We start from the raw sequence: 137,360 nt of genomic DNA, 5'->3' as shown, positions 1-137,360 counted from the left end.
CTCTTTCTTGTTCAGGAATTTGAGAATCGTAGACTTGTTGAGCCATTTGGTGGGATGCAGAGGCTCAGTCTTGGAAAAGTCCACTCCAAGGATGCCCAAGATGTGGCAGATTTGCAAAGCAAATCCCTCGGATTGCCCTTTGCCCCTGATCATTTCACATAGAATATTGAACAGAATGTCTGACCAGTTTACGTTGATCTTGGAGGCAATACAAGCCATGTATTGAAATTTCTCCAGCGTCACCTTGTCGTAAGATCCAGCCTTGGCCAGAAGATTCTTGGCCACGATATTAGTCAGTAGACTGAATGGAGCTTTGAGAGATGTCTTCTGGGCCGGCAGTTTGATCGGAGCATCAGTAGTTGAGAACTCCTTCAACCAATAAGAGCAGTTACCATCTGGAAGATCCGTGCATTTTGTCAAACCCCTGGAGGGCAGATCAAATGTGCTGGCGAAGAACTTCTGATTGAAGGAGTAGACCTCTGTCTTGATCAAGCATTTGATAGTCCCATGCTCGATTTGAGCGGTTGCGAAGAACTCCTTCAAAACAGGCAAATCGCAGATGGCGCTGCATTCCAGAAATTTCTTCAGTCCAGAGGCTTCAAGCATGGTGAAGACCTCAGATATTCCTGCGTTGTTTGCCTTAACAACGGAATCAAAGTTGATTGCGAGGCAAGTCTTCTGGATCGACATGATAGCTGTAGATAAGAACTCGAGCAGAGAGTAAGCAAAATCTAGAGAATAATTCGATGATGCGTTTAATACAATATGAAAGCTTTTAGCAAAGGTGAAAGATTGATATACGAATGTAAAGAAGTATATATAGGAACCTATGGGCCATAGGGTGACGTCATGAAAAGTATTTTTGAATTTCAAAAAGTTTTGAAGAGCATAATCAAGGCGCCCAATTAATGTCATTTGGTTCAAAGCACCAAGCTGCTAGTACGAAGCCTGTCAGAGACTAGTTAAAGGCGGATATGGCAACGTAACAGCTAATCTATTAATGTCATATTGACAATCATTCCCCCTAAACACATGCATACTAATTTAAATCTACTAAGCCAAGAATATTTCGAAAATATGAAAACTTAGCGTCCGGTAGAGGCTTGGTGAATATGTCTGCTGCTTGCTGATCGGTAGAGATGTATTCCAGCCTGATTTCCTTCTTTAAGACATGATCTCGGATAAAGTGATGCCTGACATCAATGTGCTTTGTCCTAGAGTGCATCACTGGATTGTGAGTGATGGCTATGGCACTTGTATTGTCACAGTAGATTGGAGCTTCACTCGACCGAATCCCATAATCATTAAGCTGCTGTTGAATCCAGAGTATTTGAGCACAACAGCTGCCAGCAGCAAGGTATTTTGCTTCGGCGGTCGAGGTAGCAATTGATGTCTGCTTCTTACTTGACCACGAAATTAGTCTATCTCCAAGGAATTGACATGTGCCACTTGTACTTTTGCGATCAATTCTACAACCTGCATAATCTGCATCTGAATAGCCAATAAGATTAAGATTTGAATCTTTGGGATACCAAAGACCCATATTAGTAGTTCCTTTAATATATTTAATTATTCGTTTGGCGGCAATGAAATGAGATTGCTTAGGTGCTGCTTGAAATCTAGCGCATAAACAAACTGAATACATGATATCCGGTCGACTGGCAGTCAAATAAAGAAGTGAACCAATAAGGCCTCGATACATGGTTACCTCGACCGGAATTCCCCCTTCATCTTTATCAAGCTTAATTGATGTACTCATGGGGGTAGATACAGTTGAGCATTGTTCAATTCCAAACTTCTTTACCAATTCCTTGGCATACTTGGACTGATTGATGAATATTCCAGTTTCAAGTTGCTTCACTTGAAGTCCAAGAAAGAAGTTTAGCTCGCCCATCATACTCATTTCAAACTTCTCCTTCATCAGTTTAGAGAACTTTGAGCACAACTTGGGGTTAGTTGACCCAAATATAATGTCATCAACATAAATTTGTACTAGTAACACATGATCATCTTTTACAAATTTAAACAGGGTCTTATCGACCGTTCCAATTTGGAAATCATGTTCTAGTAAAAATTTTAGTAATGTGTCATACCAAGCACGCGGTGCTTGTTTTAATCCATAGAGAGCTTTGTCAAGTTTATAGATATATTGAGGATGAGTAGGATTGACAAAACCTGGTGGTTGTTCAACGTACACCTCTTCTTGAAGTAGACCATTGAGGAATGCAGACTTCACATCCATTTGATAGACTTTAAAATTCTTGAAGGCTGCATAAGCAAGAAAGATGCGGATTGCTTCTAGTCTTGCAACTGGCGCGAAGGATTCCTCAAAGTCTATGCCTTCTTCTTGTCTGAATCCTTGAGCAACAAGTCGAGCTTTGTTACGCACAACAGTGCCATGTTCATCGAGCTTGTTACGAAACACCCATCTAGTTCCAATCACATTTTGATTTTTCGGTCGAGGAACTAGATGCCAAACATTGTTGCGGGTGAATTGATTCAACTCTTCTTGCATAGCTTCAATCCAGCTGACATCTGATAGAGCTTCATCTATTTTCTTGGGCCCTACCTGAGATATGAAAGCTGCATGCAAGAATTCATTAATCATTTGACCACGTGTTTTTCGAGGAGCAGAAGGGTCACCTATGACCAACCCAGGTGGATGATCTTTGTTCCACCTAAAATAATTCCCTAAAGGGTTGTCATCAATTGGTTGATGAACGTCCTCGTTTACTGGATCATCATTGGCTGGAGGATTGTTATCAACCGGTGGATCCACTTCTGGCCTTGTTTGATCACACCCGGTAGAGGGAACTGGATCATCCTTCTTTGGAGGATATAGATCACTGTCACTCTCTTCCTGTAGATTTGTGTTTTCCAGTCTATGACTCAGATCATTTATGCTCCCTTGAGTTTGTTCTGTACAAAGAGTAGATTCATCAAAAACAACATGAATGGTTTCCTCGACCGTTAGTGATCTTTGATTGAACACTCGATAAGCTCTGCTAACGGCTGAGTAACCAATAAAAGTTCCTTCGTCTGCTTTGGCATCGAAGGCTGTCAAATGGTTTTTGCCATTGTTGTGGATAAAGCATTTGCACCCAAAAATTTTGAAGTATGAAATATCAGGTTTTGTGCCATTCCAGATCTCATATGGAGTTTTGTTAAATCGTTTATTAATCATAGATCTGTTTTGAGTATAGCAAGCTGTGTTAACTGCTTCTGCCCAAAGCCTTTGAGAAACATTTGAATCGGCAATCATAGTTCTGGCTGCTTCTTTTAAAGTACGGTTCCTTCTTTCAGCCACCCCATTTTGCTGTGGGGTCTAGCAGCTGACAACTCATGCTTGATTCCCTGATCATCTAGATAAGTCGTAAGAGTGGTGTTTAAAAATTCAGTCCCTTTATCACTCCTGATTCTATCTATCACAGTAGATTGTTCATTTTGCAAGCGTTTAAAAAGCTTAATCAGGTGAGGTGCGGTTTGATCTTTTGAAAAGAGAAAGATGACCCAAGTAAATCGAGAAAAGTCATCAATAACAACAAGAGCATATCTCATTCCCCCTATGCTTCTTACTGGTATAGGACCAAATAGGTCCATGTGAAGTAAGTCTAAACATTTGGAAGAAGACATACACCCTTTATTTTTAAAGGTTGCTCTCACCTGCTTTCCTAGTTGACAAGCAGGACAAACTTTGTCTTTTATAAAATCTCCTTCGGGCAGACCAGAAACCAAATCATGCTTCCTCAAGTTAAAAATGGACTTAAAATTTAGATGATTTAACCGCTTATGCCACAACCAATGTTTATCATGATGAGCAGTAAGACAAGTAGGTGAAGAAATATGTGAGCAAGACCAGTTTACCTTGTAGGTGTTTAGGTCTCGTACACCGGTCATAAGAGTCTCACCTTTGTCATTTTTTATGAGGCAAGTGTGTTTGTGAAACTCGACCGAATGATCATTGTCACATAGTTGACTAATACTTATCAAATTATAGCATAGTTTGTCAACAAGTAACACATCTTTAATAATGATGTTACCATGGATAATCTTACCCTTACCCACGGTTTTACCTTTGGAGTTGTCTCCAAAGCTGATCTTTGGTCCTTTGCACAACACCACTTCTGTTAGAAGTTCTGGATTCCCTGTCATGTGTCGTGAGCAACCGCTATCTAAATACCAGGTAGTGTACTTGATAGAAGTGGTTTTCTCGCCCGTTTGGACTTTTAGTACCTGCAAAGAGTGAAGAACTTTTGGTACCCATATCTAGTAGGGTCCAGGTCGGATTAGCCCTTTCGGGACCCACACCTGGAACACCCTTACAGGTTTGCCCGTGTGTGTGTCCAGAAATCTGTGCGGTCGATAGGCAGTAAATGTGTGTGCTTGTGAGGTTGCTGTGTGCTGCTTGCCTTTTTGATTTTCATCAGTTAGCATGTACCTCTTTTGAACTGGCCTGCAATTAAAGTACTGGTAAGGCTTCTCCTTTGACCATCTTTTCTTAGAGTAGTTAGACTCATTCCATGGCCTTTTGAAATTAGATTGGTTTCCCTTTCTTCTTTCATTAGGTTTTGGTTTGATCCAAGTTTCTCTTTGATTAGAGGTCTGGGGATCCACATATCCCAGCCCTCTATGCTTAGAGCTTCGTTCGTTAGATACTTTCTGATTTTTGTCAAAGCTGCACTTATCGTGTTCATATATCGTGCTGGACCTGACAAATCTTATTTTGTTAAGATTGCCTTTGTCCAGGCTTGACTGAATACAGGATTCCATAGACTGTTCATTTGTTCCAAACCCTAGACCGGTTTTATCATGTACCGGTCTTTGGATTTCTTGAATCTTGTCAATGGTTACAGAAGATTTATTCCAAGCCTTAATGGTTTCAAGTAGTTTTTTATTCTCAATCAAGGTAGCTTGGAATACTCTTTTCAAGGTGTCGTTCTCAGTAGCCAGCAGACTTAGCTTGACCTTAAGACCATCAAGCTCTTTTTGCTGCATGCAGCTTGATTTGCTTGACTTATCTTTTAGGTCAGCTCTTTCTGCCTTTACTTCCTCGAACTCCTTGGATAATGCTTTGTATTCATTAGCCATTTCGTGTAAAGCGGTAACTAAATCACTGTGAGTAAATTCAGGTGAGCCAAAGTCAAATACCTCCTCAGCTTCTTCTTCGATATCGGCCATAAGGCATTCCACTTTTTCATCATCGCTGTCATCTGAAGAGCTTCCGGTATTGGAGTTGTCAGAGTCAGACTCAGCCCATTTGCTTTTGCTTTCGTCTGCTACTAGAACCCTTTGGTCTCTTCCTTTTCTAAACGTCCTTTTATCCTCCTTACCCCTTCTTCTTTCGGAGAATTGCTTCTGATCATTGTTCTTAGGCTTGGTGCAGTCTGCAATGAAGTGGCCTGACTTGCCACAGTTAAAACAAGTAGGAACATCCTTTGTATGGTCCGATTTATGATAATTTTTAAATTTAGAATTGTTTTTACGCATAAATCTACCAAATTTCTTGACAAAGAGTGTCATGGCTTCATTGCTGATTTGCTCAGCTGATCTCTTTGGAGCTTCCTCGACCGGTGGACATATCACGGTTGAGGTTAAGGCCTTGGTTGGTTGAGAAGTAGATGGTTCATCTTCTGTTCTCATGTTGAGCTCGAACTCGTAGGCTTTGAGATCTGCAAAGAGATCATGCAGTTCAACCTTGCTTAAGTCTTTTGACTCTCTCATGGCCACTGTCTTGATCTCCCATTCTTTGGGTAAAGCTCTCATAACCTTCACAGCAATTTCACGGTTAGTATAAGTTTTACCTAAAGCAATAAGATCACAGATGATACTACTGAACCGTTCATCAAATTCAGCCATGGTTTCTCCTGGCTTCATTTTGGCGTTGTCATATTTTTGAATGGCCAAAGTGAGCTTGTTTTCCTTTGTCTGGTCATTCCCTTCACATAGCTGAGTGAGCTTCTCCCAAATCTCCTTTTCTGTGGAACATGACTTGATTTTGCTGAACATATTCTTATCCAGTGTTTTGTATAGGATGTCCCGGGCCACATTGTCAAGATTAGCCTTCTTTTTGTCCTCAGTGGTCCACTCAGCTCTTGGTTTCTCAATCATTTGTCCTGCACCATCGGCTAGAGCTGGGTTGACCTTCATAATTTTGATAGGACCGTCTGTTATGACATATAGCATGTCATCATCCTGTGCTGCAAGATGTGCCTGCATGCGAATTTTCCAATCATCATACTCTTCTTTAGAAAACATAGGAATTCTGTTGAAAGAAGTCATGATTTTAAAACTTCAGATCAGCAGTTGAGAAAGGAACCCGCTCTGATACCACTTGTTGGGATCGGTTCAGAGGGTAGAGGGGGGGGGGGGTGAATACACTCTGAAACTTATCTTCTTCTACTTTCGAAATGATCAAGTGAGGTTTAGTTCACTTAATCTGTTTTCTCAACTTCTAAAACGATTTGAACAACTTAAATAGTGCGGAAATAGTTCAGAGGTTTTAGTGATGCAAAGTTTATAATGCAATGTATGAGCAGAAAGTAAGATAAATAGCAGTAAAGACTAAGGCACGATTTATGGAAGTTCGAAGGCTTAATCCTTCTACGTCTCCCCTTCTTCCACTTAGGAAGGAATTCACTAGAAGACTTTGGTTATTACAACGTCTTGTAATACACCCACTTCAGACTTAGGACTTATCCAATGCCTAATCCGAAACTCCTAGATTTACACAGATAAGATTCTCAGTTCTTATCAGACTGGTGGAAGCTTTCAGAGTAGCTTCAATTCTCTTCAACAATGTGTATAGTTGAGTTGAGCTTCTCAAACTGCAGAGCGGTCGAGAGGCTTGAAAACCCTAGGATGATCCTTGACGATCAGATATGTGAACTGTAGGCGAGGGTTTATTTGAGCAGCAGATGAGTGATCTTGTAAGTGTGCTCAAGTATATCAGATGAGGACTTCTGATATTATTCAAGTGATTGAGTTGATTGAGATTTTTCTGAAATGCTTGTCTCTCTTTTTTTTTTTGTTGTAGACGTTGTTGTCACTTCTTGAGCAATCTTCCCTTTATATAGGTCAATCATCAACGTCTTTATTTTGAACGTTCTGATGCTGCATTGAATGCACATTTAATGCTCATAAATGCATTGATGATTCTGCATGAAGATCGTACACTGCAGACAACTTCCAGGGTCCAAAACTGGAATAAACGGTCGAATGCTTTATCTGTAGTCATTCTGTGTTTTTGCCATTTTGGTGCAACCTGTTGTCTCGATTGCAGGAGTCAACATATCTTCTGACACGCCGGTTCTGCTTTTAATAAAAGATCTTGCAAAGAACATCTTGTCACAGGTACTTGTCTTGAGATATCCTGATAGGCAGTTGGCATTCTACCTGTAGAGATATTTGTCCTCTGCTGGTTTGAATAACCAGTCGATAAGCTTGTGACTTCAACCGGTCGAGAGACAAAGGCGGTTGACAAGCTTCCGGTAGATAGATTTATCTTCTGCTGGTTTTGATAGCCAGTCGATAGGCTTGTGACTTCAGCCGGTCGAGAGCAAAGGCGGTTGACAAGCTTCCGGTAGAAGTTGTAGTAGATTCCTGAAATACAATGGTTGGCAGCACATTCCTATACAATGAGTTGTTGTTTGTTATCACCAAAATATCGGATTCAACAGAAAGACCAAAAGATCTTTCAGAATAATAAGTTTTAATGTAAAGCATGTTCTCTTGGAAAACTTATTATAAGACCATCACCAGTTAAAATCCAAATAGAATCACTCATATTTCTTGAACGTATTCAGGGTGATATTTGTGGGCCAATTCATCCACCATGTGGACCATTTCGATATTTTATGGTATTGATCGATGCCTCCAGCAGATGGTCACATGTATGCTTATTGTCAACTCGGAATGTGGCATTTGCAAGATTAATGGCTCAAATAATAAAATTGCGGAATCAATTTTCCGATTATACAATCAAGAAAATAAGACTTGATAATGCTGGAGAATTTACTTCCCAAACTTTCAATGACTATTTTATGTCAATGAGAATTACTGTTGAACATACTGTTGCTCATGTTCATACACAGAATGAATTAGCTGAATCATTGATTAAAAGTCTACAACTGATTGCTAGACCAATGATTATGAGAACAAAACTCCCTATTTCTATATGGGGACATGCAATTTTACATACTGCGGCATTAATTCGCATCAGACCAAGTGCATATCATAAATTCTCCCCATTACAGCTTGCATTTGGTAAAGAACCAAATATTTCTCATCTGAGAATTTTTGGATGTATGATGTATGTGCCTATTGCACCACCTCAACGATAAAAAATGGGTACTCAAAGAAAAATCGGTATTTATATCGGTTATGATAGTCCATCAATCATTCGATATCTTGAGCCTCAGACAAGCGATGTGTTTACAGCACGCTTTGCTGATTGTCATTTTAATGAAAAAATCTTCCCAATGTTAGGGGGAGAAAAGAAACACATCGAAAAAGAAATCACATGGTATGCACCATCATTGTTACATTTGGATCCAAGGACCAAACAATGTGAGAAAGATGTACAACAAATTGTACACTTGCAAAGAATTGCAAATCAAATTCCAGATGCATTTGCAGACACAAAAAGGGTAACAAAATCATATATACATGCTGTAAATGCCCCTGCTCGAATTGAAATTCCAAATAAACAAATTGAAGACACTCATGATGTCATAAAACGCTTGAAGCGTGTAAGGACAGTCGGTTCCAAGGATAAAAATTCTCGAAAAAGAAAAGGCATAGAGAAACACGATGATCATAAAATAGAAAATGGTGTTCCAGAAGAAACACCTGATGATGAAAATATTCTGTCAGAACCACAAACTGACGAGAATCGTGAAATCTCTATCAATTATATTAATATTGGAAAAATATGGAACCGAAAAGATATAAAAGATATTGATGAAATATTTTTTTATAATGTGGCATGTGACATCATAAATGAAAATGAGGATCATGAACCAAAATCTTTTGGTGAATATAAAACTCGTCATGATTGGGCCAAATGGAAAGATGTCATCCAGGTTGAATTGGATTCGCTAAATAAACGTAATGTTTTTGGACCTATAGTGTTAGAACCTAATGGGGGGGGGGGGGGGGGATTTAGGTTCTATTGACAACTTTAGCAATTTAAAGCAATTATGCAAGTACGCAAGCGAAAGACTTAAATCAATCAAATATAAGTGCAGTAAATAAATGCGTAATGTAAATAAAGCAGTAAAAGGGATAAGAGATGTTTATGGAAGTTCGACGATAAATCGTCTACGTCTCCCCTTCTTGGTTAAGATCGATTAACCAAGGATCCACTAGCACTTCAACTCTTGGCCTTGATGGCTCCAAGGATAGCCGTACAACTTCAACACGATCATCACGCCGATACAACTTAACACTTGGCCTTAAGGGCTCCAAGGATAGCCTCAACAATCACACAACACTTGGCTTCACACTCAAGTGTTTACACCAACGATTTTCACAACCCCAGATACAACTCGATATATGAATATATTTTGAAAGCTCAAAGGGGCTACAAATTGCTCAACAAATAGCTCAAATAATGCTTAAGAGGATTGATAGACTTGAAGATGTTGGGATGCTTGAAATGGTCTCGGAATGCCTCTATTTATAGCTGAAAATTCGGCATCGATTGGAACTTCCGTTCCCAGCATCGGAGCTTCCGAAATTTGAATTCTGAGTCACGCAGTTTGTACAGGATCGGAACTTCCGATCCCACTTTGGAGCTTCTGATCGGCGCATAAATATGTTGTTGGGCAAAAGTCTTCCGGACAAGATTATCAGGCCGCCGTTGCAGATCGGAACTTCCGATCTATGATCGGTGCTTCCGATCTCGTCACTTCGTAGCTTCCGTTCTGCTTCCGAACAATATAAAATTCCTTGAAAATTGATCGGAACGTCCGATCGTCCCTTAGCTTCCGAAGGTCCTTCTGATCCTGATCGGAGGTTCCGAACTCCAATCGGAGCTTCCGAACTCGTAGCAGTATAAGTCTTCAAAATTTGTTTCTGATCTTGAATAAACTTGTTCGCAATTGAGCCTTAATTCAACTTGAAAATTTTAACTCTGTAATAAGCTCATTGTAAACATTAGTAACATTTTAACCTAGTTTTGTTAATCATCAAAACATAGAGAAAAGGGCCTTGTTAATGCATTAAAAACATTAATCTCACAATCGAGATTTATATGCGTTTAAGGCGTAACAATCTCCCCCTTTTTGATGATCACAAAACTTGGTTCAAAATAGAAAATAAAAATATACAGTAAAAAGCATATAAGTATTTAAATTGCATTTAAAAACTCCCCCTGAAATAAGGAACAAAGTTTTTAATAAATAAATAGTTTTTACTCAATTTAACTGATTAACCAATTAATTCTTCCCCTTTTTGTGATAAGCAAAATGTAATAATAAGTGAATAAAAGAGAATGAATATAAACTATTTTAATCCAATAGAATTTAAATTTTATATAAGACCAAATACAACTTAAAATGCAAAATAAAATCTAAGAGTCATCATCGTGAGTCGGCGGAGGATAGCGAGAGGTGAACTCATCAAATCGGGTCTCCAAAGAAGCAACTCTAGCAGTCAACTCGGAAAAGTGAGTGTGCATGCTCGTCTCCATACGATGAAGTGTCTCGAATAGACGGTCGCTAGGGAATTGGTTTGCTGGGGTTGCAGGGACCTCAGGAGTTTGGAAAGGAACATCTTCAAGGTTGGCCGCAAAGGCCTCAAAACCGGAAGAGGATGGAATATCAGAGTTAGGAGGACCTGTCGGAAAACCTTTGATTTGGATAGAGTGGGGAAGAGTGGAATATGGTAAATGAAAGGCAGAAATAGGTGAAAATCTAGAAAATAATCTTCCTGGATCTTCAACCCATCGAGAGTACACAGGATTCCAGGATAAATCCATCCTGGTGATAGACTGATGGTTAAAGATGTGACTTGGTGGGATTTCAATAGAAGGTATCCCCTCAAATTCAACATCAAAACGACTCAAAATCCGGTTGATAAACCGGGCATAAGGAAAAGAAACCTTTTTCACCGTCTTTGCCGTGTGATGCGTAGTCTGCATAACAAAGCGCGGAAGGTTAAAAGGTCGAGAAGAAATGATATGAAATAGAATGTATAAATCTAAATATTTGCAAGTGGATAGGTCTCCACTGCGAGGAACGATAGAAGTGGTAATGAGTTTTTGAATGATTTGAAAATCAGGACAAAGACTCTTGAGGTGGATACGATCATCAGCAGCAGTAGCTGGACGACCAAGAATGGTAGAAAGATACAACTCGCGATCAAAAGTAGGATTATTTTGAGGCCAGTTTTGCGAGAAGTATTCACCGAGTCCATTCCTGGGAAGATCAAACCAGGAGGGCAAATCAACAGAAGAAAAACGAATATGCCTGCCTTGAACAATCGTGGCAATGGTGATCTCACCATGACCTAATTCGAGTTCAAGATTGGCATAGAACTCGTGAATGAGAGAAATGTAGATGGAGTCAGGGACAGATGGAAGAAAGAAAGATTCCCACTGTTGAGCCTTGATAAGGTCCAACAGAAGGAGATGAGACTGGGCCAAATAGGCGGAATCTAAGATACGACCAGGATGAATAGTACGGCCCTGATAGTCTTCGGGAATGGGCCTAGAGATGGCAGGTTGGGTCGGATCATGGGATCGGGCTTGGCTTGTAGTGGCTAAAGCACGACGACGTTTGGATGCCTTTCAGAGAGGTTTGGATCGGATTAAAGGGAGAAAAGAAGATGATTTCTAGGTGTGAAAAATCGGAATAAGCGATCTGATTTTTATAGGGACGGAATCAATCGAAAGCTCCGATCTGCGATCGGACGTTCCGATCGTGCGGTTGACTTAAATCAAGCCACGTGTCGATCGGAAGCTCCGAACGTTCTTCGGACGTTCCGATCCTGAGGCGGTAATTAATTTTAAGGCGGTGAAAATAATCCAAAAAGCCGGATAAGATGTGGATCGGAAGTTCCGATTTGTGATCGGAGGTTCCGATCTATGTCTTGGAGGGAAAAATTACCGCGCAGAATAGGAAATGGCGGGAGGATCGGAGGTTCTGATTCTCAATCGGTGTTTCCGATCCACATGAGGTAAAATTGCGATTTTTGACTCTTTAATTTTAAATTTTGCAAATTAATTCTTAAACAGATAAACCATATAAAAATGTGAGCTTTATAATATTGAATAAATACAATTAATTTGTATTATCCAACATTAATTTGCTCGAATTTTAATATTAAGCTCCCCCTTAATATGACATTAAATTTAACTTATGTCTACAAGCGATTACAACTCAATCATGCCAAGTTCACCACGCAAACAAATAAAAGTATTTTCATCTAGTGGTTTTGTAAAAATATCAGCAATTTGATTTGATATGTCAACATATTGAAGTTCAACTTCATTTTGTTCGATGTGGTCACGAATAAAATGATGAAGAATGTCAATATGTTTGGTGCGCGAATGTTGAATTGGATTCTTTGTAAGACATATGGCGCTAGTGTTGTCACAAAAAATAGGGATTTTTGAAAAAGATACACCATAGTCAAGCAATTGATGCTTCATCCAAAGAATTTGCGTACAACAACTACCAGCAGCCATATATTCGGCTTCGGTCGTTGACAACGCAACACAATTTTGTTTCTTTGAAAACCAAGAGACTAAACAATTTTCTAGAAAGAAGCAAGTTCCACTAGTGCTTTTCCTGTCCACCTTATATCCACCAAAGTCGGCATCACAGTAAGCTTTTAAATCAAAGAAAAATTTTTTCGAATACCACAAGCCGAGATTTGGAGTATTTGAAAGATATTTGAAAATACGTTTTAAGACGAACAAATGTGATTATTTTGGACATGATTGAAATCGTGCACACAAGCAAACACTAAACATAATGTCCGGTCTACTAGCAGTAACATAAAGTAAGGAGCCAATCATACTACGAAAGGAAGATTGATCTACATATTTACCATTTTCATCCTTGTCGAGTCTGATTGCTGTTCTCATCGGTGTGGATGATGATTTTGTGTTCTTCATCCCAAACTTCTTTAGAATCTCTTTGATGTATTTGCTTTGGTTCACAAAAAACTCATCCTTGCACTGTTTGATTTGCAATCCTTGGAAATAGTTAAGTTCCCCCATCATGCTCATCTCAAAGTCTTCCTGCATAAGCTTAGAGAAATCTTGACAAAGAGATTCGTCAGTAGAACCAAATATTATATCATCAACATAAATTTGCACAATCAAAAGATCATTTTTGACATTCTTGGTGAATAAAGTAATGTCGATCTTTCCTCTTGAAAAACCATTTGAAAGCAAGAAAGTAGACAGTTTATCATACCAAGATCTAGGAGCTTGTTTCAATCCATACAAAGCTTTGTTTAATCTATACACATGATTAGGTAGTAAAGCATCAACAAAGCCATCAGGTTGTTCAATATAAACTTCTTCTTTCAATTCACCATTCAGGAAAGCACTCTTAACATCCATTTTAAATAACTTAAAATTTCTAGAGCAAGCAAAAGCAAGTAGCATACGAATAGATTCTAGTCTAGCAACAGGCGCATAAGTCTCGTCATAATCAATGCCTTTTTCTTGACTATATCCTTTAGCTACAAGCCTTGCTTTATTTCTAGTGATAGTACCATGCTCGTCAAGTTTATTCCTAAAAACCCATTTAGTACCAATAATAGATCTATCATGCGGCATAGGAACAAGATTCCAAACTTCATTGCGCTTAAACTCATTCAATTCATCTTGCATAGCAATAATCCAAGAATCATCTAATAAAGCATCATCAATGCACTTAGGTTCAACATGTGAAACAAAAGCAAGATGATTGCAAATATTATTAAGAGAAGAACGAGTGGTTACTCCCTTCGAAGGACTTCCAATGATAAGATCTATAGGATGATCTTTGTGAAGCGTCCAATCCTTTGGAAGTGGTGTTTTCTCGACAGAAACATCTAAATCATTTAGACTTGATGAAGCCATATCTTCTTCGAGTAATTCTACATCATCATTGTTAGTGCAAGAGACTATTGACATAGATTCATCAAATACAACATGCATAGATTATTCAACAAGTAAAGTACGTTTATTAAAAACTCTAAAAGCCTTACTTGTTGTAGAATACCCAAGAAAAATACCTTTGTCGGATTTGGCATCAAATTTGCCAAGGTTGTCCTTACCGTTATTATGTATATAGCATTTGAAACTGAAAGCCCGAAAGTATGAAATGTTAGGCTTTCTCCCTCTCCATAATTCATATGGAGTTTTCTTGAGAATTGGCCTTATTGATACACGATTAATGATGTAACAAGCAGTGTTCATTGCTTCAACCCAAAAATATTTTGGTAGAGAATGCTCACATATCATGGTTTTCGCAATCTCCACAAGTGTCCTATTTTTCCTCTCAACGACCCCGTTTTGTTAAGGAGTCCTAGGACAAGAAAAATTGTGACTGATGCCTTTTTCTTCACAAAAATTTGTAAAACTCTCATTTTGAAATTCAGTTCTGTGGTCACTACGGATCTGTTTTATTGAAAGATTTTTCTCATTCTCAACACGTTTGACAAAAGTTTTAAAATAATCAAAGGCATCATTTTTGTGGGCTAAAAACAATGTCCACGTGTAACGTGAGAAATCATCCACAATGACAAATGCATAAAGCTTCCCTCCTAGGCTAGCGTTCCTCGAGGGACCACATAGATCTAGGTGAAGAATTTAAAGGGGCATAGAAGTAGATACAAAATTTTTGATTTTAAAAGATTCTCTTGTATGTTTGCCAAGTTGACACGCATCACAAACAGAATCTAATTTTAAATTGAGTTTTGGCATACCAATAACTAAATCAAGTTTAAAAAGTTTTTCTATGGTACTAGGACCAACATGACCTAGTCGTCTATGCCAAAGAATGTTATCATCAACATTCAAGGATAGAAGGCTTTTAATATTTGATAAAAATAAATTGTTTAAAGAAACCTTGTATACATTTTCACTTCTATATCCTTTGAAATTTATGGATTTGTCAGTCGTGAGTGATATAGTGCAGTGTTGGGGAGTGAATTTGACTTCATAACCTCTGTCGCACAATTGAATTATGCTTAGTAAGTTATGCTTAAGCCCTTTCACTAGGAGTACATCATCAATCAAGCAGGATTCAGATATACCTATTGAGCCTATTCCTTCGATAACTCCTTTGCTGTTGTCTCCAAAGGTGACAGTTTCTTTCTCCATTGGTTTGACCGATTGGAGTAGCTCCTTGTTCCCAGTCATATGTCTAGAGCATCCACTGTCTAGATACCATATGCTAGGGAGAACAGTTTTCCTATTTCCCTGCAAAAATTGATTTTGGTACCCTTTAGTTCTTTTGGGTCCACAGTGTTAGAAAAGAAAAATACAAAATAGATTTATAAGAGTTCAGTCTCTCATAGCGACATCATCGCCACTTTCCAAGAGTGCTCCCAGTAGTAGGTAGGGTCATGGCCTCTTAAAAAACCTATTTCCTTGGACAGAGCAGCGTTCATCAGGAAGACCAGTCGCAAGTCAAGGCAGTTTAAATCGGTCTATGATGAACTCCCTTAGATCATGATCTCATAATGCCGACTGATGAGTTGTTAAGTACTCTTAGGCCTCCATTTCATATAGCTCTTTTGAACATATTGATATCTTAAAGATCTACATTTATATCTAACATGACCTATTTTACAACAATAAGAGCATGTAGGGGGTAATCTCATTTTTGCCTTAGCAGTTAGGCTAGTAAAGTCAATTGATTTCTTACCATACCCTATTCCACCCTTATCAAAACTGCATTTCTGCATGCTAAGTAAATTATTCAAATTATTACTACTAACATTGAACTTATCAAAAGATTTTTCTAAGTGAGCTATGTCATCTTTTAATCTTAGGTTTTCATGCTCCTTAGTTTCTAATTCATGTTTGAGCTTTCTATTTTCCTTTCTAAGAGATTTAGCCATATCAAACATATGTTTTTATGCATGTAGTAGTTCGTCATAGAAAGGTACCTCTTCATCATCGTCGAAGACGATGTTATCACTTTTAGCCATGAGGCAGATGTTAGCTTCCTCCTCGTCATCGTAGCTATCACTTCAAGTGGCTATGAGTGCTTTCTTCTTTCACTTGTCAACTTTCTTCTTGAGAGGACACTCATTTGCATAGTGGCCTTGTTGTTGATAGTTATAGCATGTTACTTCTTTTTCGATCTTCTTTTTGAAGTTGTTTCCTCGCATAAATCTTTTGAATTTTCTTGCAAAGAGTGCCATATCGTCATCTTCATCTTCTTCTTTGGATTAGCTAGATAGAGCAATCCCCTTTGCCTTGATATCTTCTTTCTTTATTTTCTTCCTTGTAGACAATTCCAACTCATGGGTTTTTAGAGTCCCATGGAGTTGATCAAGGTCATAGAAAGCAGTATCGCCTTTGTTGGATTCTATGATAGCCTTCCTCTTGGCATCCCACTCCTTGGGTAAAGCGCGTAGAGCTCTCCTCCACACTTGCTTGGTTGGATATTGTTCCCCAAGTTGGGTTAGCTCATTGATAATTTGAGTAAGCCTTCGGAACATTGTGTTAATATCCTCATTGGCTTCCATCTCAAATGTTTCGTATTTGAGTTGGAGTAGATCGATCTTCATCTCTTTGACTTGATTAGTCCCTTCATGGCATATTTCCAACTTGTCCCATATCTCTTTAGCAGATGAGCACATTGAGATCCGGTTGTACTCGTTCATATCTAAGGAACAATGAAGAATATTCATGGCTTTAGCATTTTGAGATATAAGTTTCATATCCTCCTTAGAAAAGTCGTCCATTCCTTTAGGAATTTTGATACCCTCAACCTCTTTAGTAGGTATGTAGGGACCTTTCACAGTAATCTTCCAAAGGTCATAGTCTACGGATTGGATATATAGGGACATTCGATTTTCCAATATCCATAGTTTATGCCATTGAAAAGAGGAGGACGATTTGTTGATTGGCCTTGAGCATATTCGCTCGCTAGATTTTCCATAAGAACCTTTTTGAAAATATTTTGTAAAAAGGTGGTTCTGATACCACTTGTTAGAACCTAATGGGGGGGGGGGGGGGATTTAGTTTCTATTTGAAACTTTAGCAATTTAAAGCAATTATGCAAGTACGCAATCAAATATAAGTGCAGTAAATAAATGCGTAATGTAAATAAAGCAGTAAAAAGGATAAGAGATGTTTATGGAAGTTCGACGATAAATCGTCTACGTCTCCCCTTCTTGGTTAAGATCGATTAACCAAGGATCCACTAGCACTTCAACTCTTGGCCTTGATGGCTCCAAGGATAGCCGTACAACTTCAACACGATCACCGCGCCGATACAACTCAACACTTGGCCTTAAGGGCTCCAAGGATAGCTTCAACAATCACACAACACTTGGCTTCACACTCAAGTGTTTACACCAACGATTTTCACAACCCCATATACAACTCGATATATGAATATATTTTGAAAGCTCAAAGGGGCTACAAATTGCTCAACAAATAGCTCAAATAATGCTTAAGAGGATTGATAGACTTGAAGATGTTGGGATGCTTGAAATGGTCTCGGAATGCCTCTATTTATAGCTGAAAATTCGGCATCGATATGAACTTCCGTTCCCAGCATCGGAGCTTCCGAAATTTGAATTCTGAGTCACACGGTTTGTACAGGATCGGAACTTCCGATCCCACTTCGGAGCTTCTGATCGGCGCATTAAATATGTTGTCGGGAAAAAGTCTTCCGGACAAGATTATCAGGCCGCCGTTGCAGATTGGAACTTCCAATCTATGATCGGTGCTTCCGATCTCGTCACTTCGTAGCTTCCGTTATGCTTCCAAACAATATAAAATTCCTTGAAAATTGATCGGAGCTTCCGAACCTTGATCGAAACGTCCGATCGTCCCTTAGCTTTCGAAGGTCCTTCTGATCTTGATCAGAGGTTCCGAACTCCAATCGGATCTTCCGAACTCGTAGCAGTATAAGTCTTCGAAATTTGTTTCTGATCTTGAATAAACTTGTTCGCAATTGAGCCTTAATTCAACTTGAAAATTTTAACTCTGTAATAAGCTCATTGTAAACATTAGTAACATTTTAACCTAGTTTTGTTAATTATCAAAACATAGAGAAAAGGGCCTTGTTAATGCATTAAAAACATTAATCTCACAATCGAGATTTATATGCGTTTAAGGTGTAATATATAGTCCTCACACCTAAAGGTGTAAAACCTGTTGGATACAGATGAGTTTTTATTCGAAAACGAAATGAGAAAAATGAAATAGCAATATATAAAGCTAGACTTGTTGCTCAAGGTTTTTCTCAAAGGCCTGGAATTGATTATGAAGAAACGTATTCTCCTGTTATGGATGCAATTATGTTTTGATATTTGATTAGTTTGGTCGTGTCTGAAAATTTGTAAATGTGTCTTATGGATGTTGTTACAGCTTACTTATACGGATCACTTGATAGTGATATATACATGAAAATCCCTGAAGGATTTAAGATTTCTGAAGCACAAAGTTCAAAACCCAGAGAATTTTATTCTGTAAAATTGCAAAGATCATTATATGGGTTGAAGCAATCTGGCCGAATGTGGTATAATCGGCTAAGTGAGTACTTGATGAAAAAGGGATATGTAAATGATCCAATATGCCCTTGTGTTTTCATCAAGAAAACAACATCTGGATGTGTAATTATTGCTGTATATGTTGATGATTTAAATATCATTGGAATGAATAAAAAAATTCAAGAAGTTATGATGTACTTGAAAGAAGAATTCGAAATGAAGGATCTTGGGAAAACCAAGTATTGCTTGGGTTTGCAAATTGAACAAAAAGAATGTGAAATTTTTGTTCACTAGGCAAATTATACAGAAAAGATCCTTAAACATTTTAATATGGATAATTCAAATCCATTAAGTACTCCAATGGTTGTAAGATCATTAAACATAGAAAATGATCCATTTCGTCCATGTGAAGATGATGAAGTTATTCTTGGTCCAGAAGTACCATATCTAAGTGTCATTGGTGTTCTTATGCATCTTGCAAATTGCACTAGACCTGATATATCTTTTGCTGTAAATTTATTAGCAAGATTCAGCTCATATCCAACAAAGAGGCACTGGAATGGAATTAAACATATATTCTGTTATCTACGAGGAACGACAGATTTAGGACTTTTGTACTCAAAAGACACCAATCAAAGTATCATTGGTTATGCTGATGCTGGATATTTATCTGATCCATATAAGACATGTTCCCAAACCGGATATGTATTTACTCGTGGAGGCACAACAATTTCTTGGCGTTCACAAAAACAAACACTAGTAATAACTTCATCAAATCACGTCGAGATTATTGCGCTACATGAAGCAAGTCGTGAATGTGTTTGGCTAAAATCAATGACACAACATATCCAAAATTCTTGTGGATTATCAGTAAACAAGAATCCTGTGGCGCTGTATTAAGATAATGCTGCATGTATTGCTCAAATGAAAGAATGATACATCAAAAGTGACAGAACCAAACATATCCCCCAAAGTTCTTTGCCTACACTCAAGAGCTTGAGAAGAATAAAAATATTGATATATGTTACATTCAATCAAGTGAGAACTCATCAGATCTCTTCACAAAGGCGCTTTCTACGGCAATATTCAGAAAGCATATATATAATATTGGGATGCGAAATCTACAGCGTATGTGAAGAATCGATCGTATTAACATGAAGGGGAGTTTACGTGGCTGCACTCTTTTTTTCTTGCTATGGTTTTTATCCCACTAGGTTTTTCCTAGTAAGGTTTTTAACGAGACAGTATACAAACACGTAATATCACGATTATCATCACAAGGGGGAGTATTGGAAATTATATATTAAAATTAGATTGAAAATTATTGTGATGGTGATGTGATGATATTTTAATTTTTGATTATGTAATGGATGACATATTTATTTTTGGACATTTCTCAATTGAGGATCTATAAATAGACCTCAACATTTGTGAAGAAAGAACACAAGCTTAGAGAGAAGATTTTATAAGTGTTTGGTTTGATTTATATATTTTGAGTTTTAGAGTTTTTAGTTTTTACCATAAATTTTTACTTTTTACAACAAACTTTACCGAAAGTAGACCAACAAATGAACAAATGATCAAAGACCAAAGATCGAAAAACACAAGATACTATTGTTGTTTTTTTATGGTACGGAAGTAAGCACTGATTGGAAACACTATTTTGCTTTTATTAGATTAATCCATTGTTTAATCATTATTAATTAATTAATTATTCAATATATTGTTGATTTGTGATTGGAAATTAAATATTAAAATTTCAAAAATTTCAAAAATAGTAAAATTTCAAAATTTCAAAAATAATAAAATAGTAAACTTTACTCATCTCATGTTTCTCTCATTTTTTTGTTAACCCAATGATATCTCATGGCCCGGTATGAGATTAGATGTATGTTTGATGACAAATACCTCTTCACCCATGGTATTAGTGGAGGATGAGTGTCATATAAGTGACATTGTGTGAAATTGACAATGACAATTAAGAGAATAAACACAATAATCCTACAAAATAAAAAACATACAAAACAACATATTATTCTTAACTATGTCTTGCTTATTCATATCTCATCATATTTTTATTCATTTATCGTACATCTCATCCATAATACCAAACGGTATCTTGGAGTACGGTTTTTATAATTTTTCTTATTGTACAGTTGATTAGAAGAATCTGGAAGTGGGTTGAGGAGATAAAAACAAATAATTTATTTTAGAGAACACATGAAAGATAAAAGGATGAAAAAATGTAGAGAGAAGATTTTGTTTGAATATCTATTTGATGAATATGGAGAATAAAATATGATAATTAATATTTGATGGTGGAAAATTAAGTATGAATAGGGTTTAAAGATTATATTTGTAACTTAGCCTAATTGGAAGGCTACTTCGAAAAATTACTTAAATTAAGACTTATTATGTGTTTATAGTGAATTTAATCATTACATTACATAAAATTTTAATTTATATTTGATATATGTATATCATTTTATAGAATGTGTCTTATTAATATATTGAATTAGATGATATTATAATTTAATATTTTGAAATGTATATATTTTATGATTCAAAATATATATTAATATTTTTACATAATTAATTATCTTGTTAATTTGATAGTTTAATCATTTTTAGACACAAATGAATATATATCATTTTCGGATACCACGTGCATCGCACGTGCATTTTACTAATTATGTTAAAGCATGTGTATATATGTACCGTCGATTTTAAATATAAAAAAATATTTGGCCAATACCATATAATACTCTTGTTTTTAAAAGATTTATTTTTTTGTACTCGAATAATTAATTTTGATACATCAAAAAATAAGAACGGATTAAATAAAACTTTATAAAACCCACGTGTAAATTTAGTTGGGAAAAAAAAAATATATCCCAATGTATAAAATCGAGCGATAGTTATGTCAGTTTAAAGATTACAACTCCAAGAAACAGTTTAGAGATTTTCAACTCCAATTTTTCTAATCCATTTTCTTAAACTATTCCCCACATGGATCCAAAGATCATCAGGAAGATGAAAGTGATATTGATAGCTTTCATGGGAGAGGTTTCTGGAACCATCAACAGCTTGGTATCAATTTGCACAGCTTTCATCGACTTATGGGGACACGCGATCAATTTGTACTCGATGTGGCGGGGAGGTGATCGTCATGATCAGGGAGACAGAGACGTGATTAGAGATCGTCTGGTTTTTGTCAGTGACTGTTTGACAGCAATAATACATACTGTTCTATTTTTTCTTTTTTTAGACGTACGTACAGATTTGATCACAGATGTTCTATTTTTTATTTTTTTGATTTGAATTGTTGATATCACGATGTTCTACTTCTCCTTCTTTTAGATGTTATACCGATTTGAATTCTTTTGCACGATCACACATTTTGTTTTTTTATTTAATTCCGTAAATCTTGATTAATTGCTATGGTGCTTGAACGTGAAAATGGGTGTTTGTACGTATATATTGTGTAGTAGCCCGGTTTCATTTTACAAGATTAAGTGATTTTAAACATGTTAGAAAATGACATATAATTTTAAAAGTGTCAAAACATGTTTAAGGAGTCCTTATTTGGTTAAAATAAGTGGAAAATCAGATCCGTAACGTCCGAAAATGGTGGGGTAGGTCCCGGGGGTCCCAGAGGACCAAAACCAGTTCGGAAGCATGAGAAATAGTTCGGAGCTACCGGGCAGATCGGAGCTTCCGATCTCAACCAGAAACAGGTGTCAAGGAGATTGAAACACGTGGCCAGATGCAGGAGATCGGAGCTTCCGATCCTGCGATCGGAGCTTTCGATCTCGGCCGTCCAAAACGTGACAAACATGCACCGATCGGAGCTTCCGATCAGGAGATCAGAGCTTCCGATCGTGGCCTATAAATAGGAGTCCGAATCCCTCATTTTTAAGTGCAATTTTCCCTCTCCTCTCCCGGTAATCGCTCTATTTAAGGGCTTCGGGACTCTTTCTTTAAGAGTTGGAGTAGGAAATAGTTTATTTTATAGCGGACAGTGTCCGCAGTAGCAGCCAGGCGGCGGAGCTCTGGCGAGGCGTCTAGGAGTCGTAGCTAGGCTATGTCCAGGCTCTGGGACATGCGACATCAGCGGGCTGAAGACGGACGAAGGTATGACTTTGGTTCCCTATAGTAAATAGGGAGTAGGCTATAGTTTAATTAAGGCTTTTAGAGCCTAGTAGGTGATGTTTGACATGCTAGGTAATGCATGGTTATTTATGTTGTAGTGCTGCATGGTAGGCTTGGACCTAGAGGGGGAGCTTCTAGGATCTGCCTTAGTAAGGTACGGCAGTATTATTTGAGATATCCAGATTGAGTATGCATGTATTATGTGTTTGCATGGATTATGTGATTGCATGTTTTATATGCCTTTATATACAGCATGTCATGACTGTATGTTGCATACATGAATACATTGAGCTTTTACCTTAGAGGTATCCTGTAGTAGGGCGCTCACCCTACGAGTTTATGGATGGTTGGATACGTAAGTCTTGTGTCAGGTCACCTTTATGGTTGGACACATGTACTAGTATCAGGTCACCATTATCCACTGGGTATATGAGCCACCTCCTGATGCGACGGCGCAGTGTGCTATATACCCTGGGCCCGGTCTATGAGCTTGTTTCTTGACCTGAGAGTCTTGGTACCCAGTTCACTTGCATACATGCACACATAACACCGTATACTCATACTCTCGTACTGAGCATGTTAGGCTCACTTTCGGTTATTTTCTGTTGGCTGGATGCCCTATTCCATGGGGCAGATGCAGGTAGTTCTCCCGGAGACAGGGAGGTTAGGTGGTGACCAAGGCTGGATAGCGGGGTTGATCACTAGGTTTTGCTTACCTGGTATTTGAATTACTTTAATTCCGCAGTTTCTCTGATTAAGATTATTTTATTAATTAATTGCATGCTTAAGTTCTGATTAGTAAGTGATCACGGTGCGGGTCACTACATTTATGGTATCAGAGCATGCAATAAGATTCTTTGGGACATAGTATTGATTTTGGGTTATCCTTTGTAGGATTACAAGTTGGATTCAATAACGATAGCAGTATCAGGAATTGGAATATTAGGATGTCTAGGCTTTTTCAAGATCGTCATTGCCAATGTTGGCAGGAGAAGTTCGTATTATGTGGATCCCAGCAGGATGGAGCTGGTAGAGAAGATCCAGTTTTCAATGCCATGTGCTTCTACAGGTTGAAAGGAATGTGTGTCATGTAGTCATCCATTCTGAGTCGACCAAGGAAGCCACCCCGGAAGACTCTCCTCTAGTAGTTGGAGAGATTGACGGGAAAATCTTGTCTCATCTACCAGATAAGGAACCCAACAATATTGGAAGGATCCGGCAGATTAGCAAGATTTTATTCTTTGAGATCTTGTGAGGTAGAAGTTCTGCTGACATGAGTAGCAGACGGGAAACTTCACGTTCAAGATCAGTAGACGGAATGAAAGACTTCCGCATGAATTTAAATACTGTATTTGGTTGTAAACAGTATTTCAGTTGTAATCAGATGTATTAAAGATTTCAGTATTTGATGTACTCAGTTATTGTTTTATTGTACATCTTTCAGTGTAATCTTTTGATTAAGTTATGTATTACATGAGATTGTAATAAAGATTGTATTAGAACCTGGATTTGTGGTTCAAGTGTTGTAATCTTTGAGATTAACTTGGTTATTTTGAATAAAAGACTGATCATTGTTTTAAATGAGTACTTGGGAATTTTGCATGTTTTCAATGAATAGTTCTAGATGTTTTACCTAGAATATTCTATTAAACCAAGTGTTTGCCAGGGATGATGTGACTCATCAAGACGCATGAATGTTTTTTCTAGACGTATTTTCTTAGAACAGTTGGCTGCTTTGATCCTTTTAGGTTGTTATCTAGTGATGATGGATTTTCATCAGGATGACAGATTAACTAATACCAAGAGTTGTGGATTGTGACCAGTACTAGACATGAGGGGGCGCCACCCTTAGTCGGTTATTCCTCTGGAAGTTTCTATACTTCGGAGATTGTTTGGAGGCCTTGGTGCTCCAGGGACTATATAGGGAAGGCTACTCAGTTTAGAAATTTGGCAACAGTCACAACAAGGTATGACTTTGGATATGACAGATACCAGGTGTGGTATCAAGGTTTAGTTATTGTTTATTTGAGATAAAGATGTTCCGTTGTCAGAACAGTCTTGGAATGAATTTTTCCTTGACAAGTAATTGTTCTGAGTAGATAAGTTTTTGATCTTGATTTTTGATATCGGGATTTAATCCAGGAGATTAGTTGAATTGATATTCAACAGGATTTAATTATCAGATGCTTGAAGACTCGGGATTTGAGTTGTGCCTCTACAGAGAATTTTCCTTGACCAATGATTTTGGTCCAGAAAAGAATGATTGCATAATATCAGAGACTCGGGGATGAGTTATGCCAGGGTGCTCTTGACTGTCGGGTTCCGAGATGGTATAGTAAGTGCGACCTTATGCCGGTGTACTCTGGAAGGATTCTTTTGTTCCAGTTTGGCATTATAGGAAGACTTACCTCAGTCTCGTTGTTTGTATAGTCATAGCAATAGGTATAATTATCAGGAGAATATTCAGGATTTATTTGAGTCTTCTGGAGTTATACTTGGTACTGGATTAGTTCCAAGGGATTTGAGTTATCGTCTGACTTCATCAGAGATACAGACTTTCGTTTCCGTGGACAGAATAGTCTTGGAAAGGATTCCTTGACAAGTGAATATTCTGGATGGGTAGTTCTCGCACGTGATACTGGGGGAGAACCAGGAGGTTTTATCAGTATTGTCTGATTCTATCGGAGGTATTTTAGTGATCAGGATCTTGATTACGAGATGAACAGGAAATTCTAAGTGATGAGTTTACTTAGGTAAATTTTCCTGTAAGAATTGGAATTCGATCGATGGATTGTCAAGCAAAAAAGAATTTTATCAGGGCATTGTGATGACTTATACTAGGAGACGTGAACTGTGATCAACGATAGACATGGGAAAGTATATTTCCATTGATATTCTGGAAGTCTTTTGTACTTCAGGAAAGGATGGAAAATTTACTCAGTCTAGAGATCATTGCAACAGTTACGTTAAAAATATAGTTTGGTGTCAGTTTGATAACCTTGAAAAGATACTCGATTCTATTGACAGATGTCATGAGCCTGCTAAATTATAGAATGGATTCATCAGTATGAGAATTCACTTGGTTAGTGAAAGCTGGGCACTTAGGTGTTCATGTATGTTTTGAAATGGTCAGTTAAACTGGTGCAAGTTTGGTGCCCAGTGACTATTTGCAATTATTTGTCTGAGATTGATACATATGTTATAACCCGTGATGGGGGGAGCTAAATATTCTTTTGCATAAAGAATGATTAGAATTATTCACTTTTTGATAGACTGAAAAGATGAGTAGAGTACTCAGATATTCAGTTCTCAGGAATGATTTGAAGTAATTCTTGGACTTCAGTGACAGAAATTGATCTAGCAAGCATTTGAATTTTAATGAATACTAACAGGATAACATCAAGTGTTTAGACATGGAAAAAGGACATCAGCTGAGATCTAAGGTTATCAGATCCAGCGAGATTGTTGTCACTGATTTTTCAGGATGTCTAATGGATGCATTGATAAGTCTGATTCGATGAGATCGATTCAGGGGTTTTTGCTAGGTTGTATTGTTTTTAGGACTTTGCCTAAGAGGGATGAAACGATTTTGTTCATCCAGTAGTGCAAGTCAGGATTCAACAAGAAATGATTATCCGTGAGAGGATAAGCAATATTCTCATTTTCAGGTGTTATCTGAAGTTATGAGATGGGTGTCAATATAAATTGGCACTAGAGATTGCACTAATCGATTTGTTAATCAACAGAATAATTGTATTGATGTTTTCCAAGAAGAAAACCTGAGAGGTTCAAGAAATCAAGAACTGTGGACAACGACGTTGTCATAGTTGTTATGACAAGTGTTAGTAATAAAGTATGCGAATCCTTTCGGTGTAGAAAAAAATTTGCGTATGAGGTTCTTTCTGGTGGAAAGGAATGAAGAAAAATGTGTATTAGTATGCTTCTATATGTTTGGTGTATCAGTAGGTCAAGGCAGAACACTGACAACTTGGAGGATTGCTTCACAATTTATCCATTCCTGAGTGGAAATGGGAGTTGATCATGATGGACTTCGTGATCCATTTACCGGTAAGCTCGAGGAATTGTGATGCTATCTGGGTTGTGGTGGACCGACTCACCAAGTCAGCACATTTCATTCCTTATAACCGAGACTTTAGTTTTGATAGGATGACACGATTGTACATCCAGGATATTGTTCGATTGCACGGAGTGCCTGTGAGCATCGTCAGCGATCGAGATCCCAGGTTTACTTCCAGGTTCTGGGGGAGTCTTCATCGCGCTATGGGTACTACTCTTAGTTTGAGTACAGCATATCACCCAGAGACTGACGGGCAGTCAGAGCGCACGATTCGTACTCTTGAAGATATGTTGCGAGCATGTTCTATGGATTTTGGTCCAGCATGACAAGATCAGTTGCCATTGATTGAGTTCGCGTACAACAACAGTTACCATCGCAGTATTGGGATGGCTCCGTTTGAGGCGTTGTACGGGAGACGATGTCGTACTCCACTGTTCTGGGAGGAAGTGGGGGAGCGACAGGTTGAGGGACCATAGTTAGTCCAGCAGGCTGTTGATATTGTTGGACAGATCAAGAAGAGAATTAAGGTTGCGTAGGATCGACAAGCTAGTTATGCGAATGTCAAGCGCAGACCTTTACAGTTTGAGGTGGGTGAGAAAGAATTCCTGAAAGTCTCACCATTTCGCAGGATTTTTGAGATTTGGTTAAGCTATCTCCTAGGTTTATTGGTCCATTTGAAATATTGGAAAGTGTTGGAGATCTGGTTTACAGGTTGGCTTTACCCCCGTATTTGTCTAAGTATCCACGACGTGTTCCATGTTTCACTGTTACGATGGTATATGGCGGATGAGTCTCATATCTTACAGCCGTCTGAGGTACAGTTGGACTCGAATTTGACATATGTGGAGAGACCTTTGCGTATCATAGGTCACAAGGAAAAGGTGTTACGCAACAAGACCATTCCTCTTGTTCTAGTTCAGTGGCAGCACCGAGGCACTAAGGAGGCCACTTGGGAACTTGAGAGTCGTATGCGTACAGATTATCCAGAGCGATTTTGAATTGTTGTATTTTCAGGTTGTAACTTGTAAAATGAATCAGTTTGAATAAAAGATGTTTATTCAATATTTTACTGCATTCAGTACTTAAGATTGTTCGAGGACGAAATATCTTAAATAGGGGGAGAATGTAGTAGCCCAGTTCTATTTTACAAGATTAAGTGATTTTAAACATGTTAAAAAATGACATATAATTTTAAAAGTGTCAAAACATGTTTAAGGAGTCCTTATTTGGTTAAAATAAGTGGAAAATCAGATCCGGAACGTCCGAAAATGGTGGGGTAAGTCCCGGGGGTCCCAGAGGACCAAAACCAGTTCGGAAGCATGAGAAACAGTTCGGAGCTACCGGGCAGATCGGAGCTTCCGATCCGAGAACGGAGCTTCCGATCTCAACCAGAAACAGGTGTCAAGGAGATTGAAACATGTGGCCAGATGCAGGAGATCGGAGCTTCCAATCCTGCGATTGGAGCTTCCAATCTCGGCCGTCCAAAACGTGGCAAACATGCACCGATCGGAGCTTCCGATCGTGACCTATAAATAGGGGTCCGAATCCCTCATTTTTAAGTGCAATTTTCCCTCTCCTCTCTCGGTAATCGCTCTATTTAAGGGCTTCGGGACTCTTTCTTTAAGAGTTGGAGTAGGAAATAATTTATTTTATAGCGGACAGTGTCCGCAGTAGTAGCCAGGCGGCGGAGCTCTGGTGAGGCGTCTAGGAGTCGTAGCTAGGCTATGTCCAGGCTCTGGGGCATGCGACATCAGCGGGCTGACGACGGACGAAGGTATGGCTTTGGTTCCCTATAGTAAATAGGGAGTAGGCTATAGTTTAATTAAGGCTTTTAGAGCCTAGTAGGTGATGTTTGGCATGCTAGGTAATGCATGGTTATTTATGCTGTAGTGCTGCATGGTAGGCTTGGACCTAGAGGGGGAGCTTCTAGGATCTGAGTATTATTTGAGATATCCAGATTGAGTATGCATGTATTATGTGTTTGCATGGATTATGTGATTGCATGTTTTATATGCCTTTATATATAGAATGTCATGACTGTATGTTGCATACATGAACATATTGAGCTTTTACCTTAGAGGTATCTTGTAGTAGGGCGCTCACCCTACGAGTTTATGGATGGTTGGATACGTAAGTCTTGTGTCAGGTCACCTTTATGGTTGGACACATGTACTAGTATCAGGTCACCATTATCCACTGGGTATATGAGCCACCTCCTGATGCGACGGCGCAGCGTGCTATATACCCTGGGCCCGGTCTATGAGCTTGTTTCTTGACCTGAGAGTCTTGGTACCCAGTTCACTTGCATACATGCACACATAACACCGTATACTCATACTCTCGTACTGAGCATGTTAGGCTCACTTTCGGTTATTTTCTGTTGGCTGGATGCCCTATTCCATGGGGCAGATGCAGGTAGTTCTCCCGGAGACAGGGAGGTTAGGTGGTGACCAAGGCTGGATAGCGGGGTTGACAACTAGGTTTTGCTTACCTGGTATTTGAATTACTTTAATTCCGCAGTTTCTCTGATTAAGATTATTTTATTAATTAATTGCATGTTTAAGTTCTGATTAGTAGGTGATCACGGTGCGGGTCACTACATATTGTATATATATATATTATTTTTGTTATTTCGTATCAGTATATGCAACTATTTGTCCATCAATATTCCAAGCTTAGTGTACTTTGCTATCTTCTCTTTTTGATAGTTCGGTAATAAAATTTGTAGTAAGAAAATCTGGACATCTGAGGGTTGGAAAAGTGCATCAACATGAACCAAACGTTCCATGCATTTTTCCTGAGTGAGTGTCAAAGACAAATTATTTCTATATTTAGAGTTTATTCCGCAGACATCCATCTTTTGATATAAAACATCACAACAGATAATAAAGAAAGTACTCGAAGCTTGTAGGTAAAAATTCAACCGGTGCTTTGTAAATTGGACAATGGACATCCAGAAACAACAGATAAATAATCGATTCAATATAATAATCACAAGACACAGATTCATGCTTACTGGAGTAAAAAGGTGAAAAATGATTTGAATGATTTTTTCATTCCTTGGTAATTTGTGTTGCTAAACCTAGTGCCACGCCTAAAGATATATCCTGCACAAGAGATAAGTTAAATAGTGATTCACATTTCTAGAACATTCTAAAACTGTGTAAAAGCAATATTGGGAATATTCTACAAAAATTATCATCGTGAGGATTCTGAAAGGCACAACAAGTTTATGTAAAACTCTAAAAAACTATGAAATATTCTAAAAACTACGGAACATCGTGGAGATTTCTGGAGCAATCCAACAGTCATAAACTTCATAGACTATCATACTATATAGTACAAAATTTTCTAAAACATATATTTACTAGTGTTTCTTGGCATACGATGTGTGCTTCATTTGCCAAGTGTCGAAAAATTACAATCCAGCAATTAAGTATCCACAAAGAGAACACATAAATTGTATAGTATTCTTTTCCTAATAAAATTATCTTTTTATAAATTTAAAATCAAGTGATCTTCTCAAATAATTCGTCAAGTACTCAGTCATAGACTCGACTTTAATTTGAGTATTCTTCGAAAACTTAAATTCACTCCCAAAATCATAAAATTCACACAAATAATCATCAAAGATTAGTTATTTTTCACATATTTAATTAATAGTTATAAATAAAACTCACCAATTTGTTCTTGAATGCGAAAATGATAGCCCTGCATGTTCTGCTGCATTTCCCACAATTGGTTAGGGTTGATCAAAAAATCGGTCAAACCAAGAAAACCGACCGAACCGAAAAAAATCGGAAATTCGGTTCGGTTTATTCGCGATGGGTTAATTTTTTTAAAAATATCGGTTAAGTCGGTTTAATCAGTTCGATTCGGTTATTTTTGAAAAAAAGTCGGTTAAACCGATTAAACCGAATTTTTTAAAAATAATTAAAAAATTAATACTGGGCCTTAAGCTTTAACCATAATTGCTTATTTGTTGTTGGATTATAACTACATATATCCAATTTTGTTAGAAGTTTAACTCATTAACCCAACAAAAAACATCTCATAGTTTTACAATTTTTTCCTTAAATCCTAACACCATAATTTATCTTCATCTTCACATTAAAATTTCATCTCAAATTCAATTGAAAGTTTGTGCGCATTTAATATTTTATTTTTTATAAAAAAATATTTTTTGGTAAAGGCATGCACCCCTAAAAATACTTGTAAATTCAATAGAGAAATTAGTGCACACAAAAATACATATAATTTTTTAAAAAAAACATGTAAATAAAAAAAACAAATAAAAATTCGGTTATTTCGGTCGAAAACCAAAATAACCGATTTTTTATCGGTTCGGTTTAGTCGGTTTTAATATACAAATTCGGTCGGTTCGGTTTGTTAAAAATTAAATCGATTGGTTCGGTTTTTGAAAAGTTCGATTCGGTCGGTTCGATTTTAACCGATTGCACACCCCTACAATTGGTAGTAAAATCACACTGATGAAGTTGATGGATATATAACCCCCAAGAATTCGATGCATCCTATGTATATTTGAACAAAAGATATATTAGAATAATTATAAAAGTTATATCGATAAATAATGTCTATTCATTTAAGGTGCAAAAGGAGGAGAGAATTGAATGTTCTTTCGTGTTATGTACTGAGTAAAGTGTTCTATGCATACGTGCTAGTTCTTTTTTAGTTCACCAAAACTCTCTTTTTCGTCAATTGCCGGAAAACAGGGTCAAGCTCGGGAAATGCAGACACGAGTAGCAACTGAATAAGTTCAAAAGCCAGCTGCTTCATGAAAACATATGACTAGCACGTATGCATAGAACACTTTACTCAGTACATAACACGAAAGAACAAGATAGCTGTGTGGGGTACTGTAAGAATTGTGCGAGGAGATGAATCATTTCTCCTAGTACAGTTCATTTTTTCGGTGGTGTGATTTTGGTTCTTGAATTCATTTGTTTGTATAGAATAGGAGATGGAAATCATTTTCTTGGTAAAATTAGAATATATTTTGATACACACTCCCTAAGTAGGAACCAAATCTCGAAACACCCCCTTATATATATTTAAAAAAACTATGTAACTAGTATATAATTTTCATATATATTATGTGAATATTAGTAATTGATATTTCTAAATGGTAGATATAAGTTATAGCAATAGACTATATAAAATCGATTGTTTAGGTTTTGGAGATTACATCTAAGTGAAGTTTTTTCCTTTAAATTCCTAAAGTGAAGGAAAAATAATATTTTTTCCTGTAATGTTATAATTTATTTAATTCAACTATTTATTAATAATATTTTGTGAAAATATTTTATTTGGTATTAATAAATTAGTACATAATTAATATATAACAAGCCGTTTAAATTATGTATTTGAATATGTATTTAGAACGTAAACTCGAGATAAATTTTTGGTTACTATTCCGGTTCGATCTAATGCTAAGAATTGGGATCTAACGATGAAACATAATCGATTTAGGTTCCTATTTTGGGAAAAAGAATCAATTACATGTGTTAATCGTTGATTTTAGCATCTATTCACCTAAATTTAGGTATAATCGGGTTTGGATAAAATACTTGTATAAGTATTTCATTCAGCTTAATTAAGATGCAAATATTTTATTCAGGGGTGTCCGAATATTCCACCTTACAAGACATCCTTTTTTTAGGTTTTGGCAATAAAGTGCAACATGGGATATAGGTATAAATAATACTAATAATAGAAATCAATTAATAAATTAATATAATACAATACAATATAATATAACATCATACATAAAAAGTACAGTGTTCTATTTAATGAATGTTATTTTGACTAAAATAAGTATGGTTGGGTAATGTTAAATCAATTTCTATCGTAATAAATAAATTTGGATACGTTATCCTTTGTTCGATAATTAATTAAAAGTACGTGAGAAATGTGTAGTTTTATAAATCATTATTCAAGAGACAAACTAGAATTAATTCAGACACTTTTTAATTTTGTCAGATTGAATAATAAAGAAACAAAAAATAATAATTTTGATTTAACTTGCCAAGCGACCACGTCCACTAGCCAACAAAGTTTATTATATCGAAATTTTTTTGACAATGATAGGTGACCTAATTGATAATATCATGATAATTTCACAAGATGCCTAAAAAAATTGGGGGAAATTTGACATATAATTTCATATGAATTTGAATTCCAAGATGTATTATTTCAATTTATTTATTATTGTATTTATAACTATATGTCTATATGTTTATAGAGGAGTTGATTCAAATTAAACTATTTTGAATATAAAACGTTCTAAAATTTTTTTTTAAAAAAAATGTATAAATTTAAGTGTGAGACTTGTGACCACTTTTCTTGGCCCAATTTTCATAAAAGATAGTTTGTCGTCACATGTTGTTTGGTTTTTACGAAATTAAGGATTACGATTAGGTGCCATGGACGGATGGATTCCAAGTATATTTGATTATTTTGATGAATTTCGAAACTAATCAGTTGTTAATATTATTTGTGTGATGAATTTAAAATAAATCAACGGATATCATTTCAATTTTATTCCGAATCAAATTTATACCGATGATTTGAGTCCATCTGTGGTTCACGCCTCCAACATACTAAAACTTGACGAACCAACCAGTTCCATCCAGCTAAACGGGAGTGCTTCTCCCCCTATTTCAGTACCATTAGATTACGTGGAACTCATATATTTTTTTTTGAAAATTGACATATGTCTTGATGATCCAATGATTGATATTTGACCACATCATGGGGGGAAAAGTACTCCAGGTATAGCATAAAATAATCCCAACTAAACACGCAGATTGAGTCGAGAATTTCCAACCCCGTCAACCAGAGACGGAGCGTTGCATGGGCTGTGATAGGCTGTACCCAAAAAAAAAAAACTTTTTTACTATCCATATTATAAGTTTTTGTCCACCTTTCTAGCCTAACCCAGTCCACCCTTTCAAGTTTGAAGTCCAGCCCATCTCCATAAACCTTAATTCACACTTTGAAGTCGGCGGCCTTATATCAATTGGAGATTTTCTTCTTCTCACAGGCCGGAAACAACACACAACCAAGGTTTACCTTAATTTATTTTATTTTTAATTTTAATTTTTGCTCTCCTTTCGGATGTTTTGTTGTTGGCCTGACAAAGTGGGGGGCAAAATTGGTTCTTTATTTATACGTGGGATGTTCTTAGCCTAGCATACAAGCACTTTGAACTTTTTTATGTGTATTTTATGTGAATTTCTTGGGCTCTCAATCAAATTATAAGATTGTGTATTTTATTTTTTATTTATATACAAACTCAGCAAACTAATTTAGAAATATAATTTTAATTTGGATTACTTATTAGTGCAAAATTTGTGTTTTTTATTAAAATATTTTTTCTTATGTAATTTATTTATTAAAATATTTTTCCTTTAAAAAAATTTATTGCTAAGTGAAGATACGTTTGATAAATTTATTGTTATTTGTTTGAATATTATGTTATCACTTGTTTATGGATATAAATTGAACAATTTCAAAATGTTTTCTGCTCCAAAAAAAGGAAAGACATTAATCTCCTATTTATTTAAGAAGATAGATAATCAAACTAATGAAAACACTTCAATTTCTATCGTACCTACAATGGACCATCAAGCTAGTGAAAATCTTCTAATTTCTAATGTCCAAATTCCTTCAATTTACTCACCTAAAGATGACCATCAGTCATCCTCCATATTGAACGATATTCGAGAAAAATAAAACAGATATGTGAATATAATGTTAATCTACGAGATGAGATAAGACACGTTCATATCTGAAGATGAGACCTTATCAACCAGATATGTTGAACTATGTCATGCCCCGAAATCGGGCATAGTTGACATTGCGTTGTTTAACATTTCAAATCGTAAAACAACAAGCCACGTAATATAAAAAATAGTCTTCAACCAGTCTTTTACATAATCAAATATGTCTTTACAAAATAAGACATACGACAATAGCGAAAGCGATAAAATAACAGAAAATAACTACTAATAAAACTTCAACTTGATCACCACAACCCCAAAATACATATTGTTCATCCTCTTCTAACTGTTCTTCAGTATCTAGGAAGAAAAGTAAGAGCGTGAGTGTTTTGAAAAACATTCAGCAAATAGAGGCCGATCGAGCACGATAAAAACCAAAAAATATATTTCCATTTACATATGTATATTTCATAATCTCGAAATAAGCATGTTGAATCTGACACAAATACGAAGCAAATATTGCACTATTAATTATCTCATTTTTCGTGGTTTTAATGATCAGTCCCCTATATGTTACTCCTCTAAGGGGCGAGGCCAAAAGAACTGTTATTATAACCCAACGCATCAGGGCCATATCAAATCAAATAATCGGAAATTTCTTAATCATTTCTAAATCGACTTTTAACAATTCATCTCAAATATTTTCAAATAACTCTAACATGCTTCAAATATCACCAATAGCCAACAAATATTATATATTAAAGTGAAACGAATATTATCATGCCGATCAAATTTTTAAAAGTATAAGTATTTATGTTATAAAACTTAACTCGCATGCAAAAATAAATATAAGTGTAGAAACTTATATCACACAAAAGAAAAGTAGAAGCTCACTTACAATATTCGATTTCTAATAAAATCGTGTACGAATAAATGTTGTTAGAGAGCCTCGACTGGAGCAAAAACTCGAACTAGATTCACGGCAAAAATCTGTTCGATCTTAAGGAACTAATAATCTGCTCGGTTTTTTGGACAGAAAGTGCAACTCCTTGCTTGACTTAGGTGCTGCCTCTTGGATTGAACTTGGAAAATTTCTGGATTTGGTTGCAGTAGATGATTTCTTGAATCTGGACAGATCACAAGGCTTCAGGAACGAGCAGAATCTTGCTCTCGAAATGGACAGAAATCTCTTCAAAAATGGACAGAAAGTTTACTTCGAAACGATGCCGACTTTTCCGAGTTTTCTGGCAGCTTTGAAGATCGACACCGAGCAAAGATTTCCGAGCTTCGAATGGTTGTTGTGTGCTTCGAATTTAGGCAGGAACAAAGCTATATAAGAACCTTGATATATGGGTAGAATTCAGCAGCTTTTACTCGGCCAAAATGGCAGCAAACTGGAGCTCGAAATGAACAGAAATCAGAGCTTAAGAAATGCTCGAAATTGGTGTGTTTCCCATCAGCTTAATCCATAATTCATAGGCTTCAAGTAGCTACTGAAAAGCCTCTCATGATCAGTCATTTATCCTTCATAATAGTCATTAATCTCCATTACATGACTGTTACACTAGCTGTTATAATTCTTCAGTTTTGAATTTGAAAAGAAATCTATCTTCACTCCTTCGGTTATGGCTCTTCGTTCCCTGCTTGGAGGCTGGGTTCTCACAGAGTATCCAGAGTACAAAATTTGGAAGTTAGAATCATCGTTTTTTAACAATATAATGTCTTTATATATATATATATATATATATATAATCTATTATTATTTTATTACATACATATATAAATATGTAAGTTTATTTTTGAATTTACGTGTCTATCTTTCTCCATTAATACTACATAAATAATGTGTTTTTTCAATTGTTTATTTATGCGACTCTTAAAATAAGTAAGTTATTTAAAAAAAGTATATCTATTACATCTGTTACATATGTGAGTTTATTTGTGAATTTATATGACTACCCTTCTCCATTAATACTACATAATTAATGTGTTTTTTCAATTATTTATTTATGTGACTCTTCAAATAAGTAATTTATTTCAAAAATATATATCATGATTCATGCACTATTTCAAATACAAAATGAAAATTGTGTGCATCTCCTATTTATTAATTAGTTTTTTATTATTTGATTTAATTTTTCTATTATATATCTTTAATATCTAATCTAATACTATTTTATTAACTATAAATATATGAGTTTGATTTGTGACCAATTTTACACTTTTATTTATTTGTGGTTCATAATTAAGGTTGTTTATGTCATTTTTTGCACTAACTTAATAGAGTCATTAATAGTATACTTAACTCTACCAAATTTCACAACCTTGTAGTTTGAATGTTTAGTGCAAAATGATATTCCTAGGAAAAAAATAAGAGCTAATTTTTTTTTATTATTTGATGTATAGTGGAAGGGTTATTGATTGATGCATGGTAATTGGGGTTCTTGTGTTTTCATTTAATTATTTCGGTAATGTGTGTCAATTATTATAATCGACACCCACTTTAATTTTTGTGAAATTAATTTTTTTCTCTTTTCATAAATATAAATAAATTTTGATTTCAACTTAGTGTCTTTGATTTTATTTCAATATGAAAGGTATAAAGAAGTTTATATTTTTTTCGATTTGGCTTCCATATTTTACTTTTTTTAAAAAAAATAATTTTACATAAAAAAATTTTCTATTAGCCACAAGTAGAATAAAGAAATTAGAAAAAATTATAATTCAAAAAAAAAAATCAACAAGTGCATTTAATAATATGTCAGTAAATGTCAGTTTTTTGGAGTTTCTTTCCAATGAAACTGTGAATTGAAAGCAGGTAGATTATAAATGCACTTTTGTAAATTTTTCTAACGTCTATTTGCACTACAATTTGATTAGTTTGATTAATTTTCAATTTTATTTATATATATTATTCTTCTATCTATAATTTAATTGTGGTTCATAAGGTTGTTTATGTTATTTTCTGTACTAACTTAATATAGTCATTAATAGTATACTTAACTCCACCAAATTTGATAACCTTGTATTTTGAGTGCTTAGAAGAAAATGGTGTTCCCAGGAAAAAAATAAGAGCTAATTTTTTTATTTGATTTATAATGGAAGGATTATTGATTGATAGACTAGAAGCGTATGTTTGCATTTAATTATTCGATAAATGTGTGTTAATTATTGTGAAAAACTATCCATTTTTTTTTGTGAAATTAATGTATTTTTTGCTTCCTGCTCATCTTTTTAAATATAAATAAATTTTTCCTTCATTTTCTTGTCTTTGTTTTTTACTTCGATATTAAGGATATAAAGACATCTACATTTTTTTTTGGCTTCCAGATTTTTATGTTTTTCAACTTTTACATATAATTTTTGCCTAATAGTCACAAGTAGAATAAAAATATTAAAAAATAAAAATACTTAAAAAAATCCACAAGTTCCCTTTAAAATATGTCAATATATATGTAATTTTTTTATAGTGTACCTTTCCAATAAAACTTAGTATTGAGAACATGTGGATTTTAAGTGTGCTTTTGTAAATTTTTTAAACATTTATTTGCACCATAATTTTATTATTTTGATTTATTTTCAGTTTTATTCATAGAAAAAGAAAAAATTACTTTATACTTTTGAATTTAATGTATACTATATATAATATAATATTTATAATAAATATTAATTATAGGAAAAGGAGATTTGCATATGACGTTTGATTTTCTTTTCCTAAAACATATATTGCATTTTTTTATCTTTAAAATATGTGTTTTTATTACACATATTTATTTAATTTATATCATGAGAAATTTTATTTCTAAAGAAGAATTATTGTGACATAAAATTAACTATTTATATTATGTAACTCTAAAAAAATAGAAAAATATTTTAAATGTTTGAAAATTTCGCACAAACATGAGTGATATTGAATTTAATAATAATTTTAGGGTTTTTATTTTAACATTAATATAATCAATTTTTTAAATTAAGAAAATTTTTTGAGACATAGAGCTTGTGTTGTGCAGTTTAAAAAATTTGAGTTGCACTGTCACCACTAGCTATAACTATTGGTAAGCGCCATACACTCGGTCTTACATTATTTTTAGGGTAATACTACATGTACACGGACTGTTACACGTTAAGTTACACATTACACTTAAAATTACATAATTATCTCTGATGCATTTTTGAAAGATATTTTTCAAATAAAGTGCAAAGATAATAATGTAATTTTAAGTGTAATGTATAACTCAACGCGAAATACTTCATGTACATGTAGTATTACCCTTATTTTTATTTGTTTTATTTATGATTAGTATTAATTTAATGGGAAAAAAATACTCTATCCGTCCAAATTATATAGGTCACGTTTTTTTTTGTGTCTCAAATGTATAGTAATATTTATTACACTCCTTGACTAATATTCTCTTATTAACTACATCTTGAAAATTATGCAATCATATTTTGAATATATTAAACATGGATAAAATAGAAATTTTGTACAAAATTTGTTTCTCAATATATGATTTATTGTAAGGTACGTTGTTTTTTATATAATGTGTTTTGCTCTATTTAGATTGACAAATACTCTTAAAATAACATTATTAAACGAATTTAAACATTATCTAAATTTTGTGATCATGTTTTCAACGGTTAGTTATCCACGTGCAGCACTCGTGCACTTTATTAATATATATATATAGAAATTTTCAGCTATCAACCAATGATGTCCAACTCGTCCCCGACAACTAAAATCCGGTACCGTGTTTTAGTGATACGAAAAATTAAAAAAAAACAACTAAAACCCGGTACGTGATCGGAGACGAGGTGGGTAGGAATGGTTGGACAGCTGAAAATTACTCTATATTTATATATATTATATTTTTTGATAATAATATATAATTTATTACATTAAATTCAAGTCCCCCCAATTCTAATTCTTCCTGAGTAATGCTACATGTACAACCAAATTTGCACATCAATTTGTACAACACAAAAAATTCAAAACAAAAATTTCATTTATCAAAATCTCATGATAAATTGAATGTAAAATATCGCGATATAATAACAAAATCTCACGATATATTTGTTGTAAATATCGTTGTACACGATATATGTTATACCTCTAGCATTATTTTTCCTGGATTTTCCTGCCGTCAACTGACGGATTTTGATAGTTTGCAGATCGACACTCCGTCGACCCCTTTTCACATCCCAATTACAAATATAAACGTAACTTATAATAGAAGAATTCAATCTCCAAAAAGCCATTCAAGTGTATCATCCATCCACCGACATGAGACAAGATACGAACTATCTAAGTTTAAACCATTCCACACTAACGCATGCAACACCAAATATCTTGGTAAACTCAAACTTCAAACTACATAGAGTGGGATGAGCATTGAATCTTAAGAAGTTACGTTAAAATCCAAATACATTGGTGATCACTGATCGGACGGATTTTCGCACAGCAAGTCGTCCCACGTCGGAGGTGAATAGAACAACTGAACTAGCAGCTATAACCTAAAATTTTCCAAGATTAGAATCTCCGGAAACACTTGGTTTCACAATCTAGAGGAAGCTAAAGCTCTGAGCTTTCACAAAAAAATGGCAGGATATAAGTTATAGCTATCGGTGTTCTCCAAGAAACTCATGTCATTGTTACTAGGAAAGTCCAAAAGCAGCTGCAAAGCAGATTCAGATGAGTCCTCCAATTCATTTGAGGTACAGGAGTCTGATATTTGCCATACTTCTTCGTTGCATGATTTGCACTCGGCGTCGTGGTATTTCTCGGAAGAATTAGCTGCAAAAAGCCCAGCTTCGGTGGTGGTTCCAGATGCAGAGCAGTACTTTGTTGATGGAGAAGAGACTATAATTGGAGAAAAAATTTTCCCCTCACTGTTAAACTTCCTAAACGTTTCTCCAACGTCCGAATTCCACAGACGCAAGAAAAAGTCGGCATCTGATTTTTGAGAAGATGGTGGAATATTTGAGAGTAGTGATTCTTTGGAGAGGCGAGCTTCGGCTTCGAGCCTTGCACTCTCCCATTGTGCCATGTGACGGGTAGAAGGAGAGGCAGGGCATATTTTTTGTGAACCATTGAGTGTCGAGGAGGGCTCGTGAGTTTGAGGATCGATGCCCATTTGGAGCAATCGCTTCTTCAGATGAGTGTTCCACAAGTTCTTGATCTCGTTATCGGTCCTACCGGCTAGCTGCGACGCAATGGCAGCCCATCTGAAGAAATAAAGATTAAATCATAACATTCCTTCAAAAACTTTGCACTTTGAATTTCATTTTGTATTGAAGAAAATGATAAACCTATTTCCAAGGATGCCATGCAACTGGATGACAAGCTTCTCTTCCTCGGCAGTGAAGGGACCTCGTTTGATGTCTGGCCTAAGATAGTTCGTCCAACGTAGCCGACAACTCTTTCCACAACGAAGAAGACCTGTAAATTGAGAAAACAAACCAATCTGCCGATATCAGGCAAGGGATTTCCAATAAAGTTGTTCAATTTATGACTAGGAACTAAAAAGCATGTAGCTCGCACGAACCTTTTACAATGAAAGAATTGCATTGAAATGATGGCACAAACGAGCTCAAATGAAGAAAAGAAATTCAAACTTCATGTAGATATATCTCTTTTTTTCAGAAATGCAAGTTTTCTCAACCAAAACTGTATCAAGTTTCCTACTCCAAGGCCTAAACTAAACTCTTGGTCATGATACTGGGTACCAAGACCACAAATTCGTGAAATCCGGGTATGATATGCATTTGAAAATTCTTCACAATCTACCAATTTTAGCATCTACCCTTCTCAATTGCATCAAATTTCAGCCATCACAACAATGTATTCCTTTTCGATATTACAAATGGGATGATTCCATCACCTATTTCATATACATGCCTCATTCATTTTCGTACTTTGATAGAAGTAGAGCAGGTGAAGCAATGTCCAAACAACACATTCACCTTCTTGTGAAAAAAATACTCAGATTTAATTTATCCAAGGAAAGTAAAATTTGCTCACAACATACACAAAGAGCCTACTTACAAACCTTCTACGCTTGTTAACATTAAAACACTACTTATAGAGACTCTTTTAAAACAAAAGGCCTCACACAAATTTGATTACGAAACTGCTACTGATTATAAGACATTTGAAATAAACAATCTGCTACTAGGCCAACTCAAGACTTAGGTTACTACTGAGTTAACTCGTTAACCATGGAAAGACAACCATTTTCTTGAAATGAAAATAACAAAGCAATACCTGCAAGCTTGGGGAGAGAACGCCAACTGCCATGGCCATGCTTGTTGATGTATTCGACTAATTTATCGTCTTCTTCAGGAGTCCAAGGCCCTTTCTTCAATCCCTTCTTATCACAACAAGGAGCTCTTCCCATAATAAAAAAAAAACGCACAAAAACACTTTTTCTAACACTAGTTTTTCTCTTTTTTCCCCAGCAATGAAAAGAAGATCAAAATGTCTTGATTAAGCTTCAAAGATTCATATGAAAAGACAGCATTTCAGAGTAATACAGAGATCACAAAACACGGTTCTCTGCCCATCCAGAAAGCATACGCAGATATGCTAGAAGTGACCATAAAACAAGAAAATGCAGTCCTGAAGCTTAAAAGATTGTGGAAGAAAACGTATTTAGAGATCACAACACAGAACACACAGACTTACTTTCCTCCCATGTCTCCCTACAAGGATGAACAGGAGTGAACAAAAGAAACAAGAAAATGCAAATCTTGAAAATTTCCAAGTTCGCTTATGTTAAAAATTTTAAAACTGAGCAGCGAAAACTAACATAATCCAAGAGAATGCAACTGCAAAGTGTCTAATAAGCATCAGAGATAACGTGAAAAAGACATGTAAAGAATATTTTTATAGATCTGAGTGGCGGCAGCTCAGCCGGCAATGCATCTAATGCTACCACTTACAATAATTTATAGATACATAAGTAGTAAATTTACACAATAAATACTGTGTTTTGAATAGGGTGCAATAATTTTCAACAAGAAGGACGAGGATATTGAATGATTGATTCAATGGAACAAGAAATTCACGTATTTATTGCGGACCCTGTTGTTCCCTCCGCTTCAGGTTTCCCATCAATTTATTTCATCAATGCCCGTAAATTAGGGATCATGGTCATCATCACATGACCTTTGCTCCTCTCACAATAGTTCCATACCAGTTTGCCCCTAGCTACGTATTCGTATACGCGTGTACATTTCAGTCGATACAAGAGGCCTAGTTGGTTTGGCCTTCTAAAAAAAAAAACATTCTTGATTTAATAATAAGCCAAATTTGAGTTTCCTTTAGGACATCCCATATTAAAGCTGCATTTTTTTCCACGTACAACTTTATAAAGATTGGGACACCGTAAATTCAAAGCCATTACTTCAAAGTTCAAACTAAATGGCGGTGAATGTATACATCTGAATTTTCACTTTCAACTTCAACCTAGATTTCCGTGCCAATTCAAATTCAAAAAGCGCACGTCTAGCTACGCCTACGACTTGTATGCATCACCAACTTCCCCAATACAGCATTGGATTAGGAATTTTTGCAAAATTGGTCATTATTAAAACACCATTGATTTTGAAGACAAGTTTCTACCAAACTTTCAGCATCAATACGAGCAGCTACTACAAGTAAAACTAAGGGGCAATTCAAAATTAAACTTGCATAGAACTATATGCATACTTGCTTAATACTGTAGCTCGGGAATGCTGTAGTTAAGCTTCTGGGGTTAATTGATTTGGACAGAGAGAGGAAAGCTAATGGAGCAAATGGGCTAATGAATTTCAAGATTTTGAGCCAAAAGAATGGTACTCTTGTCACTATGCGTGCGTTGAAGAGTAAAAGCAAGTAGGGACCAATACAGCAGGGCACCTATATTGAGGAAAAAAAATCCAATCTTTACTGTGCAAGTTTTGGAATACTTATTAGTTGTCCACTCTAAACGAAACATTACATAAATCAGGCTACGAATGCAAGCCGACTGTGTGCACAATCACTATGCTAAAGCTCAAAATTTTAAGAACTTGAGCGTATTATATTTCAAGAAACACACGTACAACGCTAAAACCAACAATCACCGACGATGGCCCGACCGAAACACTTGTAATACATTAGCTCGGAGAATATCTTAAATTCAAACACAATTGACAGTTTCTGGCAGGAACAGCACGAGACATGTAGCAACAGGTAGAAAGAGAAGTGAGAAATGCTGACCACAGAACAAGATGAAGCGCATTGAATGCGAATCAAAGCCCCAAGGGGCAAAACATTTAATGGGCCTCATCGCTTCAATGGCGAAAGGACATGCCCTGCATTTATTACAGAAACAGTGTCATCTCATCAGTCAACATAGACGTACACGGATATGTATATGTATATGTATAGATGGAGAGAAGGGGGTGGGGCAGAGATTGATGCAGCGAGGGTACGGACTGCAATAAAGGCAGAAGCCCTTGATTTTCCTGTGATTTTGCCTGTCCCGGTTAAATTCAAAAGCTCTCTCCATCATTTCTTTTCTTGCTTTTCTTTGAATTTTCAAGTTTGAAATCACTCCCCGTTGCTGGTTCTTCGTTTGCATATATATGCTTGAGAAGAAGAAGCGGCAATAGTGTGCAACAATAATTATGTCCTCTAATTTATAAAATAAACTTTATATAAATTTTTAAAGAAAATGTTAGTTTCGATAAATAAAAAACAACTAAGATTAGTAAAATCATCTCATTTTGGATCATCATTAAAAAAAATATTAGTTTTATTTTAAATATAGAGATGTCAATGATCAACCCGTTTTATAGATAAAAATTAGTAAAATCATCTCATAAATACAATCAATAAAATAATAATATGCATGAAAAAGAAATATATTATTAATAATGAGAACTATAAATAATAATAATAAATGATAAATCACTCGATTTATTTTATTTGTTTATTATGTGAGGTCCGGGTTCGGGTCTTAAAAGCAAGGTTTTAAAAAGCGTGAAGCGTATCGAATTTTGAGAGCCAAGCTTCAAACTTTTTAAGTTTAAGCGCGATTACTACGATCTTAAGCTTATGCTTAAGCGTAAAAAAATGTTTTAAATTTAAACTATAATTATAATCATCTCAAACAAATTAACGGAGTAAATAATGAATAAATATAATAAGTTCAAGTATAATGCATTAATTCTTTGTGAGATTCTAATTCAATTTATTTCATCATTCATTTCATATCTTCTGTCATCGAACATAAACTAAATTAATTGGTCTAATTTAAAACATTAGCTGTAAAATCCCTCAATATGTACTGCATTCACATCATCGCTACATTTAACCATACAATATTGTACATTTCTAACATTGCTAACAATCACTCACTAATAAAAATCGCTAATTTATGATCTATTTTCGTCTTATTAATCAATTTTGATTTTTTAGAAAAGTTACATTTAAGAGTATTTAACGACACTTGACATGATCAATTTATGTCTGACCGTTTTTTTACCGCCTTTGATCGAAGCAAAGCGTTTTGGTGAAGCTTCAAGCTTAAACAAAATTAAACGAAAGTAATCGAGTATACGGTACACCACGTCAGAAATAATAACTGATAAGTTATTTTTTTAAAATTAAAAAAAAATGTCATATGTAGAATGTATGTTAAAAACGACTACATGATATATCTTTAATTATAAAATTACCTTATAAAGATTTATTTCGTCATAATATATCTTTAGTTATAAAGTTATGTTAAAAAAATATATTTTCCAATAATACGTAATTTTGGATAAGCTCCATTATAATATAGCAGGAGTATCAAAGATCTCGTGCTCTAAGGATAATTTTAGGTATTTGTATCTATACTATTTTATAATAGTTGAGGCATGTATAGTAACTATCATTTGAGGATACCATCTTTTATTTTAGTTTTGTCCTTCCTTTATTTACTCTTTATTTAGACTTTTTTTCCCCTAAAAAATTCAATTTGTATTAAAAAATTAGCATTCTATTTTTTTTAATTGCTATCTAATGTAAACTGCATTATCGAAAAAGATTGCAACAATTATATTCCGATTATTTCGCAACCAATTGAATTTTAAATTGTTTTTTTAAAAAAATCATTTTATTGTTGAGTAGATTTCACACATAATATTTTTATAATAAAGATCTCAAGCATATCATATTAAAATATATATTAAACTTTAATCATTTCACACACGCAACGCGTGTGCCCGGTCACTAGGGCTCCGTTTGGACGTGTTTTTCAAAAACATTTTTATAATAGTGTTTTTTAAAAAAAATTTGTAAAATGTTTTGAAAGTTGTTTTAAGAATAGATATGTGTTTGGCAACTATTTTATAAAAATGTTTTTATAGTTAAAAATGTGTTTGGATAACTATTTTATAAAAATAATTTTAAAGTTAAAAATAATTAAGAAGGTGTTTGGATCACTATTTTATTAAAAAAAATTAATTTTTAATTTTTTTCTAATTTTTTCCTTTTTTTAAATGGATAGATTTTTTATTTTTCTTCTAATTTTTTTTATATTTTTGTGATTGGTTTTATTTATTTTTTTATTATTGCACAATTAAATGCATAAATAAAATTTAAAACATACAAATCCTCATTTAAAATGTAGCAACCAAAAAAACATAACAAGTGCATTAAATATGTAAAATTAAAACTTACAAATTCTCTCTAAAATGTTGGAAGAAAAAAACACATAATTTATAATAATAAAATTTTTAACGACTTGATCTCGATGTATTCGACATTTCATTTGCTATATTAATTCGACGATTATTCCATTGCAAGACGGCACCATCTGACGTATCAATTTCTTCCAATCTGTTCTGATTTGCATCATTGACTTCATTTCCGCCTTCTTGCTCCACTTGTAAATCTTCAGTTGCAAACTCACAAATAATATCATCTTCCAGTTGAACATCTTTAATAAAATTATGTAACACACAACAAACAATTACAAAGGATATTTGGTGCCTTAAACTATAATTATTCATTGGTCCCCTAAGGAAGGCAAAACGACGCTTCAAACATCCAAAACTTCTTTCAATCACATTTCGTAAAGAAGAATGAATGTGATTGAAATATTCTTCTTGAGTTCTTGGAGCACGGCCTCGACCAACAAAGTCTTGCATGTGATAGCGAACACCACGAAATGGAGCCATAAATCCCGGCATATTTTTGTACGCCGAGTCAACAACATAGTATTTACCTAAAGGAGGCATAGGAAAATTCACACCTTGACGACTTAATGCACTCTGTAGGATTCTAGAATCGTGTGCGCTACCCTCCCATCCGGCATAAACAAAGATAAATCCCATATCATGGTCACATGCAACCAATACATTTTGAGTGATGTTCCCTTTTCTATTTCGAAATGCATCTTGATAAGCTAATGGTACGAATGCAGGCACATGTGTCCCGTCTATAGCTCCAACACAGTCCTAAAAAAATATTGGTATTTATCAACTGATGCTTAAAGTTTTATTTCATATAAAATGCATAAAAGAAATTGATATATACCTTAAACCACGGGTTGAACTTCGAGCTATCCCTTATTCTAGGATGTATCACATGCTCATTCCGAGGAACAATAATATTTGGAGCAAAGCGAACAAAAGCTTCAACAATCAAAGAAATATTACGGTCGACGGTTTCAGTTGAATGTTGAAATATCTCTGCAATTACACGTATACGACCATCTGTACCAATCAATGTCAAGAACATGGCAAGAGACTCCTCAATTGATACTTGACGATTATGATGCTCCGGTATATAATGTCCTTCTCTAAGTATGTTACAAAGTCGTCTAAAAGTATCAACTGTGATCCAACAATTTTTCAAAATTCGAGCACAATGTCCGATCAATAGTTCCTTCGTATAATCATTCCCAGTAAGTGTCGATGTCCTACATGGTATTCTATCAATCGCAAGAATTTTCCTTTTACGAGCTTGCACTAATTGGTATAGCCTCCATTCCTCAATCTCATCGTCAGATGAAGAAGAGAAATATAATTGTGAAAAACCAGCCATATAGTTTACTTACAAATTTAGTTCACAATAATTAACAATGACAAACACATTTAAGGCATAATTACATTGCTTGGCTACTAAAAAGCACAAGAATAAATTAAGCCGCTATGTACAAGACAACAAGATGACTTCCAAAATCAAATTCATGAACAAATGAAGACATTACTCTCGAAATTCTTGAATTAACAATTGACATGAACAAAGTTGATACAAGAAAACCTTGATGCCCCATGAAAACAAGTAATTTTTCAATGAGTATCGAACTGGAATAGATAAAAATCAATTTAACAAAGGCAAAAAAAATCGCAAAATAAATCTACCCTTCAACTGATGAGAGCTGCTAACTGAAACAGAGAACATAACAGTACATATTTGGTTTCAAAATTTGAGCAGACAAATGAAATCTTAACACACAACCAAGAAAACAGAAAACTTATATATACTTCTTCACTTGTGAGACCAAACATTCTTAAACAACTAATAATGCCACCTTTGAAATCATATTTGATAACCTGAAAAAGATATCCTAAAAGTAGTAGGCATATACAATCAGTCAAAAACTTGAAGCAAACACCTGCCTCTTTGAGATTGAACGGATATTGATACAAGACAAAAAGTCTAAAACATAGTAATCACGTGTCATAGCTTTGTAGTCCCGAAACAATATTCCAAGATGAATTAAAATTAAAAACATTAATTTGTAACAGTAGAAATCATTAAGCATTACTAGCCCAATTCATTGATACAGGAAATAAACTTAGTTTTCTCACTACAAGAGGTACCCAATATTCAATTTCACAAAATAAAATCTAGAGACTCTTTATCCAAGCTAATCTATGTCTTCGAGCCATCTTCATAAAAATGGGTCGCCATGTAGGGTCAACAAATGACTTTGCTGCCTTCACAAAAAAGATGTCATCATCAATATCATCTTCTAACTCATATAGTGCATCCATGCATTTTTCAGAAGAATACTCATCAACTGTTGGGGTTATCTGAGCATTATATCTGTTAGCCTTAGCAATACAAGCTTGGGTGGCAGCTTCTAGATAAAGGTCTTCATTATATGTGCTCTTCCTCGCTTTTTTACCTCTTGATCCTTCTTGTTTTGTGCTACTAGCGGTATCTAAAATAGGCCTCTTAGTAGAAGATTTTGTAGTCAAGGGCACTTCTTCATCATCAAAACCCAAAGAAGTATTTGCATTAACCTCAAGATCCTCATTCACTTGACTTTGCCCCGATGCAAATGCAAAGTTTCCAGTTGAACTACTTTTTTGAAATATTTTTGCTAGCTCTTTGTTAAATTCAAGACCTCTAGATTTGAACTTTTTGAACTCCTTATTTTTCTGCATTTAAAGATTAAAATAACACATTTAAAAACTCTAAACTGAATTTCAATGTTCATAAAATGTATTAGTTGATGATATATGTAGGTAATACCTTAATCAAATCTGCCCATTGTTCCTCTGAAGCAGTAACAGTCTCATTTACAGAGTCCCACCCAAGTCCAGTATAATCACATAAATCTTTGAATACACGCCAATCTGCCCTGAATCGATTAAATTTCTGACTCATTTGTTCTTGAGTTTGTCTAAACTCAGCTTTGGAATTGAAGTCCTTGCATATTTTTGTCCATGACTTGCCAAAATTGTTATTTCTCATCTCACCTTTCCTTTTATATTCTAGCAATATATCAATAAACAACTTAACATCCTTTGTACTCCAATATGTTCGAGAGGAACCATGCTTGCTACTAGTTTGTTCACCTTCTTCTGCCATCTAAAGTTTCATCATTAAAAATTATTACTGTCCACTAAAATTCTGGTTTTACATTAATATAATGGATATAGAAACATATACCAAGCACAACATTAAATAAAAGTCAGTTACATCTAGCAACAGCAACTTGGATTCAAAATATTGAGCTGAAGCTTTGGCAAGCATTTGCTAATTCAATTCTAGAGAGCTTACCAGCAGGTCTAAAGAGCAGTGTTGTTTGCTAATACGCTCGAGCTCGATCGTTTGACCTGAGAGATTGAAAAGTAAATATGAAGCTTAACTATAAATACTATATGAGCTAAACAAGAAAGAAATCACTAAATATGTTGAAAAAGTATTTGGAAAGATTTGCATGATACTGGACCCTGCTAAGAACTTAATATAAAATGCCCTACAATTGTTAGCTAGATGTTAGCAAGAGATAACCATATCTAGGTTCCAGGCCAAGCAGGAGAGCAGCAGTAAGTTCTTGTAATTTATATCATCATGCAATTACATGCTGGAAAATGTTAGAACATTCTTCAAACCTAATTTAATGCACAATATGTGAAACACTGAAACTTAATTAAATACATGTTCTAAGAAACCAAAGGCCAAACCTTCCAAAAACACAAGCCACTAGGTACCAACAACCCTTTCCTGCAAAGTAAAAAAAATCTAAACCTATTTGCTCCACTGTAGTTCGAAATAACTCTGTTACATGCTGCTTAAACTAACTACTTAGATCAGATAATCGTTCACATAATGCAAAACGAAAGAATCAGAATTGACTATATATTTAAGATGTCCGAAGCATGTTGAAGATCAAACGTTGCGAGCAGTATTGTATCATCCTAACAAGTTTAACTATAATATCGTTAACTATAACGGCGTTTTATTCGGTAAATAACTACTCCTATGACTCATAGAAACCGAAAACATCCGAGGAGAAATCTGAAACGACCCTAACTCTATAATAAATAAATATGCGGAAAATTTTTTTTTTTTTTTTTTTTTACTACTAATTAAAATATGTACATATATGCCCATACATATATGCACAGAAAAAGATTTAAAAATAACTAAATAAATAAATAATAAATACTTAAATCAAATGCATTCTTTAAAATAAATAAATATCTGAGTCGACCCTATAATTAAAAATATACTGCATAAATAAAATGAATAAAAAGTGTGCATGCACTGAAAATATTAAATAAAATATTCGAGACTCCCAACTGCTGTAAAATAAACAAACTGTATCATACTGACAAAAATAATAACATGCATAGTGACTCAGAATATTTCACGGTCACGGGGCCACTGCATGCATGCTCATACGTCCTCGCCTCCGGTGGGTACAATGTCATCCTCAACGTACTCACCTGCACCATACCAGTGTAGTGAGCCTAGAGGCCCAACATGCTAACATAACAAGGGTTTAAAATAATTTAAACCAATTTAATACTAATACATACATATACATGAATGAGCATGCTTAAAAATTACATAACGTAACTTACTTAAATAAACATAATACATAACATAATACATAACATTATTGAGCAATTTATTTTCTAACATAGCATGGTTGTATCCGTAGTGTAACCTTAAATCATACATTAAATACTGATCAGCGTGGAAACCTACGTACGTGGCCGGTGACGAATCACCTCTTAAATTGGCAGTAAACTGCCCTTCAATCATATGGGGACGAATCCCCCTTAAATTGTCACACTACTTCAACTTCCAACATAAAATATTTTTTATTGCTCAACTTAAACATTAAATCATGCATAAAATATTATTTCATGAATGCATGTACTTGAATAAAATGTGTGTCCATCATATATATTTAATTTAATTTCTTATTAACATATAAATATTAAAATAACTCAAATGCATAAAAATAATTAAATATATAATCAGGACACATGCAAATTTTCTCATGGATGGTCCTGGACTGCTGGCCCTACACTCAAGCCCATTAACTTAAAACTGGCCCATTAACATACTTAAGCCCATTATTTCAAACTTTAAGCCCAAATAATTATTCTAAGCCCAATTAAATTAATAAAGCCCATTAAAATTACACTAAGCCCAATAACACTTAAACTGGCCCATTGGGCCCAAAAACCCAAAGACTGGCCCAATAATTTTTATGGGCTCAAAAGCCCACGAAATTAGTGGACTAACTTAATTAAAATTTTAAAAGACCAAATAAAATTATTTGGGAGTCCAAATAATTTTATTTCAATTTATTTGACTCAAAAACACATAAATTTGTAAAATACTTTAAAAATAAACTACTCGAGCCCGGCCCACCAAACTCGGACCCGAACTCACTGACCCGACCCACTACCTAACCGACCCGACCCAAGTCCCATAACCCGACCCGGATCGCTGCAGGACCCAAATTCCCGAACCCCTCTCCCTTAAGCCTCTCGGCCGTGAGCAGCAGGCCCTCTTGGCCTGCTGCCGGCCGGCTCCGGCCGCCCCTGGCCGGAGCGCCGCCACCCGGACGTAGCCCACGTCCGGGCGGAGCTAACCCATGCCTAGCCCCAGCCCCATGCACGACTGAACAGTGAACCCGAAGCCTCTGAACCCCTAACCCTAGCTGTGCTCGGCCGAAGTCTATGATGAACAAGGCGACCTCCTGGGTTCGTTTGGCTCGAACCACTCGAGCCAACCGAACCCAGACCACCCACTCGCACCCCAGGGAAGCCAGCCATCAGTCTAACCAAACCATGGAGAAGAAAAAACGTGAGATATGCATCAAAATCGAATCACAAGGCACTACATCAATAAAGAAACCATTTTTTTTTTTTTTTTTCTGAAAATTTCTTAAACCAATTCGGATGCCTACCTTATCAGTCGGATATACATACTGATATAGAGAAAAATTTAAGAAAGGAACATGCCTTTCACCGTAGGACGAAGAGAAACGAGCGTGAGACGACTTCCGGGATGACGGGACGACGAGCAACTTGAAGCTTCGAAGAAAAATGGCTATGGAGTCACCTTGGAGCTTGCCAGGTCGAAGATGGTGAGGTTTTTCTGTGGGGGAGGCGGCTGAAGAGTGGAATGATCGGCTAAGGGGGAGGGTTTGGGTAGAAATTTAGGTTTTAATAATTAAGGAAATAGGTTTTAGGTTAATTAATAATACTAGGAAAGTATAATATAAATTTAAACATTCTAAATAAAAGTTCAAATCAGAAAATTAGATTAACATTTATAAAATCCCGAAATTAAAATTTAGGGGAGTTTTAAAGATAATTAAAAATCATAATTTTGGCTAATTTTGGATAAAAATGACCCCTAAAATTAAATAAAATTAAATACTTAAAATTTTGAGATAATAAAACTCAAAATAATATTTTAAGGCTCTAAAAAGGCTCATAAAATAATTTGGGTGGAAAGTTGTCATCTCGTCCGTCCACGGTCCCGTCTACGCGATCAAATAATTAAAATACTAAAAAAAATCATAAAAATTACTAATTATGGGTTAAATGCTTAAAAAATAAATTAAATCATGCACAAATAATTCACATAATTATTTAACCCATAAATCATAAATTTAAATAATTAAATATCTTAATTATGCAGGCGGATTTATGTAATTAAAAATACCGGGTGTTACAATTCTCCCCCCCTTAAATTGAATTTCGTCCTCGAAATTAAAGTACTTACCCGAACAACTCCGGGTAGCGAGTCCTCATATCCTCCTCGGTCTCCCAAGTAGCTTCCTCCTCCGAGTGATTCAGCCACTGGACTCTGACCATCGGTATGACCCGCGTCCTAAGCCTCCGCTCCTCTCTAGCCAAAATCCGCACTGGTCTCTCCTCGTAAACAAGATCTGGTGGCAACTGTAAGGGCTCAAAATCCAACACATGCGACGGGTTGGAAACATATCTCCGAAGCATGGATACATGGAATACGTTGTGCACTGCCGCTAGCCCTGGAGGTAGAGCTAAACGATAGGCCAACGTGCCAACTCGCTCCAAGATCTCGAATGGCCCTATGTATCTCGGATTAAGCTTGCCTCTCCGCCCAAAACGCGCTACTCCCTTCATAGGTGACACCTTCAAGAATACGTGATCACCTACCGCGAACTCCAAATCGCGTCGTCTGGCATCCGCATAACTCTTCTGCCGACTCTGCGCAGTCCTCATCCTATCTCGAATCTGCGTCACAATGTCAGCTGTCTGCTGCACAATCTCCGGACCCAACAAAATCCTCTCACCAACCTCATCCCAATGCACCGGAGATCTGCATCTCCTCCCATACAATGCTGCATATGGAGCCATACCTATAGACGACTGAAAGCTGTTGTTATAGGTAAACTCCACTAATGGCAGTCTAGTCTCCCAAGATCCTCGAAAATCGATGACACAAGCTCTCAAGAGATCCTCGAGAACCTGGATCACTCTCTCGGACTGACCATCTGTCTGGGGATGAAAAGCTGTACTGAACAAAAGTCTAGTTCCCAAAGCTGTGTGCAGACTCTTCCAAAATGCTGAGGTGAATCTCGGATCTCTGTCTGACACAATAGACACTGGTATGCCATGCAGTCTAACAATCTCTCTGATGTAAAGCTCTGCATACTGTGTCAAGGTGTAGTTAGTCCTTACCGGCAAGAAATGAGCTGACTTGGTGAGTCTATCCACAATCACCCAAATCGCTGTACATCCTCTGGTACTCCTCGGTAAGCCAACTACAAAGTCCATCGTAATATTCTCCCACTTCCATTCCGGAATAGGGAGAGGTCTAAGAAGTCCTGCTGGACGCTGATGCTCTGCTTTGACTTGCTGACAAGTCAAGCACTCTGACACCACTCTCCCGATGTCACTCTTCATCCCGGGCCACCAATACAATAGCTGCAAGTCCTTGTACATCTTCGTACTTCCGGGGTGAATGGAGTACGGAGATGCGTGAGCCTCTGTCAAAATCTCAGCTCGCAACTGATCGACGTTCGGTACCCACATCCTCCCACGGTACTGAACGATGCCATCCTCCACTGTATACAAGAGATTTCCTCTAGCCTCATCTCTCTGTCTCCATCGCTGTAACTCCTCATCAGTGGACTGCCCCTCTCTAATCCGATCTCGCAGAACTGGCTGCACCGTCAACACTGACAAGCTCGGTGCATGGCCACTCGGATAGCACTCCAAACCAAATCTCTGAATCTCGGTCTGTAGTGGTAACTGCACAGTCAAACATGTTACCACTGATGACTTCCGACTCAAAGCATCGCCACTACATTAGCTTTACCCGGATGGTAGCTAATGTCACAATCATAGTCCTTCACCAACTCCAACCATCTGCGCTGTCTCATGTTCAACTCCTTCTGGGTGAAGAAGTACTTGAGGCTCTTGTGATCGGTGAAAATCTTGCACTTCTCGCCGTAAAGATAGTGCCTCCAGATTTTCAAAGCGAAGACCACTGCTGCCAACTCCAAGTCATGCGTCGGGTAGTTCTGCTCATGAATCTTCAACTGTCTCGACGCATACGCAATAACCTTACCACACTGCATAAGCACTGCGCCTAAACCAAGTTTAGACGCGTCGGTGTAAACCACTAACTCCTCATGTGGTACTGTCATCGCTAACACTGGTGCTGTAGTGAGCGCTTCCTTCAGCTGATCGAAGCTCCTCTGACAGTCTGAACTCCAGATAAACTTCGCATTCTTCTTGGTCAAGGAAGTCAAGGGCACTGCAATAGAGGAAAAACCCTTGATGAACTTCCTGTAGTATCCGGCCAAACCCAAGAAACTGCGAATCTCTGAAGCATTCTTCGGAATGCCCCAATTCTGCACTGCCTCCACCTTAGACTGATCGACTGCAACTCCGTCTCTCGAAATAATGTGGCCAAGAAATGCCACCTGCTCAAGCCAAAACTCGCACTTGCTGAACTTGGCATACAACCGATGCTCCCTCAAAGTCTGCAATGCGGTCTGAAGGTGCTGTCTATGCTCCTCGATGCTCCTAGAATAGATCAAAATATCATCAATAAAGACTATGATGAACTGATCCAGATATGGCTGAAAGACTCGGTTCATGAGATCCATGAAAACCGCTGGAGCATTGGTCAACCCAAATGGCATCACCAAGAACTCGTAATGCCCATATCGTGTCCGGAAAGCAGTCTTGGACACATCTGCATCCCTAACACGCAACTGATGGTACCCAGATCGCAGATCGATCTTGGAGAACACTGAAGCTCCCTGCAACTGGTCAAACAAGTCCTCTATCCTCGGCAGTGGATACTTGTTCTTCACTGTGACTCTGTTAAGCTCTCGGTAATCGATGCACAGTCTCATACTGCCATCCTTCTTCTTCACAAACAACACCGGAGCTCCCCAAGGAGAAAAGCTAGGTCGAACAAAGCCTTTCTCTAATAACTCCTGAATCTGCTCCTTCAACTCTTTCATCTCGGTAGGAGCAAGCCTGTACGGTGCCTTAGAGATAGGCACGGTGTCTGGCACTAAATCGATACTGAACTCCACCTCTCTCACTGGTGGAATTCCAGCAACATCCTCCGGAAAGACATCCGGAAAGTCACGAACCACCTCTATCTCTGATAATGATCTGCTAGATGGCTCTGTGGTCGTGACAATACTCGCTAGAAACCCCTGGCAACCCCGTCTCAACAACTTCCTCGCCTGAATAAGAGATATCACCTGAGGAAAATCACTGCTCTGAGATGCATGAAAAGTGAACGGGTCGCCTACTGCAGGTCTCACTGACACTGATCTCCGACGAAAATCAATCGAAGCTCCATTGACTGTCAACCAGTCCATACCCAAAATAAGATCAAAACCACTCAAAGGCAAGACTACTACATCTGCTCGAATGGAGTGTCCCTGCAGCTCTAACTCCAGTCCTCGAATAACCTTCGAGGTAGACATAATCTGCCCTGACGGCATAGTAACATCATACCCGCTGTCACTACTCTCAGGTGTGATGCCTACCCGCCTGATAAACTCCAGGGAGATAAACGAATGCGTAGCCCCTGAATCTAGCAACGCAAACGTGGAGTTGCCTCCAACTAGAATCCTCCCTGCACGCAGAAAATTCCCAACAGTTTCATACCACTTCTAATTTTCCCAAACGAGTCACTACAAGTTCTTAATTCTAATCACAAGTAAAACATGCTTCCTATCCTAACATGCAGTTAAATGACCCAAATAACAAGAATTTCAAATTAAATACTAAATCTTTAACCAAAGGAGAATTTATGAAAATACTAGGGATAGGATGTACCGGTGATCAAGGAGGTGTCAGGATCGACCTCCTCAGCCTGCATCACGAACACCCTACCAGCGGTGTTCTTCTTCCTGGGGCAGTTAGCAATCTGATGCCCCGGCTCTCTGCAGTGGAAGCAAACTCCTGCTCCCAATAGGCAAGGTCCCGAATGCATCTTCTGGCACTTCGGGCAAGTGGGATGAGCTATGGCATTAGGGGCCCCGCCCCTCTGCTGCTGCTGCGGCCTCTGCTGCTGTGGCCTCTGCTGCTGATTCGGGCCCTTAGCCGGCCCTGTATACTGCTTCTTCGCAGGTGGCTGCGAAGATGGTCGCTGATACCCTGTCTGCACAAACTGCCTCTTACCCTGCTGCTCTCTCTTGGATCGCTCTCCGACCCTCCTCAGAACGCAAAGCCCTGCTGACTGCAGACTCATATGTAAACACGTCTGCCATGCGCACGTCATGCCTGATCTCAGCCTTCAGGCCCTCAACAAACTGTCGCAGCTTCTCCTGCGGACTATCAGCAATCATGGGCACAAAACGACAGCCCCTCTCAAACTGGCTTATGTACTCCACCACAGATCTGTCCCCCTGACGGAGACTCATGAACTCTCGGATCATGCGACTGCGCACATCCTCAGTGAAATATTTGGCGTAGAAGATACGCCTGAACTCAGCCCATGTCAGAGTAGGTAGATGGACTCCTCGTACTGCACCTTCCCACCATGAGGCTGCATCGCCTCGCATCATGTAAGTAGCACAGCTCACCCTGTCGGCGTCTGTGATCCCCATATAGTCAAAGATGGACTCAAGTGAGCGAATCCATCCCTCAGCCACCAACGGATCGGTGGTCCCCAAAAACTCCTTAGGCCCCTTCTTCTGGAACCTCTCGGCGACGTCCTCCTCGTGGGACAGTCTGGGACGGGCTGCCTGCTGCTCCAGCAAGGCAGTAATACCCGCCATCATCGTGGCACTGGCCTGCTCCAGTGCTGTCATGGGGTGCTGCTGAGGTGGCGGTGGAGGTGGAGGTGGAGGTCCCCCACGTCGGTTCACTGGTCTGGGAGGCATTCTGCACCACCACATATTTATTTACGTAAATCGCCTTGCATAACTAAGTGTTTAAAAATTAAGGCAACTTAAATTCTAGAAATTTAAATCATGCTATAAACATTTAAAACTTACAGACCGGTAGCGTGGATTTCTGAGCTCGCATAGCAGTAATGACCCCTCCGAGGACCGTGCTCTGATACCAACTGAAACGACCCTAACTCTATAATAAATAAATATGCGGAAAATTTTTTTTTTTTTTTTTTTTTACTACTAATTAAAATATGTACATATATGCCCATACATATATGCACAGAAAAAGATTTAAAAATAACTAAATAAATAAAATAATAAATACTTAAATCAAATGCATTCTTTAAAATAAATAAATATCTGAGTCGACCCTATAATTAAAAATATACTGCATAAATAAAATGAATAAAAAGTGTGCATGCACTGAAAATATTAAATAAAATATTCGAGACTCCCAACTGCTGTAAAATAAACAAACTGTATCATACTGACAAAAATAATAACATGCATAGTGACTCAGAATATTTCACGGTCACGGGGCCACTGCATGCATGCTCATACGTCCTCGCCTCCGGTGGGTACAATGTCATCCTCAACGTACTCACCTGCACCATACCAGTGTAGTGAGCCTAGAGGCCCAACATGCTAACATAACAAGGGTTTAAAATAATTTAAACCAATTTAATACTAATACATACATATACATGAATGAGCATGCTTAAAAATTACATAACGTAACTTACTTAAATAAACATAATACATAACATAATACATAACATTATTGAGCAATTTATTTTCTAACATAGCATGGTTGTATCCGTAGTGTAACCTTAAATCATACATTAAATACTGATCAGCGTGGAAACCTACGTACGTGGCCGGTGACGAATCACCTCTTAAATTGGCAGTAAACTGCCCTTCAATCATATGGGGACGAATCCCCCTTAAATTGTCACACTACTTCAACTTCCAACATAAAATATTTTTTTTATTGCTCAACTTAAACATTAAATCATGCATAAAATATTATTTCATGAATGCATGTACTTGAATAAAATGTGTGTCCATCATATATATTTAATTTAATTTCTTATTAACATATAAATATTAAAATAACTCAAATGCATAAAAATAATTAAATATATAATCAGGACACATGCAAATTTTCTCATGGATGGTCCTGGACTGCTGGCCCTACACTCAAGCCCATTAACTTAAAACTGGCCCATTAACATACTTAAGCCCATTATTTCAAACTTTAAGCCCAAATAATTATTCTAAGCCCAATTAAATTAATAAAGCCCATTAAAATTACACTAAGCCCAATAACACTTAAACTGGCCCATTGGGCCCAAAAACCCAAAGACTGGCCCAATAATTTTTATGGGCTCAAAAGCCCACGAAATTAGTGGACTAACTTAATTAAAATTTTAAAAGACCAAATAAAATTATTTGGGAGTCCAAATAATTTTATTTCAATTTATTTGACTCAAAAACACATAAATTTGTAAAATACTTTAAAATAAACTACTCGAGCCCGGCCCACCAAACTCGGACCCGAACTCACTGACCCGACCCACTACCTAACCGACCCGACCCAAGTCCCATAACCCGACCCGGATCGCTGCAGGACCCAAATTCCCGAACCCCTCTCCCTTAAGCCTCTCGGCCGTGAGCAGCAGGCCCTCTTGGCCTGCTGCCGGCCGGCTCCGGCCGCCCTGGCCGGAGCGCCGCCACCCGGACGTAGCCCACGTCCGGGCGGAGCTAACCCATGCCTAGCCCCAGCCCCATGCACGACTGAACAGTGAACCCGAAGCCTCTGAACCCCTAACCCTAGCTGTGCTCGGCCGAAGTCTATGATGAACAAGGCGACCTCCTGGGTTCGTTTGGCTCGAACCACTCGAGCCAACCGAACCCAGACCACCCACTCGCACCCCAGGGAAGCCAGCCATCAGTCTAACCAAACCATGGAGAAGAAAAAACGTGAGATATGCATCAAAATCGAATCACAAGGCACTACATCAATAAAGAAACCATTTTTTTTTTTTTTTTTTCTGAAAATTTCTTAAACCAATTCGGATGCCTACCTTATCAGTCGGATATACATACTGATATAGAGAAAAATTTAAGAAAGGAACATGCCTTTCACCGTAGGACGAAGAGAAACGAGCGTGAGACGACTTCCGGGATGACGGGACGACGAGCAACTTGAAGCTTCGAAGAAAAATGGCTATGGAGTCACCTTGGAGCTTGCCAGGTCGAAGATGGTGAGGTTTTTCTGTGGGGGAGGCGGCTGAAGAGTGGAATGATCGGCTAAGGGGGAGGGTTTGGGTAGAAATTTAGGTTTTAATAATTAAGGAAATAGGTTTTAGGTTAATTAATAATACTAGGAAAGTATAATATAAATTTAAACATTCTAAATAAAAGTTCAAATCAGAAAATTAGATTAACATTTATAAAATCCCGAAATTAAAATTTAGGGGAGTTTTAAAGATAATTAAAAATCATAATTTTGGCTAATTTTGGATAAAAATGACCCCTAAAATTAAATAAAATTAAATACTTAAAATTTTGAGATAATAAAACTCAAAATAATATTTTAAGGCTCTAAAAAGGCTCATAAAATAATTTGGGTGGAAAGTTGTCATCTCGTCCGTCCACGGTCCCGTCTACGCGATCAAATAATTAAAATACTAAAAAAAATCATAAAAATTACTAATTATGGGTTAAATGCTTAAAAAATAAATTAAATCATGCACAAATAATTCACATAATTATTTAACCCATAAATCATAAATTTAAATAATTAAATATCTTAATTATGCAGGCGGATTTATGTAATTAAAAATACCGGGTGTTACAAAATCTTCTATAAAAAAAATACAACATTTGCTTATACGTACAATCCAACCGTATATGCATTCATTACTTCAACATAAAACACACCATAAAGCTTTCTTTTTCTTGAAAATATAACATCGAGATGGCAAAATAAACCGATTTTATGGCACTTCCTACCATTTACCACATTTTGGAAAACCAAAAATACAAAAAATTCTTAAATAGTCGATTTGGACCTTTGCTATGGAGATAAGCACATGTGCATTTTTTACAAGATGATCTACTGCTCATCTTGTAAAATCTGATACTATGTCCATGTGGGTATGCAAAATGATAAGTTAATCATGTTTAACGCATAAAATTGTACGCCTCTAGAGTGAGACCTTCGAATCAAAATGTATGCATATTCAAGAATTAAAAAAATTAGCTTAGAAAGATCCAAATCTTTAGATCTCACGAAACTTCCCCCTCACACCCCAACAGTACTATCCTTAGCAAACTCCAAACCCAAAGATCACAACATTACAAGAAGCAGCACAACAAAGCTTGATCCGACTCGAATGTTAATCATGTTTTAAGCATAAAGTGTACGAGCTTAAGTGTGAATTCATCTCAGATTCAACCTCGGCATGACCTCAGAATGGCTCGATGTGTTCTTCCTCCTATGCGTCCCCCCTACGCCCTGTCGAAGTTGCCGCTTACATTTCCAGAAACAAACTAGATGTTAAAATCTCACACAAGAAAAACAGAGATCGAAGAAAAACAGAGCACTGAAAAACGAATCAAAAGAAACGAACCCAAAATCTCTAGTAGCAATCAAGCTCTGTTCATCGGTGGAGAGGGCATCGGCAGGTTGGGGAGAGACAATTAGGGTTCGAATGAGAAATGATTTTACAGAGTGACCCATTTAGGGCGTCTGACCCGATTTGTTCACTTTACGGGTCTAAAAGATCCGCGTGTTTTTTTAAAAACAAAAAAAAACACCTAGAAAATGTTTTCTAAAAAGTGTTCTTGAAGAACACTTCAAGAACCATTTTTAGAAAATATTTTTAAAAAAAAATTCAAAAATTTTATCCCAAACACAGATTTTAAATTTTTATACTAATAAAACACTAAAAACATTTTCTAAAAACACGTCCAAACGGAGCCTAGTTATATTAATAAGTATGAGTATCCTAGAAAAACTGTTTTTTGTGTCATGATAAATTTTTTTAAATTTTCTGATTATACCCCACACTCCCCAAAAAAAAACTATCGTGTCTCATTTACTCCCACTTTTTCCTCGGTTTTTCTTCTAATCTCCTTTTTTCTCTTCCATTTTTTCTTCACTGTCAAATTAAAATTTCCTCTACCTGCACTTTATCAAGTTGGAGTTTTTACCACATTATATATTTATTGGACACGTATCGTGTATGTGACGGTGGCTTGTATATATAAATATATAAATAGATATAAATATAAATAACATGAGTCTTTATAATGAATTGAAAGCAATATAAAAATGTTATTAGTTTGATTACTTTGATTTGATAATCATCTTTTACAATGTAAACAAGTTCTTCCCCCACAATTCAGTTTCAGTCCTTTCCGTGCACGAAAAAGCTTCGATGGAAGAATTGGGCGGCGCAATCCCGGAAACGCACGACTGTGTGATCAAGCTGGTTGGTTTCACTCTTTATTCATTCATTCAATTGCCAAATAATTGAAAAGTGCCAAACAAATGAGAGAATCCAGCATCTGTTTTAGCTCGTTTATCGAGTTTTGATTCGATTATTGCGTTTAATTTGCTTGCAGAGAGTGGCCCCGCAGAGGCGAAAAGAAAAGGTTACGATCGGATGTGGAGCTGGTTTTGGAGGCGATAGACCGATTGCCGCATTGAGATTGCTCCAGAGAGTGAGAGAGCTGGACTATTTAGTACTCGAATGCTTGGCGGAGAGAACGCTTGCCGAGCGTTACAGCGGGATGCAACTTGGTAGCAAGGGCTACGATCCCCGAAGTGTGTAATTTTATGTTCCTTTAATTCCTCGTGAATAATGGTTACTGATGGACGTGACACTATGTTACTGATCTTGAACCTCGTGTTGTTCAAATGGAGCCATAGGAAATCACGGTCGATATATGCATGTCTTTCCTTGTGTTATTTGATATGATGCACTCAGCAAAAGCTTAAACCTTTATTTTATTTTATCGTATATTTGCTGAAAGTTGTCAATTTCCAGTTTCCGAGTGGATGCAGTTGCTTCTACCTCTGGCTGTGGAACGAGGAGTCTGCATTATCACCAATATGGGTGCAAGTGAGTACAGAGAGAGCAATCTATAATTTTCATCAATGGGAAGCATCCCACTCCCTACTTTTGGCTTTCCTCATCGTTATTATATTAACAACATTCAATGCATTGGAACTTCTCTTGATTGTCTAAATTTATTATCATATTTTTTTTCTTACCCATGAGAAGAGGATCCATATGGTGCTCAGCAAGAGGTTTTGAACATTGCTAGCAAGTTGGGGATAAATATAAGTGCTGGCCTGGCTTATCAATCATCTGTTTCGAATATAGGTATTATTTAATGTTTGCAGAAGATGTAAATCAATCTCCGTCAAACAAAATTAGACTTAATTATATCCCTTTGGATGCATCCAGGCCTGGATGATCACCTGAAATACGTTGATAGGGTAAGATTTTTGAACTCATTAGTTGTGTCTCTCAAGGGTATGGTTGTATCATTTTATCTGACGTGAACTTGCAATGTGGAGCCTGTGAACTCTGTTTCAGTTTTTGCCTGCTGCTGAATGCTGATCCATGTAGGATGTCAGTGTCTATCTTGGAGCAGCTCCTTTAGTTGAATGCCTCGAAAGGAAGACACCGGATGTAATAATTACTTCTCGTGTTGCGGATGCCTCTTTATTCTTAGGTCCAATGGTATGGATTTATAGCTCTCTCCTATATATTCAATGTTCTTCAGTGTGAAAGAGTTCTTTCTCATTTGGTTCACAAACTTTGACTTGATAAATGGCTTTTCGTTTCGATCAGGTGTTTGAATTAGGATGGAACTGGAATGAGTTGCAGCTCCTGGCACAAGGTTCTTTGGCAGGCCACCTGCTGGAATGTGGTTGTCAACTCACCGGGGGTTATTATATGCATCCAGGTGACCTTATGCTTTGGTTCCGTGTAGGTGATGTAAATATTCAGGTGCACCATTAAGCTTTTGATCACTGAAAACATGGTTTGACAAAAGATTGGTGTATATGTTCTGTTCCAGGCGATAAATACAGAAACATGTCTCTCCAAAATTTGCTTGACTTATCTCTTCCATTTGCGGAAGTTACTTTTGATGGGACTGTGTCTGTAGCAAAGGCAGAGGGCACTGGTGGGGTTATAAATTTTTGCACTTGTGCTGAACAGCTTCTATATGAAATTGGAGATCCAAGTGCTTATATAACTCCAGATGTGGTAATTTTAGTTGCCCATTTTATTTTTTTTCTAAAACCTGGTGAATGGATGGAATAAATAATAATAGAGATCCTTTTTTTTTTTTTTATTATTATTTTTTTTTATTTTTTTTTTATATAATAGAGATCCTTTTTCCTATTAACAGATTATAGATCTTCGAAATGTTACATTTCATCCATTGTCTGATAGCAAAGTCCTCTGCTCAGGAGCAAAGCCTTCTTTTGAACCAGTACCTGAAAAATTGTTGTGCCTGGGATCAAAGGTAATCTTCCCCGTGTCTCCCAACAAAAGGTGTACAGACAATGAGACAAGTTGGTTCCTCATGCACACACATAGCACTGTATCTTGGTGTTTGTTTGATTTTAAAAATCTGCATTCACCGTACAGTACGTTTACTCTATTTGATTAACATTTTAGCTATCTAATTTAGGTGGGAGGGGTATTAAGAAGTTTGTCTCTGTCACAACAGTTTTTAGGAACATCTCTTGTTCGATCTGGATAAAAATCTCCGTGCAAGTGTCTTTCTTGGTGCTTATGTCCGATACTTATGCAGAATAAACCATTGTTATTTTCTTTCTTATGTCATACCTGTACTGTTTGCAGGATTGTGGGTGGAAAGGTTGGGGAGAAATATCGTATGGAGGTCATGAATCTATACAACGTGCTAAAGCTGCTGAATTTCTGGTAAAACGTTTCCTAGCAATTTACATAGCCATATTCTTCTATTTCAAAAGAATAAATGAAATATTTTACTGCCAAATCTACTTCATGAATGCATTTATTATCTGGCATGTTGTGGAGGCAAAGACATTGACTTTTAATTCCATTTTGGTTCTTAATCAGTTGGACACAATTTATACAAACTCCACCTAATATGATTATTTAACCTTTTGCATCAGGTTAGGGCTTGGATTGATGAAATATATCCTGGCTTAAGCAGCCGCATTTTTTCATATATTATTGGTCTGGATAGCCTGAAAGCGTCATGCATTGATGATACATTGCCAAAGAACATTAACGATATTAGATTTCGGATGGATGGCGTGTTTGAAAACGAGGAACATGCAGTTCAGTTTACAAAGGAGTTTATGGCTTTGTACACCAATGGCCCCGCTGGTGGCGGTGGCATCAGGTCATTTTCAAGATATAATTACATAATCACAAATTTTTATCAGAAAATTGGTTTGAACTGGATTTTTTTATCATTTCTAGCTGTTTATTGAGATGAAACTGCCTCGCTTGGTTGTAAATTTTGATACAGATTCAGAATAAAATCTATAATCTAAAAGCCATGTATATCTAATCATTACTAAGATGTAGGAAGTTTGTTTCCGCAGAATGTTAGTTGTGAAATGATTTATGTGGAGTCAAAGCTGCAGGCATATGCTGTTGCATACTTGATTGTCGCGGTCTAATTTTTACTTTGAATTTGATATCTTAATTTCTAAAAATAGTATTTATAATTTTTTATGCCCGTACTGTCATTTTCTTAATGCAGCACTGGATGCAGAAAAGAAAATTTTCTCGAAAAAGGACTGGTACTTTTCCTTTTCTCTATGCAGAGCATCATCTTTGGTGGCTTGCATGTGTTCGATTTAACTTTTTCCTTTTTTGTCCCCTTTTTTTAAAAAAAAAATTCGATATAACTATGAAACTACTGGATTCAGTTATCTGATTCAGAAGTATCTGCTCCTTTACATCCTTGGACTTCTACTTTCAGTGGTCTACCTATTATAATTTATTTTATGCTGCTTTCCCCCGTGATTTGAAAATATTAAAAACAACAGTGATAAACATAGTTTATTGTCTACGGAACCCATTGAAGATAGCATTTGCCATGATACTCCCCAGCAGGCTAACATAGGGGATGTTGTGAAACCACTTGGATAGTGTTGTAGGGGAGGTTGTGGACCCTCAGATATATCACATCTGCGTTTGCTTGCGATATAAGCTCGTCATTTTCATGAACACTCACATGTTTCTAGTAGGTAGCATCATCAACATAGAATCAGCTAAATACGTTATTTTGGTCACACAGGTAGATCGTAAACATGTCCACTGGCAGATAGGAGCGGCCAGCAACGACACAATCAACTCAACCGATCAGAAAACCTGTATCTCATCACGTGCAATGCAGAAGCATGCTTACAATGAACCAAACTTGCAATGTATTGAAAAAGGAACCACATGCAATTCGAGCAAAGAATCTTCATATACAGAACCTCAGCTCTCTGCTGCCCCATCTGGCATAATGATTCCTCTGTACAACATAGCTCATTGCAGGGCCGGTGACAAAGGAAATGATCTCAACTTCTCCATAATCCCGCATTTTCTACCTGACATCGAGAGGCTAAAGGCTATCGTGACCCAAACATGGGTAAGGAAAGCCGTCTCGGCTCTTCTAAATCCGTCTTCTTTTCTGGAACAAGATGATATAGATAGAAGAGACAAGTGGGCCGATGAAAATGTGAAGGTGGAGATCTACGAAGTGAAAGGGATTTGTTCGCTAAATGTGGTGGTACGTAACATTCTGGATGGAGGCGTTAATTGCTCGAGAAGAATTGATAGACATGGAAAGACCATATCTGATATCATACTAAGCCAGAAGGTTGTGTTGCCTCCATGATACGGGGTTTGGACTTCCATTTTAATTCTATTTCTATTTTTACTATAAAAATGGAGTAAAATGTATTTTGGTACATGAAATATCGGTAAAATGTCATATTGGTACACGAACTATTGAAAATGGCTTAATTGGTACATGATCCAAATAAAAGATCAATTTTACCCTTAAATTAAATTAATATTATATTGATTAATTTTAAAATGTCATATTTATTAAAAATAAATAAATATATATATATATATATAATGATAAACAATTTTCAAGTCAAATTATACAACAAATATTGTAATATATTGTTATGATAAAAATATAGATCACCGGAGTCTGTTGATCTTGTGTTTAAATGATTGAAACAAATATATTCACCATTTTAGTTTTTCAATATTTGATACAAAAATTTTCAACATTAAATACTAGATCATGAAAAAACAAATTTCAAAAAAAAATTTCAAAGAAAAAATTTCACTCATTGTCTCGATTTACGTAGTTCTAATAACCCAAAATTTTTCCACTTGATTTAATAATTTATAAATTTATACTTTTACTCGCACTTGAATTAAATATTAATAAATAAATATTTATTTAATTATATTTTATCGTTATTAAATATATTTTAGTCTTACATGCATATGATTTATTTATTGACTTTGTGGTTTTATTAATATATAATTTATATCAATTTTTTTAAATGGATAATTATTTATATTGATAGAAAAAATATCATTTCATTATATATTATTTAAATTTTAAGAATATAAATAATTTACTAATGAGTATTTTTAGTCCTACATGCATATGATTTATTTATTGAGTTTGTGGTTTTATTAATATATATATATATATATTAATTTTTAATAAATATGATATTTTTAAACTAATTAATATAATATTAATTCATATTAAGGGTAAAATTGACCTTTTATTTGGATCATGTACCAATTAAGTCATTTTCAATAGTTTGTGTACCAATATGACATTTTACCAATAGTTTATGTACCAAAATACATTTTACTCTATAAAAATGTGAAAATATGAATGAGGCAAAGTTTTTTCATCGTGAATTTATAACTTTGCCCTCAATTTGTCTTTGGATAAAAAAAAACATATATGTGCAATTATGAAAAAATGATGTAAAAAACGGTTCGATCGATGCTGCCCTTAGGGTTGCTACCCAAGGGCAGATCGAATGGCTAGAATCAATCTGCAGATCAAATCATTTGATCTGCAGATTGATCTGGATCGTTCATGCTGCCTTGGGGTAGCAAGCCCTAAGGGCAGCATGAACTGATCCGTAAAAAACAAGGTCAAAAAAAGGATTAGGATTTTAGTCAAACTTAAGGAGAAATTTATTGCATTATGAGCAATGAAGGTGTATTAAAATTTTCATTTATAATCAATTATCATCTCAAAATTAATTATTGATAGGAAATGTATAATATATAATATAAAATTTCACAAACAATATTTGGACACAATTTTTTTATATTATCAAATATTTTTTTTTTTGTATATATATGTTTGACACAAATTTTTTATAAGTGTAAATATTGCTAAAAAATATTAGTATTTTTATTGTGATGGTGAGAAATAGAGTTAATAATTTTAATAAAACTCTCATATATATATATATATATATATATATATATTAAATTTGAAACTTATTCATTGTCTTTGATGATAAAAAAAATAGCATAGTATTTTTATCTAGTATAGTGTGCTTTTATTATCATATGAAATTTGAACTTTATTCTTAATAATATATATAAATATTTGGTGATGTTATATATATATATATAACACAACTTTTGTAGTAGTGTAATTTTTGTTAAAAAGTTTTAAATGATTTATTAGTTATTTTTTTATTATAGTATTACGAAATGAGGTTAATAACTTTAATAATAAATAAATTATATCAAAATGTTTTATTCATTGATTGCACTTGTACTACAATAGTACACATGGTTAATTTTATAAATATAATATGATGTTTATAAAACCAAAAGCATGTACAATCACAAGAGTTTTATTTTTTTGCTCTATTATTTGTCCTAATTAGTTAATTAAATGATGATCAATAATTTATACAAAATAATTTTGAGATGTATTATATTTCTAGTAATAACAAAGATGATGCTCTCTTCGATCAATAATTATCATTGTCTTATTTATATTAATACATTTAATTATAACATTTTGATATCGCTCAAAACCATCTATAACTGAAGTCCATTAGTTTTCAAATTTTGAACATAAACACCCATGAAAACACATACGGATAAGGGGATGAATGCTCAAATTTGAAAACATGAGGATGTATGTGCTCAAGATTTGAAAACACAAGGAGTTAATAGATAATTCGTTTTTCATAAAGGATTTTTAATAATCTCGCGATTTCACATGGGGTATATATGCAATTATCTCATATGAAAATATAGCTCCAAATCATAACGTGCAAAAATTAACGAACCAAAATTGCAAAATTTTTGTACTTTTTCATATTTATTTTTGATTATTTATATTGATAAATGTAATTTATAACATTTAAATTTGTTTAATTCCAAATTATCTATAAATTTTATATTATGTTTTTCCTTAATTTTTTTCACTTATTTTCCACTAAATGTTTATGTGTATCAGCAAAAAGTTTCTTTTCTAATTAATTTTTTTCTTTCTATTCACACTTTTAAAGATATTATTACATATACATGATTTTCTTTTAATAATTTCAGTGAAAATATTTTATTTTTCAAACATGTATTCACTTTATATATATCAGTTTTTATATCTTTAAAGTATTACGTAGAACTCCATATAATTAATCGAAATACACAATCTAAGGGCAAAATAAAAAAATTCACAATGAAAAACTTAGTCATTCTATTTACACTTTTATAATTATAATAAAATAAATATATATTATATTTAATAATTTTAATGAATACGTATTTTTATTTTCCAGCCTAATATTTTTATGTTAATTGTTTTAAAATTTTCCTAAGAATTATGTTTCAATAAAATGTTATATGTCCAATGTATTTTTATTATCAAATATCTATTAATTTTGACGTATCATTGTTTTCAAATTTTCTTATAAGTGTGTCGTAACCAAATTTTATTTTTCTATTAGATTTTTTTTAAAAAAACACTTTGATATATACTCATGTGTTTTAAATTTTATTTTCTTAAATTCATAAAAAATGATTCAAAACAATTCATTGAAGGTGAATTTTTATAATTAAATAAGAGACAAATTGACACAATGTATTTTTAATAACAAAGAAACTATATGAAAATAATTTATTTTTTGATTCCACTTATATTGTAATAGTATATGACTAACTTTATACATCTACATAATTATTAGTTATAACTTGATATTATTGATATTACTTAAAGTAGATGGAAATGATTAATGTAAAATGATTTATTTTCCTCATACCTCCTTATCATGTTATGTATATAATTAAATGGTTATTAATTATTGAAATTATTATTAGAATTTGAGTAGAATAAAATTTTAATTATATTAATGATTTTTTTTATAATATTTCTTCTCACCATATCACACATAAATAACTTTTAGAAAGAGTTATTTATTATTTTTTTATATATATATAAATATATATATATTTCACATTTCTTGTATTTTTTTGGGTCATCAGCCTATTTTTTCTCCACTTTATTTGGATTCTCACATCATTCAATAATCCTTACATTCCTTCACAACAATGGGATCTCCAATCACGTGTCATGATGAATATGCTCAAACTTCAATTTCCACCCATTCCAAATTGAAAAATCAGAAGAAAAAGTAGTTAACAATTCTCCCTGTTACCATTTCCCCAAAACAGATTATATAATTTTTATGGGTATCAATGGCGGAATGTAATTTAGAATTGTTCTTCTGAGAGAAAAATATCAAGTATATAGCAGAAGAGAAAAAGGAGATGTCTTCGTCGTTTACAGGAACATTGGATAAGTGCAAGGCCTGTGACAAGACTGTTTACTTTGTCGATTTGTTATCAGCAGATGGCGTAACTTTTCATAAATCTTGCTTCAAATGCAGCCATTGTAAAGGGACTCTTGTGGTATACAATATATTTTTTTTTCTTTCCCATTCTTAATTAAACTTCCAAGATACAAGTTTCATGTTTTATTATATATATTGGTGCGTTAAAAAGAATTAAATCTTGGGATTTATGGAATGAAAATTCGAACTTTTTATATTGATGATGGCATTGCTTGAATGACAGATGAGTAACTATTCGTCAATGGATGGAGTCCTATATTGCAAGCCTCACTTTGAACAACTCTTCAAAGAGTCTGGAAATTTTAGCAAGAACTTCCAGAATGGTAAAGATATATAGTTTCTTTGTCTCTCTCTTTTTTTTAAAAATTTATTTGGGTCTCATTTTCCAAATAACGACTCTTCATTTTCTGTTTTTACTTGCGCCATTCATGGGTATTCACACAGCAAAGTCGGACAAGGACAATTCCACGGTATGTTCCTAACACTTGATATGATTAGTCTAATGTATAAAAATAAAATAATCATTATAAGTTAAACATTTTTCTTGGTTTGAGTCATATTTTACGCCCACAATTTGGGCTAGTGATGAGAAAAAAAAATTTATTATATGGTGATTGAATTCATGCAGGCAAAGGCACCAACCAAGGTCTCTGCCATGTTCTCTGGAACCCAAGACAAATGCCCTGCTTGTCACAAAACCGTGTACCCATTTGAAAAGGTTTGACATTTTCAACTATTTACTATAACATAGTTAGATAATATAAGATTGGAATTTTTCCCTCCTATACTATCAGTCTATCAGTATTCAGCCCCGATGATATGGTGAAATTTAAACCATTAGATCATCAACACATGATGTCAACTTATATTAAAAATATGAGAGACCCGCATAATTTAATGGTGTTGATATATGAGAAAATTTACTTCAGTGGATGATACACTTGCTGTCACATCGACGATCTTCGGAATTACGACTTGATTAACCACGTGATTATTATTTATATTGTGCAAATAGATGACTATGGAAGGAGAATCATTCCACAAATCATGCTTCAAATGTGCTCATGGGGGTTGTCACCTCACGCACTCGTCGTATGCTGCTTTGGATGGCATCCTGTATTGCAAGGTCCATTTCCAGCAACTCTTCATGGAGAAGGGAAATTACCAACATGTGCTCGACGCAGCCACTAACAAGAAAAGTGCCGTGGAGCCGGTCGAACCCACCGGGAACGTGGACGACGCCGAAGAACACGAGCAGCTGAATGAAGGCGAGGAGGATGGTGGTCCCGATCCAGAACATGAGAAGCCTCAGGAACAATCTTAAAAATTCTTGATTCAAAAAATTTTATAGATATATTTATAATATTTATTTAGTTTATATTTCTCGATTACCTGTAAAATGCTATTTTTTGTGTGAAAATTCATACTTTGATTGATGAAAACTACTAGTAATTTATCATAGCTTATTGTCCATTTCAGACACGCATAACGCATTACACTATTAATATTATTATAATTAAGGGTGATCACGGTGCGATTTGACGGTTTTTTAGAAGAAATTAAAACCGAATTGTCAATTGCGGTTCGGTTATATTTTATTTTTTTTTCTTCAAAAAAAATAACAAATTTAGTTCGAAACATCCCAACCATTTGTTACTTTTAAACTTTAATCACTAGATATGTGATATTGCTCTAAAACTCCATCTGCCGGAGAAAAAAAATCAAAACCTACAACTGTATAAGTAATAAAAATATAAGCATAATTAAAGTAAAACAATAATGCCTATTGCCTATTAACAATAAATTTAAGAAATTTTACCTATTGCCTATTAACAATAAATTTAAGAAATTTTGCCTATTATTTCTCAAGCCTCACGCTAATTAGAACCCTAAATAAATAAAATTATATATCACGGTTCGGGGCGGTTCGGTTTTACCAAAATATTATAACCGAACCGACATGGCGGTGCGGTTTTTTTTTTTTTTTTTTAAACCGCGGTTATTTTGAAAATTGAGATACGGCAGTTCGAGGCAGGCAGTTCGGGCGGTTTTTGAAAAAAACTTGATCACCCCTAATTATAATCATCTCAAATAAAAAATTTTATAGTTTTTTTCCGAAAGGAAAAAGGATTATTATAACTATAGAGAAATAAAATTTGGACAAATTTACTTTAAATATTTAAAAAAAACTCAAATTTGCATGCAACTTCTTTTAATAAATAAGTTATCCAAAAAAAAATATTTATGCACTTCTTATCTTAGGTCTACTTGTCATTTCACCGGTGAAAATCAATGAAAAATATTGAAAGTACGATACTTTTTTTTTTTTTTTTTAAGAAAACGGCGTTGAAAGCGGGGTTTGGCAGACAGACGTTTCATCCAAAAATAAAATAAAATAAATAGTATCATTAATTTCTATATATGTGAGTGCAAAAGATATATTTTTTTTCTGGTGCTGAAAGTAAAGTTAATTTGAATTTGAGGATTTAAAAGCAAATTTGCCAAATGACTGCCGATGTTCAAATCATTTGCGAAAGGCCAAACGTGGAGCTGCGGCGGCATGTACGGAAACCTCGGTCGTAAGACGGCCTTCGCCGCCGCGGTGGTCAGCATAACCACACGTTTCTCCGTCCACGGGTGCTATCGTGGGTTGCACAGAGTTTTTCTTGTGGATAATATTCGATTCCCTTTGGCTTCCACCAGTAGAAGTTTCGAGACGGATGCCAGTACCTCATCCTCTCTCTCTCTCTCTCTCTCTCTCTCTTTTATTTTTTAGTACTTCTAATTCATGATCCATCATCCATGCAAATTTATGTGATTCCTTATTTATTCACTTGCTATATTGGTGTTTTCATTTAGTAATTTGCGATCTTTTATGTGGGGATTCAAGAGGTTGATATTTACATCAAGAATTGCGAGCTATCAATTAATTAACTTACTTTCGCATGTTTCTGTCGATCGGGAAGGAGCTTTTGGTTGGAATGTGCGTGAAATGGAATGGGCGATTTTACTAAAAATCGGATCTTTAGTTTGGTTGTGTCGCTTGAATTAGTTAGTTTCTTGAATAATAACTCAACTGCCTCTTGGAGTGTGACTGGTTTGTGTTTCGAAGTGAAGATGTACGTGTACTGAAGTAAGCATATTTAGTGCTTCTTAGGTCTCGGCTTCTGTTTTCGGTCTTATAGTGTGGTTATTTTTTAATAAGCTTCGTTGGTTCTTCCATCTGGACGACCAGCCTTTTGGGTTGGGGTACTGCTTGTGGTTTTTAGCCTAGCGGTTCTCTCCTAAATTGGATTTGGAGTTTGGTAATTGCAATTTGTACTGCCAGCACGGAGATTTGTGCATGGATTTAGTCACTTGCCTCTCTTTTTTTGTCTTCTCTTTTTTTGAGATTGTGGTCACTGGAGGCACAAAGCGGCATGTACATAGCAGAGTGTGGATGTAAAAAGTATTGACGTTTGTTTGTGCAAACTATTGAGCAACTATAGAAATTTTTGTTCATTAATTTTTGGATGATGTTTCCTTGCATATCACCTTCCCTGAATTTAAAACTGTCTTGAAAGATAAAGTGTTCTAAATCTTGTGCTTCACAATCAAGAGGCATGTTTCATTTGGTTTTGGCATGCCATTGGGTGTACGACCCCATCTCTCTGCGCCTTTGGCCTATTAACACATCCCATGTGCTTTTAGAAACTCTAAGTTAGGAGCATAAAAAGTTCTTGCGTCAATTGTTCTTTTTGAAACTTCTAATTCAAAGAAAATCTTCCACAGCTTCAGTGGTCACAGAAGCATCCTCTAAGATTATTGATGGAAGTTCAGTGGCCAGAGACATCAGAGACGAAATAGCGACTGAAATATCAAAGATGAAGGGATCTTCAGGGGTTGTTCCTGGATTGGGAGTCATTCTTGTTGGGAGCCGGAAAGATTCTGCAACTTACGTAGAAAACAAGAAGATAGCTTGTGAAGCTGTAGGAATCAATTCTTATAATGTGCACTTGCCTGAAGACTCCTCAGAACAAGAAGTGCTTAAACATATCTCAGGGTTCAATAATGATCCTTCAGTCCATGGTATCCTTGTGCAGTTGCCTTTGCCTTCCGTAAGCCTCTAAAAATTAGAGTCCTTTGTTCTTTGTGAAATTCTTGTGATACAAGAATGTGATTGTGGATTTTTAAACACTAAATAAATCACGATGGTCTTTCTAAACGTCTTAATGTGTCTCTCCAGCATATGAATGAGCAGATTATCTTAAATGCTGTTCGTATTGAAAAGGACGTGGATGGACTAAACCCACTAAACATCGGTCTTTTAGCGATGTTAGATAGAGAACCTTTATTTGTTCCATGTACACCCAAGGGATGCATTGAGTTGTTGCATAGATACGGTGTTTCTATCGAGGGAAAGAGGGCTGTCGTAATTGGCAGGAGTAATATCGTGGGATTGCCTGCTGCTCTTCTTCTGCAAGTATGTGCTTTCTTGATACATTAAACCATAAACAATATTTCTATAGATGTGATTTGATAATGATTCCTAAATATATTGCTTGGTCTGGTAGAGGGAATATGCCACGGTCACTGTCGTTCAGCCAGGAACAAAAAATCCCGAGGAGCTCACTAGAGAAGCTGATATTATAATCTCAGCTGTGGGTCAGCCAAACATGGTTAGAGGTAGCTGGATCAAGCCTGGTTCGGTTGTCATTGATGTTGGAATTAATCCCATTAAGGTGAGAAGCCTTTTACTGGTCGTCTTACTAATCCCACTTCCACCCTGTAGTTGAATTGTAAAGATTGTTGTACCTTCACACGTGGCAGGATGATACTAGCCCACGAGGCTATCGAATGGTTGGAGATGTTTGTTTTGAGGAAGCAAGCAAAATTGCTTCTGCTATCACCCCAGTTCCAGGTGGAGTTGGACCAATGACCATAGCAATGCTTCTCTCAAATACACTTATCTCTGCCAAGAGAGCTAATCAATGTTTCCAAAACGGGACCAGACCTGGCAAAGCTGTCAAGAACTGGAGCACTCTGTGGTCTGAAAAAAGCAGCAAAACTGGAGGAACAAAGAATTGGTGAGAGGTAGGGATTCACCAAACCCCTCGTCACAGCGTTGGTCATGTTTAACCGGAAAAAAGAAAAAAGAAGGAATTGGTGACAACCATTAAACCCTGGTAAAACAACCAACAAACTGGTGATTTTAATATGGATAGCAATTCGGCTTATGTTTATCATTCAGAAGACCGGTGTCGTGGTATTCTGTATCTGTTCTCAAGCAGCTTACAGATTTTTGGCTGTGCATAGTTGCTGAAATCCATGGCTGAAACATACATACAATCCAGGTTCGGATTTGAGGCGCATAATCTTTGTACAACCGGCAACAAATGGAGAAAGGAAATGGGAACGAGAGGACAGAAAATGGAGATGAAATTGGCATGTGCAGCGCCGTGTATCTTATGAGAATGCATTTCTACGCATGTGATTTGAACTCCAAGATCGAATCTAGAGTACATATCAACCTCTCCAATCCCCTTAAAACAAATTAATAATAGGTTTGATTTGCATTTACTAAGTTATCATAAAAATCATTTGTGCTTGCCTTTTGTACGTTCAATAATTATTCACGTGTGTATGCAAAAGAGGTGTTGGATCATTGAGCACGATTACTTCAAAAATTTCATTATCTTGCCCACAAAGGCTCAATAAGGAACCTCGATGGACACATTTTCGAGTATATTTTCCTCCTTCCAATTCGTCTGTGTTTATTTAGGGTTTCTTGAGAATGAAAGGAAAACGAAACATCGGGGAACAAGTGTGTTCATTCATTTATTCCTTATATATAAATGAGAAATTTTTAATCCACGAACAAAAACAAAAAAACATGCAGAGTCAAGAGACTCTTTCCATTCGTAAGAATTAGTTCACTGGGAACTCTTCCCATGAAGAATAGTATTATATACTAGACTCCATCCAGTAATCACAAGCATGGCTGCAGCTAGCTAGTACTAAAAGAACGACGCCTCGTTCCGATAAAAGAAGGATCCCGACGGCCCTCCATCAGCCAACAAAGCCAGGTTCACCATGACTTCAGCTCCTTCTTCGACAGATAAAGGACCCTGATTGCAAGTCATATCTGTTCGAACAAATCCGGGACATGCACAGTTGATGCAGAAAGTTGGGAATTTTTTGGCCATGATTCTTGTGTATGCAGACAAGGATGCTTTCGAAATTTTGTATGCTGCAAGTTGAGTAGGCCATCGGTTTGTTTCCAGCGAACCCTCTTCGAAACTCTTGAGGAATTCTTGGATGACTTGGTCTATTTTCTCTTCTGTCAAGGTTTCTGCATTGCTTAGTATCCCTTTAGCCCATTCATTGGGTAAAAGCTATAATACATATCAATAAGAAAAAAAAAACAAAATGAAGTCACTTTGAGCATCAATATAAATGGTTTTACGTTTGCATATGGTAATTAGCCGAATGATTAAATTGTAAATATTAGAATGGGCCAGTGATGTTTACCCTTAAATTCCCCATAATGGAAGACACATTGACAATTCTTGGTGAATGAGAGAGTTGTAGTAGGGGAATCAGAGCTTCTGTCACCCTTTTTGGACCATAATAGTTGGTTTGAATGCAATGTTTTGCATCCCCAAAACTCTCTATAAATTTCCCATTTTTCAGCTCAACTGCCTCTGGCTGTATCAGAATCAACTAATCTCATTTACATTTCAAGAAAACATACAAACTTAATATTTATATATATATTAATTCCCATTCATTGATGTCATGTATATACATATATGCAAAGGACCATATGCAATGCACGATGGATGTTGCATTCAGTGTACACAATTACCTCTCCGTGGGAGAAAACAGAAGCAATGTCTCCTTCCACGAGCTGTGAAATAATTAGAGAGTCTCCATCTATACCTATCCCACCAACACCTGCATTATTCACCTGCATATACTCCAAAAAAAAAAAAACATTTATGAAATAATTCGAAAAATGTATCCAAACAAAGAAGTAGCTAGCTAGTAGTGATGATACCAAAATATCAAGCTTCCCATAGTTCGTTTCGACGAAATCAACGAGGGCGGCGATGCTGACAGGGTCGACAACATCTAGCTGATGAAAAACAACATTATTGGAAACACCATGGTGTCTCTCAAGCTTTTCTTTAGCTTCAATGCCTCTCTTGGTATCCCTAGATGTTAATATCACATGTATTCCTCTTGAAGCCAATTGCTTGCAAATTTCAAACCCAATCCCTTTATTTGCACCACTCACGACTGCATACCTGCGCACACTCATTCCAAATATCTTCCTAGTTTCATTAATATTGTATATATGATACTAATTAATACGATGCCTGCTTGCTAGCTACAAGTAAAATAAACGAGTCGAATCGATCCATATATAACATCGAGAGTACAATATGTTTTTCCGTTGATGAGGAACGAAATCCTTTCATGTATTTGTTAACTTTTGAGTATTGAATTGAAGATATATATAAATATTAGATTTTAAGTAAATCACAATAATTAATAGTATCCATATATATATATACTTTAGTAATATGAGTATATATAGAAATTAATGTATCATAAAACTGATGGTGTATAAGGAAATCAAGAGAGAAATTTTTTGAAAGAAATCGGTACCTCTTTGTCTGGAGGTTTAGCGTTTGTTCAGCCATTTGCAAATGGTGTGGAGATGTAGAGGTAGATCACTTCCTTCCCTTTGCTCAACGTACAATGACAATGTTACCAAACGTGAACTTATATATATATATAATATATCGAGAGTTTTGATATAATGAGCACCTATCATGAACATCCATGTAAGCATTGACTAGTTTTTCTTCGAACGTGTATACATATTAAAAAGTTTTGTGTTAATACATGATTATTTAACTAAAAATTCCAAAAAAGATAAAGATATATATAGAAAGATTTTGTATCCACACGATAAGATGCAAATTTATTAAAATAAGTTTAATGATATTTTTTGTTAAGTAAAAGTAAAATATCTTGTAATTTGAGGGAAAAAATATTTTTTTATTATCTAAGGTGTCTTAAACTATTTATAAAAATGAAGTGAAGGAACCCACCACTACATATATACAGTAATACAAACCGCCATTTTGGACCTTGTTCTTTTTTATTCTCGATAACTTTTTGGACCTTATTCTAATAAAATATTATTGAGAGTAACTAAATAACTAATGGAACCCCCAATGGAATATTGGAATTATAAATTAAAAGGTTGGAGAAAATGTGATGATATCCATTAATTTATGGGAAGTTAAATTTCCTTCTTCTTCTTTTCCCCCTATTTCAGCCCCCATCATATCTAAAGGAGTTATATATTATGGAAATTTGAGTTTTCCTAGCTGACACCTAGATTGTACTCTTAAAATTTGAAATTTATCAGTGTCTTAAAAAATGGTAAGAGATGGTATAGACGTTTAGGTGGTCGCTTCCAATTTTTTTTGTTCATTTTAATATTTTTTAACAATTTTTTTGTATCAAATTCAAACTCAAAACTCATGTCTATTTCTTCTCTTCATCGATACAAAGTTATGGAAAAATATGTCAAAATAATCTTAAAACCAATTAATTTTTTTTAATAAATAAAAATATATTATATTAATTCAGACGTCCGCTTAAGCGTATTGTGAGCCACCTAAGCGGCTGATAAATATAACAACACTTAGAAATATCAACGGTTTAAAAATCAAGATGGTGTGCAATCGTCTAATGCCAGACTCTCCGATTTAGAACAATAATATAAATTACAGTATAATTTCTATCGATATATCTGTAGAAACTTAAAAGTAGAGAGATATATACTGGTGGACATAATTATTTATAGATTATAATTGATAGGTGCGTTGTGATATAAAATTGGATGAAGACAGCGAACATCATGCTCCTCCGTAGCTATTCACACATTAATTAATTTTATATGGACCAACTTGCACTATGACACAAAATATAATATCGCATATGCCATTCATGAATTAAGTAGCGTTCATTATTATTATTATTATTATTATTATTATTATTATTATTATTATTTGATATACCTCAATAAAGTGATCTCCTTGGATGAGCTGAAGAAGCTCCTCCAAATAAAAGATGAACTGCTGCTGACCTGAAACCACTAACAAGAGTGTTAAGGGTGGCCGGAAGGTGTTCCGGCGTATCCCCTCCGACGCTCAAGTCAGATGCTAGGATAGCGAAAATATAGAGAGTGGTGTGTGCACACGAGTGAAAAATTAGGATGCAAATAATGAAAGTGAACCTGGTATTTATAGGAGAGGGCTCCGGGTTTAGCGCCTACTTTTCTTATCAAGAATACGCAAATCCGGGATCACAATCCCGAATATTTAGGCTGAGATCTCGCCCGAATCTTGTCTGACAAAGGAAATAACAATACACTTAATCTGAGCTGAACAGTCATCATGAGGATGCTATACTGCTGCTCTCCCTGAGGTCATATGGAAAAGGGGTGAGTGAGTTATTGCTGAACCTCTGAACTCCACCTGAACACTGATCCTAACATCTTAGCTAGCTCATCAAGGTTATTCAACCCCTCTACTAAGATAACTCCCTACTGACATCGGGGCTGAGATGAACTCCAGAGCTCCCAACTCGAGTTGGAGAGGATGGTGAAGGAATTTGGCTGAGCTCCCGAGCTCCCGAGCCGAGCTGGAGGTGATGGTGGAGGAGTTTGGCTGAGCTCCCGAGCTCCCGAGCTGAGCTGGACATTACAATGGGAGAGCTTGGGCGAGCTCCCGAGCTCCCAAACCCGAGCTGACCCCCCGGACGATTCTGACTAGCTAAGGATTGATTTTTACCTTAGGGTCATCTATGAGCTGAGGTGATTTCCTCTTCCGGGTATCACAAGTCCCTCCCATAAAAGTCGAATTGAGGTCAAAGACTCGAAATTCGTTTTTATGCTGAGATGACCCTAAATGGATGCCGAGCTAAGGTGCCTGGGTGAGGTTACCCTCAACTATACTGAGCTGAGGTACATGAGTGAGGACAACTGTAATTCTAATAACACATGTCATCATGTAACGGTAACTTTTCAAATTTCAGAAAATCCGAGCCGTCCATCTTCCAAAAAATCAACGGCCTGGATTCATTTGCTCCTTCTATAAATAGGTCTTGACTGTGAAAATTCATTTTCACTTTTTCCCTCACTTTGCTTCTCTTAATTTTCTTTCAGATTCCCTTTTCTGAGCTCCCGTGTTTTCTTGATTCTTCTGTTACCGAGCTCCCCGCCTAAGTATCCTTGTAAGTAATGGCCTCCTCCTCCCGAGCTAACTCTGGAAGCTCGGATGAAATATTCCGAGAGGTGGATCGATTTGATTCCCTCGCACTTACCCCCGCAGGAGAGCCTACAGGCCAGGACCCTGCTCACCCCTCGACCTCAGCTCGGGATGATGACCTGGGCAATGACCCAGAAGCCTCTGTGGTGCCGTGGTTTGAGCAGTATCCCTCCGAGCTAGATGCCTCGGATGAGGAAAAGATAAGAGTTGTATCCCACGCCCCGAAGACTTATGAATTCATCATTCCTGACCCCACAGACCGAGCTAACCACCCTTCTCCAGGGTATTATACTTTTTATTTAGATCAGCTGGAGGCAGGTCTTAGATTTCCCCTCCCCTTACTTTTCCAACAGCTCAGCCGATACTATGAGCTTCACCTAGGACAGTTCACCCCCAACTCCTTCCGAACTCTCTGTAGTTTTGTAGTTCTTTTTAGGACTCTGGGCTTCGAAGTTAACTGTTTTACCATTTGTAACTTCTTGCTGCCCAAATGTTCTGAGAAGGGCCCCTTTTACTTTTCCTGCCGACCCAACTGCAAATTTTTTAAGGGTTCTCCCAGCTCCAATAAAAATTGGAAAAATGCTTTTTTTTTTGTATGTCCCTCCGACGATTGGGACATATGTTCAGCTTGGAGGGATGTTCTCCCACTCCTACCTGTTCCCGCCCCGGGCTTTCGTCAAGGGGAATTGTTTACTGGAGCCCAAAGGGCTATAGGGGGAAGGTGCTTTGATGTCTCTGCCCTTTTGGCAGAGGACCTGCTCTGCCACAATGGGCTCAGCTCGGCAGATGTTTCCGTTCGAGAAAACTTAGGTACGGCCCTTCCCCCGCCCGTGCTCTGCTTTACTAATGTTATGCTCTCTCATTTCCTGTCCTGACCTTCCCTATGTCTCGTGCAGAAAAAGGGTTATGGATTCAGCCATGAAGAGAATGTTGGAGAAGAAGAAAACAACTGCCCCATCAGGGGGCCGAGCTGCAGGGAGCTCAGCCAAGTCTAAAGCCCCTTCACCACGGGCCACTAGCAAGCCTGAGCCTTCTGCCACGTTGTCCAAAGGCTCGAAAAGGCGGGCAACATAAAGCCCTTACCCTGAGGTAGTGGAGCTGGATCCGGGAAGTCTTCTATTCCGGAGGTGGCACCCCTTCGTCAGTTCAGGGCGGAGAAGCCTCAGACTCTCGTGGTCCGGTGCAGGACCAATTTCTTCGAAATGTACCACGATGCCCTGCGTATTGTGGGGGTCGGGCCTACTCCAACGGCTGGGTCAGTCCTCCGGGATATGATCTCCCAGGCTGACGCCGATTATGTGAAAAGCCTTGGATGGGCTGAGCTGATGCAACGTTCTAACACCGCCTCAGCTGAGGTAACCTTCCATTATCCATTACTTTATGTTCCTCTTTTATATTCTCTTTTAATTGTTCTTTTCCTTTCCTAGGCTACTGTCCTGAACGCCGAGATGTCCCTCCGAGCTTCCATGACTCGAAAGCAACTTTCTAAGGATGCCCGAGGTTATGAAGCTCATTTTGCTGAGCTTAACCAGTTAGCGGAGGACGCGAAGCTTGGTTATGAGAAGGAGGTGGCCAATCTCCGAGCCCAGATGGAGGAAATGAGGATGAGCTTCCAAGCTGAACGGCTGAAGCATCAAAGTGACTTTCGGGTCTCCGAGGTGCAGAAGGAGAATCTTCGGTGCGAACTCAAGGGGTCCCATGATCAACTTTCTCAGGCCCTTCAAGAACTGGAAGAGTCCCGAGCTGAGCTGTCCAAGGGAGCTGAAGGCTTCAAGGAGGCATTCTTGAAGTCCGATGAATATATGGATGAGGTGGCTGCCAAAGCCTATGGTTACCTGGCCAAAGGGTTCAACGGCTATACTCAGCAGTTCAGGGCAGCAGGCTATCCTCCTGAAGGGACCCCTGTGGACTTCCTGGACCTAGACGGGTTTGCCCTCTCCCTTACCTCAGCAGAGGCAGCAAAAGAGGATGGGGGCGTAGATGAACAGGGTGAGGATGAGGGCGAGGGAGAGAATGAAAGTTAGTTTAGGGTTTTTGTGGATGTAAACATTTAAATTTTTGCCTTCTTACGCTAGTTTATTTGCTTTACATTTTCCTTAGTCTTCATAATTCAAACTGACCTCCTTAACCTTCCCCGATAAGCTGAGCTATGCTCCCTAAGGAAAGCGTAATAAACATTAAAAATAAAACCAACACTCGACGGTGAACTGAGCTGAGCTCCCTAAGAGGAGGTAAGATTAACTCTTCAAAATAGGCTCACCCGAAGGTGAGCTGAGCTGAGCTCCCTGAAGGGAAACAAGATTAATATTTAAAAATAAACTAACACCCAAAAATGTCGAGCTGAGCTGATCTTCTTAAAGGGAGGTGAGATTATCACCTAAAAATAAACTAACACACGGAGGCATCGAACTGAGCTGAGCTCCTTAAGGAGAGCAAAGTATGGATTTAAAAATAAACTAACATCCGGAGGCGTTGAACTGTGCTGAGCTCCTTAAGGGGAGCAAAGTACTTGTTTAAAAATAAACTAACACCCGGAGGCGTTGAACAGAGCTGAGCTCCCTAAGGGGAGCAAAGTACTTGTTTAAAAATAAACTAACACTCGGAGGCGCTGTACAGAGCTGAGCTACCTAAGGGGAGCAAAGTACTTGTTTACAAATAAACTAACACCCGGAGGCGTTGTATTGAGCTGAGCAGCCTAAGGGGAGCAAAATACTTGTTTAAAAATAAACTAACACCCGGAGGCGTTGAACAGAGCTGAGCTCCCTAAGGAGAGCAAAGTACTTGTTTAAAAATAAACTAACACCCGGAGGCGTTGAACAGAGCTGAGCTCCCTAAGGGGAGCAAAGTACTTGTTTAAAAATAAACTAACACCCGGAGGCGTTGAACAGAGCTGAGCTCCCTAAGGGGAGCAAAGTACTTGTTTACAAATAAGCTAACACCCGGAGGCATTGTATTGAGCTGAGCTCCCTAAGGGAAGCAAAGTACTTGTTTACAAATAAACTAACACCCGGAGGCGTTGTATTGAGCTGAGCTCCCTAAGTGAAGCAAAGTACTTGTTTAAAAATAAACTAACACCCGGAGGCGTTGAACAGAGCTGAGCTCCCTAAGGGGAGCAAAGTACTTGTTTAAAAATAAACTAACACCCGGAGGTGCTGTACAGAGCTGAGCTCCCTAAGGGAAGCAAAGTACTTGTTTAAAAATAAACTAACACCCGGAGGCATTGTATTGAGCTAAAGATTAAGGAACCGAGCAGAGCTGCCGGAGCCGAGCTGAGCTGCCAGAGCCGAGCTGAGCTTCCGAAACCAAACTTCCGACCTGACCTGAAATATGTTCTCAGATCGCCTAAATGGGCTCCCGAGCTGCCGAGCTCCCCAGCCAAATTTCCTTGACCGCCAGCTCATCTACATGAGAGCACTATGAAGTGACCCCTCATAATTACCAAGCGCGTGTTTAATTAACTTGCTACACCATTTGTACTTGAGTATCTAAAATGAGCTAAGAGCTGAAATCAAAGTGCCGTAACTGAACTGAGCCCAAAAATCAGGGTCAAGGTGACTAGACTAAGGTAGAGAGCTGAACCAAAGTCAGGGGCCTAAGAGGCATGACTAAGGTGATGAGCTGAACCAAAGTCAGGGGCCTAAAAGGCATGACTAAGGTGATGAGCTGAACCAAAGTCAGGGGCCTAAGAGGCGTGAGTAAAGAAATGAGCTGAACCAAAGTCAGGGGCCTAAGAGGCATGACTAAGGGAATGAGCTTAACCAGAGTCAGGGGCCTAAAAGGCGTGACTGAGGTAATGAGCTGAACCAAAGTCAGGGTCCTAAGAGGCGTGACTAAGGTAATGAGCTGAACCAAAGTAAGGGGCCTAAGAGGCGTGACTAAGGGAATGAGCTTAACCAGAGTCAGGGGCCTAAAAGGAGTGACTGAGGTGATGAGCTGAACCAAAGTCAGGGGCCTAAGAGGCGTGACTAAGGTAATGATCTGAACCAAAGTCAGGGGCCTAAGAGGCGTGACTAAGGGAATGAGCTTAACCAGAGTTAGGGGCCTAAAAGGCGTGACTGAGGTGATGAGCTGAACCAAAGTCAGGGGCCTAAGAGGCGTGACTGGGGTGATGATCTGAACCAAATTCAGGGGCCTAAGAGGCGTGACTGAGGTGATGAGCTGAACCAAAGTCAGGGGCCTAAGTGGCGTGACTAAGGTAATGAGCTGAACCAAAGTCAGGGGCCTAAGAGGCATGACTAAGAGAATGAGCTTAACCAGAGTTAGGGGCCTAAAAGGCGTGACTGAGGTGATGAGCTGAACCAAAGTCAGGGGCCTAAGAGGCGTGACTAAGGGAATAAGCTTAACCAGAGTTAGGGGCCTAAAAGGCGTGACTGAGATGATGAGCTGAACCAAAGTCAGGGGCCTAAGAGGCGTGACTGAGGTAATGAGCTGAACCAAAGTCAGGTGCCTAAGAGGCGTGACTGAGGTGATGAGCTTAACCAAAGTCAGGGGCCTAAGAAGCGTGACTGAGGTGATGAGCTTAACCAAAGTCAGGGGCCTAAGAGGCGTGACTAAGGGGATGAGTTTAACCAAAGTTAGGGGCCTAAAAGGCGTGACTAAGGTGATGAGCTGAACCAAAGTCAGGGGCCTAAGAGGCGTGACTAAGGTAATGAGCTGAACCAAAGTCAGGGGCCTAAGAGGCGTGACTAAGGGAATGAGCTTAACCAGAGTTAGGGGCCTAAAAGGCGTGACTGAGGTGATGAGCTGAACCAAAGTCAGGGTCCTAAGATGCGTGACTAAGGTGATGAGCTGAACCAAAGTCAGGGGCCTAAGAGGCGTGACTAAGGGAATGAGCTTAACCAGAGTCAGGGGCCTAAAAGGCGTGACTGATGTGATGAGCTGAACCAAAGTCAGGGGCCTAAGAGGCATGACTAAGGTAATGAGCTGAACCAAAGTCAGGGGCCTAAGAGGCGTGACTAAGGTGATGAGCTGAACCAAAGTCAGGGGCCTAAGAGGCGTGACTGAGGTGATGAGCTGAACCAAAGTCAGGGGCCTAAGAGGCGTGACTAAGGTGATGAGCTGAACCAAAGTCAGGGGCCTAAGAGGCGTGACTGAGGTGATGAGCTGAACCAAAGTCAGGGGCCTAAGAGGCGTGACTGAGGTGATGAGCTGAACCAAAGTCAGGGGCCTAAGATACGTGACTGAGGTGATGAGCTAAACCAAAGTCAGGGGCCTAAGAGGCGTGATTAAGGTAATGAGCTGAACCAAAGTTAGGGGCCTAAGAGGCGTGACTAAGGTGATGAGCTGAACCAAAATCAGGGGCCTAAGAGGCGTGACTAAGGTAATGAGCTGAACCAAAGTCAGGGGCCTAAGAGGCGTGACTAAGGCAATGTTTACATCAATATTTCTGAAAGAATAACTGCTTATAGATAAAAAAAAATTTAGCTTGCATGAATTACAACTTAAAGAAAAATTGTTCTTACAACATTTAAGAATAATATTTGCGTAATTTATAAGCACTCCACGATCTCTTTAACATCCTTCCCTTTGAATCTTCTAAGTAGTAAGCATCTGAACTGAGCCTCATTACCACCTTGTACGGTCCTTCCCATTTAGGGTCGAGCTTTCCTACAGCCGCATCTTGAACTCTTCTGAATACCAAATCTCCTACCTGGAATCCCTTCCTGCGCACCCGACGATTATAGGATCAAGCTACCCTGTTCTTGTATGCCTCCATTCTGATGGCAGCAGCTTCTCTTTTCTCCTCCATAAAGTCTAAGTCTTCCATTCTCTTTTCTCCATTCTTCTCATCGTAGAAGATGATCCGAGCTGACTCTTCTCCAATTTCTGCTGGCAAGACCGCTTCATTTCCATAAACCAGACTAAATGGAGTCTCTCCTGTCCCAATTCTGGGTGTGGTACGATATGACCATAACACACTAGGGAGTTCCTCCACCCAATTTCCTTGGGCTTTTCCTAATCGGGTCTTCAAGCTTTGCACCAAAGATCTGTTAGTGACCTCCACCTGACCATTGCTTTGAGGATAATGGACATATGTGAAGTGTTGTTGAATTTTCATCTCTTTGCACCAAGCTTGCACCCGGGCTCCCTGAAACTGTCTCCCATTATCGGAGATAAGCTTCCGCGGTACTCCAAACCTACACACAATATTCTTCCACATAAATTTCAGAACTTCTCCTTCAGTAATTCGGGCCAAGGCCTCCGCCTCCACCCATTTAGAGAAGTAATCTATAGCGACCAACAAGAATTTCTTCTGAGATGGGGCTAGAAGGAAAGGACCCACAATATCCATTTCCCACTGATCGAAAGGACACGCTGCCACAATTCCTTTCATTAACGCCGCTGGCTGATGCTGAAGTCTGCTATGTCGCTGACAACTGTCACAAGAAGTCACCAAAGCTATGGCACCTTTCAAAATAGTAGGCCAAAAATATCCTGCTAAAAGAACCTTAGGGGCTAGAGAATAAGATTCCAAGTGATTGCCACAACACCCCTCGTGTATCTCCTTCAGGACATAATGAGCTTCCTTAGGACCCAAACACTTGAGAAGAGGTCCAGAAAATAACTTCTTATAAAGAACTCCCTCCACCATCACAAAACGGAGACTCCTCTGTTTCAATCGATATGCCTTATTGGGATCCTTTGGTAACTCGCCCTTCTCCATGTATTCCAAGAGCTCTTTTCTCCAGTCACTCTCTTCCGGAGCTAATGATGTGAGCTCAGTAGAAGGTGTTAATTCCACTTGTACGACTACCTCTCTATTTTTCCAGTTATGAAGTGAGCTTGCCATCTTGGCCAGAACATCCGCCTTTTCGTTGCTCTCTCTAGGGATCTGCTCAAACATTACCTCATCAAAGAGGCCCCGAGCTACCTCTATTGCCTTCATGTACTATTTTAACTTCTCACTTTTTACCTCGTAAGACCCATTCACTTGCTGAGCTACCAATTGCGAATCAGAATAGAGATGTATCCGGGCTGCCCCAACTTGCTTAGCTGCCCGAAGGCCAATTAACACGGCCTCATATTCTGCCTCATTATTGGAAGCTCGAAAATCCAACCTGACTGCCAATCGGATCTCATCTCCCTGAGGGGATATCAGAAGCACCCCCACTCCACATCCTTCGCTGTTAGAAGAACCATCAACATACACTTTCCATAAGCCCTGCCCTTCCATATGTTTTGTTTCGGCTAAAAAATCAGCCAATTCTTGAGCTTTAATCGCTGCTCTTGGTTCATACTGAATATCATACTCACTGAGTTCAGTAGTCCACTTCACCAATCTCCTCGAAATGTCAGCGTGAGTTAATATCCTTCCCATGGGACTATTGGTTAACACCACAATAGGATGTTATAGAAAATAAGGTCTGAGCTTTCGGGCCGTCATAACAAGTGCAAGTGCCAACTTCTCGACCTCTGAATACTGGAGCTCAGCACCCTTGAGAGCGTGTGAGAAAAAGTAGATAGGATGTTGAGCCGCTCCCTCCTGCGTAATGAGTACCGAACTGACCGCCCCCCTCCAAAGCTGAGAGGTAGATGTATAACGGTTCACCCGGAACTGCCTTAGCCAATACAGGAAGTTCGGCTAAATAATTTTTTAAGTCCTCGAACGCCTTCCCACATTCAGCATCCCACTCAAACTTCTTAGCTTTCCGAAGAACCCTAAAGAAAGGTAAACTTCTATGAGCTGATCTGGATATGAACCGAGATAGAGCTGCTATCCTTCCTGCCAACCTCTGAACTTCCTGCAGATTTCGAGGATGAGACATGGATCGGATAGCTTGCACTTTCTCGGGGTTAGCTTCAATCCCTCTCTCAGTCACCATGTATCCCAAAAACTTGCCTCCTCTTACTCCAAACACATATTTTTCAGGATTGAGCTTTATTCCGTAGGACCTGAGCATGGCAAAGGTCTCCCTCAAGTCGGTCATCAAACCTGCATCATCCTGGGATTTTACCAGGATATCATCCACATACACCTCCACATTTCGGCCAATCTGGGAAGCAAACACCCTATCCATGAGCCTCTGATAAGTAGCCCCTGCATTTTTCAAACCGAAAGGCATCACTCTGTAACAGAAAGTTCCATGAGAGGTAGTGAAACTTACTTTATCCTGATCTTCCTCTGCCAACGAAATCTGATGGTACCCTTGATAGGCATCCATGAAACACAAATACTGATGACCTGCCGTAGAATCAACCAACTGATCAATTCGAGGCAGTGGATAGCAATCTTTTGGGCATGCCTTATTTAAGTCTCTAAAATCAACACACATCCTCCATTTGCCTGAACTCTTAGGGACAAGGACCACATTTGACAACCAAGTAGGGAACTGGACTTCCCTGATATGACCTGCCTTAAGGAGTTCATTAACCTCTTTCTTAATAACCTTATCCTTTTCAGGCCCAAAGTGTCTCTTTTTCTGTTTTACCTGCTTCGCTCCCGCGAAAATGTTGAGCCGATGAACCATAACGTCTGCACTAACCCCTGTGATCTCTGAAACAGACCAAGCAAAAACATCTTTGTTCTTCTTCAAACAATCAATCGGGCTTTGCCTCATTGAAGAACTGAGATCAGCGGCTAACTTCACCATCTGAGCTCCAAGACTTAGCTCTACTTTCTCATGATCTTCTTCAGACATTAAAAATACCTTTTGATCCAACACCCTTGGTGCTCGGCCTATCAAAACCATTCCTACTTTCCTCCTACTTCTCTTTGCATCAACCTTCACTTCATTCACATAACACAAACGTGCTGCCTTTTGATCACCCCTAACAACCCCAACTTCTTTTCCACTTGGGAACTTCAATTTCTGGTGGTAGGTGGAAGCCACAGCTCGGAAATCACTCAGGGCAGGGCGTCCCAATATTCCATTGAAAGAAGATGGGGCATCCACCACTATAAAGCAAGCCATTTTGGTTATTCTCTGCTCTCCACTCCCAAGGGACAAGGGGAGCACTATCTGTCCCAACAGTTGCAAAGCATGACCCGTGAACCCATACAACTCTGTGGTGATTGGATCCAACTCAAATCCTTCCAATTTCATTTGGTCCAGAGTTTCTTTAAAGATAATGTTTACTGAACTCCTAGTATCCACAAAGATACGAGCCACGTCATAATTGGCTATGGTCAAGGTGACCATCAAGGGATCATTATGAGGTAGCACCACATCCTTTAAATCTTCCCTTCCAAAACTGATGTTCGGATCAGTGGGACAGCTGAGCTGAGAATTTACCTCAAAATTTTCCAACCTACGCCCGTGAGCTTTGCGAGCCCTTCCCGAATCTCCATCCGTACTACCCCCTGAGATCATATGGATAACACCCCGATTGGGATGATTTGCAATTTGCTGCACCCTATCTCCTTGACCGTTTTGAGGAGCTCTTCCTTGAGGATCACCTTGATTCTCTCTAACTTCATTCCTTTGATTCCTCCATTGGGGAGCTCGGCCTTGGCGAGGAGGATTTGCCCTTTGAGTCAGCTCAGCTCTGATTCGAGGGTCATCATACATGATCCTTTGAACCTTCTCACCTAGCCTCTGACAATCATTGGTGATATGCCCATACTTCTGATGAAAATCGCAAAACTTGTCAGATGGCGGTAACCGCGGGCCTTTCTCCGCATTACGGGGCCTCACAAGTTCTCGCCTATCCTCACATACTTGCATTGCCTTCTCCAGGCTTACCGAGAGTGGTACATAGGGGTAGGGTCCTTTGACCCTGTTCATCTCTTCTGCAACCCTCTTCCTTCCTCCTTCTGTCTTCCCCTCTGCCTTTGCTCCCACCTTGGCACTGGGCTTACTCCCAGACATTTCTTTCTGTCTCCTCTGCCTCTGTGCATCCTCAAAATTCACGTACTTTTCAGCTCAACTAAGGAGCTCATCATAAGTCAAAGGAGGCTTCTTGACCAAGGATCTGAAAAACTCTCCTCCTCTCAACCCTTGAGTGAAAGAGTTGACCAAGGTGTCAGCATTGGCAGCAGGTACTTCCAGAGCTGCTGTATTGAAGCGCTGAACATACTCCCGCAACGGTTCCACCTCAGATTGCTTCATATTGAACAAACTGAGAGAAGTCTTCAAATATCTCTTACTACTCGCATATTGGTGTAGAAAAGCTGAGCTGAAGTCATTGAAACTCTTAATACTACCAGGCTGTAAAAGGTTAAACCATTGCTGGGCTGACCTTACCAGAGTAGTGAGGAAGACCCGACATTTAATTGCATCTGAATATCTATGCAACAAGGCTGCATTTTCAAATCTCCCCAAATGTTCCTCCGGATCTGAGCTCCCGTCATATTCCCCTAAAGTAGGCTGCTTAAAATTTGCAGGGAGTTCTTCATCTAGAATAGCCCAAGCAAAAGGACTTTCCCTCTGTATAGGCCCAGGCCGACCTCCGACTTGCCGACCCAGTCTCCTGATCTCTTCCCACACCGCATCCATTGGGTTTGGCTGACCTACGGGAGGAGGTGGTGGATTTTGACCCATGGTCGCTTGCACCGTTTGAGTGATGAACTGGCTGAGCTGATCTACAGTCATATCCGCCACATTTCCTCTTCCCCTTCCTCTTACTCTTCCTGCCATATCTACGTCTTAGCTTGAATTTCCCACAGACGGCGCCAATTGATATACCACAATAAAGTGATCTCCTTGGATGAGCTGAAGAAGCTCCTCCAAATAAAATATGAACTGCTGCTGACCTGAAACCACTAACAAGAGTGTTAAGGGGGGCCGAAAGGTGTTTCGGCGTATCCCCTCCGACGCTCAAGTCAGATGCTAGGATAGCGAAAATATAGAAAGTGGTGTGTGCACACGAGTGAAAAATTAGGATGAAAATAATGAAAGTGAACCTGGTATTTATAGGAGAGGGCTCCGGGTTTAGCGCCTACTTTACTTATCAAGAATACGCAAATCCCGGGATCACAATCCCGAATATTTAGGCTGAGATCTCGCCCGAATCTTGTCTGACAAAGGAAATAACAATACACTTAATCTGAGCTGAACAGTCATCATGAGGATGCTATACTGCTGCTCTCCCTGAGGTCATATGGAAAAGGGGTGAGTGAGTTATTGCTGAACCCCTGAACTTCACCTGAACACTGATCCTAACATCTTAGCTAGCTCATCAAGGTTATTCAACCCCTATACTAAGCTAACTCCCTACTGACATCGGGGCTGAGATGAACTCCAGAGCTCCCAACTCGAGTTGGAGAGGATGGTGAAGGAATTTGGCTGAGCTCCCGAGCTCCCGAGCTGAGCTCCCGAGCCGAGCTGGAGGTGATGGTGGAGGAGTTTGGCTGAGCTCCCAAGCTGAGCTGGACATTACAATGGGAGAGCTTGGCCGAGCTCCCGAGCTCCCAAACTCCCGACCCGAGCTGACCCCCCGGACGATTCTGGCTAGCTAAGGATTGATCTTTACCTTAGGGTCATCTATGAGCTGAGGTGATTTCCTCTTCCGGGTATCATTATTATTATTTGAAATGAATGGATGGTTGAAATTCTGAAATAAAGTCATTACAAGTTGAGAAATTTGAGATAATATTGCGAATGTCGTGACTTAATGGTTGATTTCAAACAAGACTTATAAGCTTGATCGAAGATATTGGAAAATAATTGAATAAATAAATCATTCAACGTGCTCAAATAGTCAGAGCCGTAGCTAGGCTATGTTTCTTTAAATTGCGAATAAAAAGTTCAAACAAATAATGTTTGTATTTATTCGGATTTCATTTTAGAGGTACAAACAATTAACCAACCTTTAAAGGATTTGAGTGCGGATGGGACTATCGCCTTGGAAGTTAAAACTTTTCTTCAACAACCGGAGTTTGAGTCAATAAAACATATGCGACGATCTGCGAATCGTGTTGCTCACCGACTTTCACGTGAAGTTATTATATCTAGTTTGGAGTCGGAATTTGTAAATGGTATTTTCCCTTCTTCGCTGTTGGACAATGGCGGAGCCAGGATTATGAATATACCCGGGCTAGAATTTTAAGTCTTCCAATGCATTAATTTTTTTAATTGAGCTACCCGAGCTAATAACACATCAATCCAAATTTATTCAAAATCATATATAAAAAATTTATAAAAAAAAATTTTCCACCCGGGCTATACATAGCTCCGCCACTGCTGTTGGATATTGTATCTCTAGACTCTTCTCTTTGAATTCTATGAATGGTTTTTTTAAATAAAAAAAATGACTACTCAACAAATTATATTATGAGCAAATTGGTGATAAATCCCCAAACCCAAACTTGACTTTGCCCTAACTCCCTACCCATAAGATTCTTTGCAATAGCTCCCTAGGACCCCAAAAATTGAATATTAAATTGTTTAATTCTTGTACTGGATTTATGCTTTTTTATGCTAAAAATCTAAAGACTTTATGCTAAAATCTGAAGATTTTGTGCTTATTCATGGTGCAAAGAATTATCCGTAAAAATGGTATCAGAGCCTTAGGTTAATTATTCAGACATAATATTATTCGTTAATTCATGCTTTTCTTTGTTGAGGAGAAGATTTTTTTTTTTAAAGATGACTTCAAACGAATGTTTGAATCAAGAGGATTTTATTCATATGAAATCCTTTAAACAAGTTAATCTATTCACAATAGATTACTTACAACAAGTTGTGATTAATGCTCTTAATTTTAGATAAAGAAAAAATGATTTCTAACTCTCAATTTTTAGAGATTACCCCAGATTCCTCTAAACTCTCCGGAGATCTTAGAGAAATTCAAAAGACGGTACAATATTACAGCAATCAGCTGTATGAAATACCTCGAAAAATTGAAGAAATCCTTAAGAAACAAGAAGAAATTCTTGGAAACCTAAAGGATCTTCAAAATAAAATCATAAATCTAGAACATACTTCGGGTTCTAGAAAAGGAAATACAGGAGGAAGGTTACCACTCTCATTTGGTACCGAACCTTTGTTACATCAGAAAGGTAAAACCAAAATGGTCCAAAAACCTTTAACCAATGATGAAATGATGATTAATCTTATAAAAGCAGTATCAGAGAAAAACACTATCTGATGACTACTTTAGAAAGATTAAATCTCAAGGATCTACAAGATCTTGCGGATTCTTTTGCGAATCTCAAAGTAGTAGATCTAAAAATGAATTCCCCTGAGGGTGAACAACCCATAGGAAATCCCCCAAGATATGTGGTTAAAACAGAAGAACCACATAGTGAGTTCCAGGTTGGAGAAAATTCACATCCAGCAGGAACCAGATCAAGAAGGAGTAAAATCCCTCTCCATCAAACTCCTTACGGAAAAACTGTTTTAGATCCAATACATCCTTACGGGGTTATGTTAAACCTTGATGTTTTGGACTTCAAAAACAGATAAGATCTTATAGATGATTGGACGTCAGCTATGAGAATAGCAGCAGGGACATTAAATCTCAATAAGAAGGATTCATTAAACTTCTAGAAATGAGTTTAATGGGATCTGTTAAGATCGCATGGGAGATGACTATGCCAGAAACTAAGGAATCAATCTTAGCAGGAGAATCCCTCAGTGAGATTGGAGAAAGAATGGCCATCCTATTTAAAGCACAATTCATAGGGGTGAACTATTTCAATAATCAAGATACAGAGAAAAAGATAAGATATACTCAAGCTCTTTATAGCCTCGAGTTACATGATATCTGCTTAGTTGATGAATACATTATGTTATTCACTAAATAGATATGGAATTCGGGAGTCGAGGAAAATATAGCTATTCAGCTATTTTTTGCAAAAATTTCAAGTCCCTGGAGAGAAATGCTGATTAAAGAATATGTTCCAGGCAATCTTGATACATTGGCAAGACGTGTCTCCTTTTTGAAAGGAAAATTAGCAGAATGGTATCATATGGCAGCATTACAGAAGAACTACAAGAAAATAAGGGGTATAGATAAGCGTACACCTTTGTGTTGTAGAGAAAATAATCTTCCAACAATCATTGGAAACAGATCACAGGGATTTAAAAGAAAGAAATTCAGAAATAATCCCTATAATAAAAGAATGAAAAGTTCTTGGAAACCAAGAACAATTGTAAGGCCCGAGATTATTTAATTTTAATTCGAAAATATTTAATTTGAGAATTTTTGGAGTTTAGATTTAAATTCTAATATTCTTAAATTATTTAGGATTAAAATTGAATTAAAAAAAAGTTTCAAGGGCCAATTTGCAAATAGTGAAGAAATGAGGGGCCAAAGTGCAATTTTAACATTTTGAGTGGGACACTTGGCTTGATATAGAGATAAACGTGTATATGAATGTTTTACATCAGGTTACTCAGCCCAAAATCGAGAACATCATCTTCTACCTTGGAATTTTGTCTTCCAAGTTAAATATTTCAAGATCCGTGCATCCGAATTAAATTTCGGGCATAATTCCGTGATCCTTGAAAGACGAGCTTTGATTTTGTGTAAGTATCTTTATGAACCAGCATATTTCTAAATTGAGAGGATACAGAACTCAGAATTTGATGTTAGATATGTGTTCTTGAGTTTCTATGTGTTGTATTATCGCAATCGGGTTGAAGAACGGATGTCGTTTGGAATTGATATTATTTTTCCAGCTAATATTCGAACCTAACCATGTCTGAGTTGCTGGTTTTTGATGATATATTTCTGATATGAGATTCTTGTGAGTTATATTTGATTGATAGATTGGTTAGATTTCAGTTTTGGTTACCGATTTCGTACCGTTACGTCGTCGGTTTGAAAAATGATCAAGTTGGAGTCTAGATTGTTTGAGATGAGTAGTACGTGAGTTCTTGCTGATGTTCTTAGACATGTTTGATGTATTTTCAGATTGAAAACAGGGGGCTTCAAGTTAAGAATCACGACTTCAAAACCGATCGACAGAAGAACAAGGTTTGTGACTTATAGCGTTGAAGAATGAATGGAGTTTTGAGCAGATTTTGATAGCCTTTGTTGTGTACAGATTTTGCAAGATTTGAAGAGCTTGAAATCAAGAAAAGAAAGGTATAAGACAACCTTTGAATAAGGGCTTGTACATTCAAGAGATTTTACTTGAATGCCCTTCCAAAACCACATACTATGTGCTTATATATCTTGTATTTACACATTTACTTGCTTGTTTGACTTAGCTTGTTATTAGTTGGCTTTTACTCTTATGCTTCTAGATTTTGATGCATTCATCTTGAGCCAACAACCTTTGAGATTTGAAATGGCAGATTCGCCAAAAGAATACGGACGTTTGGATATATATAAAGGAACCTAGGAGATAGATCAACTCCTATTGTTAGAAACTGGATATAGTATGCCAAAGTCCGGGAAAAGAGCTCAACGCCACCCCGAAAGGGAGAGTAGGTGGGAGATTGGTTGTGTTCTTCTTCCCTGGGATCCCAAGAATTTATATAGAACTTGGTAGCAGATTTTAAAATCATGCATTGCAATAGATTGGTTTAATGCTTGTTGAGATGTTTATATGAGTATTTATTTAAACTATATGATATGCATGATATAGTTGTTTTATACTGGGATTCAATTCTCACCGGAGATATCCGGCTATTTCTATGTTTGTATGTGTGCATGGGAATAGATGGGGCGAGCACAGGACAAAGAAGGTTGTAAGCAGAAAGAGGTGGAGTTAGATGTGGTGAACTCGGGTTTATGCAATAGAGATGATGTCAACCTTTGTATCTAGATCTTGTATATATTTTGTTATAAACACTTACTCATAAAGACTTGTATGTTTGTCAAGAACAAGAGTATGTAAGATCTTGTGGGTTGTATATCAAGTTCTATGTTTTGTTGCTTGGTTCACTTATAGTTATGCATGTTTTTGCTTAGATTTTGAAGCATGTATCATGTTTGAAAAGTTAGATGTTTTTTGAGATTCAAAACAGGGGCAAAGGAACCATTTTTCAGCTCTTTGGAAGCCAAATCAGAGGGTCAGGCGCGCCCGCCCAGCCCAGAGGCGCGGCCGCGCCTAACCAAGGCACTTTGGGTGCCTTGGCCCGAGCCTTAGGCGCGCCCGCGTGTCAAGGTAGTCTAAAAAAAAATGTTGATCTTTTGCGACGTGTTTTTGCGTCGCCAAATGTAGGGTTTTGCGTCGCTAAATGTCCTGTATTACAGATTGTATATGTTTTTAGTTATTAATCGCCCTTTAAGATGAGATTAGCACCCGAGGTCCCCACAACAGGTGGTATCAAAGCGTAAGTTCTGGACTGATTAGAGAGAAGCGAGCGAGGTAGATCGAGTCCTCTTGATTGATTGATTTTGCTTGCATGATTTAATGTTTTAGATTAAATTGATCACATGATTATGTGTATTGATTTTATAAGCATGCGTTACTGCTTTATCAAGTATGTATTATTTGAAAATGAATTAGAACCGGTTTTGGATCAGAACTTGATCTCTAGAGAAGGCATGAAAATGCTAATCAGAGGGGGACTGAAACAGAATGGGTGAGTCTGATATATTGATACCTTTGTGTGCTAATCGTTTTGAATATCAGATATGCCTCATCGTCAAGCGCCGGTTACTAGACAAACATTGGTCGTTCCTCCGCCAGAACAGGCAGATGTACCACAGGCCGTAGAAGCTCCTAGACCAGAACAGGGCAGTACATCCAATGGCCCAATGGATGTTACAGCAACACCTATGGAGACTTTACTGAAAAGGTTTCAATCCTTCAAGCCGCCTACTTTGAAAGGAACCGAGAACTCAGTTAAATGTGAAGGCTGGTTAGAGGATATGGAAATGTTGTTTGATTCCCTAGATTATACAGATGACAGAAGAGTCAGACTGATTGGGCACCAACTACATGAGGTTGCCAAGAGTTGGTGGATAACAACCAAGAGAGCTCTTGAAAATCGAGGTACAACTATCACTTGGAAAGTATTTACAAAAGAATTTTATCAACGTTTCTTTCCAGTGTCGTACAGAAAGGACAAGGGTGCAGAGTTTGCAAATCTGAAACAGGGGAATCTGAATATAGAAGAGTACGTTGCCAAGTTCTCTACGTTGCTAAAGTTTGCTCCACATGTAGCCGGAAGTGAAGAGGCCAAAGCTGATCAGTTCATCAATGGACTGAATCCAGATGTCTTTACCCTTGTGAACTCTGGAAGGCCGAACAACTTTGCTGATGCACTTGATAGAGCAAAGGGAGCGGAGGCTGGTTTGATTAAACAAAGAGGAACATCGTTTGTTGCACAGTATCAACGACAACCACAACCCCCAGCTCAGTTTCAACAATCATCTCCTAGACTTGAGGGAGGTAGCAGCAGCGGTGGTAAGAAAGATTATCTGAAAGCAAAAGGAAAGTAGTTTAAGAAGTCAGGCAGTGGTTCATCCAGCTCTAGTGGGCCAAGACAGAGCAGTGTTGGATAGGCTTCAGGCTATACAGGAATGTATTGCAACAAATGCAGAGGAAGACATCCCAGTGATCAGTGCAGAGGTGTGTCTGGGAATTGTAACATATGCCATCAGCCAGGACATTTTGCCAAGGTGTGTCCACAGCGTGGTTCAGTGAGGTCTCAAGGTGCGGGATCATCATGATCAGTGGCTCAGCCTGAAAGGCAAGCATATACTGTACACTCCTTCCAGCCACAACCTCAGCAACAGAATAAAGCAGGAGGTAGCCAAGCTACGAATCAACCTCCAAGACAACAAGCTCGAGTCTTTGCCTTGACTGAAGAGCAGGCTCAGGCAGCACCTGACAACGTTATAGCAGGTAACTGTACTCTCTGTGGTTATCCTGCTTATGTGCTCATAGATACAGGTGCATCCCATACGTTTATATCTGAACAATTTGCTACATTACATGCATTGTCTGTTGAGTCATTATCTGCTATAGTATCTATATCTTTGGGGAGCGGTATAGTATCAGTGAAATCTGTCAGAAATTGTATACTACAGTTTGAAGGTAATGTGATAGAAATAGACTGTATTGTGCTTGGGTTGTCAGACTTTGATTGCATTATCGGAATCGATATGTTAACCAAGTACAGGGCTACCATAGACTGTTTTCAGAAAGTTGTGAGATTCAGACCAGAAATGGAAGGGGAATGGAAATTCTATGGTAAAGGTTCGAGATCTCGAATACCTTTGATATCAGTTATATCTATGACTCGTTTATTGCAGAAAGGGGCAGAGGGATTCCTTGTTTATGCAGTAGATGTGTTGAAAACTAGCCCAGAATTGGCAGATCTGCCAGTGGTTAGTGAGTTTGCTGATGTCTTTCCAAACGAAATTCCAGGATTACCTCCAACTCGGGAGATAGACTTCAGTATTGAATTGATGCCAGGTACGTTACCGATTTCTAAAGCACCTTACAGAATGGCACCAATAAAGTTGAAAGAGTTAAAAGAACAACTTGAAGATCTTTTAGCAAAAGGGTACATTAGACCAAGTGTTTCACCTTGGGGCGCTCCGGTTCTATTTGTACGAAAGAAAGACGGCTCAATGAGACTTTGCATTGATTACCGGCAACTGAATAAGGCAACGATAAAGAATAAATATACATTGCCTAGAATAGATGATTTGTTTGACCAGTTGCAGGGTTCCTCAGTGTATTCCAAGATTGATTTACGATCCGGATATCATCAGTTGAGAGTGCGGAATGAAGATATACCGAAGACCGCATTCAGAACGAGGTATGGTCATTTTGAGTTCATTGTTATGTCGTTTGGTCTGACGAATGCTCCAGCAGTATTTATGGGTCTTATGAATAGAGTATTTTAGAAATATCTCGATGACTTTGTTATTATCTTTATTGACGATATTCTGATTTATTCTAAGAATCTATGTGATCATGCCGAGCATCTCAGAATTATTTTAAAGACTTTGAGAACAGAAAAGTTGTATGTCAAAGTGTGAATTCTGGTTGAAGAGAGTGGTCTTCCTTGGGCATATTATATCCGGAGATGGGATTTCTGTTGATCCTAGCAAGATTGAAGCTGTGATCAGTTGGCCTAGACCGACATCTGTACCAGAGATACGGAGTTTTATGGGCTTAGCAGGTTATTATCGCAAATTTATTAAAGATTTCTCCAGTATTGCCAAGCCTATTACTCAGTTGACTCAGAAGAATGCACCATATGTCTGGACTGAAGCATGTGAAGCCAGTTTCCTTGAGTTGAAGAAGAGATTGACAAGTGCACCAGTTTTGACTATTCCTTCAGGTACTGGTGATTTTACTGTATATTATGATGCTTCTCATAGGGGATTAGGTTGTGTGCTTATGCAGCGAGGACATGTCATTGCTTATGCCTCGAGACAGCTGAAACCACACGAAACCAGATATCCTATCCATGACCTGGAACTTGCAGCCATCATATTTGCATTGAAGATATGGCGACATTATCTATACGGTGAGAAGTTTGAAATTTATTCAGATCATAAAAGTTTGAAATATCTATTTTCACAGTCTGAACTTAATATGAGGCAACGAAGATGGCTAGATTTACTGAAAGATTTTGACTGTGAGATTAAATATTATCCGGGAAAGTCCAATGCAGCTGCAGATGCCTTGAGTAGAAAGGTATGTGCCTTATCCTTATCTACGATAGGTATCACTAAATTGGTAGAAGATTTCTGTGTTTCTGGATTGATATTTGAAACAGATATGAAGTTTATCAGAATTTGTGCACTTCAAGCTGAGCCAGAATTGTTGGTTAGAATTAAAGAAGCACAGAGAAATGATCAGAGTATTCAGAAGTCCGTTGACATGGTCAGATCAGGGCATCAGTCTGAATACAAGGTTAGTGTAGATGGTGTTTTATATGTGAATAACAGACTTGTTGTTCCAGATATTTCAGATTTGAAACAGCAGATATTGAAAGAGGCTCATTGCAGCAGATACAGTGTTCATCCTGGTGGCAGAAAAATGTACAATGATTTGAAACTCAGTATTGGTGGAAACAGATGAAATCTGATGTTACAGAGTTTGTATCTCGTTGTCTGAATTGCCAGCAGATAAAGGCCGAAAGAAAGAAACCAAGTGGTTTATTGCATAGCTTACCTATTTCAGAATGGAAGTGGGATCATATTTCTATGGATTTTGTAACGAAGCTACCGCGTTCATCCAGAGGTTATGATGCTGTTTGGGTAGTTATCGACAGATTGATGAAATCAGCCTGTTTTATTCCGTACAGAATGACATACAGACACGACCAGATGGCAGAGATTTATGTCAGAGAAGTGGTAAGATTACATGGTGTGCCTAAATCTATCGTTTCAGATCGAGACCCTAGATTTACATCGCACTTTTGGCACAGCTTGCAACAAGCTCTTGGTACTCGATTGCACTTGAGTATTGCGTATCATCCTCAGACTGACGGACAGTCAGAGCGGACTATCCAGACACTCGAGGATATGCTTAGAGCTGTAGTGCTAGATTTTGGCACTAGTTGGCAAGATTCACTACCACTTGTGGAATTCTCGTACAATAACAGCTACCAGACTAGTATCGAGATGGCTCCATTTGAAGCATTGTACGGAAAGAAGTGCAGATCTCCTCTTTATTGGGATGATATTTCAGAGACACCTGATATTGGGCCAGATATGATTCGAGAGATGACCGAAAAAATAAGACTGATTCAGAAAAGAATGAAAACAGCACAAGATCGACAAGCCAAGTATGCAAATGTTCGACGCAGGCCTTTGTGTTTTGAACAAGGAGACCGAGTGTTCTAGAAGATTTATCCATTCAGAGGCACTGTCAGATTTGGCAAGCGAGGGAAGTTATCTCCAAGATTTATTGGTCCATATGAGATTCTCGAGAAGATAGGTAATCTTGCCTATAGACTTGCTCTTCCTCTAGCTCTTTCTGGAATACATGATGTCTTTCATGTTTCTATGCTGCGGAAGTATCAGCCTGATATTTCTCATGTTCTCCAGCCAGATGAAGCAGAATTAGATGAGACTCTGAGTTACTTTGAGAAGCCGATACAAATACTTGATCAGAAAGAAAAACAACTCAGAAACAAGACTATTCCTCTTGTGAAAGTTCAGTGGAGTAGACATGGAGTTGAAGAAGCAGCTTGGGAAGTCGAATCAGATATGAGACAACGCTTTCCAGAGCTATTTCACTGATGTGAGTTCTTATTCAGTATCTCTGTTATTTCCTTATCTTATATGCGTATAGATTGCATGTGATTTCGAGGACGAAATCATATCTTAGAGGAGGAGAATTGTAAGGCCCGAGATTATTTAATTTTAATCCGAGAATATTTAATTTGAGAATTTTTGGAGTTTAGATTTAAATTCTAATATTCTTAAATTATTTAGTATTGAAATTGAATTAAAAATAAGTTTCAAGGGCCAATTTTCAAATAGTGAAGAAATGAGGGGCCAAAGTGCAATTTTAACATTTTGAGTGGGACACTTGGCTTGATATAGAGATAAACGTGTATATTCATGTTTTACATCAGATTACTCAGCCCAAAATCGAGAACATCATCTTCTACCTTGGAATTTTGTCTTCCAAGTTAAATATTTCAAGATCCGTGCATCCGAATTAAATTCCGGACATAGTTCCGTGATCCTTGAAAGACGAGATTTGATTTGGTGTAATTATCTTTATGATCCAGCATATTTCGAAATTGAGAGGATACAGAACTCAGAATTTGATGTTAGATATGTGTTCTTGAGTTTCTATGTGTTGTATTATCGCAATCGGGTTGAAGAACGGATGTCGTTTGGAATTGATATTATTTTTCCAGCTAATATTTGAACCTAACCATGTCTGAGTTGCTGGTTTTTGATGATATATTGCTGATATGAGATGCTTGTGAGTTAGATTTGATTGACAGATTGGTTAGATTTCAGTTTCGGTTACCGATTTTGTACAGTTACGCCGTCGGTTTGAAAAATGATCAAGTTGGAGTCTAGATTGTTTGAGCTGAGTAGTATGTGAGTTCTTGCTGATGTTCTTAGACATGTTTGATGTATTTTCAGATTGAAAACAGGGGGCTTCAAGTTAAGAATCACGACTTCAAAATCGATCAACAGAAGAACAAGGTTTGTGACTTCTAGCGTTGAAGAATGAATGGAGTTTTGAGCAGATTTTGATAGCCTTTGTTGTGTACAGATTTTGCAAGATTTGAAAAGTTTGAAATCAAGAAAAGAAAGGTATAAGACAACCTTTGAATAAGGGCTTGTACATTCAAGAGATTTTGCTTGAATGCCCTTCCAAAACCACATACTATGTGCTTATATATCTTGTATTTGCACATTTACTTGCTTGTTTGACTTAGCTTGTTATTAGTTGGCTTTTAATCTTATGCTTCTAGATTTTGATGCATTCATCTTGAGCCAACAACCTTTTGAGATTTGAAATGGCAGATTCGCCAAAAGAATACGGACGTTTGGATATATATAAAGGAACCTAGGAGATAGATCAACTCCTATTGTTAGAAACTGGATATAGTATGCCAAAGTCCGAGAAAAGAGCTCAACGTCACCCCGAAAGGGAGAGTAGGTTGGAGATTGGTTGTGTTCTTCTTCCCTGGGATCCCAAGAATTGATATAGAACTTGATAGCAGATTTTAAAATCATGCATTGCAATAGATTGGTTTAATGCTTGTTGAGATGTTTATATGAGTATTTATTTAAACTATATGATATGCATGATATAGTTGTTTTATACTGGGATTCAATTCTCACCGGAGATATCCGGCTATTTCTATGTTTGTATGTGTGCATGGGAATAGATGGGGCGAGCACAGGACAAAGAAGGTTGTAAGCAGAAAGAGGTGGAGTTAGATGTGGTGAACTCGGGTTTATGCAATAGAGATGATGTCAACCTTTGTATCTAGATCTTGTATATGTTTTGTTATAAACACTTACTCATAAAGACTTGTATGTTTGTCAAGAACAAGAGTATGTAAGATCTTGTGGGTTGTATATCAAGTTCTATGTTTTGTTGCTTGGTTCACTTATAGTTATGCATGTTTTTGCTTAGATTTTGAAGCATGTATCATGTTTGAAAAGTTAGATGTTGTTTGAGATTCAAAACAGGGGCAAATGAACCATTTTTCAGCTCTTTGGAAGCCAAATCAGAGGGTCAGGCGCGCCCTCCCAGCCCAGAGGCGCGGCTGCGCCTAACCAAGGAACTTTGGGTGCCTTGGCCCGAGCCTTAGGTGCGCCCGTGCGTCAAGGTAGTCTAAAAAAAAATGTTGATCTTTTGCAACGTGTTTTTGCGTCGCCAAATGTAGGGTTTTGCGTCGCTAAATGTCCTGTATTACAGATTGTATATGTTTTTAGTTATTAATCGCCCTTTAATATGAGATTAGCACCCGAGGTCCCCATAATTTTGGTTCAAATAAAAGGCCAGATCCTATAGATCAGGTAGAAGAAGTGGACCTACAAGAACATCCCTAGAAATAGGCTCATCACAAAGCAGGAGAAGAACACCGTCAAGAAGAACTTTAAGAAGAACTCATACAAGAGCAAGTGAAAGTTTCAAGGATTGCAACTGCTGGACATGTGGAGCAAGATGACATATATCTATAAATTGTCCAGAAAACGAGAAAAAAGGAGTTAAACTCTTTGAAGCAACACCAGATATGGATGATGCGGTCTTCTTTCAAGATCTAGTCCAAGTATATCAATTTGAGGATATCCCCTCAGATGAAAGCATATAAGAAAAAGAGATATTGTTTAGTCGAGAAGTTTCTGAGAATGAATCAGAATCAGAGTAAAGAGGAAGTGTTTCGCCATGAAACACATGAAAGTTTGGCTGGGTTCTTTAGCCAAACCACGATATCTCATAATATGGTCCAAAAGATTATGAGAGAAAATCTAACATTACAGAAGTACCAAGGATTTTCGGCACGACAAGTTGAAAGAGTCTTAGGAAACCTAAGGCTAAGACAAAGAAAACATAATTTGATTTATAAGGTATCCAGAAGGGAAATGGCGATCTCTATGGAATTAACCAGTAATCAAATTGAAATGCAGTTAATTCCCTTTGAAGAAATTCGAGAAGAATTACAGAAATTAAAAGCAGAAGTAGCAAAGACAATGTCTTGGATTCATATTGGAGCAATCCAGATTATGATCAAGGCTACTTTTAAAGAGGAAATAGATTCACCCATAGATATCGTAGTATGCGATAAAATAATGGGAAATATACAAGATGCGGTTCTAGGATCTATCTCGGGAAATTTATGTGCAGGAAAAATTGTGGGAGTTATTTATCCAAGAATAGCCTACAATTTAGCTGATAGAGATTTTATCGAGCCTTTACTTTGCATCAAAACTTCAAGAAAAAAAGAATAATAAAGGAAGGTAATAGACCATATTCTATTACGTATCAAATTTCTTATGCTCTTTCTAATACTCACCATTCTGAATTATTTATTAGAAATGAGTTCATTGAAATTCCAGAGATCTTTGGGAAAGTTGCTCAAGCAATATACCCAGAAAGAATCGAGTTTCCTTTAATTCAGGAAACAGACATTCAAATTCAAGACAGACCGGTTCTATACAGAGACCTTAAAATAGAACCCCGAAGGTTATCTTTCCAAGGAGACAGAATGACAAGCAGGAGATGGGACAAATCTCCTATTCAAGAAATTTCACCTGAAGAAAAAGAGTTTTCTATAATAGAAAAACTTAGATCTCCAGAAGGATGGAAAGAAATGAAAATAGTATTCGAAATTACAAGTCATCGGAATTTGTTCCCTTGTAACTCGATTTACTATTTGGAACAACAGGAAAAAAGAACTTACCAAGGAGTGATAAATATTGGAGAATTGCAAGTTCAAATCTGGGGAATTCCAGGAAAAGAAATGGATCAACTCATTCTTGGTCTAGAATTCCTGGAGGACCATAAACCATGAAAACGCCTTGAAAAAGGAATAGAGTTCATGGCAAAAGAAAAGACTTGGAGGATTCAATAAGAATTCTACTAAATGAAAAACCAAGAGAATTGGATAAGGGACAATCCCTTAATCAGATTCGAGAACTCTGTTCACAGACAGAGGAAGAAGCAACAGTTGAAATTAGTAAGTCATGAACATGATTTACTAGAACGCATTGAAGAAGTAGAAAGGAGTAACCATACTCTACCTTCTGAGACCTTAGGGAAACTAAAGGTAAATAGTCTTAATCGGATTACTGAGTTACAACACAGTCTGTTAAAAATGGTGGGGCCATTTAGTAATTCCTTTTAAAAATGACAACAAGTCCTTTCTCCATATACATTCCGATAGGGATGTTATATAAACAATATAAGGCTGAGTATTTTGCAGCTTATATTGGCTCATGAGCAGAAATTTGTACAGCAAAAAGAGGAGTCTTCCCTGAAGAATGTGAAGAGGAATTTCCAAAAATTGCTGGACGAGATTTTTCTCGAAGAATTTTAATTCTTTGCAAAGGAATAAAACAAGCAGAGATCCTTATGGGAGGTGCAGGTCAAACACCTTGGTACAAGGTAAAAACACCACCAATCTATTTCCATGATATATGAGCTGATATCCTGTTAGGAAATAACTTCTTACAAATGTTTAAGAAGTACACACAAGACAATGAGTCAAGAAAACTTATGTTCACTACAATTTGTGATCATAAAATTATCGTTCAAAGACTCAAGGTTGCTTTTTATCGACAATTGCCGATAACATTTCGCAGCCAGCGTGGTGATAAAGGACAACTTTTTCACCCAAAAATGAAAGATCCAAGAAGGTTTGGAGAAACCATGTTGAAAATAACAACAGAACAAGAACTCCAAACAGAGGATATGGAGCTTCTCAAGGTAACTCTAAATCACAGAAATATAGAGTTAGAAAATAAAGTATCCCTTGAAGATGTCAAAAAGAGGCTCAAAGAAATTACAATGAGCATCCTTTGGCATGGTGGGATAGAAATCAACTCAAAGCCAGTCTTACTCTAAAGCAAGGCAAAGAGTATGAATTCGTCAGATATAAGCCTATCCCGATGAACATAACATCCTGGAGTTTGATGGGTACTTCATACCAAGTAGAGAACACCTAATTAGCTGTGTACGAAATGCTAGAGTGTTCTCAAAATTTGATTGTAAGTTTGGATTTTACCAGATTCTAATGGAAGAAAGAAGTAAGAAATTCACAGCCTTCTATACTCCACAAGGACACTATATTTGGGAAGGTATACCTATGGAATTAGCTAATGCACCCCAGATATTTCAAAGAAAGATGGATAACCTTTTTAAAGATTATTTCAACTTTATATTTCTTTATATTGATGATATTCTTATAGCATAAAAAAATATAGACGAACACGTTAAACACTTAGATATTTTCTCTAAAATTTGTAAACAAGAAGGACTGGTTTTATCTGAAAAGAAAGCAGTCATAGCAACAAGGAAAATTGAATTCCTCGTTATTGAGATTGATGAAACTGGAATAATTCTACAATCCCATATTGTGGAAAAGATAAAGAATTTTTCAGATAAACTCAAAGATGTAAAACAACTCCAGAGTTTTCTTGGAGTAGTTAATTTTGCAGGGATGTTCATTAACAATCTAGCAATGTACAGAAAGGTGTTCAGTCCTTTGTTAAAAAAGGATGCTAGGTTTATATGGACCGATGACCATACTAAAGGGGTAAACCAATTAAAAGAGATATGTAAGAATCTCCCAAAAATGGCTATACCCGTAGATGAAGATGATCTGGTATTATTTACGGATGCCAGTGACGATTGGTGGGCAGCAGTCCTTATCAAGATCACTCCAGATGGGGAAATACCATGCAGATATTGTAACGGTCTTTTTTCAGAATCTGAGGCCATTAGATGGCATATCAATGAGAAGGAATTTTATGCAGTTAAAAGGGCTTTTGAAAAATGGCCATTATTTTTACTTGCTAAAAAATTCACTCTGAAAGTTGATAACACCCAGGTAAAAGCTTTCCTAAAAAATAAGATTGAATCTAAACCTGAGAAAGCTAGGTTATTAAGATGGCAAACATTATGTCAAAATTATATTTTTGATATTGTTATTATTAAATCTCATGAAAATATTCTTGCAGATTTCTTAACAAGAGATGGAAGGCAGTGACGTGGATTCCATCATGAAAATGCAGAGTCATCTCAGGGAACACCTTGGGTTGCTTCAAAACGAGTTCAACCAGTTAGCCATTAATGCTGAAATGGCCGGCAGGTTACAACAAGCTGATCGGATCAAAGTATCTAATCGAATTACAGGATGTATGCAAGCTCAAACACAACTATGGGCTGCTATTCAAGGGCCAATTGTGAAGGCTATAGAGAAACCATTGGTTTCTCATAAACAAGATATGCTATAACCATTGGTTTTACAAGAACAAAAAATACAACCACCGGTTGTGAAACAAGATGTTGAGGAATCCAAAACTCAAGAAACAAGTGATAATCTATCATCAGCCTTTGATGATCTGGATGAAGCAACAATTGATGATGATAACTCATCAAGTCAACCCTCCGCCTCTGGGATAAAAGAGAAAGAGATCAATCTTAGGCCCAACACTGACAAGGGCAAATCTAAGATTGATATTAATCCATCTATTATTTCTCCATTCCAGATTTATCAACAAAAGTGGGAGAAATTGAATAAAAGGAGTGAAATCAACCCGAACACTTGCAGGGTTGATGTTGCAGGAATATATCCAAGGGTTTGGCTAAAAAATAATGTCAATCATAGATGTAAAACTCTGGTATGAATTTGGGGTTTTGGCCTCAATTTATACAACGTCACCAAGCTTCCCGGAGATATCACAGTTATCAAAATGGATCCAGGAAGCGGTCCAAGAAACATGGGCAAATAATGATCATTTGTCCAGAGGAGATGTGCTTGAGTTATACTTTTTTAGTGCAGCTCCAGAACCAACAGTGAAAGGATCACATGAACCCTTTCATTTCATCAAGCTGAGGAGACCTGATATAAACAGTCATAAATTTATCAAGGATCCTAAAACTGAAGAAATACCCTTGGTGTCCACTTTCGGGGAAAATGAGATCTCAACCAGAAGGGCATGGGGTATTTGGGTCTGTCTTACTGAGATGGACAAAGTCAAGTTTCCATTCAAATTTTATCAAAATTCTGTGAATGGATCGTTCCTGTTGAACACAATGACAGGAAAAACTACAGCATTTGCGGAAGAACTCTTCGAAAAGAAGAGAAACCTTTTGTGGAACAGCAAGCTGTCGGGGAGTAAAGAAACTCGCCGAAAATTTTGTAACATGGCTCATATTGGACGATGGTCAGAGAATATCTGCCCAAAATTCCCAAATCAGAAGGAGCCAGAATTTGGAAAAACCTTTAGACCTCGAACGGATCGAAAGGATTTTTCCAAGACAAGCAAAGGTGGACAAGGACCACCGAAGATGCGTTTTCACAGGGGCCAACTTCAAAAGAAAAAGATGCCCCGACAACAATAAAACAGACATGTGAGGAGAATAAAGCCAAAAGAAAGTGGCAGGCATGTGATTCCTCCACTAGTAAAAGATGTCATTAATAATGGCATAAAAAATTCCAGACAGCTGCCTCCTCCACTAGTAAAAGATGCCATCAATAATGACATAAAGAAATACAAGACAAATGTGAGATTCCCTGAAGTTTCTCGGTGAAACGAGTGGAACTACAGCTATAAATACATGCATTTGAGGAAGCTGAAGATATCGATCATTCCCTTCAGTTTTCTTACAAATAAATTGTTGTAATATTTTTCTTTCTATTGTATTAAGTTTTCTTTTATGTATTTCAAGAACAAGGCTACTATGAGTAGCTAAACAAGTTGTCTTCTCCTCTTCAAAAGAGTTGATTTATGTAATAATATTATGTCTGAATAAATTTCCTAAATCTCTCGTTCTTCATGCTCATATTTTATAATTAAATTTATATATCATACGCCTTAAGGTAGAAAACGAATTAAGGCTATGTTGGGTGTCGTTGAAGGAGCTTGTGCAGAAACCATCTATTGCGACTGCGTGGTTGGGGTGTGAGAAGCACTTCGTAAAACTCGACAGGTATGACCCGAAGACATTATGGTCAAAGAGGTATTTAAATTCAATTTATCTTACGAAAGCATGTTGGACCCTTAATCCGGAGTATATCGGCTGGAAACCTTGCGTAACTGATAGTCTTGCATTGCCGAGATTGGTTCGATAGGTATAACAAAGCCACGTACAAAGGATAAGTTTTATTTAATTTTTAATTCAAAAATGGGGACCACTAGGGAGTGAAAATAAAGAAAATGGTGGGTAGGGAGTTAAGTTAAAGAGAAGTTTGGTAGTTGGGAGTTTAAAATAATTTGCCCTATTATTATATATACATATATATATGAAATATATTAATTTTTTTTTTGCTTGCAGAAACAAGCACATGTTCAATTTATCCAACACGTAGCCAGATGATATGAATAGAGTTATTTGCACCAACTCTGTTAAATATTGAAAATGCACATTTTTCTCCTGTGAAATTTTAATAGGCATCTTCAACTCTGACTTTTTATAAAATTAGCACACGTGCCCTTTCATATGAGTGATTGTTGCACACGCGTCTCTCATGCGACTGTGTCAATATTTTGATTTTTTTTTTGGTATCAAATACCCTTGTGAAATATTAAAATTTCATATTTGACCCCTTGAGAGTATAATTTTTAAATATTTTCAATCCATAAGATCCAATTATAAAATATTTATCAAACATTTATATTTTTTAATTTTTTTTATTTTAAATTTATTATTATTAATTAATTTGTTTCTAAAAAAAATATTATTAATTTATCTTGATATCATTATTTTATTAAACTTACTTCGTGCTTCCAAATTTTACATTAAATATGCATTCATAAACAATGATTTAAATACGTAAAAGTATCAAAATATTAAATTAATTAAAATAATAAGTTCAAACATATTACTTTTCCAATTTAGGACTATATAATATTGAACCAAAATCTAAATTTTTGAAAAGATTCATTGCACAATTTGCAATAAATAATAAAAAAATAAAATGATTATATAATGATAAAATTTACTATTAATTCTATAATTAATTGAATAAAATAATATTTTTAATTAAATAACTATGAAAAAAATTAGTTATTTTATCTTATTATTAGTTATACAAAAATATATATTTTAATAGTAAATTTTATCATTATATAACCACTTTATTTTTTTATTATTTACTGCAAATTGTGCAATACATATTCTCGAAAAAATTAGATTTTGGTTCAAACATATATTGTCTTAAATTGAAAAGGTAATATGCATTAACTTATTATGTTAATTCAATATTTTGGTATGTTTAGATATTTAAATCCTTGTATTAGAAACACGAATTGATTTAATAAAATAAGAATATCAAGATAAAGTAATAATAATTTTTTTAGAAACAAATTAATTAATAATAATAATTTTAAAATAAAAATAAAAAATCATAAAATATAGATGTTTGATAAATATTTTATAATTGGATTTTATGGGTTGAATAAATTTAAAAATTATACTCTCAAGGGGTCAAATATGTAATTTTAATATTTCACATGAGTATTTGGTGCAAAAAAAATCAAAATATTGACCCAGCCGGATGAGAAACGCGTGCGCAACAATCGCTCATATGAAGAGGCGCGTGTGCTAATTTTATAAAAGGTCAGGGTTGAAGATACCTATTAAAATTTTACAGGAAAGAAGTGTGCATTTTTAAAATTTTACAGGGGTATTTGGTGCAAATAACTCGATATGAATATGATTAAATTTGAAATGTAAAATTACGTTTAGATAATTTTAATTTTTATTTCAAAAGAAAAAAAACTAATTTTAAATTTCTAAACTTTTATTATTATTGTTTTCAAAAAATATATCCTAACATTTTGAGGGAAAAAAATTAGCCAAAATTTTCCCAAACTGGTCAATACATAGACAAATTATCGATGGAATTTTATTTTCGCTCGTTCAAATTTATTTAAAGTATTTTTAAATTTTAATTTTTGTTGTTGATTTGTTTTTAACATTCACTAATATATCGAAATTTCTAATTTATTGTAATTGTTAAAAATAATTTTATAAATATTTCACTGTTTATCAAACATTGTAAAACATAAAATCTCTTATCAAAAGTGTGTGTGTGTGTGTTGTTTTATCAAAAAAAATAAAAATAAAAATCTCTTATCATTTTTTTAAACCACGTACGTGTTCGTTCACCTTTTAAAAATCAATTTGGTTAATGATATTTTCACCAAAATGAATAAATCTTTGAACAATTGGATTTCATGATATGGAAAATGTTAGAAAGAGATTTATATATATTATTTTTATTTTTTAAAAAATAATAGTTAGAAAATAGGATTCCAATTGTTAAGAAATAGAAAATGGAAAATGGAATTGAAAAATATTATGTCATAAGGTGTTTTTTTTTGAAAAACATAATCCCGAACTCAAAATGATATATTTGATTTAGCCCCTAGATCTAAAAATCTGGTTCCGTCCTTGTACAGTTGTACTTGATCCGTCAAAGATCTATGAATTTGAGCATCGAGAGGTTTTCGTGATGTGCCAACTGCCAATGCACACCCATGTATTTTTGGAATCAAATAACTTTGTTGATATCTGTTTCAAATTAAAAGGTCATCAATGAAACTCCAATGATCAATAACAATGCATAGGATGGGAGAAGTCATCGCAGAGGAGGTGACTGGTGAGTAGGGGTGAGCATTCGGTTAATTCGATCAGAAACCGAACCGAATTAACCGAAACCGAATTAATCGAATTGCATTTTGGTTAACCGAACCGAACCGAATTTATACTAAATCGATTTAACCGAATCGAATTAAAAATCGGTTAATTCGGTTAACCGACCGAATTAACCGATTTTTAAAAAAAAAAATTAAAAAATTAAAATTTTTATAAAATTAATAATTTAAATATGATATTTTTAACATTATAAAAATATATTGAGCTTAAAAAATTAAAATAAGAAAAATTAAGTAAAATATTAAATATAAAATATTTAAAATATATTATAAATTATATATAAGGCCTAATAAAAAAATTCAAAATTTAATTATTTATAATTCAGTTAATCGAATTAACCGATTTTTTTTTAAGAAAACCGAAAATCGAAACGAATTAACCGATTTAACCGAAATTTTATAACATAAAAACCGAATTTTCGAATTAACCGAACCGAATTTTCGAATTGATTCGGTTCGGTCGGTTAATTCGGTTTAACCGAAATTTTGCTCACCCCTACTGGTGAGGGGCTTCTACTGCTTCCAATACAGTGTTTTATGTGGGGTCCTTGGTTAAAAATGGGAAATAAATAAATAGTTATTTTCTCTAAAATTATTGGTTCGGATAAAAAAAATAGAAATTTGATTTTATATAGGAAATTAATGGATGTTTGAAATTCTGAAATAAAAATCATTTCAAGTTGAGAAATTTGAGATAAAATTATAATCATAGTATTGCAAATTGCGTGACTTAATGATTGATTTCAATTTTCAAACAAGACCAATAAGCTTGATTGAAAATATTGGAAAATAATGAATAAATAAATCATTTAACGTACTCAAACAGTCAGAGCCCTGGCCAGGCTATGTTTGTTTAAATTTCAAAGAAAAAATTCAAGCAACATGTATCCATGCTAATTTCCAATATTGCGTATTAAAAAAGTTATATCTAGCATTTACGTCTATGCCACCCACGCATCTCCATTTAAATGAATGACAAATTCCTTTGGTATAAAATGACTACTCGACAAATTAAATTATATTATATATATGAAGCCATATATTAATATTTTTTTGACTCGCAGAAACCAGCACATGCTCGATTTTATCGAACACGTAGCCATAGTTGAGCTATTATCTTGAATTTATAAATATGATTAAATCGGAAATGGAAAATATACTTTTAGATAATTTCAAATTTATTAATTTATATTTTTTTTTCCCTCAAAAAATATATCCTAACATTTTGATAAAAAAAAGTTTGGCCAAAATTTTCCCAAGCCGACCAATATGGAAATTGGCAATACATACACAAATTATCAGTAGAATTTTATTTTCGCTCGGCCAAATTTATTTAAAATTTTAATTTTTGTTGTTGATTTGTTTTTAACATTCACTAATATATCGAAATTTATAATTAATTGTAATTGTTAACAAATAAATTTATGAATATTTCACTATTTATCAAACATTTGAAAACATAAATTCTCTAATCCATTTTAAACCATGTGTTCACCTTTTAAAAATCAATTTGGTTAATGATATTTTCACCAAAATGAATAAATCTTTGAACAATTGGATTTTTTTTTATTGAAAACAATTGGATTTCATGATATGGAAAATGTCTGAAAGAGATTTATATATATATATTTTATTTTTTAAAAAACAATTGTTAGAAAATAGGATTCCAATTGTATTCGTTTCTGTCCAAACACGCCCTTGTCATCTGGCCAATCACAGGCTTCGCTTAATAGCAATCAAACAAAGGAAGCAGCGCGTGAGAGCTACGATGAGCATGAATTCATGTGATTTTAACCTCTAAGCATATTTTTCGAATCTTCTACTTCACCAGCTCATTTTCGCTAATTATTTTTTGTGGGTAATTGTCGGAGCATTTTTATCCCCAAATCATCACCTGATTCGTGTTTTGTTTGCCCTAATCTTCTCGGCTGGTAATTGTTGTGCTTGTTAAGAAAAGTCTCTATCTTTTGGATCACACAATTCTTGTGCTTCTTGTTTACGATATCCAGGTGAAGCACAATTATGTTTTTTGCTACGTTTTCAGAGTTACTTTGTTCAATCTTTACGTTGTCCTGCAGAATATCTCGTGATTTAATTTTTTAGCTGTTTGGTTTTATTTTCTGCCATTTACATGGGATTTTCATATCTGTTTTCTTTCGTAATTATTGTGTTGGAGGCATTGGATGGGATTGTTTCGCCACTAATTAGCTAATTTCTTGAGATTCTATTGGTTGATGATTGTGGTGGTGGAATTATGTGTTCCAGTCTCAAATCTCTGATATGGGTGTGAATTATCTTTGTTCGATTAAAGTTGGCATTTTGAATTACTGCTTTGATATCCAGCCTAGGGCGATCAATCTTCATAATAAAATTTCAGATTTATTTTGTTAATGCAGAAAAAGGTGTTTCTTGTTATGCTCTTGGTGTTGGCTATGGCTAATTTGTCCATGAGGTATCTCTGAAGAAGCTATTGGCGTTCAATCTCATGAGTGTATGGATGATAAGCAACATATTGTGATATTTACTACAGCTAGCCTTCCATGGCTAACTGGAACTGCTGTCAATCCTCTTTTTCGTGCAGCGTATCTCGCGAAAAATGAGGAGCGAAAAGTTACTTTGGTGATTCCTTGGTTGAAATTAAAGGACCAAGAGCATGTCTATCCAAACAAAATTACATTTAGTTCCCCGTCAGAACAGGAAGCCTATGTTCGCCAGTGGCTGGAAGAAAGGTCTGGGTTGACATCCAGTTTTACAATACGTTTCTATCCCGGGAGAGTAAGTCTATTCATAAAAGTAGATTGAGCATGCATGTATAGCTGTTAAAGTGTTATCGCCTCGAGGTTCATTCTAAAAAATTTGGTAGCCTGTTTTGGTTTGTAAGAGTTTTCTTACGCTCCCATTTATCATCTATATATTTTTCTTTGTTTCGAATGTTTTGAAGATTATGACGCTCATTGTTGTACGTGATCGATTGCTCCTATATACTAGTTATGACTAGTAAGAAAAAAAAGCTCTCCAAGTTTGACATGGCAAGCATGTTGAGAGGGAAATAAGCATCTGAAGAATAATATTGCCTTTATTCGTCTACAATATATTCAGATGCTTATTTTTGCTCGGGACAACCATAAACATCTGATTTTGATAAGTTCCTTGATGCATTTGTGAAAAATGTGAATTCATACTAGTCTGCTTATATTTTGACATGACTGCAATTTTGCAATGTGACATTATCATTTTAAAATTAAACGCGATCTAATCATATTTCGTGCGCTCTCTTTCTTGGCTGCAGTTTTCTCAACATAAACGGAGCATTCTTGCTTTGGGGGATATTACTGAAGTAATCCCAGATGAAGAGGCAGATGTTGCCGTCCTTGAAGAACCTGAGCATCTCACGTGGTATCATCATGGGAAAAGGTGGAAAACAAAATTTCGCTTGGTTGTCGGGATTGTTCACACTAATTATCTGGAATATGTTAGGAGAGAGAAGAATGGGCAACTGCAAGCTTTTTTTCTAAAATACATGAACAGTTGGGTTGTGAATATATATTGTCACCGGGTATGCTTCTCGGCAACTGTCCATTTCTGTCGCTGATTATTGCGAGAACTTTATGCTTTTTTCACATTTTAGTCCCTTTAAATAAGAATTTCTTGCATTACACGTGTCTCTCGATTGATAGATTCTGACATTGTAACTTCCTATAATTGTAAGGTAATAAGATTATCAGCAGCCACCCAAGAACTTCCAAGGTCTGTAGTCTGCAATGTCCATGGAGTAAATCCAAGATTTCTTGATATTGGCATGAAAATGGGAGAGCGACTACATAACGGAGATCACGCCTTCACGAAAGGTGTGTACTACATTGGGAAGATGGTGTGGAGTAAAGGCTACAAGGAACTACTTAAACTTCTTCGTGATCACCAAAAGGAGCTAACTGGACTTGAGGTTGATTTATATGGCAGCGGGGAGGACTCTGATCAAGTTCAGGAAGCTGCTAAAAACTTGGAAATACCCGTCATGGTTCATCCTGGGTGTGATCATGGCGATCCTTTGTTTCATGAGTAAGTTTGTAGCATTACCTTTTCGATGTCATATTTGTTGTACCTATTTTACACATTTGGTTGAATTTTTGTGCGAGCTTATTATTGTTGTCCAACAAATTTTTTGATCCTTTCTTTTTACTCGATTATTTTATGCTGTTGATTAATTATAATGTTGATCAAGTTTGGCTTTTATTTTTTCCTTCCTCTAGCTATAAGGTGTTCTTGAATCCTAGCACCACAGATGTAGTTTGCACAACCACAGCTGAAGCTTTAGCGATGGGAAAAATAGTTGTATGCGCCAATCATCCCTCGAATGACTTCTTCAAGCAGTTTCCAAATTGTCGAACATATGATGATGGGGAGGGGTTCATTAGGGAAACACTCAAGGCGTTGCAAGATCAACCTGCCCCACAAACTGATGCTCAAAGGCATGAGCTCTCCTGGGAGGCTGCCACGGAACGATTCCTAAATGCTGCACAGCTCAACAACTTGCCTGCAAAAAAATTGACAAAAACACCCTCGAAGCTTTTCATGTCAACATCTATGAACATGAGGAGGAGTCTTGAAGATGCATCCGCCTCAGTTCATTTTATGGGAACTACATTCTTTAGTACACAACCAGATGAAGAGCAATGCAAAGAGGTTGGTATATTACCTTCGAAAAAACTGTCAACTCCTTCGAGAAAATGGGCTTTCTAAAATTGATGGTGATCGCCGGCGAGTTGGCTTTCAGAGGTACTGTGTCCAAGTGATTACTGCACTTTTAAGGTCATTTCTTTTGTGTTCTTTGTGATGGAGGGATTTGTATTTTTACATTTGTAGCATGTATAAGGATTATTTAGCAACCAGTTAATGCAGAAAAATAAATGTACATGGATTCTCTCTCTTTTCTTGTAGCAACCAGTATCATTATTTTTGTATGTTTTTGTGTACTATATTTGGTTGTGATCTCTCCAACACGCATATATACATTGATTCACAAGTGGTATACATGACACGAAACATGCAATGAATGATCCATCCAAGCAGTGGCGGAGCCTCATGGAGTCGAGGGGTGGATGTGTACATTCAGAAAAATGGCTTTCATAAAACACCAAAGCTTTGATAATATTTTACTTCAACCAAACATGAGTCCTCAACTCTGTCACAAATAAAATTTCGAAATAAAACCTCTCCAAACATAATTTGTTCAAACACAGCAGTAGGGGAAATAATGTGCACACAGCACAGAACCTGTTTTTGCTCAATTTTAGACATGAAAGGTGCTGGAATATAATGAACTACACTTTATGAAACATATTTAGTCGAATGACGATTCTTTCCATCCACCAAAGTTATCCTCATCGCCAAATTCTCTTTCGCAGTTTTCCTGCAATGAGATTATAAATATCCAAAAATGAGAATAAAAAGAGTAAAGTGACGCACAAACAAGTTGCAACACGACTGTGTGAGTATGTATAGGACTAACGTCGAGTTGAGTCCTGTTTAAAAGCGCAAAGATCCATATGACACAAGCCTCCGCCATAATTCCAAAAACCATTTAGTTCTCAACTTCTCGTTTTAAAACACTTGAAACCTAAACACTAGGTAGAGTCTCAAATCAGGAACTGCTTATCAGGATATAACTCATACAAGCAAGGGCAAACAACCTGTAGTACACTTAAAAATTATAAATACAGGGTGAAACTTCTTGCATTTTGCACAAAAAAACACATAATAGATTCCGATTCCAATCTCCCTGCTCGGCGTGGAGCAGAATATAAGGCATCTTTGGAAGTGTTTGCAACTTTCAAAAACAGTGATTATAGATTTTTCTCGACAAATTTGTTAAGAAAAAATTTATAATCGCTTTTTCTAGAGGTTGCAAACATTACCAATCCCTCTTACAATCACGACACTCACTCTCATTTTAAAATAATATTGCACTTGAGCAAGTGAAAACTTATTGATTTTCAGGAAATTTTAGTCAAAGTACTCAATTTAGTAACCTGAGGAAAGAACTTGAGGCCAACTCTTATCTCTCCACGGTACTGTTCATCCTTGACAACATTGTATGCAGCTGGTGGCATGGCTTCTTCAGCAAACGCTGGCTCCAGAGGAATACTGTGCATTCAGAAAACAAAAATAAACTCATTTCAATAAAAGTTCAACGATAAATTTTAACTCTGAAAAAAAATAAACCCAAGCATCTCATTTATCGATCATAATATAATAAACTAGAATAGCACTCACATTGCTTCCCCAACAAAATCATCACTAGAGAAAGTATCGCTATCCATTATTTTGATTCTGATTTCCGTGACGCCAATAGAGACAGTGAAAAGGAAGGTCTCGTTCCATTCAGGGCTTGATCCTTGTCCTGCAAGTGTGAATGCCGAGGAAAATGACAGTGAATTTTTTAAGAAATGCCGAAATGGTTAGCAATATTAAGGTCTCTGCATGTATTAAGAATGTCCGATATTGAAAACAATACCAAACCTTTTGCAACGGTGCTTTTTTTCTCCTGAGTACGGCAAGTTATAACAGCGTAAGGGTCCATCTTAGCTGCCATGCACCAAAAAATCAGACTCATTATACAAAAACTCAGAAAACTATGCATCTCTGGCTACTCTTAATCTTAGTTCTTGTGTTTATCATCTGATTTATCACTTAAAAGATTCGAAACATGGCAAGTGCAATGCAGCATATGGTGAGTGTCTGATTCTTGTCGTGGAAAATGCGACACTAAGTTTAGCATAAGACCATGTCAGGGAACATTGGTGGTTATGTAACATGGGGTAAAATTTTGATGGAAACAAGCCAAAATATCTCAAAACATTTGAACATAAATATATGGTTATAGCAACAGACTTACAGTCATTCCTTAGAATTTTGCTCAAGTTCATATTATTTTTGCATTTCAAAGAAACAGAAACGAGTTTAATGCAAATATTAATCAGAATTGCAGTGAATATATATTCTCAAATGAGAAGAACATCACTGTTTCTCCAGATCTTCTGTTTCTGTACAATCTTCCATCTTAAAATGAAATCATCTCCCATTTTATGCAGACAGACTCAGGACACACTTGTCAATTCACTCAATTGTCATTGGTATGTATACATAAAATATGTTGTGAAAAGCAAATATATAAATAGAGTGAAATTTTGAGTAAACACCATCCGTAAAGCACGTGAAATGAAATGTTATAAATCACAAAAGAGAACCAACAGATTCTTCCAAATCGTCCGAATAATTTCAGACTCAAAAAGCCCATTTTCCAGAATCCAATCTATGATCAAACTTGAAAACACAGAAAAACAGATGGTTGAATTCCCGATCCAATCTTGATAGCCCAGAAACACATATAGCTGAACCACATGACTTGAAAAACGAGGAAAATATAAGTCAATATGTAAGAGAATCAACATAAACCCAAGGAAAAAAATTTCGATCTTTCGAATCCTTTTGCTAAAAAAACAAGACACAAATGACCAGTAAAATGATGACCATTTCAAACTTTAATAGAATCCATGAATGAATTTATACACGAGAATAAATGAATCCCATCAACATTCAGTACCCATTATAATAAACAAACAGACATAGCTAAAGCTTTGATCTTTGATCATTATACATACATAAAAAATCGTTGTCATCAAGTCCTTTGGCAGAAACAAGAATCACTTCAAGCGTTCCTCGAGGCATCTTGGGGATCGGAAGAAATGTAGGAAGATTGAGATTCAAAAGATTCTCCTCTGCTCTCTTCTTCTTGTCTGATGACTGAGAAATGACAAGCGTAAGACCCTGAAATCATGTCATGTAGTCTGAAACCCGGTTTGAGTTCACTCGGCCCAATTCGCAACGGTTCAAATGCTGCCGGTTCGTTGACCACAATAATGTCTCATTAATTATTTTTAAGTAACTCACTTTTAAAAATGTTATAATTATAATTATAATTATAATTATAATTATAATAATCTCTTCCGTTTTCAAAAAGTCTCTCATTATGCATAAATAAAGTTTTGACTGGGATAAACTTTCATTCAAAAGTGTTTTTTGTTTAGATTATAGTGTTTTTGAAAATAGCTTTTTCCATATGAAATACAAGAATTCTTATTAGACCACATTCCACATATTTATGATACATATATGCTTTATGTATTATTTTTTTGGATCATGTACAAATATGATTACAAATTGGGTTAAAAATTACATTTTTAATTACAAAATTATCCTAAATTAATTTTTGAAATATTTTTTTCCAAATAAAGTATAGGGATAATTTTATAATTTCAATTGCACTTTGTAATCAAATTTGCAATCATCATTGTACATATAGCATTTTCTTGTTGTTTATGTCAAAAATGTTGTTTTCTGATAATACTCTTGTGAAATGATCTCATGAGATCAACTATGCTCATATTCATGATTGTAAAAGTAATATTTTGACCTAAAAACTAATATTTTTTTAGGACGAAGCAAAAAAAAAAAAAAAATCATCTCATAAAATTAATTTGTGATAACGTCAGGACAAGATTTTTCGTGATTAAAAAAAATGTATATAAAGTGGATTAATTAGGTTTGTTTTGAAAATTCTATTATAAAAATGTATTTTTCACCAACAAAACAAGAGTCAAGAACCTAAAATCATATTCCCTCCTAGTGCAGCTTTCTTTCTTTCTAGGGTTTCTGCTGCTGCTTGAATTCTGAGAAGCACGAAATCATCTGCGGCGGAGCTCACGAGCAGCATTAGCCATGGCGAGCACCAAAGTCCAGCGAATTATGACCCAACCCATCAACCTAATCTTTAGGTTTCTTCAGAGCAAAGCTCGCATCCAGATATGGCTTTTCGAGCAGAAGGATCTGAGAATCGAGGGCCGCATTATTGGGTTTGACGAGTACATGAATTTGGTTTTGGAGGACGCGGAGGAGGTGAGTGTCAAGAAGAAGAGCAGGAAGCAACTTGGGAGGATCTTGTTGAAAGGGGATAATATCACTTTGATGATGAATACCGGCAAGTAAACCTAGAAAAACAGGTAGAGTGAACTGAAGATTATTGTTCATCTTTGGTTCTTTTCGACTTGGGATTTTCCTTGGGAGATTGCGTAGGTTTATTGTTGTTTTTCTTAGCTTAATTGGTATGCGCTTGTATTCTGGCTGAAAGACTTGATTAAATGAACATTTCCCTATTTCTGTATTATTGATTGCGAATGTTGTGAAATCATATATGATTCAACTACTGCTTGCTGTATGTTTTAGCTTGTGTGATAGCAGAAGGTGCAAATGAAAATGGGGTACCATGTTTTGGATTTCTTGGTTGATCTATCTGAAATCGTCTGTAGTTTATGATCTCGTAATGTGGTGTTTCACCTACATCTACTTGTTACGTTTCTTTATCATTCCACAGCTAAAATTATAGAACTAGAATTTTGATGTCAGGTAATGGAAGCCTTTGTTGCTCTTCAAACTGTTAAAATTGTATGAAAAATTCGTGCTTGCTTGAATTATAATAAAGAAAATTAGTCTTGGACATTAATCCACAGATTAGAACTATTTATGAAGGTGAGGTTTTTTTTCAACTAACATTGGTTTCCGTTGAATTCTGGTTGTGCATATTTACTGGGTAGGTTGTTTTATATTTTATTCCTCATCGTACGACAACACTTGGTACCAATGATTAAATTCGGTTCCATACAGAATCAGAATGGTTTTAGATAGTCTGTGTGCACCGATGGAAGGATTGTAACGTCGTGACGCTACTACTTCTTTCACTTTTTTGATGATATAATGATTAAACTTTGCATCTGGACTATCTCCGCTGCCTAACTGCAGAATTAGTTTTCCTCTGATCATGGGGTATCCAACATCATTTTTGTATTGTAGCTTTATGATTGACAAATATCAACTCACAATCGTTACAGATAAATAATAATAGTCCATATCTGCATGTTCCCTTCTTGTGGCAAATAAATGAACATTATTGCAATTAATTGAAACCTGGGATGTAGGTCTTTTTTTCTGCCTCCGTACATTATATGATTTATAGTTTCCAAATTGTTCAAAACATGTCACGCAGCCGAAACACATTAAATTATCACATCTTCGTAAGCTCAAGCAAGTAGCACCACATGTTATGTTCACTTCATATGTTGGATATCAGTTGAGAGTTCTTGTTCCGATGTTTTTCTTTGACTTTTGGAGTCGCATAGATCCATAATTTCGCACCTCCAGTAGTTTTGCTTCATGTATGTGAGACTGGCTCTGTTTTTTATGCAATGCAAAGCTCATTGCTCCATTTGCATTATATTTTGCTGTTTGAAATTTTGTGATAGAAGAGTAGTTTTATTGATAAATGCATGCATATATATATACCGTTTCAGTTTTAATTTGGGTTCATTTTCGAAGGTGTAAATTTGAATGTCGAAATCGACCATTGAATTCTTCTACTCACCCTTATTCTCTCTAACGTTTGCTATTTTAAGGGGGTATTTATTTTAACTACTTTATTTTTTGAGTCGAGAAAGGAGTTTGATACAATTGAATATCGAATTGTCCAAATTCGGAATCTTGGTATTACATTTCATAGCATGCAAAATATACTTTACCAAAAAATAAAACAAAGAACATATCACTGGCTTCATGTATATTTTCAAAGTGATGTAGCACCTTCTGGTTCATAATCATTATTTTTACAACATTTTTTTTACGCAGTCGTTTTTTTATTATTATTTTAAATACATATGATACGATGTAATTCTTCTTTTTAAAACAATCAGTAATACACTTATAAATTGTGACGACCCGGTTCTTAATCTCTCAAACCACAAAATTAATCCAAAATCATGAATTAAATCTAACTTTAAGCTATAAAGAAAAGGGAAAGAAAATAAATAAAAAAAAAATTTAAAATGAGCTGCTGCCGCGCGAGCGCACCCTGTTTTACTCAAAACAGAGGTGCAGCTCGGGGCTGCGCGCGAGCTGCTTTTTTCTACAGCTCGGGCGCGGTCCTGGGCAGAAAAATATTCAGAAATTCTCAACCTTTTCTCAGCTTAAAAAACATTCTCAATCATCTGTACCAAGTATAAGAAATCTCATACAAATTCCAAACTCGATCCAAAACATGATATATAAGTTCCAAATCATGCATATAAACATAACCAAGGTCTCAAGCATCTATACATGCATTTATTACATCAAACAAATCGCTAAAGAACGATAAATAACATCAATTATTTCATACTTCATACATGTAGTCTAAAACAAACTAGACCAAGGTTCCTTGCTTCTAAAGTTCAAGACATCATCTACAACCCGAGTCCTCACATGCTAGACTCTCTCCCAGCTGTCAATGACGTCGATGACTAGCTCCTGCCCCTTCTGTTGTCATGCACATATACAAAACAAGACAACAGCCGGATAAACTCCGGTGAGAAAACATTCTCAGTATAACCAACATATAGAAAGCGTTAAATAAATCATCTTGACTCTATTTAAACTCGACTCAACAAATAGAGAACGTAAACGCTTTAAATACGAATTGATTCACATAACTTCAAGGCCATCAAGATTCATAAATGATCTTGACATGGATATCCATCTAACGAGTTCGTAACCGACTCGCAAATAATGTTAACAGCAACCTTGGCATAGAATCAATTCATTATAGCATCATATCAACTCGAAAATAAAGATCCACTACCTGTGATGGATCGACAACATCACAATCAAATCAAAAACATAAATAAGTATGTGGTTTTTGCGGGCCAACTCAAGATTAGTCGTTCCTGAGTTTCAAAGTCCCTATTTCGCGATGTCGTCATTATACCTTCGTTTATCTCGGTTCTGAACCCTTCAAATCTGAAAGATACAACCAAAATACATATATCAAACTTCATACCAATCTATCATTTCAGAAACGAGTCAAAACCATCAAGAATTCATCAATCAATCGCATTTCAAACCTCAACTCTTTCTTCGTTAGTTCAAGTCGGCGTCTTGTGTCGTTTAACCTTCAAACTCAACTGAAACTGAATAAGAAACATACTATAACATTCCAAAACATCTCAACAACAACTTCAACTCAAATATCGGCTATCAAAACCGTTCCAAAACTCGATTAAACGACGTAGCGATTTAAAATCGGTAATCGACGTAATCCCGAAACCATTTCTTTTATTCAAACCATATGTACGTGCTCTCAATCAAGAAAACCAGCTGATATATCATTCAAAACTTCATCTCAATAGCTATAAAAATCGATTAACATGCTGGAATCAAGATTGGATACAAATAACACAAACTCATCAATCCGATTTCGATATAGAATTGCATAAACGTCGATAAACATAATCGAAAACTCAACATATGATATCTATCAACTTTCGAGCTTCAAACCATACTGAAAGATATGAACACTTACACTAAATCGAAGCCCTCGTCGTAAGGATTCCAGAACAATTTACGGAATCGAAATCGGACAACCGGTTCAAAAGTTATAAGGATTTGAAGATCAAAATTCTAAAGAAAACAAGAAGATCTCGGATGCTCTATTCTTATTTTCTGAATTTGAGAAGGAATTACACGTGCACATGCTGAGTCTTGCAATAAAATCTGATAACTTTCAACCAAAATTGCATTTTAGTCCCACAAGACTTCAATAATTGCAATTTAGTCCTCGGCCCTTATTTTCATTCAATTTCAATCCTAAATAATTTAAAAATATTAGAATTTAAATCAAAACTCTAAATATTTCCAAATTAAATATACTCGGATTAAAATTTAATAAATTTGGATGAATATTAATTAATCCGAGGCCTTACATTTCTCCCCCACTAAGACATGAGTTCGTCCTCGAATTCATAAACAGTATAGATATGCAGTCCGCATGCTCATAAGAATAAAGAATAACTGAAAACTGAATAAGAACTCACATCAGTGAAATAGATAAGGAAATCGTTGTTTCATATCTTCTTCGACTTCCCACGTTGCTTCTTCAACTCCGTGTCTACTCCATTGAATCTTCATCAATGGAATGGTCTTGGTTCGGAGTTGCTTTGTCTTCCTATCAAGAATCTGAATAGGTTGCTCGAAATAGCTAAGAGTGTCATCCAACTCAGCTTCATCGGAGCGAATCACATGAGATGCATCAGATATGTACTTCCTCAACATCGATACATGAAAGACATCATGTATTCCAGATAAAGACATAGGAAGAGCGAGTCGATAAGCTAGATTGCCTATCTTCTCGAGAATCTAATACGGCCCAATATACCTCGAAGATAATTTCCCTCGTTTGCCAAATCGAACGGTGCCTCTGAACGGTGAAATCTTAAGAAACACTCTATCTCCCTGATCAAAAGATAACGGCCGTCGTCGTACATTCGCATATCTCGTCTGTCTGTGCTGTGCTGTTCTCATTCTTTGCTGTATCAGTTTCACCTTCTCAGTCATCTGTCTGATCATATCTGGCCCTAACTCAGGTACCTCAGAAACATCATCCCAATACAAAGGCGATCGACACTTCTTCCCATATAATGCTTCAAATGGTGCCATCTCTATACTCGTCTGATAACTGTTGTTATAAAAAAATTCCACAAGTGGTATAGAATTTTGCCATGTAACACCAAAATCAAGTACTACAGCTCTAAGCATATCCTCAAGCGTCTGAATAGTTCGTTCGGATTGACCGTTAGTTTGAGGATGATAAGCAGTACTCAAATGTAAACGCGTACCTAGAGCTTCCTGTAGGCTATGCCAAAAGTGCGAAGTGAACCTCGGATCTCGGTCAGATACAATCGACTTCGGCACACCGTGTAGTCTTACCACTTCTCGAATATAGAGATCCGCCATTTGATCATGACGATAAGTCATTCGATAAGGAATAAAGAACGCAGATTTCGTCAATCTGTCGATGATCACCCAAACAGCATCGCATCCTCGAGATGATCGTGGCAACTTCGTTACAAAGTCCATGAAAATGTGGTCTGATTTCCATTCAGGAATCGATAAACTCTGTAATAAGCCACCTGGTTTCTTTCTTTTAGCTTTCACATGTTGGCAATTCAAACATTTATATACAAATTCAGTCACATCAGACTTCATTTGTTTCCACCACTACTGACTCTTCAAATCGTTGTACATCTTTCTGCCTCCAGGGTGAACACTGAAGCGACTACAATGGGCTTCTTTTAAAATATTCTGTCTCAAGTTTGCAATATCGGGAACAACTATTCGGTCATTCACATATAAGATATCATCGTCACTAACCTTGTACTCAGACTGATGTCCTGATCGAATCATTTCAATCGACTTCTGCACATTCTGATCGGCTTTTTGTGCTTCTTTGATACGAATCAATAACTGTGGCTCAGCACTGATTGCATAAACTCTCATCGGTCTTCTATCTGTCTCAAATACATACCCAAAAACACAACAATTCTCAATCAAATTAGATACACCTACAGTAGATAAAGATAGAGCACATACTTTTCTACTCAGGGCATCTGCTGCTGCATTAGATCTTCCCGGATAGTATTTGATTTCACAATCGAAATCCTTCAACAAATCAAGCCATCGTCGTTGTTTCATATTCAACTCAGATTGTGAGAACAGATACTTCAGACTTTTGTGATCAGAAAAGATTTCAAACTTCTCGCCATATAAATAATGTCTCCAGATTTTCAAGGCAAAGACGATTGCAGCCAATTCAAGATCATGAATCGGATACCTGACTTCATGTGGTTTCAGTTGTCGAGAAGCATAAGCGACAACATGTCCTTTCTGCATTAAAATACATCCCAAACCCTGGTGAGAAGCATCACAATAAACAACAAAATCACCAGTACCTGTAGGGATTATTAGAACAGGCGATGTAGTCAATCTCTTCTTAAGTTCGATAAAACTTCTTTCACATGCTTCAGACCAAATAAATGGTGCATTCTTCTGTGTCAGCTGTGTAATAGGCTTCGCTATAGATGAAAAATCTCGAATGAATCGACGATAATAACCTGCTAAACCCATAAAACTTCGAATTTCTGGCACAGATGTCGGTCTCTGCCAACTGATCACAGCTTCAACCTTACTCTGATCCACAGAAATGCCATCTCCTGAAATTACATGACCAAGAAAAATAACTCGCTGCAACCAAAACTCACATTTGGATAACTTGGCATATAATTTCTTTTCTCTTAATATTCTCAATACAGTTCGGAGATGATCAGCATGTTCACACAGACTCTTAGAGTATATCAAAATATCATCGATAAAGATAATCACAAAGTCATCTAAATATCTTTGAAATACTCTATTCATCAATCCCATAAAAACTGCCGGTGCATTCGTTAGACCAAAAGGCATGACTATGAATTCATAATGGCCATACCTGGTTCTAAACGCAGTCTTAAGAATGTCTTCGTCTCTAACCCTCAGTTGATGATATCCAGATCGTAAGTCAATCTTCGAATATACTGACGATCTCTGCAATTGATCAAATAAATCATCGATACGAGGTAAAGGATAGCAATTCTTTACCGTTGCTTTGTTCAATTGCCGGTAGTCAATACACAATCTCATCGATCCGTCTTTCTTTCGAACAAATAATACTGGAGTACCCCATGGGGATACAGTCGGTCTGATATATCCTTTGGCCAACAAATCTTCAAGTTGGTCCTTCAGTTCTTTCAATTCAATTGGTGTCATTCGGTACGGTGCTTTCGATATCGGTTGTGTACCTGGCATCAATTCAATACCGAAATCTACCTCTCTGTATGGTGGCAATCCTGGAATCTCGTCAGGGAATACATCTGCAAACTCACTCACCACCGGTATATCAGTCAATTTCGGACTAGTCTTCAGTATATCGACTGCATAAATAAGGAATCCTTCTGCCCCTTTCTGTAACAAATCAGTCATAGAAAGAACAGATATCAAAAGAATTTTGGCTCGTGATTCCTTACCATAGAATTTTCATTCATCAGTCATATCAGGTCTGAACTTTACAATCTTCTGAAAACAATCCACTGTAGCTCTGTACTTGGTTAGCATATCGATACCGATTATGCAATCAAAATCAGATAACCCAAGAACGATACAGTCAAGCTCAACTTCATTACCTTCGTACTGTAGTACACAGTTTCTAACAGATTTCACTGATACTATACATTTTCCCAACGGTGAAGATATAGACACTACAGTAGCTAATGACTCAACAGGCAATGAATACATCATAACAGTATCAAATAAGACATAGGTAGGATAACCAGAAAGAAAACAGTTACCTGCAATCACATCGTCCGGTGCTGCTTGTGCTTGCTCTTCTGTCAATGCAAACACTCGTGCTTGTTGCCTGGGAGGTTGATTCATTGTCTGACCTCCTCCTCTACTCGGTGCTACAGGCTGTGGTTGAAAAGAGTGAACAGAAGATGTAGGTTGACCTACTGACCGGCTAAATCGGTGTGATATAAATCTACTGGCAAGCGTACCAGGTCAAGTAATAGTAAAGTGGACAGAGAGTCCAAGTATCGATCCCACAGGGACTGCAGTCAATTCTGAAGAATTAATTATTTTACTTAATCTAGACAAAATAATAGAAGGATTTTAAATTAAATAAAATAAGAATATAAAATAAAAACTGATTAAAAAATAAGAATAAAAATAACTGAAGATAAAAATAATTAAGACAAAGACAACCAAGACACACGTAGGTACCGAACAAATCACGTAACATGTAGTCGATTCAGGACTAAGATTTAATCTTAATTCACGGGAATTCTCCTAATTTGTTCAAAGGTCTATTTCTAGAACAATCAAACCTATTCAAATATTGATGAACTAATCTTTCGTAATTCTAATCAAATTTGAATGCATTAAATATTTATGAAAATTCAGTTTACACCCAAACCGCATAATGAAACCGAATTCTATTTCTAGTCAGTTTTACAATATGTTAATTATCAGAGTGATCAAAATCAAAACCTCCTCTGTCGATTTGGAATTGATTAACATGCAAGCAAACAGTTGATCAAACTATTCACAAGACAAATATAAATATGACAATCAATAAAATAAAATCAACTCTAAAAAATCCCAAACAAACATCCAAGTTTTCTACATGAATTTGTTCGGCCCAATCACGCCGTCTTGGTTGAAAATAAACTACTCAATAATTAAAAATAATAATTCAAAAATAAAAATAAAAATAAGAAAAGAAAAGAGAAATCTTCTCTCCCAAGCCTTGTAGTCGCCTCCTCTTGCGTTGTCTGCGCTCTGGAGCTTCCGAAACCCTCAAAAATATGTTATATCTTCTATATATATGGTCCGGAACGCCTACCAGTTAATTTCCTCTCAAAATAAGGATTTTTCGGAACACATATGACCCCCGAACACGCGCGCGCGCGGCATAGGCCTCGCGCGCGCGCAGCACATAAAAACAGAGGCCTGTACGTCGGACTCGCGCGCGCGCGAGCTTGATTCTCGCGCGCGCGCAGTACAAAAAATCTGCGCCGAGCGACAATTTTCAAAAATTCATATCTCGAGATCTAGCCGTCGGATTGAGCTGAAATTTGGACAGCAGGTTCAAAACATCTTTAACTTTAATCTGAACGGTGGAGATTGGATTTCAATGTCTCTAAAATTAAATATGATTTTTCGATCAAGGCTGCTCCGTAATTCACTCTTCAAAAATCCATTTTCCTACAAAATTAACCCAAGGAGTGAAATACACACACATGCACTAAAACACATAAAAACAAATAAAAATAATATAAATGCACACAAAATAGACATAAAAATAACATGAAATGATGCATACAAAATGCACTTATCAATACCCCCATACTTAAACCTTGCTCGCCCTCGAGCAAGACATGCAAAAACAAAATGCAAACAAAAATATAAGTAAGGACGATTCATAAATGTGCAAAGCCTCTGAGAAGTTTAATCACAAAACAAAAAACACAGACATGCTCTCAACTTTTCATAATACACCTTCGGTTTAACGTGAACGTGTGTGTGTGAAATGTCATTCCAGTTTCATACAACTTAGACCGAATTCGTCTCAAATCTGCTTAGCGACCTATGACAAATCAGTGCAAGTTTCACTCTTCAAGTGCCCATTCCTTCTAACGACCTCTAGACTAAACTCACCTCCCTTGAGATAATGAATTACACACCTCCGTATTTTGCACCCGGTATTGCATTAGCCCCAATAATTACCCGCTGACTTAGCTATAACTGGCTAGGATACGAAAAATCATTCTATTTTTTCTTTCTAATCCCCTCGTCTATAGCCCGGATGGAGCATCAATCCCATTGAATCTGCATACTTAGCCTTAAATTTAATTTTTTTTTTATAGGATTTTAATCCTTTCAAGGCCCGGATGGAATTGTATATAAATTTTTTCTAGGTGCGCCCAAGATCATAAGTGTAAACTAGAGCCTCATCAAAATTCATAGAACACAATCAAGATCCACAAGCCACCTATTGCCGTGCAATGGTCAAACAGATAGAAACTTCATCAAATCTTTCGCTACAATTCACTGGTCTAACATTAGTGCTTAAAAATATTCACGGTTCAACCTACAGTTTCTCATGTCCAGTCAAGAGCAAAATTTTTCAAAAAAAATATTTTTTCAAATAAACTTAATCATCATTGGCTATTATGATTCATCCTACTCATAACAATGCAAACAACAACAAAAACAAACTATATGCAAACAAATACGAAACACGACAGATGCAACACAAACACATAGACAATGCAATACTAGTCTACCCCCCCCCCCTACTTATCCAAAGCATTGCCCTCAATGCTTCAGACAATGAACAGAATTCAAAACGAACAAAAACACAATGAAAACAGAAATAACACTCCCCTGGTTTTCGTTTCATTCTCTTCCTTCTTGACGGCATCAGCTGGGACAGTAGCATCAGTCTAGATATATCGGCAGGCATGACCAACTGGCATGGGAAAGAAAACAAAATCAAATAAAAACAAAATATAAAAAAAAACAAAATAAAAACAAAAGCAAAAACACTGGGCTGCCTCCCAGTCAGCGCTAAAATTATAGTCTATAGCCCGACTATGCAGAAGCCACCATCAAAGAGCGGCTGCCGCCCATAGTAAGAATCATACGATTCTACGTATGGGTTTTGAATTTCTTCGCCCTCAAGCTTGGCGTGATATTTGCAGTTTAAGCTTGTCGGTCCAACAGTACTCGACATGAAATTTTTCCTTTGGAAAGAGACTCTGATTCTAGGCTGAAGCTCAAAGAGGATGTAATACTGTGGAGGTGGCGTCAATGGCAAAAAAGTATCTTCTAACGGTGTACATAAAACGACCACTGACGAGGTAAAATCTCTCTCCTTGTATGGTTCTTCCTCCTCCACTATCATGTTTGGTTCATCCTCACAAGAAGATTCCTCAAAAATGATTTCTTCATGCTCTGGCTCAGTTACTTCACTCAATTGGCAGATATCCAAAATTGGTTCTCTAATAAGCGCAATCTGTTCATCCAAAAGACTTATGCGGCTTTCTAAAAATTGATTTGACTCTGTCTGCTGTCGCACAAGATTTTCCAACTGAGCCACATAATCTTCGGAACGCCCTATGCAGTCTTCTTGATGCTCCGGTGGCTGGTTCTCAAAATTTTTAGAGTTGATATCTGGAGGATATTGGTGACTCCAACCCTGCAGTGAAGGATCACAATGCCAATGGTAGTCAAAATCTGCCATATCATTTAACAAATGCATCGCACTGTCTTCATCTCTTCTAAACAATTGACTGCCAGTGGCCAACGCTCCATAATCCACCCAACTTCTTGTAATCTCATCCAAACCACCATAAAAAAATTGAGTGAGGGTGTAGCTCGAAAATTTATGGCATCGAAATCTGTTCGCCAAATCATTGAATCTCCCTCAAACAGCATAGAATGGCTTCAAGTATTGCTGGCCAAATCTTGTGAACACCTGATGATGATCCATCTCCAAGTACCTCACAAGCAAAGGAAAAGAAAAAAAATCAAAATTAAAATAAAATAAAAAAAAACGAAAAGATAGAAAAAAAAAATGTCTAGCCTCAAGCAAATAATATATCTTAATATCAACTAAACAGTCCCCGGCAAAGGCGCCAAAAACTTGACCGGCTAAATCGGTGTGATATAAATCTACTGGAAAGCGTATCAGGTCAAGTAATAGTAAAGTGGACAGAGAGTCCAAGTATCGATCCCACAGGGACTGCAGTCAATTCTGAAGAATTAATTATTTTACTTAATCTAGACAAAATAATAGAAGGATTTTAAATTAAATAAAATAAGAATATAAAATAAAAACTGATTAAAAAATAAGAATAAAAATAACTGAAGATAAAAATAATTAAGACAAAGACAACCAAGACACACGTAGGTACCGAACAAATCACGTAACATGTAGTCGATTCAGGACTAAGATTTAATCTTAATTCACGGGAATTCTCCTAATTTGTTCAAAGGTCTATTTCTAGAACAATCAAACCTATTCAAATATTGATGAACTAATCTTTCGTAATTCTAATCAAATTTGAATGCATTAAATATTTATGAAAATTCAGTTTACACCCAAACCGCATAATGAAACCGAATTCTATTTCTAGTCAGTTTTACAATATGTTAATTATCAGAGTGATCAAAATCAAAACCTCCTCTGTCGATTTGGAATTGATTAACATGCAAGCAAACAGTTGATCAAACTATTCACAAGACAAATATAAATATGACAATCAATAAAATAAAATCAACTCTAAAAAATCCCAAACAAACATCCAAGTTTTCTACATGAATTTGTTCGGCCCAATCACGTCGTCTTGTTGAAAATAAACTACTCAATAATTAAAAATAATAATTCAAAAATAAAAATAAAAATAAGAAAAGAAAAGAGAAATCTTCTCTCCCAAGCCTTGTAGTCGCCTCCTCTTGCGTTGTCTGCGCTCTGGAGCTTCCGAAACCCTCGAAAATATGTTATATCTTCTATATATATGGTCCGGAACGCCTACCAGTTAATTTTCTCTCAAAATAAGGATTTTTCGGAACACATATGACCCCCGAACACGCGCGCGCGCGCGGCATAGGCCTCGCGCGCGTGCAGCACATAAAAACAGAGGCCTGTACGTCGGACTCGCGCGCGAGCGAGCTTGATTCTCGCGCGCGCGCAGTACAAAAAATCTGCACCGAGCGATAATTTTCAAAAATTCATATCTCAAGATCTAGCCGTCGGATTGAGCTGAAATTTGGACAGCAGCTTCAAAACATCTTTAACTTTAATCTGAACGGTGGAGATTGGATTTAAATGTTTCTAAAATTAAATATGATTTTTCGATCAAGGCTGCTCCATAATTCACTCTTCAAAAATCCATTTTCCTACAAAATTAACCTAATGAGTGAAATACACACACATGCACTAAAACACATAAAAACACATAAAAATAATATGAATGCACACAAAATAGACATAAAAATAACATGAAATAATGCATACAAAATGCACTTATCACCTACCGGTCTCGATGATCCTGCACCCTGTGCACCTTCAGAACCTTGTTGTGGACACACCCTCGCAAAGTGTCCCATCTTGTTGCAAATGTGGCAGCTTCCAAATACACCTCGGCATTGTTCATTGGTATGGCATCCACCACACTTGGTGCAATACACATCAGGCTTCTGTCCAGCCCTAGACTGTCGGAAACTACCTGAACTCGAAGAGCTACTACCACCAGATCTCTTGAACTGTTTACTCTTGCCCTTAAAAAAATTCTTTTTTCCACTACTGCTACCTCCAGCTTCAAATCGAGGTGGCGGTGGAATCTGTGACTGTTCTTGAGACTGTCTCACTGGCTGTGGCACAAACTGTGCTCCTCGTTGCTTCAATATCCCTGCTTCTGCATCCTTTGCTCGATTCAGAGCATCAGCAAATGTATTCGGTCTTCCCGAATTCACAAGTGTAAATACATCAGGATTCAAGCCATTGATGAATTGATCGGCTTGAACTTCATCACTAACAGCGATATGTGGAGCAAACTTCAACAAGCTAGTGAACTTGGCAACATATTCCTCGATATTTAACTGTCTCTGTTGCAAACTCGCAAACTCTGCTCCTTTGTCCTTGCGATAAGACACAGGAAAGAAACGCTGATAGAAAGCAGTTCGAAATACAGACCAAGTAATAACAGTACCTTGGTTCTCCAATGCTTTCTTCGTCGCTATCCACCAACTCTTGGCAAAGCCATGCAGTTGATGAATAACCAGTCTCACACGACGATCATCTGAATAGTCAATAGACTCATATAACTGCTCAATATCTTTCAGCCAATTCTCACATTCCACAGCATTCTCAGTTCCTTGCAACTTCGGGGGTTGGAATGACTGGAATCGTTTCAGAAGTTTTTCCATCGGATTAGCATCACTAAACTCATCAGTAGAAGTACTACCCTGTCCATGTTCAGTTGCTGTCATTGGGACCTATGCAGTATTTGTCTGTTCAGGCTCATTCATAGCCAATGTCTGTCTAACCCTCGGTGCTGGTCGGGGAGGCATATCTGATAATCAAACAGATTAGTGTACAGTTCAATCTCAGATAAAACCATTCTGTTTCAACTCACAATGCCTTCTCAAAAGATCGAATCTGATTCAGTCATAATCATACATGCTTCCAATCATATCAGATAACAGATAACATGCAATTCTTAAAGCTGTAAATCAAGTCAAATAATAAACATGCTTCAAGAATAATTAAATCAGAATAAAAGACTCGATCTAACCCCGCTCATCTATTCTCAGTCCGAGAAACTTATGCTCTGATACCACATGTTGTGACGACCAGGTTCTTAATCTCTCAAACCACAAAATTAATCCAAAATCATGAATTAAATCTAACTTTAAGCTATAAAGAAAAGGGAAAGAAAATAAAAAAAAATTTAAAATGAGCTGCGCTCGCGTGGCTAAAAAGTGCCGCGCGAGCGCACCCTGTTTTACTCAAAACAGAGGTGCAGCTCGGGGCTGCGCGCGAGCTGCTCTTTTCTACAGCTCGGGCGCGGTCCTGGGCAGAAAAATATTCAAAAATTCTCAACCTTTTCTTAGCTTAGAAAACATTCTCAATCATCTGTACCAAGTCTAAGAAATCTCATACAAATTCCAAACTCGATCCAAAACATGATATATAAGTTCCAAATCATGCATATAAACATAACCAAGGTCTCAAGCATCTATACATGCATTTATTACATCAAACAAATCGTTAAAGAATGATAAATGACATCAATTATTTCATACTTCATACATGTAGTCTAAAAAAAACTAGACCAAGGTTCCTTGCTTCTAAAGTTCAAGACATCATCTACAACCCGAGTTCTCACATGCTATACTCTCTCCCAGCTGTCAATGACGTCGATGACTAGCTCCTGCCCCTTCTGTTGTCATGCACACATACAAAACAAGACAACAGCCGGATAAACTCCGGTGAGAAAACATTCTCAGTATAACCAACATAGAAAGCGTTAAATAAATCATCTTGATTCTATTTAAACTCGACTCAACAAATAGAGTACGTAAACGCTTTAAATACGAATTGATTCACATAACTTCGAGGCCATCAAGATTCATAAATGATCTTGACATGGATATCCATCTAACGAGTTCGTAACCGACTTGCAAATAAGGTTAACAGCAACCTTGGCATAGAATCAATTCATTATAGCATCATATCAACTCGAAAATAAAGATCCACTACCTGTGATGGATCGACAACATCACAATCAAATCAAAAACATAAATAAGTATGTGGTTTTTGTGGGCCAACTCAAGATTAGTCGTTCCTGAGTTTCAAAGTCCCTACTTCGCGATGTCGTCATTATACCTTCGTTTATCTCGGTTCTGAACTCTTCAAATCTGAAAGATACAACCAAAATACATATATCAAACTTCATACCAATCTATCATTTCAGAAACAAGTGAAAACCATCAAGAATTCATCAATCAATCGCATTTCAAACCTCAACTCTTTCTTCGTTAGTTCAAGTCGGCGTCTTGTGTCGTTTAACCTTCAAACTCAACTGAAACTGAATAAGAAACATACTATAACATTCCAAAACATCTCAACAACAACTTCAACTCAAATATCGGCTATCAAAACCGTTCCAAAACTCGATTAAACGACGTAGCGATTCAAAATCGGTAACCGACGTAATCCCGAAACCATTTCTTTTATTCAAACCATATGTACGTGCTCTCAATCAAGAAAACCAGCTGATATATCATTCAAAACTTCATCTCAATAGCTATAAAAATCGATTAACATGTTGAAATCAAGATTGGATACAAATAACACAAACTCATCAATCCGGTTTCGATATAGAATCGCATAAACGTCGATAAACATAATCGAAAACTCAACATCTGATATCTATCAACTTTCGAGCTTCAAACCATACTGAAAGATATGAACACTTACACTAAATCGAAGCCCTCGTCGTAAGGATTCCAGAACAATTTACGGAATCGAAATCGGACAACCGGTTCAAAAGTTATAAGGATTTGAAGATCAAAATTTTAAAGAAAACAAGAAGATCTCGGATG

The 137,360-nt window shown here is 36.8% G+C and overlaps 9 protein-coding genes across 13 annotated transcripts; 5 read left to right on the top strand and 4 right to left on the bottom strand.

The window, feature by feature from the left end:
• Nucleotides 1-39,978: 39,978 nt before the first annotated feature.
• LOC140887077 (transcription factor MYB17-like) lies at nucleotides 39,979-44,242 on the bottom strand. Its single transcript, XM_073294104.1, has 4 exons — nucleotides 44,105-44,242; nucleotides 41,909-43,980; nucleotides 40,954-41,083; nucleotides 39,979-40,869 (listed from the first exon to the last, which is right to left on the bottom strand). The coding sequence occupies exons 2-4, from the start codon at nucleotides 42,039-42,041 to the stop codon at nucleotides 40,233-40,235; spliced, it is 900 nt and encodes a 299-aa protein (XP_073150205.1). The 5' UTR covers nucleotides 42,042-43,980; nucleotides 44,105-44,242; the 3' UTR covers nucleotides 39,979-40,232.
• Nucleotides 44,243-48,513: 4,271 nt separating this feature from the next.
• Nucleotides 48,514-49,483, bottom strand: LOC140888651 (uncharacterized). Its single transcript, XM_073296350.1, has 2 exons — nucleotides 49,145-49,483; nucleotides 48,514-49,050 (listed from the first exon to the last, which is right to left on the bottom strand). The coding sequence occupies exons 1-2, from the start codon at nucleotides 49,481-49,483 to the stop codon at nucleotides 48,514-48,516; spliced, it is 876 nt and encodes a 291-aa protein (XP_073152451.1).
• Nucleotides 49,484-62,151: 12,668 nt separating this feature from the next.
• On the top strand, nucleotides 62,152-66,851 carry LOC140887974 (uncharacterized). Its single transcript, XM_073295624.1, has 13 exons — nucleotides 62,152-62,287; nucleotides 62,421-62,622; nucleotides 62,846-62,920; nucleotides 63,083-63,184; nucleotides 63,269-63,300; nucleotides 63,434-63,547; nucleotides 63,659-63,773; nucleotides 63,888-64,078; nucleotides 64,224-64,340; nucleotides 64,682-64,762; nucleotides 64,978-65,210; nucleotides 65,577-65,616; nucleotides 66,117-66,851. The coding sequence occupies exons 1-13, from the start codon at nucleotides 62,234-62,236 to the stop codon at nucleotides 66,702-66,704; spliced, it is 1,944 nt and encodes a 647-aa protein (XP_073151725.1). The 5' UTR covers nucleotides 62,152-62,233; the 3' UTR covers nucleotides 66,705-66,851.
• A 3,605-nt stretch (nucleotides 66,852-70,456) lies between these two features.
• On the top strand, nucleotides 70,457-72,114 carry LOC140891158 (LIM domain-containing protein PLIM2b-like). Its single transcript, XM_073299498.1, has 5 exons — nucleotides 70,457-70,792; nucleotides 70,958-71,057; nucleotides 71,179-71,204; nucleotides 71,363-71,452; nucleotides 71,750-72,114. Exons 1-5 carry the CDS (start codon nucleotides 70,652-70,654, stop codon nucleotides 72,056-72,058), a joined length of 666 nt encoding a protein of 221 aa, XP_073155599.1. The 5' UTR covers nucleotides 70,457-70,651; the 3' UTR covers nucleotides 72,059-72,114.
• Nucleotides 72,115-73,206: 1,092 nt separating this feature from the next.
• LOC140887675 (bifunctional protein FolD 4, chloroplastic-like) lies at nucleotides 73,207-76,378 on the top strand. 2 transcript variants are annotated; one of them, XR_012151965.1, is made up of 6 exons: nucleotides 73,207-73,460; nucleotides 74,506-74,831; nucleotides 74,960-75,196; nucleotides 75,288-75,455; nucleotides 75,544-75,899; nucleotides 76,068-76,378. XR_012151965.1 is itself a non-coding variant. In XM_073295094.1 (5 exons), exons 1-5 carry the CDS (start codon nucleotides 73,250-73,252, stop codon nucleotides 75,802-75,804), a joined length of 1,203 nt encoding a protein of 400 aa, XP_073151195.1. In that variant the 5' UTR covers nucleotides 73,207-73,249; the 3' UTR covers nucleotides 75,805-76,378. The 2 variants fall into 2 exon arrangements, 1 of the variants encoding a protein (XP_073151195.1); XM_073295094.1 differs by having other exon boundaries at nucleotides 75,544-76,378.
• Nucleotides 76,379-76,479: 101 nt separating this feature from the next.
• On the bottom strand, nucleotides 76,480-78,469 carry LOC140887676 ((-)-isopiperitenone reductase-like). The gene is made up of 5 exons (XM_073295095.1): nucleotides 78,388-78,469; nucleotides 77,774-78,023; nucleotides 77,582-77,683; nucleotides 77,245-77,421; nucleotides 76,480-77,108 (listed from the first exon to the last, which is right to left on the bottom strand). The coding sequence occupies exons 1-5, from the start codon at nucleotides 78,420-78,422 to the stop codon at nucleotides 76,731-76,733; spliced, it is 942 nt and encodes a 313-aa protein (XP_073151196.1). The 5' UTR covers nucleotides 78,423-78,469; the 3' UTR covers nucleotides 76,480-76,730.
• A 35,972-nt stretch (nucleotides 78,470-114,441) lies between these two features.
• On the top strand, nucleotides 114,442-117,697 carry LOC140887991 (digalactosyldiacylglycerol synthase 2, chloroplastic). 4 transcript variants are annotated; one of them, XM_073295652.1, is made up of 5 exons: nucleotides 114,442-114,670; nucleotides 115,136-115,514; nucleotides 116,029-116,295; nucleotides 116,449-116,798; nucleotides 116,990-117,697. In XM_073295652.1, exons 2-5 carry the CDS (start codon nucleotides 115,233-115,235, stop codon nucleotides 117,477-117,479), a joined length of 1,389 nt encoding a protein of 462 aa, XP_073151753.1. In that variant the 5' UTR covers nucleotides 114,442-114,670; nucleotides 115,136-115,232; the 3' UTR covers nucleotides 117,480-117,697. The 4 variants fall into 4 exon arrangements, with proteins under 4 accessions (XP_073151753.1, XP_073151751.1, XP_073151752.1 ...); XM_073295650.1 differs by having other exon boundaries at nucleotides 114,442-114,748; XM_073295651.1 differs by having other exon boundaries at nucleotides 114,442-114,748; nucleotides 115,117-115,514.
• Nucleotides 117,698-117,867: 170 nt separating this feature from the next.
• Nucleotides 117,868-120,553, bottom strand: LOC140892680 (16 kDa phloem protein 2). The gene is made up of 5 exons (XM_073301634.1): nucleotides 120,401-120,553; nucleotides 119,259-119,324; nucleotides 119,013-119,139; nucleotides 118,769-118,883; nucleotides 117,868-118,149 (listed from the first exon to the last, which is right to left on the bottom strand). The coding sequence occupies exons 1-5, from the start codon at nucleotides 120,465-120,467 to the stop codon at nucleotides 118,081-118,083; spliced, it is 444 nt and encodes a 147-aa protein (XP_073157735.1). The 5' UTR covers nucleotides 120,468-120,553; the 3' UTR covers nucleotides 117,868-118,080.
• Nucleotides 120,554-121,395: 842 nt separating this feature from the next.
• LOC140892901 (uncharacterized) lies at nucleotides 121,396-121,966 on the top strand. The gene has a single exon (XM_073301937.1). The coding sequence runs from the start codon at nucleotides 121,518-121,520 to the stop codon at nucleotides 121,782-121,784; it is 267 nt and encodes an 88-aa protein (XP_073158038.1). The 5' UTR covers nucleotides 121,396-121,517; the 3' UTR covers nucleotides 121,785-121,966.
• Nucleotides 121,967-137,360: the final 15,394 nt, after the last annotated feature.

Source organism: Henckelia pumila, chromosome 3 (genome assembly GCF_033568475.1).
Source record: "Henckelia pumila isolate YLH828 chromosome 3, ASM3356847v2, whole genome shotgun sequence".
NCBI classification, from domain to species: Eukaryota; Viridiplantae; Streptophyta; class Magnoliopsida; order Lamiales; family Gesneriaceae; genus Henckelia; species Henckelia pumila.
The sequence above is the reverse complement of the archived record's forward strand: the minus strand, read 5'-3'. Positions and strand labels throughout refer to the sequence as shown.

Excerpts from the sequence above, each read along its gene's own strand:
- LOC140892901 (XM_073301937.1), top strand. The coding sequence starts at position 121,518 with ATGGCGAGCACCAAAGTCCAGCGAATTATGACCCAACCCATCAACCTA.
- LOC140887974 (XM_073295624.1), top strand. The coding sequence starts at position 62,234 with ATGGAAGAATTGGGCGGCGCAATCCCGGAAACGCACGACTGTGTGATC. Across the intron at positions 63,774-63,887 it reads GGGTTATTATATGCATCCAG|GCGATAAATACAGAAACATG; the intron begins GTGACCTTATGC and ends GTTCTGTTCCAG. Across the intron at positions 64,763-64,977 it reads CTAAAGCTGCTGAATTTCTG|GTTAGGGCTTGGATTGATGA; the intron begins GTAAAACGTTTC and ends CTTTTGCATCAG.
- LOC140891158 (XM_073299498.1), top strand. The coding sequence starts at position 70,652 with ATGTCTTCGTCGTTTACAGGAACATTGGATAAGTGCAAGGCCTGTGAC. Across the intron at positions 71,205-71,362 it reads CGGACAAGGACAATTCCACG|GCAAAGGCACCAACCAAGGT; the intron begins GTATGTTCCTAA and ends GAATTCATGCAG. Across the intron at positions 71,453-71,749 it reads CCGTGTACCCATTTGAAAAG|ATGACTATGGAAGGAGAATC; the intron begins GTTTGACATTTT and ends TTGTGCAAATAG.
- LOC140887077 (XM_073294104.1), bottom strand. The coding sequence starts at position 42,041 with ATGGGAAGAGCTCCTTGTTGTGATAAGAAGGGATTGAAGAAAGGGCCT. Across the intron at positions 41,084-41,908 it reads TTCTCTCCCCAAGCTTGCAG|GTCTTCTTCGTTGTGGAAAG; the intron begins GTATTGCTTTGT and ends CTCAATTTACAG. Across the intron at positions 40,870-40,953 it reads CATGGCATCCTTGGAAATAG|ATGGGCTGCCATTGCGTCGC; the intron begins GTTTATCATTTT and ends TTATTTCTTCAG.
- LOC140887676 (XM_073295095.1), bottom strand. The coding sequence starts at position 78,422 with ATGGCTGAACAAACGCTAAACCTCCAGACAAAGAG. Across the intron at positions 77,684-77,773 it reads ATGGGAAGCTTGATATTTTG|GTGAATAATGCAGGTGTTGG; the intron begins GTATCATCACTA and ends GAGTATATGCAG. Across the intron at positions 77,109-77,244 it reads CCATTATGGGGAATTTAAGG|CTTTTACCCAATGAATGGGC; the intron begins GTAAACATCACT and ends TATGTATTATAG.
- LOC140892680 (XM_073301634.1), bottom strand. The coding sequence starts at position 120,467 with ATGCCTCGAGGAACGCTTGAAGTGATTCTTGTTTCTGCCAAAGGACTT. Across the intron at positions 119,325-120,400 it reads TGATGACAACGATTTTTTAT|CTAAGATGGACCCTTACGCT; the intron begins GTATGTATAATG and ends GGTGCATGGCAG. Across the intron at positions 119,140-119,258 it reads AAAAAGCACCGTTGCAAAAG|GACAAGGATCAAGCCCTGAA; the intron begins GTTTGGTATTGT and ends TCACACTTGCAG.
- LOC140887675 (XM_073295094.1), top strand. The coding sequence starts at position 73,250 with ATGTTCAAATCATTTGCGAAAGGCCAAACGTGGAGCTGCGGCGGCATG. Across the intron at positions 75,197-75,287 it reads CTGCTGCTCTTCTTCTGCAA|AGGGAATATGCCACGGTCAC; the intron begins GTATGTGCTTTC and ends TTGGTCTGGTAG. Across the intron at positions 75,456-75,543 it reads TTGGAATTAATCCCATTAAG|GATGATACTAGCCCACGAGG; the intron begins GTGAGAAGCCTT and ends CACACGTGGCAG.
- LOC140887991 (XM_073295652.1), top strand. The coding sequence starts at position 115,233 with ATGGATGATAAGCAACATATTGTGATATTTACTACAGCTAGCCTTCCA. Across the intron at positions 115,515-116,028 it reads TACGTTTCTATCCCGGGAGA|TTTTCTCAACATAAACGGAG; the intron begins GTAAGTCTATTC and ends TCTTGGCTGCAG. Across the intron at positions 116,799-116,989 it reads GGCGATCCTTTGTTTCATGA|CTATAAGGTGTTCTTGAATC; the intron begins GTAAGTTTGTAG and ends TCCTTCCTCTAG.
- LOC140888651 (XM_073296350.1), bottom strand. The coding sequence starts at position 49,483 with ATGGCAGAAGAAGGTGAACAAACTAGTAGCAAGCATGGTTCCTCTCGA. Across the intron at positions 49,051-49,144 it reads AATGGGCAGATTTGATTAAG|AAAAATAAGGAGTTCAAAAA; the intron begins GTATTACCTACA and ends CTTTAAATGCAG.